This window comes from Ostrea edulis, chromosome 3 (genome assembly GCF_947568905.1).
Source record: "Ostrea edulis chromosome 3, xbOstEdul1.1, whole genome shotgun sequence".
Classification (NCBI taxonomy): Eukaryota; Metazoa; Mollusca; class Bivalvia; order Ostreida; family Ostreidae; genus Ostrea; species Ostrea edulis.
The window spans coordinates 27,604,465-27,748,643 of NC_079166.1; the positions used below are offsets into that span (position 1 = coordinate 27,604,465).

The 144,179-nt window shown below is 35.5% G+C and overlaps 11 protein-coding genes, 1 long non-coding RNA gene and 1 pseudogene across 22 annotated transcripts in view; 5 read left to right on the top strand and 8 right to left on the bottom strand.

The window, feature by feature from the left end:
• Positions 1-6,556: 6,556 nt before the first annotated feature.
• Positions 6,557-22,293, top strand: LOC125673493 (uncharacterized). Of its 3 annotated transcripts, XM_056160362.1 has the most exons (4): positions 6,576-6,683; positions 11,132-11,270; positions 15,659-16,540; positions 19,146-22,293. In XM_056160362.1, exons 3-4 carry the CDS (start codon positions 15,688-15,690, stop codon positions 20,009-20,011), a joined length of 1,719 nt encoding a protein of 572 aa, XP_056016337.1. In that variant the 5' UTR covers positions 6,576-6,683; positions 11,132-11,270; positions 15,659-15,687; the 3' UTR covers positions 20,012-22,293. The 3 variants fall into 3 exon arrangements, with proteins under 3 accessions (XP_056016338.1, XP_056016337.1, XP_056016339.1); XM_056160363.1 differs by lacking the exon at positions 11,132-11,270 and having other exon boundaries at positions 6,557-6,683; XM_056160364.1 differs by lacking the exons at positions 6,576-6,683; positions 11,132-11,270 and adding an exon at positions 13,387-13,471.
• A 168-nt stretch (positions 22,294-22,461) lies between these two features.
• LOC125673505 (D-beta-hydroxybutyrate dehydrogenase, mitochondrial-like) lies at positions 22,462-33,061 on the bottom strand. 2 transcript variants are annotated; one of them, XM_048910107.2, is made up of 7 exons: positions 30,623-33,061; positions 29,374-29,500; positions 27,273-27,479; positions 25,304-25,456; positions 24,145-24,338; positions 23,204-23,440; positions 22,462-22,619 (listed from the first exon to the last, which is right to left on the bottom strand). In XM_048910107.2, the coding sequence occupies exons 2-7, from the start codon at positions 29,498-29,500 to the stop codon at positions 22,521-22,523; spliced, it is 1,017 nt and encodes a 338-aa protein (XP_048766064.1). In that variant the 5' UTR covers positions 30,623-33,061; the 3' UTR covers positions 22,462-22,520. The 2 variants fall into 2 exon arrangements, with proteins under 2 accessions (XP_048766064.1, XP_056016340.1); XM_056160365.1 differs by lacking the exon at positions 25,304-25,456 and having other exon boundaries at positions 30,623-30,958.
• A 425-nt stretch (positions 33,062-33,486) lies between these two features.
• On the bottom strand, positions 33,487-62,983 carry LOC125673515 (sulfotransferase 2A8-like). 4 transcript variants are annotated; one of them, XR_007369560.2, is made up of 6 exons: positions 62,744-62,983; positions 37,562-37,885; positions 37,160-37,263; positions 36,761-36,908; positions 35,937-35,997; positions 33,698-33,860 (listed from the first exon to the last, which is right to left on the bottom strand). XR_007369560.2 is itself a non-coding variant. In XM_048910126.2 (5 exons), the coding sequence occupies exons 1-5, from the start codon at positions 62,889-62,891 to the stop codon at positions 33,748-33,750; spliced, it is 837 nt and encodes a 278-aa protein (XP_048766083.2). In that variant the 5' UTR covers positions 62,892-62,983; the 3' UTR covers positions 33,487-33,747. The 4 variants fall into 4 exon arrangements, 2 of the variants coding, with proteins under 2 accessions (XP_048766083.2, XP_048766084.2); XR_008801861.1 differs by lacking the exon at positions 33,698-33,860 and adding an exon at positions 34,155-34,320; XM_048910126.2 differs by lacking the exon at positions 35,937-35,997 and having other exon boundaries at positions 33,487-33,860.
• On the bottom strand, positions 44,032-46,115 carry LOC130053318 (uncharacterized). The gene is made up of 4 exons (XM_056160366.1): positions 45,360-46,115; positions 44,914-45,192; positions 44,579-44,800; positions 44,032-44,103 (listed from the first exon to the last, which is right to left on the bottom strand). The coding sequence occupies exons 2-4, from the start codon at positions 45,179-45,181 to the stop codon at positions 44,096-44,098; spliced, it is 498 nt and encodes a 165-aa protein (XP_056016341.1). The 5' UTR covers positions 45,182-45,192; positions 45,360-46,115; the 3' UTR covers positions 44,032-44,095.
• On the top strand, positions 49,540-51,940 carry LOC125673522 (ATP-dependent DNA helicase RecQ-like). Its single transcript, XM_048910138.2, has 3 exons — positions 49,540-49,987; positions 50,310-50,469; positions 50,976-51,940. The coding sequence occupies exons 1-3, from the start codon at positions 49,693-49,695 to the stop codon at positions 51,919-51,921; spliced, it is 1,401 nt and encodes a 466-aa protein (XP_048766095.2). The 5' UTR covers positions 49,540-49,692; the 3' UTR covers positions 51,922-51,940.
• Positions 52,485-56,805, bottom strand: LOC125673489 (uncharacterized). Of its 2 annotated transcripts, none has more exons than XM_056160361.1 (6): positions 56,639-56,805; positions 56,280-56,449; positions 55,311-55,793; positions 55,083-55,212; positions 54,438-54,568; positions 52,485-53,721 (listed from the first exon to the last, which is right to left on the bottom strand). In XM_056160361.1, the coding sequence occupies exons 2-6, from the start codon at positions 56,376-56,378 to the stop codon at positions 52,552-52,554; spliced, it is 2,013 nt and encodes a 670-aa protein (XP_056016336.1). In that variant the 5' UTR covers positions 56,379-56,449; positions 56,639-56,805; the 3' UTR covers positions 52,485-52,551. The 2 variants fall into 2 exon arrangements, with proteins under 2 accessions (XP_056016336.1, XP_056016335.1); XM_056160360.1 differs by having other exon boundaries at positions 56,151-56,449; positions 56,639-56,800.
• Positions 62,984-80,083: 17,100 nt separating the features above from the next.
• On the bottom strand, positions 80,084-87,942 carry LOC125675304 (fibrinogen-like protein A). Its single transcript, XM_056160374.1, has 6 exons — positions 87,849-87,942; positions 87,514-87,660; positions 85,261-85,394; positions 83,079-83,175; positions 81,150-81,314; positions 80,084-80,371 (listed from the first exon to the last, which is right to left on the bottom strand). The coding sequence occupies exons 1-6, from the start codon at positions 87,928-87,930 to the stop codon at positions 80,127-80,129; spliced, it is 870 nt and encodes a 289-aa protein (XP_056016349.1). The 5' UTR covers positions 87,931-87,942; the 3' UTR covers positions 80,084-80,126.
• A 2,961-nt stretch (positions 87,943-90,903) lies between these two features.
• On the top strand, positions 90,904-94,602 carry LOC130053319 (uncharacterized). 2 transcript variants are annotated; one of them, XR_008801865.1, is made up of 3 exons: positions 90,904-91,108; positions 92,986-93,624; positions 93,917-94,000. It is a non-coding gene; the product is annotated as an uncharacterized LOC130053319 (long non-coding RNA). The 2 variants fall into 2 exon arrangements; XR_008801866.1 differs by having other exon boundaries at positions 92,986-94,602.
• Positions 94,603-109,172: 14,570 nt separating this feature from the next.
• LOC130053516 (sulfotransferase 2A8-like) lies at positions 109,173-113,558 on the bottom strand. The gene is made up of 5 exons (XM_056160842.1): positions 113,411-113,558; positions 111,994-112,317; positions 110,891-110,994; positions 110,646-110,793; positions 109,173-109,297 (listed from the first exon to the last, which is right to left on the bottom strand). The coding sequence occupies exons 1-5, from the start codon at positions 113,556-113,558 to the stop codon at positions 109,173-109,175; spliced, it is 849 nt and encodes a 282-aa protein (XP_056016817.1).
• Positions 113,559-126,086: 12,528 nt separating this feature from the next.
• LOC130053517 (uncharacterized) lies at positions 126,087-132,586 on the bottom strand (annotated as a pseudogene).
• A 3,212-nt stretch (positions 132,587-135,798) lies between these two features.
• On the top strand, positions 135,799-136,983 carry LOC130053518 (uncharacterized). Its single transcript, XM_056160843.1, has one exon. It carries the CDS (start codon positions 135,799-135,801, stop codon positions 136,981-136,983), a length of 1,185 nt encoding a protein of 394 aa, XP_056016818.1.
• Positions 136,984-137,713: 730 nt separating this feature from the next.
• On the top strand, positions 137,714-140,125 carry LOC125667294 (P2X purinoceptor 7-like). Of its 2 annotated transcripts, XM_048900722.2 has the most exons (4): positions 137,714-138,154; positions 138,537-138,758; positions 138,901-139,059; positions 139,891-140,125. In XM_048900722.2, the coding sequence occupies exons 1-3, from the start codon at positions 137,931-137,933 to the stop codon at positions 139,052-139,054; spliced, it is 600 nt and encodes a 199-aa protein (XP_048756679.1). In that variant the 5' UTR covers positions 137,714-137,930; the 3' UTR covers positions 139,055-139,059; positions 139,891-140,125. The 2 variants fall into 2 exon arrangements, with proteins under 2 accessions (XP_048756679.1, XP_056016351.1); XM_056160376.1 differs by having other exon boundaries at positions 138,901-140,125.
• The window catches only part of LOC125667288 (uncharacterized), a 5,771-nt gene continuing 969 nt past the window's right edge, over positions 139,378-144,179 (bottom strand). Inside the window, exons 2-10 of one of the 2 annotated variants that reach the window (XM_056160367.1) lie at positions 144,089-144,179; positions 143,648-143,744; positions 143,182-143,395; positions 142,356-142,893; positions 142,010-142,196; positions 141,203-141,460; positions 140,873-141,044; positions 140,577-140,725; positions 139,378-140,007 (exon numbers count right to left, since the gene is read on the bottom strand). The exon at positions 144,089-144,179 is cut by the window's right edge and continues 35 nt beyond it. In XM_056160367.1, the coding sequence (XP_056016342.1) occupies positions 139,826-140,007; positions 140,577-140,725; positions 140,873-141,044; positions 141,203-141,460; positions 142,010-142,196; positions 142,356-142,893; positions 143,182-143,395; positions 143,648-143,744; positions 144,089-144,179 (1,888 nt within the window). In that variant the 3' untranslated portion in view covers positions 139,378-139,825. Of the gene's footprint in view, positions 140,008-140,576; positions 140,726-140,872; positions 141,045-141,202; positions 141,461-142,009; positions 142,197-142,355; positions 142,894-143,181; positions 143,396-143,647; positions 143,745-143,853; positions 143,932-144,088 lie in introns of those variants that run through there. The other variant, XM_056160368.1, reaches the window with a different exon arrangement.

Consider the following 144,179-nt stretch of genomic DNA (forward strand, 5'->3'; position numbering starts at 1 on the left):
TGGAGCCCCATGGGGCTCATTTGCCCCCTTGGGACCCAAGTGTTTCAGGGTGACACCCTTTACTCGAGGACTTGTAGCTCTGGGGTCGATGGGGTTAGAGGACCCCATTTGGGACTGGGGGATAAGAGGGGTCCGTTCCCTAATCCTGTGGGGCAAATTTGCCCCCTTGGGGTCAGGGGTCACCAAAGGGTGGTTAAGAATTTTTAGACTGCTGACTGAGCCCCACTTGATGGGTCAGCCCCATATTTTTTAAGGGGCTAATATTATTGGGCCCAACTGTATGGCCCCATGGGGTCGAGTTTGGGCAAAGAGCTAAAAACCTTATCCCGGCATGACCCTTTGAAGAGGGTGGCCCCAAACTATTGCCGGCCCCTTTAGGGATCTATTCTTCCGGGGATCAACCAAGAACCCTTCGAGGGATCCAGGGCCAAAAAATGGGGTTCCTAGGTACTTTCGGTCCTGAGATATGACCAATCGAAAGTTGGGGATTTTAAACGTTTTTTAATAGCCGTTTTGGCTACCGGAAGATCCGCAATCTGAAAAAATGGCTCACTCTCAAACTTCTGGGATTGTTTACGTTTTTGTTTAAGTGCCATTTTGACTACCTTTTATGGCCATTTTCGCTACCTGAATAGCAGCCTTTTTAAAAAAGGGGTCACTGCCAAACTTGTGGGGCCAGAAGACTCAAAGTTCAGGAGATACCTTGAGAGGGGTCACCTTCGAGGGTTCTGGGGCCAGTTTGCCCCTTGTGGCCGGAGTTGAAAAATGGGTCACCCTTCACTGGTAGACGTGTAGCGCTGGGATTGATGGGCAAGCGGGCCCCAATTTAGGATGGGGCTTAAGAGAGGTCCGTTCTCGGTCCCTGTGGGGCAAATGGGTCCCCTTGGGGTCATCAGTCCCCATGGGTGGGGCTAGAATTTTTTAACCACTGGTCAAGCCCCTCATGATGGGGTCAGACCTATCCCTATTTGTTTTGAAGATTAGTGGGGCCCAACTCTGTGCCCACGTGGGATCCATTTGGGGCTAAGGGCCATAAAAGTTACCTGACATGACCCTTTTAAGAGGGTGGCCCCAAACTATTGTGGGTTCCTTTAGGGACCTGCCTTTCCAGGGATCGTAAGAGAACCCCTCGAGGGGTCGGGGGGGGGCAAAACATAGGGTCCCCAAGTACTTCGGGTACCGAGATATGAACCCTCCGAAATAGCCCCTTTTTCTCTTTTGGACCCTTTTTGCAAATTTTGTAGCTCCGGAGTGGAAGGGGCTAGGGAACTGAAATTGGGACAAGGGCCTTGGATGGGGCCCCCTTGATGCCCCATGGGTCCAGTTTGCCCCCTGGGACAGGATTTTCCTGAGTGATCACCCTCTAGTGCAAGACCTGTAGGTCCGGGGTCGATGAGGCTAGGATACCCCAATTTAGAAAAGGGTCCTTGGAAGGGGGCGATCTCGATCCCTGTGGGGTCCCAGAGCCCCAGTGGGGTCAGGGGCCATCAAGGATGGGGCCAACATTTTTATAGTCAGGACTGAGACCTACTGGATGGGGCCAAACCAGACCCCTTTCTGTGCGAGAAATGTTGGGGTCACACTCTGTGGCCCCATGGGGCCGTATTGGGGCTAGAGGGCTAAATACCCACCCTGACCACACCCTTCTAAAGGGGTGACCCCAATCCACTTTCGACCCTTGTTGGGAGTTGCCCTTCTAGGGGTCAACAGAGCCCCTTTCTGGGAGTTCCTGTGCGGAAAATGGGGTCCCTAGGTCCCGAGATATGGTCACCGTGCTTGCTGGAAAGAGGGGTGATTTTTATAGGGTTACTTGGCTACTTGGAGGGCAGAAATGGCTACTGGGTCCTGGAAAATTGTCTAAGTGTTTTAGTGCCAAAATGGCTACCTGACAGAAGTGAGGCAAAGGGTCCCCAATTCGACAGAGGGACCCTCGGAAGGGGGCGATCCGAAATCCTCATGGGGTGACATGGCCCCTCCGGTCATCGGGAATCCCATGGGGAGTACTCCTTTTCTTTTAAGGTTTGGTGCTCTGGAACGGATGGGGCAATGGGCCCCCAATCGGTTCGAGGCCCCTTCCATGGGGTGCCTCTCGGACCCCATGGGGCCAATTTGCCCCATGCAAGCATTGTTCGCACGAGTGATATTCCTTTTTGAATAACTTTTTGGGGGTGTTTGGGCTTCCGGGTCTAGTATGAGCTGAAGGGCCCTTCGGGGACGCGACCCCAACAGGTCCGGGGCCAGTGAGCCCCCTGTTTTTTGAAAAGTCGGAATTTTGTCCCTTCCCGGTCATCACCTCAAAATCATTTTTTCGCGGGTCCGGAACTGATGGGACTAGAGAGCTCAAATTACCGGAGGACCCTTAATAGGGATGGTAGTCGCCCCTCATGGGGTCTGTTGCCCCTTGGGGTCGAAGGGCCCATATGGTAACCTTCGAATTTTGGGTCATTTTTGAGTGCGTTTGAGCCCCATCTCTGTTTTACCCAATCCTAGAGAGGCATTGTCTATCCTCAAAAGGTTTGTTGACGACAACTCCCCAATGGACCCCATGTTTCCATTTTCGACCTTTTTTCTAAGAGTCGTTGCCCTAAGGTCGAGGGGGTTGGAGGGTTCCAATTTTCGCGAGGAACCTCTTAAGGGACAGCCCTCGACTCCCACGGGGGATATTTAGCCCCTTGAAATCAGGGGTCAAGTGGGGCCCAAGTCGATTTTTTCACTTTTTTCTACTTTTTTGAAGGGCCGGAAGTCCTAGAAGCCTTAGTGCTAGGGAATCGACATTCACGTGAGATGGGACCCCAAACCTCCCCTATGAGATCCCAAAACAACAGCGTCATACAGGGTAGCGGAGATATGGGGTCAGGACTGAAGTCCCCCAATGGCCAAACTGGTGAAAATGGGCAATTTTTGAAAGACGCTATCTCCAAGATCCGTTGAGGGATCTTGTTGCCCTTTACAGGGCCAACATAGAAAGGATTGTGCAATTCGGGACCCAAAAATCAGGTGCCTGGGTCAAGGGCAAAGGATCTGTCTGACCCCCACCCTAGCCTCACCCTTTTGGGGCGAGTCGGCGACTTTGATTCTTCACTGAGCCCAAGTCTTTGGGGCTACCGAAGACCCCTTAGCACCCAAACATGACCTGGCCCCACTCTATTGCCCCATGATTAAAAATAGGGGCTAGGGGCCAAGACCACTCCCCAAGGCCTCCGGGAAGTAACTGGAGTGTCACCCGTCGCCTTTGACTTCTTCTGTAATATCCTTTTAGGAGCCGATCTGAAATGTTGGGGGTCCTTTGGGGTCGAAAGAAGGGGTCTAACCCCCTTTTCTAAAGGGGCACAACCCTGAAAAAACCCTTTTAGAGCGAGCCCTGCACTTTAAGGGCAAGTGGCTACCTTAGTAAAACATCATCCTATCCCCTTTCCAGGCTGATTTCAGGCGCGAAACTTGCCAGATCCGTAGGGCAGGGTCCACTCTTTATTACCCCACCCAGAAAAAATCTCTGAGGGGGCGCTTAGCACCCGGGGTGGGGGTTGAAAAAAGGCTCGAACTGGCCACCGATATGAGATGTTAGGGCCAGTCTTGGCTTCAAAAAAAAAAAAAATCAAAGTCCATCCCCAGCCCCCAAGTTGGGGATCGGGCTGCAATTTTGGGAGGGTAGGTTTTCAACCATTGTCCCTCGGACCAGGGTAAAAATCCAAGTAAAAATCCAAGGAAAAAGAAAAACATACTATTAACCCCCAAAAATGAAGTACTTTTGTACTTAGACATTATTATAGGGTAAGTTGGTTATACCCCTTAGACCATCCTCGTTCCTGGGTCCCTTGGAGCCATATTTCTAGGGGTGCTGGGCTATCCCTTCCCACAGGGTTAGCCCTTAATTTTGACCCCCTATTCAACCCCTAGTTAGTTTTATCTAATCCTTTATGGGAAATCAGAGTTTAAGGGCATTTTTCGCCTTTTTAGGGATTTTGCCATAACTTTGTCCAAAAAAAACCCTAGCGTCCCGGGGGTTGGGGCACGTTAAAACTTGGCGATTTCCGCAGGATCTAACACCCACGCCGTGCCCACACCTTAATTACTCTACCCACGGGACTTGATATTTTAATTAGGCGGGCAACTAGGGTTAGGTTTAAGAACACCATAATTAGGGTAAAGCTTATCTGGTATCCCTCAAAAGTAGGTGTATAGATCGACCGGTTACCCGGGCTAGTTGAGCCTTGATAATTAACTCGGTATCCCTGAAAGGCAGGTCTAGCATAGGGCTCGCTGGGTGGTAAAGCTTATCTGGTATCCCTCAAAAGTAGGTGTTTAGATCTCCCGGGAACCCGGGGTAGTTGAGCCTTGATAATTAACTCGGTATCCCTGAAAGGCAGGTCTAGCATAGGTCTCGCTGGGTGGCAAAGCTTATCTGGTATCCCTCAAAAGTAGGTGATTTTAGGGCCCAGGAACCCGGGCTAGTTGAGCCTTGATAACTAACTTGGTATCCTTGAAAGGCAGGTCTAGCATAGGGCTCGCAGGGTGGTAAAGCTTATCTGGTATCCCTCAAAAGTAGGTGTTTAGATCGCCCGGGAACCCGGGCTAGTTGAGCCCTATTAATGAACTTAGTATCCCTTAAAGGCAGGTCTGGGATAGGGCTCGCTGGGTGGTAAAGCTTATCTGGTATCCCTCAAAAGTAGGTGTTTAGATCGCCCGGGAACCCGGGCTAGTTGAGCCCTATTAATGAACTTAGTATCCCTGAAAGGCAGGTCTGGGATAGGGCTCGCTGAGTGGTAAAGCTTATCTGGTATCCCTCAAAAGTAGGTGACTTTAGGGCCCGGGAACCCGGGCTAGTTGAGCCTTGATAATTAACTCGGTATCCCTGAAAGGCAGGTCTAGCATAGGGCTCGCTGGGTGGTAAAGCTTATCTGGTATCCCTCAAAAGTAGGTGATTTTAGGGTTCAGGAACCCGGGCTAGTTGAGTCTTGATAATTAACTCGGTATCCCTGAAAGGCAGGTCTAGCATAGGGCTCGCTGGGTGGTAAAGCTTATCTGGTATCCCTCAAAAGTAGGTGTTTAGATCGCCCGGTTACCCGGGCTAGTTGAGCCTTGATAATTAACTTGGTATCCCTGAAAGGCAGGTCTAGCACAGGACTCGCTGGGTGGTAAAGCTTATCTGGTATCCCTCAAAAGTAAGTGTTTAGATCGTCCGGTTACCCGGGCTAGTTGAGCCTTGATAATTAACTCGGTATCCCTGAAAGGCAGGTCTAGCATAGGGCTCGCTGGGTGGTAAAGCTTATCTGGTATCTCTCAAAAGTAGGTGACTTTAGGGCCCGGGAACCCGGGCTAGTTGAGCCTTGATAATTAACTTGGTATCCCTGAAAGGCAGGTCTAGCATAGGTCTCGCTGGGTGGCAAAGCTTATCTGGTATCCCTCAAAAGTAGGTGTTTAGATCTCTCGGGAACCCGGGCTAGTTGAGCCTTATTAAGTAACTTGGTATCCCTTAAAGGCAGGGCTAGCATAGGCCTCGCTGGGTGGCAAAGCTTATCTGGTATCCCTCAAAAGTAGGTGTTTATATCGCCCTGGATCTTGAGTTAGTTTGGTCTTAATAATTAACTCGATATCCAAAAGCAGGTTTTGAGGAATGGTCTTTTTAGTGAGTTATAATGTTGAATGAAAGTTTTGAGTTGATTTTGTGTACTGAATGAGGGGGGGGGGGGGTAATTAAAATAATTTCTATGATTAACTTTTGATCAAAAATACCCTTCTGTACTTTCAAAAATAATTTCTAAAGATATGTTACTTTGACCACCGCTAGATATCATCAGTTTTGTTTTTAATAAGACTTCTTATTAAATATTATTGTTTTCCATGTTGCATTCGCTGTTTTATCTACTTCCTAGGGGCGAGATCGAAAGTTCAATGTCTGACAAAAAACTAAATTCACATAGTTTTTACGTCCCCCCCCCTATCCGCCTCAACAACGACCCCCTAAACTAGATATGATGAGTGTTTAAACTATAATCGATTAACAAGTAAGAACAAACGAGTATAAATAACTCTGTATACCCTATCTTCTGTTTATTCACAAATGAAAGTGTAGATTAAAACTATCAAATGTTCATTAAAATGTAATATCGTCATGTAGTTTTAACAGTCACTTGTCTTTCTCCTTTTTCGACTAATGTGTAATCGATGTCGGATGAGAGAAACTTACAGAAGTTTTAACACCCCCCCTCCTCCCCCTAACTATTTGAATTTAGATTTTTATCCGAAATCAATCTGTTGATCTCGCCCCTTACAGTTTTTTATATCAAATTTCTTACTGTTTTTAACATCTGAGAGAATTAGGGTTTGATTAATTATGTTAATTAAATAATACTCTGTATACTTTCTATCAAATCGTATTTCTCTCCATATTGCGTTCATTGCTTTATTTATTTCTTACATTTTTAATAGTTCAGCTAATTAGAGTTTAATTAGTAATCTTAATTAGTAAAAAAAATTCCAACAATTTTCTTTGCCTTCTTTATCGTAAACACATTTCTTTACGAAATTATTCGACGTACGACTTATCTTTCTATCTATGATCAGGGGCAAGTAACTCGTGGGTCACCTGCTTTTGAGGGATACCATCTAGTCATAACCGAAAATGATATCGAAAGTACAAACTTGTAGAAATTTGGAGTAAATCTAGATCTATCAATGTTTTGGTAAGTATTTTTGATTTCTGCATTGAAGGATAATTAGGAAATTAAAAAGAAAAACTGGGATCGCAACGTTTGAGCTAGTACAGTGTTCTGAACATGACCTTCTTGCACTTAAAATTAAGTGTCTACCGTCAAAATGATGACTATTATTCCACTGGGGAACATAGATTTACCCAAAAACACCCATGAATACCCAAAAACACCCCAAAACACCCAAAAATATCATAGAACAGCACAGTAAACAACCAATATCGTTCATATATTAAAGAAAAATTGATTTTTTTAGTAAAAATTTTAACCAATAAATAATTTAACCAATAGCATTTGGTGTAAAACAAACAATTTCAATATGAATATTTCGTTAAATGATCAAAACAGTAAATTATTTGATGCCGCCGATTGCACAATCATGAGTCTTCTTTACTTTCGAATTATGTTTATTTTACAATCTACTCATATCTGCTTTGCAATGGTCTCCAGTAATTAAAGTTTAATTGCTTTCCTTTGATGTAATAATTTAGCCTATAATATCGATCATTGATTAAATATGAATTTTCATTTATTTTTTTTAAATATCAGTTAATATCTAATTTTTTTCTTCTTCTTTTAGATTTCATTCAAATATAAAATATACATTTATATGTCATGTGACTGCGATGAGCAGGGAAAATTAACCGAGTTATCGATCTTGAAATAACTCTTAAATTATGTATATTGATACCATTTCAAATAATATACGGCGAAATTGTTCAGTTTTCTGCGTAAATAACATAGTTTAACCAATATTTTAAATTATATTGTGTTTTTGGGTCTTTTCATTGTGTTTTTGGGTCTTTTCATTGTGTTTTTGGGTGTTCTTGGGTATTTTTGGGTGTTTTGGGGTGTTTTTGGGTAAATCTACGAGCCGTTCCACTGTTGGATGTGCGCATGTTAAATAAAAAGAAACCTATTAGTGAAGATCTATTTACAGGTGAGTTTAAAAACAAACGAAACCCGTGGCTTATTGACGGAGACGAGCCTTAAGGTAGCTCCATCCTCATGTGACTTATCAATATTAATGGTTAAAAGTGGAAAAACTTTATCAATTTCCACTCAGTATAGTTTAATTTAATTAATAACCAAAGAAAATGTAAATGTTGCCACCTTTTTAAAGATGTCAGACATACAAAAACAGAAGCATACATCAACATCAGAAAATCACCCATTTTCGTTAAACAGAATAATAAAAATAGATAAAAACTTGTTGAAATGACAAAATTTAAATATCAACAGTTTTCAAAATTTGCTAATTCATAAATATGTATAGATTAACTGTGGATATTAGGGAAATCAATGTATATTAGACATCCAGTAGAGGAAATTCCAGCATTGGAGTTATTGCCCTTGACGAAATTTTTTTAATCATAAACATTAAACAATTGATTATCTATGAAAAATATAAACTTTTTCAGTAATGATAGTTTACCAGATTTTTTATTATACCCAGTGAATAAAATTCCTCAGAAAGATATATTTCTATCATGCGCAAAGCTTAATTTATCAAAATTTTTGCAAAAACCTATGACATCACATGAGGATCGACCAACCTTAAACACAGGCACTTATTTCATACATGGGTCTGTCTAGCAATTATTTATCTTGGCTGTCAAAACTTGGCACTTACATGTTGTACATGTGATAATGTATTATATTGAAGTGTTTTTAAACTTAAAATAGTCTAAAATTAATTATTGATATACCAATTAAATACTTGTAAATAAATAATACAAACTAAATACTCATATAAAATACATGTACATATTACTAACCAGCACTGCACGTTTCTATTACTGAAGTATAACCAGAGTTATCTTTTTTTTAGAATAAGAGTTGTCTTTAGTGTTTTATTCATTCAAGACAAGTATAGGCAGAGGACTAGTTTAGAGGTCAGTAGTCTTTGATTGGTCACTGTAAGTATTCCTGGAATTTTATTGGAAGGTCTTGAAGGTCAAAGTTCTGGAGAGTTTTATTCTGTAAATTTAAATCACTTTGAAGTTAGCAGTCAGAGAGGTTGCCAGTGCTACATATTTTGCCATTATTTAAGAATTGAAGGAAATTGGACAATCTATTGAAGACCTTGAAAGTCTGATGTGTTGTAAATACACCATGGACATGGTTCCAATTCTTTCTTTTGCCTGAATCCACAATTCGGGTGTATATATATATATTATATTCATCTTCAAGATCACAAATATAGAACCTAACGAAAAAATCACCTGTGTTGTGTCTGCATTAATACCACACGGTTACATACACGAGAGAAGCGAGGTCAACAGGGTACCAGTTTATTCAAGGCTCGAAGTAGAGGTGGGTATGGCATTCCACTCCTTGATAGTACGTGGGTAGAACGTTTCCTTCCTCAATGATGTTCGACATGATGGAATTTGCACTGCTGTAATGTTGTTCTGAAGTTTGTTGTTGATCAACTTGTACATAACACAGAGGCTAGATGTCCTTTGCTGCTCTTCTGATGATGGCCGTTCAAGCTGATTAAGCATCTCAGTTACACAGATGAGGTGTTATGGTATCTGTTTTGGACATACCAGGCTGCTCTTTTATTCTAATTTGTTGGTGTCAACACAACATAAACAGCAATAATCAATCATTACATAAAATAGATACATAATTATGTCTTCTAACACTAAAGATACAAAAAAGTTTAATCCTAGTAATGTAAGTAAATAATGACATTTTTGCACTTGATATGCAAAAAAAAAAAATTCACGATATCTTTGAGAATTTAAAATGACATATTAGGAGTATAATGTCAATTTCTAAAATTCACATCATTTTCAAGGTCTTGTCTTAAAATTTAAAATGGAAGCAAAAAAGTAGGGGTTAGAGACAACATTTTTAATGTATTGGCGAAAATACTGAATTTTCATACAAATTTCGTGTACATTAATTTAAACTTTTTTTTTTAAAGAATCAGTGTTCTGTTTGAAAAAAAATATATCGGCCAAGTTGATAAATTACAACAAATTAGTTCCAAGTCTCACCTGCTTGTATCATAAATTATAAAACTGAAATACACGTACATGAGTATAAATGTAACAGGATGTTGATTGCGATAGTAATGATAACCAACTCCTGTTGAGGTTTGAACAAGGCGTTTATTCAGCAAAGTATATGTAAAGGGACTGGTTCACAATTTTTGAAAAAACTATTTTTCATTTTTAGCTTTTCTGATCACCCGTATTCCGGCGTCCGTCCGTCTGTAAACTTTTAACATTTTTGACTTCTTCTCAAAAACCACTGGGCCAATTTCAACCAAAGTTGGCACAAAGCATCCTTAGGTAAAGGAAATTCTAAATTGTTAAAATAAAGGACCAGGCCACCTTCCAATGGGAGATAATCAAGAAAAGGTAAAAATAGAGTAGGGTCATTAAAAAATCTTCTTCTCAAGAACCACTGGGCCAGAAAAGATGAAATTTATAGATAAGCTTTATTAGGTAGTGCAGATTCTAAATTGTTAAAATCATGCCCCCACAGGGGTTGGATGGGGCCACAGTAGGGGATCAAAGTTTTACATACGAATATATAGGGAAAAATCTTTAAAAATCTTCTCAAAAACCACTCAGCCAGAAAAGCTGAGATTTATATGAAAGCTTCCTGATATAGTGCAGATTCAAGTTTGTTAAAATCATGGCCCCGGGGGTCTGATGGGGCCACAATAGGGGATCAAAGTTTTACATACAAATATATATGAAAATTCTTCTTCTCAAGAACCTCTGAGCCAGAAAAGCTGAGATTTATATGAAAGCTTCCTGATAAAATGCAGATTCAGGTTTGTTAAAAGCATGGCCCCCGGGGGTCGGATGGGGCCACAATAGGGGATCAAAGTTTTACATACAAAAATATAGGGAAAAATCTTTAAAAATCTTCTTCTCAAGAACCACTGAGCCAGAAAAGCTGAGATTTATATGAAAGCTTCCTGATATAGTGCAGATTCAAGTTTGTTAAAATCATGGCCTCGTGGGGAGGTATGGGGGTAGGGGGCACAATAGGGGATCAAAGTTTTACATAGAAATATATAGGGAAAATCTTTAAAAATCTTCTCAAGAACCATTGGGTCAAAGAAGTTGACATTTACATGAAAGCTTTCTGACATAGTGCAGATTCAAGTTTGTAAAAATCATGGCCTCTAGTGGTAGGTTGGGGCCACAATAGGGACTAAGGTTTTACATGCAGATATATATGGAAAGTCTTCAGATATGGGCCAAGGTGACTCAGGTGAAGATTAGGGCCTCTTGTTTATTGATCAATCTTTCCACTACAAAATATAGTCCTGCAAAACCCTTTCAAAATTTAAATTGACACAATTTTTTTTCAACTGGATAGAGTTCAGTAAAAGATGTGTAGTATGTTTGCATAATGGGATTAGTATTGAACCAGTAAATACTTCATTGTAGCATCCTGCGCAGTTATGCTCAAAAGCTCAGGAGCTAACTTCCTTAACTTCAAACAAATATCAAATGATAATGAAAGTAGGACCAGCCAAAACGAATGCCATTGATTTTTGTATCTACCTGTATTAGTATCTAATCTAAGGTATGTATTTGGTCCTCATTTATCATAAACACGAATAATTGATGTATAATAGAAAAATGTTAAATTTCTTTAGAAAAAAAAAGCTGTTGGAGTATTTCAGAAACGTAATCCTGGTATGATATGAATTAAGCATATTCGGGGTCTGTCCCACCATTAGTCTAATAGCGAAGCGTTAAAATAGAATCGCGACAGAGAAAGCCGTAAATTTAATTCAAACCTAATAAAAAACCATTATTTTTAAATGAGCTGGGATGATATTATTCAAAATATCTGGTAATCCGCCTGTCGATCAAACGTTTAACAATACATCTCAGGTGGAGTGACATCTGCAGAGACTAGGGCTGAAACGATACTCCCCCTTCATGATACGATTACGATACATATTGCAATGCTTATGCAGCGATTCAATACTTTCAGTACGATACAATATACAGAAGAAACCAATAATAACATTGAAGAAGAAATTACAAACATTCACAATCATAGTTTTAAAAGCAAAATGTTTCCAATCTGCCAAATGGTAAGATGCCTATTGGCTCTGTATTCTGTACAGGCTGTCCAGCACCCTTGGACAAAAAATAAGGGCAAATTTTAGGGGTAAAATTTTTAAAAATTAGGGCTAAATTAGGGCTAAAATTAGGAATTTTTAACCAAATTGCGGAAGTTTTAATTATTTAAAAGGACTTACCTTGTCAAATTTGACAATAAAGAAACTCACATGACACACAAATAAGATGTTACATAAATCTCAACTCTTTATCACAAAGTCACAACCAATAAACAAGCTTGACACATGGATCCACAGGTCAACTGCCTTTCACTGCATCAGCATTATCTGAATAAGAACTGCAATCTACGTTAATAACACACATTTTGTATGAATGCATTTTGATTTTTCAAGACTGATAACAAAGTAGGAATTGACATGAAAAATAAGGGCTTTTTTTTAGGATTTCCCCTTGAATTTTACATTTTTTAAAGGAATTTTAGCAAAACTGAAAAAAATTAGGAATTTTTAGGAATTTTAGGGCCGCTGGACAGCCTGTCTGTAGTTTAAACTGATAAAGTTAATTATCATTTTCATCAGACTCGGGGGTAAACAACAATCTGAACGTTATTGGACTCTATTTTGTCCCTCATTCAGACCTATGTGTTAGATAATGTTAAAGTACAGGTCGAGCCCCGGGCACTGGAAGTTAATGTAAATATATAGCATGTGCATGTATAAAAAGGGAAGGGTAGGACACTCTTTTTGAGGCAAATTCGGGTTTGGGTTATTGTGGGCGTTTCTCAAACGGCCTGACGCGATGAATCGTTCACATATACCTTACTTTCAATATGTGTGCGGTTTCTTTCCGTTCCAATGCCGTTCATTTGAAGAAAAACTTACCTTTCGATTCAATGCGATTAAACCGGAAGTAAGACAGTCTAGCGAAATTCTTAGGCACTTGGAGGTGTAAAAACATCTTTTTCGTCAAATGAACGGCGTTGGAGCGGAACGAAACCGTACATACATTGAAAGTAAGGTATATGTGAACGATTCATCGCGTCAGGCTGTTTGAGAAACGCCCACAATAACCCAAACCCGAATTTGCCTCAAAAAGAGTGTCCTACCCTTCCTTTTTTATACATGCACATACTTTATATTTACATTAACTTCCAGTGCCCGTGGGTCGAGCCTGATGCATTGTACTGAACTCGTTTGTAATACTTTCTTAATCCACTTCGTCCCATGGGGGACATAGGGCAACCACAGTAGCTTTCCACTTTTTTCTGTCTTGGGCTATTCTTTTGGTTTCTCCCCATGTTTTATTGATGGCCTGTAGCTCTGCATTGATCCCTCTACGCCATGTGTTTTTCGGTCTGCCTCTCTTACGTTTGCCTTGTGGATTCCATTCTAGAGCTTGTTTAGTTATGTTGGTGTTAGGTTTTCTTAAGGTATGTCCAATCGAATAAAAAATTGAGGCAATGAATCGAACATTGAATCGAGCGTTTATATTGAACAGTATCGATATTTTGGTGAATCGCCTCAGCCCTAACAGAGACTATGGTCTGGAGAGACCCCAGAGAGGTGTTTTGATAACAATAACAGCCCATACTTACTGGCATTCTTTAGATCTTGAGGAAGCCCGGTATACCAGAGTTTTGATAGCATTGACCTGTCCACAACTGCTATTTTCTCGTAATTCAATTGTTTGAAGGTATGTTTGGATACAATTATAGTGGGGAAATATATTTGGAATTTTTTGATATTGAATTTTTTAGACGATGATGCAAGAATACAACAATATAATACCTCAACCGTTCGCAATTTTATTGCCGAAGGCTCAAGTGAGCTTTTCTAATCAAAACTTTCGATTGTCTGTCGTTGTCTTAAACTTTTCACATTTTAATCTTTTTCTTCAGAACCACTTGGCCAATTTTAACCAAACTTGGAAAAATCATCCTTGGGAGAAGGGGATTCAAGTTCGTAAAAATGAAGGGTCATGTCCCCTTTAAATGGGAGATAATCACAAAAATGCAAAAATAGAGTGGGTTCATTAAAAAATCTTCTCAAGAACCACTGGGCCAGAAAAAGATGAAATTTACATGAAAGCTTCCTGACATAGTGCATCTTCACAAGTCAATGGCTATTTATTCGTTACCTCGCACTAACTCTTGACATCAGTGACTATCAAAAAGTTGGGCTCGTTCTGATTGGTTCCCACAAAAGAGTGGGAACCCGAACCAATGAGAATGCGGTTCTATTTCTAACAATACGAAGCAGAGAGATGCAAATAGAAACACATGTATTGATACCGACAGTTATGGCTATTTCAATCGTTTAAGCAATATTGTCTACTCTCAATAAACGTAATTAGTGATGTAAATATTACAATTGCGCTTGTTTATTAATACAGCAGTATGAGACCGTGTCATTTATATCCATGTACACCAGAACAAGATGCAGTGATTTCATTGGATGTTTTATTTATAGTGGATTGCGTAATGGTTTAATGAGCCCAACTTTTATATAGCGACTGATGTCAATGGTTAGTACGAGGTAATGAATCAATAACCCTTGAGTTGTGAAGATGGACATAGTGGAGATTCAAGTTTTGTTAAAATCATGACCCCCGGGGGTATGTTGGGGCCACAGTAGGGGATCAAAGTTATACATGTATATAAAGAAAATCTTAATATATCTTATCAAGAACCAATGGACCAGAAGAGTGGATATTTACCTGAAAGCTTTCTGATATAGAGTAGATTCAAATCTGTTCAGATCATGATCCCCGGGGGTAGGATGAGGCCACAATAGGGGATCAAAGTTTTACATGCAGATATATACAATGTATAGGAAAATCTTCTTCTCCAGAACCACTGGGCCACTTCGAATCGAACTTGATACGAATCATCCTGAAGTAAACGATTCACGTTTATTGAAATGAAGGGCCATTCCTCCTTCAAAGGGGGAGATAATCTTAAAAATGCAAAATAGGGTGGGGTCATTTAAAAATCTTCTAAAGAACCACTTGGCCAGAAAAGCTGAAGTTTACGTGAAAGTTTTCTGATATGGTGGATATTCAAGTTTGTTAGAATCATGACCCCGGCGGTATGTTGGGTCCACAATAGGGATAAAAGTTTTACATGTAAATATTATATAAAGAAAATTTTTGAAAATCTTCTCAAAAGCCACCTGGCTGTAAAAGTGAATATTTAAGTGGAAGCTTCATGGTATAGAGTAGATTCAAATTTGTTCGGATCAAAGCCTCCCCCCCCCCCACACACAAGGATAGCATGGGGCCACATTAGGGGATCAAAAGTTTTACATGCTGATATATAGAATAGCTTCTTCTCCAGAACTACAAGATCAATTTCAATCAAACTTCATAGAAATCATCCTTTGGTGAAGGGGATTCAAGTTTGTTCAAATGAAGGGGGAGATAATCACAAAAATGCTAAATAGGGTGGGTCATTTAAGAATCTTCTTCTCAAGAACCACTGGGCCAGAAAAGCTGAAAAATTTAAGGCTCTAATCTAAGGCTTTTGGATCTGTAGTTCTGTGGTCTGTCCCATTTATTTTCTAAGAGAGCTACTGATCTGCATCTACTAGACGTAACTTACTGTAGCCGTTAGTTCTGTATAGAGAAAATGGGTGTGGTGTCACGTTTTTTTTAATTTTTTTTATTATTAAAATCCTAGGCACCTGATCCCACATCTGGTATATCCAGGGATCAGTGTCTGCCCAAGACTCTATTTTGTATTCCCTGTAGGAGTTATTAGACTGATTACTGTTCATTTTCTTGAATATCTTCACCTTTCTCATTAATCATGTGTTAATATAAATAGAAGATAGAAATAAACTTTCAAGATGAATTATACTTTAAAAAAATATATATTTACAGAATTCACGTATGGTACAATAGGACTTAATATGGCGACAGCAGATGAACCTCGTCAATTGCAAGCACAGCACTTCGTAATGTGTGAAAACTGTAAAGGGCCTGTAGAGTTTACCTGCATTCGATGTATCATGAATTTCTGCGGAGAGTGCTCCTTGAAACACATGCGGACAAAATCAAAACGAGGCCATGAAGTCAGGGCATATTCTTGCAACGCGACACAACAGTGTGGATTACACCCCCCTTCTATCTGCGAATTTTATTGCAAGTCCTGTTCAGCTCCGCTTTGCACTGAGTGTGTTAGTACAAACGCTCACAAACTTCACGACCTTTCATCAATATCTTCCATTGCTGCTTTCTTTGAGAAATTGATATCAGAAGAATGTTGGGAATTACGAACGAAAGTGAAAGGCAAATTTGAAAAACGTATTAAAGACCTCGAGAGGAGTATAACAGAGGTTGCTCAACATTGCGCAATAGCCAGGCGTAGTGTTACACATTGGGGAGAAAAAATGCACAGTGAAATTGATAATCTCATTAAATCGCTTCATCAGGAAATTAAAGCTGCTGGAGATGGCGCCGCAACGATTCTAATCGAACAAAAGGATCTGATGGAGAGCAAAATAAGTGACATAGAAGATGCATTGAAGAAGAATGAGGATATTCTAAAGTCGGAAAACTCCAAAGATATCGTCAAATTTCAGTCCAAGATCGATCAGCTTAGTGAGCTGCCTAGTCTGAAAATAATTCACCTTCCTGGATTTGTCCCCCCATCTGCCAAAATCAAATCAAATGTAAGAAGATTGTTTGGAGAGGCGAAATTGTTTGTCTACCATGCGGATAAGAACTTCGCAAATCCTACACAGAGCAGAACATCAAACGAAAGTAAGACTCCAGATCAACTTAATAGTCTCTATGTTTTTAAAGACAGCAATGCTAGCATTGAAATCATTGAAATGGCTTTGAATTTACTAACAATAATCAGGGCTAGACATGGAGATCCGGGTTAGAATAGTTCCTCAGCACTCCTTGCTAGTCGTAAGAGGCGACTAAATGGGGCGGTCCTTCGGATGAGACCGCAAAAACCGAGGCCCCGTGTCACAGTAGGTGTGGCACGATCAAGATCCCTCCCTGCTTAAAGGCCGTAAGTGCCGAGCATAGGCCTAAATTTTGCAGCTCTTCACCGGCTATGGTGACGTCTCCATATGAGTGAAATATTCTGACATTAAACAATACACAACCAACCAACCTGCCGTCTATGACAACCGATTTTGTTGGGTGGGCAAGCTATTTAACAAACGGGAGTTTGCCCGCGGACAAGTGCTTTTTCAATTAAAAAGAAAAATGAATAGACGAAATCGAAAGTAACTTACGCTTGTAGTAAAGCATAAAATACATACATGTAGATAATCCAAAATAGTAAGGCCATATCAAATGGTTTAAACGCTTAACTTATATGTTTGTTACGCAAGAGCTTGTTCTGCTTATGGTCAGTTTTTAAATCGAGGCAAGCTACTGACAAACAAGTAGATGGTACAGGGGTTTCAACAGTCTCGATTAAAGTCAGCATTTCGCAAATTCTATGGTCGTTATAACGATTCAGTTTGCCAATACAACCTATCATTGGGTCAACTGCTGTCTGACGTGTTTCATACCGATCGTTAGACTGTTCTTGGCACAATGATTTTGACTACGGATAACTCCGTTTACCTGATCAGGATATAGGGATCACGGCGGGTGGGACCGGTCGACAGGGGATGCTTACTCCTCCTTGGGACCTGATACCTCCTAAGCACCTGATCCCACCTCTGGTGTGTCCAGGGGTCCGTGTTTGCCCAGCTTAATTTCTACATGTATTTTGTATTGCTTATAGGAGTTATGAGATTGATCGCTGTTCGTTATCTTCACCTTTCATTTTACATGTGAAGCGTTTCAAAGCATCAATTTAACATAAATTAACGTGTGACGCATGCTTTATCGCTAGGCTGAGGAAGCTATGCCTAAATACATCTCAAGACATTTTGTTGAAGAGATGCTCGAAGACCCTTAACATCTTGCAACACGACTTTGACATTAATCTGCATTTAACGTGGAAAATATAACACAGTTGATGTAAACAGTGAATTGTGACGTCATATTTAGCTTTGATGTTTTTTCTTTCAAATCAAGTAGTTATAAACAGCCCCCTGGTCATAAATATATGCTACTCTGTACTTTGGACTTCTATACCCACACAGCTAAACATACACCCAATGAGAGTTCACTGTGGTTAACAGCGGGCGATATATCAAGCCTCTGTCAGTCACGGAAAGAGACGAATGATAATAAAGAATAAAATTCGGTGGATACTAGGTTCTTTAAATACACCCATAAAATTACATGCCATAGCAAAACGTCTCAAGGGTTTTACAAGATTTTTGTAAAATGGCATGTATGCTCAAATAAAGTATGGTTTTGACTCCAGTTACAAAAATATACGTAAATAAATAAATATTGAGCAGATGTCAAGTATTTTTGTGACACAAGAAGCATTGATTTGAGTTGAAACGTGGATGTTGGGTAGGTCTATTGCACAAGGCCATATGCATGGGTACATGAAGAATATATAGTAATGGAAAAACATCTACAAATAGTTGCTTGTCCTACCTCTTCCCGATATTTTATAAAATAGTTCTTAATTTTAATAGCCGTAAAAAAAAAGTGGATTTACATGTGGAATAACATTGCTTATTTTGAGACGTTAACAGAGGTGTAAGTGAGAGCAAGGAAGGACAACTCTGGGTAGAGACTGGAAAAATTGGTTATCGTGACGTCATATATTTTGAAGCGCTATATAAAATTGGTAACGGACCTAAGTAACATTTGTAATATACCATCGAAACTTATTTAAATATATAATTCACAGAATGTCCTTAAAACGATTTTTAGGCGAGGAAGTTACACACTTTTTCAGCTGATGAATAGCAAATCACGTGACTCACTTGTGTAATCATTGGAACGATCTCATCGCATCGTTTCTGGACGCGAACTTGGCTTTCTATTAACATTTTATCTATAATCTATAATGATAATAATATTAATACATGTAATAATAAAAATAATAAGGGTAAGGGGTTATAGTGAAGTGTGGAAAGAAAAAAAGGTTCTGAATGACATTTAAATCTGATGTTTTGGTCATATTATAAAACACTTCCTAACTTTGCCAACTAAACCTGATCTCTAAAAAAGAACGATCACTTGAGAGATGATTGAGTGATGATTACTCCGTATTTTAATTATTCGTCAGTATTTGGTAGGTCAAGGAAATTTGTTTTCTGTAAACGTAATTTTATGATTGTTACCTGTCCGAGCTCAAATGCCTTGAATTTTATATATGTAGCCCTGAATGAAAATCAAGCAATCATTTGACATATATCTTAAGAAACAATTAATATCTGCCTAACTTTAAATAATTAGCACTACATTATATATGATATTTTTTAAAATTTAGTTTATTCAGATGTAATCCAACAACAAGGAGACTTATTCAATGTCCAGGAAGATTGTGATATGTCAAGGACTTTCAGCACCCAGGAAGATCGCAATATGTCAAGGACTTTCAGCACCCAGGAAGATCGCAATATGTCAAGGACTTTCAGCGACCAGGAAGATCGCAATATGTCAAGGACTTTTAGCGCCCTGGAAGATCGCAATATGTCGAGGACTTTCAGCGCCCAGGAGGATCGCAATATGTCAAGGACTTTAAGCGCCCAGGAAAATCGCAATATATCGAGTACTTTCAGCGCCCAGGAAGATCGCAATGTGTTGAGGACTCTCAGCGCCCAGAAAGATCGCGACATGTCGAGGAATTTCAACGCCCAGGAAGATCGCGAGAAGCCAAGGAAACAGCTTTCTACTTTACGTGTTCAGGAGTGTAAAGTTAATATACATCCCAAACTTCTTCTATGTCTCCTAAAGGCGATGCCTTTTCGGGAGAAGGTAGAGAAATTTCTTAAAGATCTGAAGGTCAGACCGGTGTGGTCAAAAAGCAAGCGGGATGACGAGAAAGCGTTTCTGATACTGGAAGGTATAAATGTCACTGCAGATTTAGATGAAATTTGGAAAAAATCTGTCCGCCACGCACTAGGAAAATTTCTGAACGAATGGGAAGTTAACAGTTTTAACGTATCTGAACATCTTTGGGACAAAATGATGGAGATGTTGAAAACTGTCTGGATTCCAAATCCCGAGAGTGTAGTATGTCAGGTAGACAGAAAACAACGACAGATCTTTGTCGTTGGCAAAGCTGAAGACGCAATGGAATTTACTATGACAATACAAAAAGCGTTATGTGACATGGATGACACACACAGATAAGTATCGCACGATTCTCGGTAACTATTCACCGAGGTTGTAGCACCTACAAGATGAATAAGGTATCTATATATAGTCTATATAAATACAAATTGACTGCTTAATAGGGAACACTGAAACTCCTACTTAGAAAAAGTTGACTCGAGGTTTATCAACATTGTAGTATTATACATCAACTATTTATTAAACTGCGTTTGGCTTTTTAAAAAGAAAGACACAGGACATACTTGCAAATAATCGAGTCTAGCACAGTTTGATTTCAAACTACATGCTTCGTATAAATAAGTACAACAAAACTAATACAATACTGCAGTAATTTTTTTCTCGACCCCCCCCCCCCCCCCACCATAATATGACAAGATATCACAACGATATACTTGTACTAACTTTGTTGTGCTGACAATACATACAAAGTCGCACATAGTCATCTGAGCTATTCCAGGATTACCAGTCCGCTCCTCTCAACTTCACCGTTTGCGGAATTGTCAGGGATTGGTGTCGACAGTAAACTGAATTTTAACTAAGTCTTTGCACCAATCAAGATGCAGCTAACATACGACCACGCGTAATGTCATGAAATTAGTTCTGATAAACGTATTATCATTGGTTAATATTTACATTCCCAATGAAATGGTTTTGATAAACGTATTATCATTGGTTAATATGAAATTAGTTCTTTCCCAATGTTTTTAACCTTCGATATCTTTACCAATTAAAATGATGATCATTTCTTCATGCCTGTGAACAATGTACGTTTGAATCCTCTTGAATAAGGTACGACAAATCTTCGTAAACAAGGTACGACTATACCGCCATTCTCTACCCAGAGTTCCGTGTATGCGAAGCTTGCGCAACGCACCCTCTGGTGAGAGAATGCTATACCGCTATTTACGCTACTCGCACTACACGTCTGTCAACAGCTTTTTACAGAAATCTTGTAAAAGTTTCTAATATCCAACATTTATGTTTTGGACTAAATATTTAGTCATACTATGAAGTGATTTTGGTACAATCAAATTGATGCTTACTGAAGTCTTTAAAATCACTTGTTTTCTGATCCTAAATTTGGAACTATTTCGTATAATATGCGTATGAATGCAGGGTATTTATATGGTGGAGATGGAATCAAAAGTAAGAAAGGCTGTAAAAAAAAAATACGATAAAACTTGTAAAATAAGAGACAACTGGATGGTTAAAATTGTACTTAACAAAGTGCCACTGGGCTATAAAAAGATCCTGATGTATCACCTGTTGCCAGAACTTTTAAAGGAATGACTGTTTATATCATGTGATTATATTGTCACGTCATTCCAAGCGTTGACAAAGGTGTAAGTGAAGTTTGGGTAACACGCCCTCTGGTGAGAGAATGCTATACGACTGGGAACATTCAGACAGAAATGAAAGTAAAACGTGAAAACAGAAAACAAATTTCACTTTTGAAAATAAATGAGGGTATGAACAGCAAAGCTTCACACCAGCGCATACTTTTCATTAAGTATGCTGGCGTACAGCGTCGCAGTTCATGCCCTCGTGTATTTTCAGAATCTTTTGAAAATATCTTAGAGCTGTTATGCAAATGAGCATGATTCAATTCTCCGATAGAGACGCTCTGCGTTATCAGAACCAATGAATAGAAAATGAGGTACTCTTTATCGTCATAATGGCTAACTTCCTTTAAAAACATTGTTGAAAATATAAAATATATCAGCAATATTTGTTTATTCATTTAAAATATCATTGCCTAGCAGAGTAGGTCAGCACGTCGACTACTGAATGGTAGATCGCGAGTTCGAGCCCAGTAGGGTTTTAAAATATCATTGCACATATCCTCCACTTTTCATCCATATCAAATTTCTCTGGTGTAGCATTCCTCCTTAAGAATTTACAGGGGGGGGGGGGGGGGGGGTCGTCACATACGCGCCGCTGAAGGAGTTGCTTATTTCTGTTGTATAAATATGTTTGCTGGGGGTAGTTTCCAGGAGTGATTCATTCTTTTCTCTAACCTGATAGACTTGGGCCCTACCTGCTGCCAACTAGATTATAGATGTACATGCTTTACATATAGTGTTTTGTTATGTATCGTGGATGTTCCTATTCAACTTACATGTGTATTGCATTTTGTTTATTGACAGAAATTTACGTTGGTATTTTACAGCGTGATTTCAGCAATTTGAACTGTTCTTCCTGACAATCTTACATGTGATAAACTGTGACATATTTGTTAGAACAATTGATTTTAATATTTAACTTTTACTGCCTTCGATCAATAAACAATTTTCTACATAGTCTGTGGTGGGTGTTATGTGTACAAGGGAGGGATGAGGAGGTATTTAAATATGTACCTGTGCATGTCTCTGCTCTGACTAAATCTGCCAAGAGTGAAGGGAAAGCCTTCGCTAGCTGGAGTATGTTGTAGTTACATTGGCCTGTTGGTGTAATAAAGAAATCTGAGATAACAGCTAAGGAAGTTTACTGATTTCATTGTGTATAATTTGTGATACAGCATTAAATGTCACGTGCCAATGTTCGTTGTCCCCAGGGAATTGAACCATCGGTCAATCAGAAAGTCCATCCACGGCGTCGGCAAATAGCGGTTCAACCGAGCATAGAACTGTAAAGATGACAAATAGCGGTTCAACCGAGCATAGAACTGTAAAGATGACAAATAGCGGTTCACCCGAGCATAAAACTGTAAAGATGACAAATAGCGGTTCACCCGAGCATAAAACTGTAAACATGACAAATAACGGTTCACCCGAGCATAAAACTGTAAACATGACAAATAGCGGTTCACCCGAGCATAAAACTGTAAACATGACAAATAGCGGTTCACCCGAGCATAAAACTGTAAACATGACAAATAGCGGTCCAACCGAGCATAGAACTGTAAAGTCGACAACTCTAAATGATTATCAATATCAATCACTTTAAACACATTTTCTACAAACAATACAATTTTATTTATTGCAAGTTTAAAATGAAAGACATTGTTCTGATGCACCAAGCTTAGAGTATATCTTTGAATACTGATATATGTTTTACATCCTATTCATTCGTTATAAGTTCATTATCTTCACCTTTCACTCACAATTATCCGTAAAATAATCATGGAATTCCGCGACCATGTTAAACAAGGAGGAGCTTTAAAACTTGAATTAAATTGAATATGTAAGATACAGGAATAAGAAAACATACACAATATTTGTCGATAAGCCCGGTTCCGCCATCCACTAAGTACCGAGGTTTTGGGTTTTCCAACGTTACAGCATCAATGAATGCGTCAATGACGGGCTCCACCGAGCAAGGCGAAGTATCACCAGCTTTGTCCAATGAAGAAAACTGAGATTCAAGGTACTTCCGGCCATAGACCTGTTTCACTTCCGGGTCTGCTTGATTCCACATCCGATCCATTTCATTTTTCAAACGCTTTAACTATAAAAATGTATTTAGAAACCCAATGAATTTTAATGTAAAAAGGTGTAACACTAAGTAGGACCACGAAGAATGGAGTCGTTAATTGTTTAAAAATTTGCGTCCCTTCGCGACATCTAAGAACGTCACAAGGTTTTAAAGGAAACATCGCAATTTTCTAGCCTTATAGCAGTGGTGGTGCATTATCATCCGCGTGCTTGTCGTGACAAGGCGGCTCCGAGTGTAAGGTAATATCCAGGAGTTCTGCGATTTCGCTTATGCTGAGCGCTTGACGAAGCAATACTCGTATCTAATCTTAACAATTTGTGAATTTCGCGTGTCGGGTTACAAGTCACAACTTTTCACATACGGCGTGAGTGTTCAACCGAATGAACTATCATATATGTTCTTGGTTCCACGGAAGAAACAGTTTCACCAGAGTCAACGCCTATCCTCCACAAAACTTCTAGATCAATTCCATGATTGATTTATAATTGACATGCGCAAAAGATAAAAGCCAAAAGACCAATCAGATTAAGTGTTACAACTCCTCTAAATACAGAAACACAAGGTCAGCAACATAGAGTAAATGTTGACTTTGGTAAGCAAGATTTTTAGAAGAAGTAGAAAACGTTAACATAATAATAGCAAACAGATTTCATAGACTAAACTCAATTGACCTTTCAGCTCAGATGATGAAAACTAATGATACGTAAGTAACCTACATTGTTGCCTTTAAGAAGCCCTGTCACGCCTCCAAACTCTCCTGGCTCTACAATGACGACCTTCACCCCGAATTTCCTCATTTCAAGTCTGAGACAGTCGGAGAAATTTTCACCGCCATACTTAGTAATTCCGTAGACAGATATTCTAGGAAGGGAGAGACGTCCTTTGACACTGGTACAGTTGATAACTCGACCTAATATTGGAAAAGATTATCATGTTCACTCAGGAAGGACCTAAACACATGCAGGAAGTAGGACCCTTGCTCCGTCGTGTTTGACAATCGCAAAAACATCGATCACTATCGTTTTCTTTTAATTTTACAAGCAATGCAAATTTACAAGCAGTTTTTGCACTTGATAACCACACCCCACCCCGAAATGGCTATTTGATTACCCCTTGTAACATTTTCAATTATGTACTACGTGACCATCATCTTCCTCAGACATTCTGAGCTTATTGACCCCTCATATGGGTCGAGGCCTCTGCTGGTGGACTGTTAGTCCCCGAGGGTCTCTACAGCCCAGTAGCTAAGTACTTCGTTACTAGCTTGAAAATACGGATGTATATTTAATTGCTGTTAAAAATTTAGAAATTCATTTCAAAATTAAGGATTATCTCCCTCATGCATAGCTCTTATCCTTGGATGAATTTGGCTCCACTTGTTTGGCACGCTGTTTTTGGCTATATTTAGATTTAGAACTTCATAGTTATTTCGGATTTCAAACATTTCGGTTGAGCATCACTGAAGAGACATTATTTGTCGAAATGCGCATCTGGCGCATCAAAATTGGTACCGTATAAGTTTTACATACAGAAAAACACAATTATAGGGAGGCACTGCGAACGAACAATTTCGATTCGTTATAAATGTAATTCGTTACATCCAATGAGTTCATAATATGTTTTAATACTACAGGGAATGAAAATGACTTCGCTGTATCTGGGAATTCATTAAAAGCGTGTTCACTGTAACTGTGTTTTACTGTTGAGTCCTTCGTGATATATATAAGGATGAAACTAGTTAATCCATATGCTGAATGTTATAGAGAAAATAAAAAGGATTTTGATACATTTAAGACATTCAGAGTGAAAGACCTGTTGCTATAAACTGTGGTTCTAGGGATAATTGACTCCAGGTCTTGTTGATAAAATGAATACCTTTGGATTTTCTTATCATTGGTAGAAAGGTTTTCGTCACGTTTACCATTCCAAAGAGATTAACATTTGCCACTTGTCGATACATATCCATCGTACAAAATTCAATATCACCGAAACAGTCAATTCCTCCATTGTTAACAACAGCCCAAAGACCTGGAAATAAAAAAAGCTTTTCACCGAAGCAGTCAATTCCTCCATTGTTAATAACAGCCCAAAGACCTGGAAACAAAAAAGCTTTTCACCGAAACAGTCTATTCCTCCATTGTTAAGAACAGCCCAAAGACCTGGAAATAAAAAAGCTTTTCACCGAAACAGTCTATTCCTCCATTGTTAACAACAGCCCAAAGACCTGGAAATAAAAAAGCTTTTCACCGAAGCAGTCAATTCCTCCATTGTTAATAAAGTGCACCGCCACGGCACATGATACGCCCGTCACATATTGTTAACAGTATAGATTGTACCCATTAAAACATTTTTTTATATCACCTTAATTAAATGTCACAGTGACCTTAAAGTAGGATGCGACACACCTTCTACCCAAGATGCATTAGTTGACCAATTGTGGTGATTCTAGGTCTAATAATTTTCAAGTTATGAGCCGGACAAGTTTTTGCCATATATGGCCATATCTTCTTAATGAAAAGTCACAATGACCTGGTTTTAATGTGCGACACACCTTCTACCCAAGATGTATCTACAGACAAAGTTTGATGATTCTAGGCCTTGTAGTATTTAAGTTACGGGTCGGACACGAAAAAGCTAACAGACGGATGGACAGACGGATATCTTCTTAATGAAAAGTCACAGTGACCTGGTTTTAATGTGCGACACATCTTCTACCCAAGATGTACCTACAGACAAAGTTTGATGATTCTAGGCCTTGTAGTATTTAAGTTACGGGTCGGACACGAAAAAGCTAACAGACGGACGGACAGACGGACGGACATGAACGTCATACCATAATACGTCCCATCTTAAGACGGGCGTATAACAACAGCACAGAGACCTGGAAATAAAAAAGCTTTTCACCGAAGCAGTCAATTCCTCCATTGTTAACAACAGCCCAGAGACCTGGAAATAAAAATGCTTTTCACCGAAGCAGTCAATTCTTCCATTGTTAACAACAGCCCAAATACCTGGAAATAAAAAAGCTTTTCACCTAAACAGTCAATTCCTCCATTGTTGATAACAGCACAGAGACCCGGAAATAAAAAAAAGCTTTTCACCGAAGCAGTCAATTCCTCCATTGTTAATAACAGCCCAAAGACCTGGAAATAAAAAAAGGTTTTCACCGAAACAGTCAATTCCTCCATTGTTGATAACAGCCCAAAGACCTGGAAATAAAAAAAGCTTTTCACCGAAGCAGTCAATTCCTCCATTGTTAACAACAGCCCAAAGACCTGGAAATAAAAAAAGCTTTTCACCGAAGCAGTCAATTCCTCCATTGATAACAACAGCCCAAAGACCTGGAAATAAAAAAGCTTTTCACCTAAACAGTCAATTCCTCCATTGTTGATAACAGCCCAGAGACCTGGAAATAAAAAAAAGCTTTTCACCGAAACAATCAATTCCTCCATTGTTGATAACAGCCCAAAGACCTGGAAATAAAAAAAGGTTTTCACCGAAACAGTCAATTCCTCCATTGTTAACAACAGCCCAGAGACCTGGAAATAAAAAAGGCTTTCACCGAAACAGTAAATTTCCAAAGACATGGAGATGTCTATACTTGAAAAAAAGATACATTGTAGAAATACAATTCTCAGGAATATATAGATTGAACAATTAAGTTGCAGAAGCCATTAACATGCATGTTACGTACTATCTCTAATGATGTTACTTGTTAATGTCGCCTACTACCATTAGTTTTAAAAGTATAAAGGGGATCCAAAACTCAGTAAATCATTTCATTTTAAATATGTATATCTCATGTTCTCCCCCATGGATAACTTTCTCTTTCAACTTTATTTACCACATCCCGTGTCTCTGTGAACTTTCTCTATACAATTCCTGGCGTCTTTAATTTGGTCATCTTTTGTGACATCTAACTGGACAACGCTAAGACGATCAGAACACGACTTCATTAACTCAGCTGCCCCGACTCCATTTTTCTCCAGGCATCCAGCAAAGACGCGAAACTCCATCTCATCTAAGCGTTTAGCAAGGTAGTGTCCGAACCCTGAGAAAGGAAGATAAGTTACAAGAGGTAATGGACGAACTTACAGCCCCTGTTCGTGTTTGAAGCATTTTCTTTGTTTCTGTGACAGAACGCAGAATTTGGAAGAACATAGTTATCAAATGTCCAAAGCACATGTACAACCATTTCACGACTACCGTGGGGATTTTGAACCAGCATTATCGCACACAGAACTGCGTTTAACGGCTGGTAAAATACATGCAAGTCATAACGACCAACAAGACCTTACGGCAGATCAATCCTGGTGTGATGACGTCAGTTTTTGCTAAAATCCTTATCAAATTAAACTTTGCGTACGATAGAAATATGTTTTACAGTGGAATTTTATTCACTGGATAAAATGAAAAAATTCGTAAACTATTGATAGTGAAAAAGTGTATATTTTCCATAGATAATCAATTATCTATAATTTGAAAAAAATATTGTCAAGAGCAATAACTCATATGCTGGTATTTCCTCTACTGTATGTATGTCTACTATACAATGTTTTCCCTAATATCCGCAATCAATCTATACATATTCATAAATAATTTTTTAAACTGTTGACATTCAAAATTTGTCATTCTAATAAGTTTTTATCTATTTTTATAATTCTGTTTTACCAAAATGTGTGGTTTTCTGATGTTGACCTATACTTCTGTTTTTGTGTGTCTGACATCTTAAAAAAGGTGGCAAAATACACATTTCCCGGGGTTATTAACTAAATCAAACTATATTGAGTTGAAATTGATACAGTTTATCCACTTTCAACCATTAATATTGATAAGTCACATAGGGTGAAACTACGTTAAATTCAAATTGATATTGGTAGAGAGTGGGGTTTTGACAGTTTTTACATTCAGCGAATCACGTGACCAGAGCTATCACAGCAACCCCGGAATTATTCTATTTGTTTGATTTATAGGGTTCCTGTGAACAGTGATCAATCTCATAACTTCTATAAGTTCAATCCACACACACACACACACACACACACACACACACACAGAGAGAGAGAGAGAGAAATATCGTCTCTACACCAAAACAAAAAACTGTCAAGACTTTTAACCGTCTACAAGTGTTCCTTTTAATACGAAAAGGACGCAAGGAATAAATCTCACGTTTACCATTATAAAAAATTGAAAGCCCCCACCCCCATATGAAAAACAAGGGACGAAAAGCAAGAAGCAACTTTCCTAAAAAATGCGTATTCTATCAAAAAATTGTACTAGTGACAAATCCATGAAATATTGATAAAACAAATCCGGTCATGTTTTATCGAAAATGGGAATAAAGGAAAGACGATTGAGAAAACCCTTGGACTGTAGCAAATAACGGTAGAGGGTTTGTCTTATCATAAATTTCACGTTATGCTTTATTACAACTCACGAGTCTATGTATAGATGCATAATTGCACAACGTCGTGCACGAGAATAAACAAAACATTACTTTTTTGTGTGGAAATTTTATTAGCGTTCGCGAACCTAAGAAATGTGTTAAAAACATCGAGTTCTAAAATATGGAGATCATGCGTTTTGAACAATGCTCATACAAATGTTAGTCCTATTCCAGTCCTAGAAAATGCCCTGTTGCTGGAGAACGTTAACTGAAATAGTGAACACCACATAGGTCTATTTACAGTTACAGCCATCGGAAATGTTCTGCTGAGCAGAAACTCTCATCGTAAAAAGACGAGAAACGCTTGCGTACAACGTACAGCGTGGTCCCCTAGGAGAATACTAATAGTACACATTCCAACTTAGAAAAAGCTTATCTTATCTTATACCTGTGATCTTGAGACTCTCCATTTTAAAATGCATAAATGGTGTAAAAATGTACTTAATCCGTGTCGTATCCTGTGATTAAAACTCCCTGAATCACGTCACAATGTACTCACCCGTGTCGCATCCTGTGATTAAAACTCCCTGACCATGAACAGGTATCTTCCGTGTTTTTGAAGCATGGAAATCATATAGATACCAAAGCACAAAGACCAACACCCCAAACACAATTACTGGCCACATCTAAAACAACATTGCCATTTAAAGTTCAGAAGTCCATAGACAAATAAAAGGGTATATCAGATTACAAAATGCTAATCTGACAGATCTTTAACTTAGGATGCTAGATTTGTACTTTGAATACATATCAGGCACATATTCCTTGACCTCACATAGTGTAATGTTAAGCTGAGGTCAGCCCAGTGGATGAAGGAGTAATGCTGCAGATTTTTCGATCCTGAGATCGATTCTCACTACGGTTTGAATTTTACGTTATTCCGAATAGTTTTATATTACAACTTGTTTTTCTGTACCAAATCTTCACAGGGCAATAACATCACTCTGATATCATGATCTTTCATGTTGCTGCAAAAGAGGTATATATATATATATATATATATGATTATGATACTGCATACTGTAAATTTGCGGATATATATCTTAAAAGGTCTGGAAAGAGAACTTGTAGTCCTGCAGTAGTTCCGCAAATTTACAGTATTCAGTATCATATTGTAAAACTTATACGGTACCAATTTTGATGCACCAGATGCGCATTTCGACAAATAATGTCTCTTCAGTGATGCTCAACCGAAATGTTTGAAATCCGAAATAACTATGAAGTTTTAGAACTAAATATAGCCAAAAACAGCGTGCCAAAAAAGTGGAGCCAAATTCGTCCAAGGATAAGAGCTATGCATGAGGGAGATAATCCTTAATTTTGAAATGAATTTCTAAATTTTATAACAGCAATTAAATATACATCCGTATTCAAGCTAGTAACGAAGTACTTAGCTACTGGGCTGTAGAGACCCTCGGGGACTAACAGTCCACCAGCAGAGGCCTCGACCCAGGGGTCATAATGTAAAACTTATATATATATATATATATATATATATATATATATATATATATATTCGAATTCGATGCATGAAAGATATCACCTATTAGTGCGAACTTTTCTATCTATCGCTTTACGCTCTTTGACATCGAACATTGATAACAATCTTCCAGTGGTCTGACCTTGCCAACATTACCACCAAGTTTATTAATCCAGATAAAGTAACTTAATACAATAATTGCATGACATATTGTTGAGCTCATCAAGAGACTTAGAATATATCACAAATACATCTCTGATCTACTGACCTTCTGGAAAGTCTAGTATGATATCAAGCGCCGGTCAGCTCAGTATATTCCGTCACCCTACAACTCCAATATCATCGCTGCCACAGACTTTCTGATATGATCCCTGTTGAACCGTGCTGACGGCATGACGTGACAATTGCAAAACCGCGGTAAATTATAAAATTGATATTTACAACTCGATGAAAGCGTGAAAATAATGAACAGTGGTCAATCTCACAGTAGCTATGAAGAATACAAACTTAAAAGATGGGCAAATACAGACCCCTGGACATACCAGAGGTGGGATAAAGTGTCTAGGAGTACACACCGCCCGTTGACCGGTCACACCATCGTGGGCCCTATTTCTTGATTGGGTAAAATAGTAAAAATCAGTATGCAAAGAACAACATCACAATTGGCATGAAACACGGCGAACATAATTTTACCCAGTTGTATTTGGAAATTAGTCAGTTGGAAATCATATGGGCACAAATGTGCCTCCTTTATTATCTGACCTGTTTTTACAGTCTTACGAGGCAGAATTTAATTTAAAAAATTACACGAGAAAAAATCTCTAACTGTGGCTTTCAACTCAACATTTAAATATATCGACGACGTTTTATCTATCAATAATCATTTTCATTCATATGTCGATTTGATGTATCCTAGTGAACTTGAAATAAAATACATCACAGAGTCTTCCACAGCTGATTCATGCTTAGACATTTTATTGAACAGTTGTTAACAGCGAACTCACAACTCAACTTTGTGACAAACGGAATGATTTCAGCTTCTCCATTGTCAACTTCCCATACTTATGTAGCAATCTTCCATTATCACATACATATGGGGTTTATGTCTCTCAACTGATGCAATGGACAAGAGCTTGACCTTCGTGTGGGGAAATTTAAGATAAAGGCAGGCTATTAACAAATAAGGGCTTTCAACAGTCTCGTTTAATTAAAGTCTGCATTTCGCAAAATTTATGGTTGGTATAACGATCTAATTTACCAATACAACCTGCCAATAGGGCAGATAATGTCATGATATGTTCAATGCATACGTTCTTGGTACACTGATTATGAATACGAAATACTTCGTTTACCTGATCAGGATAGAGGACTCACGGTGGGTGTGAGTGGTCGATAGGTGATGCTTACTCCTCCTAGGCACCTGATCCCACCTCCAGTATATCCAGAGGTCCGCATTTGCCTAACTCTTGTATTCCTTATAGGAGTGAGTTTGATCACTGTTTGTTATCTTCACGTTTTCATACCATCAGTATAAAGTTCAGAAGATTTCATTGAAAAACAAGAAACGTTTAACTCATTTCAAATTCAGTAGACCAAATATGCATACCCATGCATGCATGTTCAATCAAAATGATATTCGTTCTGGATCTCTACAAATGACATACAACCATTCTACAAAGGTTTTATCTTTATCCATTGTGTAGTTCTGGGAACACTCTGAGAACGAAACGGTGATAAGAAATACCGAAATAACAATATGTTCCCAAACTTTGGGGAATATGGAATATATCTATATCATAACTCAGTATAAAAGCCATAAACCTAATTGCGTACGTTGATGTTCTTGGTTAAACAACAACGTACCAAGGGAGACAGCTGTAGAATATTGATTTAATATGAGGTTAAAATGTTGGGAGAACAACATGATTCTTAATAGATTTTCCATGCATTGTAAGATTGGTACAGCACTTCCTCCACAATCCAAAAGAAGTTCGTTGCTCAATTGTTTTCTTTTTCTGATGTGTAGAGGAATGTGACCGGAAACAGAGGTATGGCGTTATCTGGCATAAATAGCAAAGATATCGAGCCACGTCCTTTGAATGGAAAAGTAGTAGGGTTTGTCTACCTGAGAGTTCTTGCATAGGTAGTTCCCAGGAAGAGAATGAAGAGTTAAGACTTGTTTGCCTTCATCTCCGGGTGTATGTAAACATTCAGGTATTTATGGAAATGATATTGTAAGGTATAGAACATATCAATACATGTCAAATATGTTCATATTGAGTGTGTGTGTCATTTCAAATGTTTCCTATTTTCTTGGGCCTTAATGAAATAGGTAACAAGCAGGACAGCATGTACCTTAACAAGGAAACACAAAATTTTAGAAGCGCATATTTTATTTTCATATCTGCGTTCTATTATTGTTCAAACTTTATTGGGATACATAATTTATTTTCATATATTTGGCCCTTATTGTTCATATCTAAGATTTTTTTGCGAAATCCCTGCATTATCCTGGAAACAGCACGCCTATGGGACACAGGTTTCCAGACGTTTTTCTGATAGACAGATTTTTACTTCTGGGTTTTCCTGGCCAGTCACGTCGTTAATAAAAGGATACTGGATTCATTTTTGTTAACAGTCACAACTATTGTTATTAAAGTGTTCATACAGTGCATCATATATTGTTTTTGTTATATTCTCATACATTTCATGTCGGTATAATACACTCCTGGTTTTCCCATATGCTACCCTGGCTGTAGGTAACAAGCCGGGCACCTGCTGCCCTGTTCCTGTTATAACAGGCCTGTCTAATGTGAAGGGGAACTGGATGAACACAGTAAAGAACAGCACACGTCATACAACTAAACACATGTATTACAGCCATGATGGACACCGAGGACATTGTACAGATACAAATTATGTTTTTTGAATGTTTAAAGAAAGAATTCAGCATTTCCGTATTAAAAATGTATCACTTGAATCATGTTGAAAATTTTCCGAAAAAAAGTTTGAGAATTTTGTGTAAATGTATTTGTTTATCAAAATGACTCACCAATGGACGACACTGTGAAATTTGCCTTGGTTCTGAGAGCCGTTTTGTTGAACACATAATTGTTTCGAAATCATGAAACGTTTTATGACCGTACGTAAGTACTGGTAGACATTTCATTTATTGCGGTAAAAGGTTAGAATTGTATTTGTTATAAAAAATTGATTTTGTTTTGCAAGCGTGTTAGTCATTGTACATTTGACATTCAACATGAAATGTATTAATATCCGCAAGAAACAACTTCCATTATTTTAACTCATGAATAACAAAGATAAACACACCGTAACTCAAGCCACATGTAACAATATGTACTAGAATACAGGCTGAACAACCAATGTTTTGCATTACATATTCATTTTTATGCGCAGCTTGGAATCTTTCATCCGATCATTAAACACACGATTAAAGTTCTCATTTTGTGCGACAGTAAAGTGGGACTTCCAATCATCCACCACTCCTAATAAGAAAACACCAAATAACATTATAATGATGGAAACAATATACATCTGTAGCGTTCAGAACGTATTCTATTTCTTAAATGAAGCAATATCAATACATGAAAGTAGAATGTTTCTTTAGTGTACCACATCTATGTCACCGACATAGGTAAATACAAAGCTTGTAACATTCGACTCTCCTTGACACTGATCCAAAATTAGTGTTGATATTTTGCACGCTACTTAAAATGAACCAATCAAAAATGTCTTTACTGATTTTGACTACGGATAACTCCGTTTACCTGATCAAGATATAGGGCTCACGGCGGGTGTGACCGGTCGAAAGGGGATGCTTACTCCTCCTAGCCACCTGTTCCAACGTCGGTTGTGTCCGGGGGGGGGGGGGGGCGTGTTTGCCCAACTATCAATTTTGTATTGCTTATAGGAGTTATGAGATTGATCATTGTTCGTTATCTTCACCTGTATAGGAGTTATGAGATTGATCATTGTTCGTTATCTTCACCTGTATAGGAGTTATAAGATTGATCATTGTTTGTTATCTTCACCTGTATAGGAGTTATGATATTGATCATTGTTTGTTATCTTCACCTTTATAGGAGTTATGAAATTGATCAATGTTCGTTATCTTCATCTTTCATGGAACAAACACTTTTCAGGGCATATTTTCAAACAGGTTCTTTTCAAAATTTTAGACTATACTTAGATAGTTTTCGATCCCTCGTTTAAATCATAAACCAGGTGTAAGCAGCATCCCTGCCAGGTGTGAGCTTCTAATATTTCAATGGTAAAGACATGACGCATTTTGAGGACGTTGTCCTCGATCAAATTACATTTTTCAAAATTAAGGATTATCTCCCTTGTGCATAGCTCTTATCCTTGGACGAATTTGGCTCCACTTTTTTGGCACGCTGTTTTTGGCTATATTTAGCTCCAAAACTTCATAGTTATTTTGAATTTCAAACATTTCGGTTGAGCATCACTGAAGAGACATTATTTGTCGAAATGCGCATCTGATGCATCAAAATTGGTACCGTATACGTTTTACATTATGACCCCTGGGTCGAGGCCTCTGCTGGTGGACTGTTAGTCCCCGAGGGTCTCTACAGCCCAGTGGCTTAGTACTTCGTTACTAGCTTGAAAATACGGATGTATATTTAATTGCTGTTATAAAATTTAGAAATTCATTTCAAAATTAAGGATTATCTCCCTCGTGCATAGCTCTTATCCTTGGATGAATTTGGCTCCACTTTTTTGGCACGCTGTTTCTGGTTATATTTAGCTCAAAAACTTCATAGTTATTTCGGATATCAAACATTTGGGTTGAGCATCACTGAAGAGACATTATTTGTCGAAATACGCATCTGGTGCATCAAAATTGGTACCGTATACGTTTTAAATTATGACCCCTGGGTCGAGGCCTCTGCTGGTGGACTGTTAGTCCCCGAGGGTCTCTACAGCCCAGTGGTTTAGTACTTCGTTACTAGCTTGAAAATACGGATGTATATTTAATTGTTGTTATAAAATTTTGAAATTCATTTCAAAATTAAGGATTCTCTCCTTCGTGCATAGCTCTTATCCTTGGATGAATTTGGCTCCACTTTTTTGGCACGCTGTTTCTGGTTATATTTAGCTCAAAAACTTCATAGTTATTTCGGATATCAAACATTTGGGTTGAGCATCACTGAAGAGACATTATTTGTCGAAATGCGCATCTGGTGCATCAAAATTGGTACCGTATACGTTTTAAATTATTAAGTTCGGTACATTGTTTGATGAAACAACATTGGTGTAAAGTATCAATTTGTAACATTTCTCTATTACAAAGGGATGGTGCGCACACGAATTGAGATGACAGGGCAGAGACAGACGAGTGGATAAATATATATGGGAATTCCTATTTTGCTAAATAAAATCTTAAAATCCAATTTACCGTAAGTTCAATTGCACATCTGGATTGAGTTGGCTGAGTAAATGTTTATTCTGTTATTTCATTGGTTCTTTGATTTCATTTGTCATTTCATATTTCTTTATCCAATAATAGTCCTTCAGTATATGTATAAATCTACCGTGCTTACCTATATAGTTCGAGCAGTAATACGTTTTGAAGAGTTACAACCAGCTGATATCATCTGCATCCTATGGTATGATATTTCTATATTTAGGTATATGTTTCATTTCCATATAAAGAACTGATATACGTAATTATTTTGATTGCAAGATCTGTACTTTATTGTAATTTTGCTTTCAAAGTCGTAATGATTATATGAATCTGTAAGATCTTAATCTAAATTACATTCAGAACACATGTGCACATATTTGTAAATTATAGTATGCTTCTAAAACGTTTTCTGTGGGTACAATACTCAATTGTCATATTTCAATTATGTTTTTCTTTCTTGATTTGTGACATCATTTATCTGTTATTGTAGGTCAATGCCTTTATTTTCTACTGATTAAATTAATAAAACCAACATCTGCCTTCCTGCTCGGTTACACAAAGATGTGACAAATATAGGGATATTAATTTAAGTCATTGTTCTTTATTATTCCAGAGAGATTTCATTCATATCGATACATTTCCTAATGCAAGATATGGCGGATAATTACAATGACTCTGATTTAGGGATTCATATCCGAAAATAAACATAGCCTTTTGATGCCAAGCGCTGGTTAAGTGATTGAGGTCATACCAACTCTTCATCTCACGGTACATGTCAACTTAAAGATTGAAGTAAGTGTGATCATTACGAGATCGATTTTGCAGCAGTGTATTTGGAAAGCTGAGAATAAACGTGCATTTTCAGGGAGTCGCCGGTATATTTCGCAGTGTGATTTATAATTCAATTTTAAAGCTGTTAAAGACCATATTTTTGGAAAATCCAAGGAAGTTAAAAGTTACCTTTTCTATACAAGAATTCATATTCAGTGCCCATTTTTCTTTTCTTCACCTCATCAATGGAGCATTTATCATAGACAGCTTGCAGAAATTCAACATCGGGTGGAACTCCAAGAAAGTTAGAGATGCACTTCATCGTTTCTAATCCATTCTGCATGTAAGAATAAAGCAAAAGAAAAATAAGATTAGGAAGATTTGAATGATGTAAATGGTAAAAATAACGAACAGTAATCACAGTCATAAATGATATAAAGGATGCAAAATTGAGAAGAGGGGGAGCATGGATTTCAGTAAACACCAGAGGTGGGGATCAGGTTCCTAGGAGGATGAAGCATCACCTGCTTACTGGTCACACTCTTCACGATGAAAATTGAGAAATATGTAATGAATCAGTAAACATACTGTTTTCAGTTCCTCGTAATAAAGAATTAATATGTTCCCGGGGTTTTCCAGTGCTGCTTGTTCCCACTCGAGCTCTCGGTCAAACCAACTTCCATAGAAAATGTCTGCATAAAAATTAATGTAAGTATAAAATAATCAGGATACTTGTAATATTACGACAGCATTAAAATACATCTTATACTTTCTCCTGTGTCGAATTCAAACGGGGAAATGAGAAAATGATAAACAGAAGGTAGTTTTTGAACATTACTATAAAAGTATTAAAGGCGCTGCTACGTTTCGTCTTGGTGTACAATTGTAACTATTATAATAATTTCCCGTTGGGTTGATGTACATAGAAGGTTGGATAATTTTAAAATTAGGAAATGAAAAGCACCACGAAACAAAACAGAATTGGTGTACCTCCAGATAAAAATTCATCTATGAATCCAGACCATTCAGGACATACGTAATCCTTAACCGTTGAATCTCTAGAGAAATGATAAAAGGCAGACACAGCAACGTCTTTTGGATTCCGGATAATATGAATACTCTTCCCACGGTTTTCTTTGTGTTCTTTTGGGAGACATCGATATGGAAGATGGGACGTCATAACTCGGGGGGAGGACATGGCTTGTAGGTAATCCAGATCTGGCATCAACTCCAGAAACGTGTCGCTCATTGTATGAGTGATGTCCAGCACAGAATGCAGAAGACGGGGTACAATTTCATTCAACCAGTGATTGCCTAAACGAAATTTTTAGCAATAAATAACATACATATTTTGTTATCAACTATGTCTACTTTGTTGCTGACCTGATCAGGATATCATTTACTAAATACAAATGAATATATTCGCAAAATATATAAAAAAATGTACATTTATTGCGCTATATATTTTATTCATGTTGCGCGGCTAGTAATTGAAATTATTCTTATGCGATTGCATGATCGCAGTAACAATGAATAAACAAGTATAATAGTATAATTCTATTTTTGAATCCCATTAAGGTTAATTAACGTAGGTCGTTGGTTTGCTTAGTTTTTAGGTATGAAAATTCTACGATTCAATGTCTTTTTTACGCGTACTTTCAATTATGACGTAACAGTTGTCTTAATATAGTAATACATGGGTCATTGTGTGCAGGGGCGGATCCAGAAATAGCGGTTATGGGGGGGGGCACTTTAAGAGGCAGGTGGTTTGGGGGCCGCCTTGAGGCCCCCAGTGGTCCCAGGGCGAAGGCTTGGTGGGGTCCCAGGGGGCGAAGCCCCCCGAAGCTCTTGGATTTTACAGATTATATTGGGCTTGAAATTTGTCTCCTATTTAAATGATTTGTACTAATTTCTATCATTTTTAATAAGGTGCAATTAATAAAGTGACGCAAATTTTAAGGGGTTTTGGAAAAAAATTAAGTTCTCCCAATAAGGTAATTCAAGAAATCAAAAGATTTTGTCATGCATTTCTCTGGGAGTGGAACAAATGATTGCTTCTTTTATCGTTTAGAACATTTTTCTAAACAGGATACAACGATTTACCTTAAATTAAAAAAAAAAATTAGGGGGGAGGGAGGGCGCCGTGAATATAAAAAACGTAATGCTTTACCGATATCACATCGATAGTAACAACATATATTATTGAAGTAGAACAACTTTGGTTTAAGTTTGCTAAATCTTCCTTTCGTTTCCGGTGCAAAGTTTTGGCTAATAATATACTAAACAATATTTCTAACTCCCCACCTAAGTTTTGTCATCCACTGGTTTTATTTTCTATTATTTTGACATAGGTTTTGATTGGTATAAAGTATAACATCTTCGAAAGAAGTCAATTTTTTTTCAATGTTCATTTATTGAAATATTCAATTAAAAACATGAAAACTTAACAGTACCCTAAATTTTGAAATTATCAACAATCAATACCGTGTGTGTCCCCCATTCGCTCGAATAACTGCCTGGCACCTGTTTCGCATTGAGGTCACGTAATTGTGTAAAAACCTTTGTGGAATGTTATTCCAAGTGTTAATGAGGTTTCTCTCAAGCTCTGCCAGATTCTGCGGCGGGGAAGCTGTCTTACTCGCCTGTCTACCTCGTCCCATACATGTTCAATAGGATTGAGGTCTGGACTGCAAGGGGGCCAGTCAATTACGCGGATATTGTGACCCTGCAGCATCTGTTGGGTGGTTCTTGCCGTGTGTGGGGTGGCATTATCCTGCATAAGGACCATTCCGCGATTTGCTTGGATGTGCGGAATTGCCACTGGCTGTAGGACAAGGTTTTGGTACCTTGCTGCATTCAGGTTCTGGTGGATCGGGATCATTGGTGTTTTTGTGTGAAACGATATTCCCGCCCACACCATGACAGAACCACCTCCAAACTGCCCTCGCTCCCTTACACATGCGTCAATATATCGTTCGCCAATTCTGCGGTAGACGTAGGACCGTCCATCTGATCGCCTTAAATTGAATCTGGACTCATCTGTGAAAAGAACTTGTCCCCAGTCCGCGCGCGTATACCTCATATGGCGTCTTGCCCACGCTAATCGAAGTTGCCTATGTCTTGCAGACAATACCAACCCTACATAAGGTCTTCTTGTCCGCAATCCCCTTTCCCTAAGTCTGTTTCTCACAGTTTGATCACTGAGGGGTCTTCCATGTGTTCCCAATGTGCTCCTTGCTGTTGCTCGAGCTGTCAAATGTCTGTCGCGTAAATGGGTCACTCTTATGAAGCGATCCTGTTGAGGGGTTGTTACACGCCGTTTGGGCCGTCGGCGTAGATCCGCTACACTTCCGGTTCCATTGAATTTTCGGATTAGGTTTGCGATGGTCTTGTGGTCTCTATTGAAATTTCTAGCAACCTGTGAAAATGATCAATTCAATTGAATTTTTAAATTGTTTCCTACACTGTGTATCTGAAAGTTTTTCGCAAAAGATCGAATGTAATGGAAGAAAGCAAACCTCTCGTAAACTGCAACCAGCATGGACCATGCCAACTGTTCTTGCGCGTTCCTCTGTCGACATGCGCCGCATTTGACTTCAGTAATTTTGTGTTTTTCAAATACAAATGAGTGTATTGAGAACAAGAAAACAAAGAATTTTGAAAAGCAAACCATTAAAACCAATCGAGCACGAGATTTTCAATTTCAACAAAACCCGCTACGGTCCAGTAGCTACGAACGCGTTCTTGAAATCTTTGTGCTTAAAAGGTCAGCATTTTAGTTAGCAGACGATATTATAAATTACAAATTGCATAAATGCGAAGGTTTGTAAAATCTAGAAATTATTAACTTGGGGAGTTAGAAATTTGGTCCAGTATATGTTTTATCCTGTGACTTTATAAAGTCGAGCAGCGGACAACTCGGGGAGGCGAGGCAGCTGACGATGCTGGGAAATGCTTCCATGAAAGGCGAAGATAACGAACAGTGATCAATCTCATAACTCAAACAAGGAATACAAAATAAAGAGTAGGGCAAACACGGATCCCTGGATATACCAGAGGTGGGAGTAGGTGCTTAGGAGGAGTAAGCATCCACTCTCGACCGGTCACACCCGCCGTTAGCCCTATCTCTTGATCAGGTAAACGAAGGAATCCGTAGTCAAAATCAGTGTGCCGGGATCGGCCTAACAATCGGTATCAAACACGTCAGACAGCATTTGACCCAGTGATAGGTTTTAAGGAATGAGTTTATATGATAAAACATTATTTGATTTGAGTTGAATTAACGAGTTATTCTTGGACTACATTCTATGTCATGTCGAGATGGGCGTGGTCATTTGTGAATAGACAACTTTAAAACAAACAAAAAACTAAATCCGTTAGGCCAAAATGGCGACTTCCACGATTTGTTGATTACTGTTGAGCAAATGGGTTTCTTGTGGACTAAAGAACGCAGTTTTAAAAGGATGAGTTAGAGATAAGTCCTGTTGAGAGAAAATTGGAGGAATTTTGTTGAGTGGAACTGGACTTAAATGCAAAGTTCGATGTTGGCACTAACGGAAAACGTGGGACACGTGCATAATCAAGATGTGGGGTGCCAGGTATTGTTCTTTTGAGGGTTATCACGGCTACCAGGTGGACAAGTGAGTGTTACAGAGGGTTTTCCGAGATTTATTAGTGGATTCCTAAGGCGTCACAGCTGTTGTAACGTCATACGGAAGTCTCGTTTCGGTGTCCACTCATAAACATATTTAGTCCGAAATATCTTACGTTTTCCTGACTTTTTTTAATGATTTTAATATTTACTGTGCCAGGATTATGGAAGAACATATTATGCCGAAGTTCGAAACCATAGTCGTTTTAAAGGTCTATGATATTGCAGTATATCTGATACAGTGTGCGGTGTATCTGGTATTTGGGTTCGTGACATGAACTGATGAAGGAAGTTGTCGCAAGGTGCACACTGGAGTATTGTTATCCCCGGTTGAATACATTTAACTCTTAGCCCGGAATAGCAGACGCCACAGGCCTCTGAATTTATATCAATAAGCCGTTATATAATTAATCAGAGTGATATATATACCCCCTGTGGCAGAAGCAGACGTGTGTTGCTATATTGGGGGGGGGGGGGGGGGGGTGTCGTCAAATAGCCATGTTTATTTCATTTTGCACAATTAATCATTATTTATATTTGATATTTGTTTGTTTTTGTTTAATAAATTTATATAGATTGATAGAATTGTTAAGTTTTTCTTTTCAGGATTCCCTAATCTATATATAAAAACGAAGCATCCAGAGGAATCCCCAACATTACAATAGAAAGTAGTTCCGGCATTTATTTTTTTTCGTTGGATACAATATTCCAATAATTTTTCAACCAGTGAAAAAGTGTGTAACATGTAAAATTAAATGATTGGTTAAGAAATTTGGTCATACATATTTTTTTCCCTTCAATACCAGGAGACAATAACGTTGTTATGAGCTCTTGTTGAAGTGATCCATGAAAAGTAAATGAATAATGTTGTTGAGTGATGTCGTGAATTTCAGTTTTATAATTTATGATACCGGTAGTTGAGACTTGAAACTATTTCAAATGTTGTAATTCTTTAACTTGGTTGATATATTTTTCCAAACAGTACACCGATTCTTAAAAACGCTTTCATTAATTTATTCGAAATTTTGTATAAAAATTCAGTATTTTCGCCAATAATTCAAAAATTTGATCTCCAACACCCACTTTTTAAAGTTGCATTTGAAATTGGAAGACCAGACCTTGAAAATTATGTTAAATTTTAGAAATTGACATTACTCCTAATATGTCCTTTTAAACTCTCAATTTTGATATCATGAAGTTGTTCGTGTCTCAAGTGCAAACAGGTCATTATTTATTTCCTTTACTAGTATTAATTTCTTTTTTCATCTGTAGTGTTAGAGGACATGATTATGTATCTGTTTTATGTAATGATTGATTTGTGTTGCTTATGTTGTGTTGACACTAAAAGAAAAATCAAGCTAAATTGAATAAATCTTAAGTGCAAAAAGGTCATGTTTAGAAGACTTTAGCTCAATAACAAGCATTGTGACCACAGTTTTTCTTTTTAATTTCCTAATTCTCCTTCAATGTAGAAATAAAAAATACTCTTCCCCCCAAAAAAATTACATTACTCCAAATATCAGGTGCGAACCTCTTTAATAAATGAAACTGATAATTCTTTATTTGATGCAGGTACCAAACGAAAAATTGGACGGAAAACTGCTACGCGCAATGATGAAAAAGTTTTCCGTAGAATTTTTCGTTTGATACATGCATCAAATAAAGAATGATATGTTTTATTTTTTATCATTTAATTATGTTTTTAAAATAGAAAAGCAAATACTTTCTCTCATCAAAAAGCTTGAATGAACGTTTTTGAAATGGCACGTAGGAATACCTATACGTAACGTTGAAAACAACAACAAAACTGGCTGTGCGTTTAGGTCCGGTAGAGTTACTATGCAGAATTAAATGGATTATACGCCAAATTAAAGGTGTAATGGATATAGAATTAGAATTAGATATAAATTAAGGAAGAGAACACGTGGTGATTGGATGTATGCTGCATTGCGTTCGAGGAGACGTTGAACACCGGTTGTGTCGTAGGAACAGTGGAATGCGACTCGGCTCCATTTCAATATGAAGTAAAAAGCTCAACACCTCTTCATTTAAATTGTCCTGTTCTGGCTGAAATAGAATTGAGCAAAATTTAGAAGCTTCTTATAGTGTACACATCTAAATCAAATGTAAAATAACTCTCTACATAGTCCTGTGGGGATATCTGGGTAGAATAGATCCTTGCTACTCCCTGCTTGTCATAAGAGGTTACTAATTGGGGCAGTTCTTTGGATACGAGGGTAAACACTACGGCCCTGTGTCATAATGTATCTAGTACAAAAAAGACCCTCCCTGCTATAAGACTGTAATCCCTTGGCGAACATAGTCCTAAATTTTACAGCCATTTACAGACAATAGTGATGTATCCACATAAGTGGACCATTTTCGAGAGATAAGTTAAACAATCTACAATCTCTTTAAGAGACAAGCAGAATTGTCTTTACCATAAAAATACACTACCAGTCTGAAAATTATTCCTAAGAAATACTTCATTACAAATCTAATCCAGTGGTTTCTAGGTCAAACAATACATAACAGTTGCTGTCACTTGGCAGTTCCGCTGGTTGGGGTAAAGATATGTCCTCCAAATCAATGTTCTCCTTCATTCCAATTCTACTGCAGTACATGTCAGCTACAATATAAATATTGAAATATAATCAACTGCTCACAATTAAGATATGAAAAGTAATCTACAATTCAGTGAAGTACCTTCAAGAACAGACTGTGTTGCATCTTTTGTACACCGTTCTGACTTGAGTTCTAAACGTCTCCTTTTTGTGCTCCGCTTTGCTTGTTGTAACCGTTTCCGCTTGAGTTTATTTTGTAGAATCCTGGAACGTTTGATGGTATATCTCCCAGGAGACATCGACAATCTGTTATTCACCTGAAAAAATATATACAGATGCTTATTAAGATGGAAATCAGGGATATTTTTAAATAAAGTGGTTTTGAATACTGCTAGAGGATTTGTGTCAAATTTTTATACATGTATTTACATATTGCCAAATGTTTCATTAATTCAATATTCCCGATTTCAAATTGCATTAGAAATGTTTTTTTTAAAAAACAATGTGTTAGATAAACCTCAAAAACATGTAGAACAGATAAAAATAAACACTAAACGTCAACACAACTCAACATGAATCATGAACATATACCTCTGCTATATAACCTATATAATTATATCCTTCATTTTTCTGACAAACAGTTGCAGACACTCTATTTTGCAGACTGTCTGAACATCCATAAAACATATGAATTGTTTAGGTGACAGAGTTTAGATTTAATCAATGAGAATTATTATGCATGTGCATTTTTCTCTTTTATCTAAATTCAAAAATTAAATATTTTTCTCTTACAATCTTTTAGGTGCCTTGCTGGAAACTCGTGGTTAATTTTTTTATTGACTTGAGTCGATCCCATGAACACCAATTCGCTTGCCTTCCCAGCATACTTTTGAAACAGTTTCTCTAGGTCTAATCTTAAAGGCTCACTTGTTAAAGGTTTACCATATGGTAAATTATTTGGCTTGTAATCAATACTCTCACTTTTGCACCATGTGCCACACGTGGAATGGTCACCTGGGGGAAATGAATACTAGTATAGAGAGAATTAGAAAATATAAGATTTAATTTTTTTTCTTTCAAAACAGCTTATTAATAAAATCATTCATTACAATTTAAAGTATTATTACCATATAAATGTTGAACAATTTTCTTCAAGTCACTGGCCAATTTTTCAGAGTTTTCAGCTGCCTGTCGAACACAATACATAAAACATCTTTCTACGTGAGCTCTCACTTTGACATTTTTTAATACTTTATTAATACTGCTCATTTCAAGAAGGCTTCCGGTAAATCCTTTTTTCGTGTGGTTGCTATCCGCTTTTTTCTTGATGTCTGATCCAGACATCAAGATTACTGTTGTCCTCAATCTGGCTATGGTCGTCGAATCATTATCCATAACTAGCGTCTCTACCGAAGACATCATTTAATAATTCATACTTAGATATTTCTCTTCATGAAAAGTGAAAATAACGAACAGTGATCAATCTTCATGTATCTTGATCCAATTTAAATTTGTTTGTTAATGTAATATTGCAAAGATAATAGAAAACAAATTCAATGTCTATATAATGCACCTTTTGACCCTGATCCATTATGTTTTGCACCATCTCACATGCCATTGCTGGCTCCATGGCCTTTGCAGATCCTGACCAATTTTGTGAGCAATTGTGCTTCCGAACAGGAACATTTTTCTGCTTTGCAGAGTCGCATATTCTACATTTCTTAGACTTCACAGAGTATCCCAAACATTTCTTCGTCTTCTCGCCAATCAATCAATAAAAAAATATGTCCTACACCAATGAAAAAAAAATCATTATCAATAGTAGATAATAAGATGTGTTTGTGAAACACTGATGCCCCCCGTATTCCAACAAAGAGGAAATGTAAGAAAATGCAGTAAAACACCAATGTCCAAACATTTAATACCAATTGAAAGGTTTTGAAACAAGGAACACTCTTGTGAAATGTCAAAGCCCTAGTACTAAGCATTCATAAGTTATGGTTGAGGTTAAAGAGGATAAAATATATGTAAGACCGTTATAGGAACGCCCGGTTTCCCTTTTCTGCCATGCACCATCGAAGCTTAGTGTTAAATTACCATCACTCCTAATGAAAGATACAAGAATCAAGTTATACACCTGTTTTAAAAATTATACAAATCTTCAAATCGGGGTTGGACGTTTAAACAGCCCCTGGTTTTAACAGGTTATAACCATCCCAGTCAATACTCACACATACCCCATTAGTGGTAGCCATTTAGTAACCTGGTGATCAAGTACCCTTGGCTGGGACAAAACAGCTATTTTTTGTTATTTTTACAGTATTACTGAAAGCATTTTCCCTAATTTATAGAATCAATTACATTATTTGATTTCATTTGCATGTAAATGTTGTTAGTGCATATCAAGAATTTATAATGACCTCTTTAAACATAAAATAACCAACAAACACTATAATGACCAATAAAGACTCTTTTCAATTGACCATTATTGACCACTATTGACCAGTTTTAACCAGTATTGACCACTGTACCAGTCCACACTAGTATTGACCATTATTTTGCCAACCCTGCTTTAAATTGATTTAAACATTTAACATTGAATACAATATATACTAAAAAATTACTTTTCAACCTCCTCCAAGAGACTGGCTTGAAAACTTTCTTCTGCCATCTTCTTCAATGTGTTGCCAACTTCTCTTTCCCTTTCCTTCAGTCCTTGTTTGGAAATTCCGGGAACGTTCAATACAGCTAAGAATGTATTTAGATGCGTCTCCCCTAACCCACTATTGACCATTCCTAAAATATGATAAACATAGTAGGTACTATATATAGATATTATTGCTTACAAGTGCATTTCTGTCATCAATGTAACAATTTAAAATAATTCCTGCATAGTTGGGCAAACACGGACACCTGAACACACCAGGGTGGGGTCAGGTGCCCAGGAGGAGTAAGCATCCCCTGTCGACCGGTCACACCCGCCGCCAGTCCTATATCCTGATTAGGTAAATGGAGTTATCCGTAGTCAAAATCAGTGTGCCAAGAACGGCCTAACAATCGGTATGAAACACGTCAGACATCATTTGACCCAATTATAAGTTGTATTGATGAAATAGATCATTATAACGACCATGTATCTCTCTCTCTCTCTCTCTCTCTCTCTCTCTCTCTCTCTCTCTCTCTCTATAAATATTCAATAAATTCTTTTTTCTTGGTATCGGGGTAGAATAAAGTCAAAAAATAAAATCCAATACTCAAACTTTTATTTTACACACAACTCGAGAAATCACAACATATTCAAAACAGCCAAGCAGTTATTCCCTATTCTTCAACAATCAGAAACATTAAATGACCTCATTCAGCCCACGGATATACTCCACAGCAGACGTCAACCACCAAATTTGAAAAAAATTCTCACTAAAGCCAAATTTACATCAAACCCCGAAAAACCAGCAGTCTTCAAATGCGAGGATCCACGATGCGGTACTTGCCAATTTATACAAACCGGCCACTCCATAACTTTCAAAAACGGAATGAACTTCAATGTAAATTCAAATATGACGTGCAAATCTAAAAATCTACTTTATTGTATGACGTGCCCTACATGTGGAGAAAACTATATAGGTCAAACAGGAACCAAATTGGCTGACCGTGTTCGTGTACATAAACAACAGATCAGAGATCCTACAATAAGAAACACACCGTGTAGCCGACATTTTGATTCGTGCGGGGGAGGCAGTTTTTATATTTTTCCATTTTACAAAGTAAAAGAGGAAAATGAACAATTACGCAGAGCCAAGGAAAACTATTTCATAAAACTGTTTAAGCCGAAACTAAACTGTTAATATTTTTACTTCATGTTATTTAACATGTACATTTTACATAGAATGTCTCCTTTAATATACAGGAATATTCAGAGGCGCTTAAAACTTATAGACTGAACTATTTTAAATATGTCTGTATTTTTAAAAGTGCCTAACATTAACATTGTATAATGTTCTGACGTCACAATCATGACTGTATTATATTTGACGTTGCCCACATAACGGCACGAGGATGACGTCATAATGGAACTTGTTTACATTGTTTAAAAATCTACTGACGAGCCCGCAGGGCGAAAGCGCTATAGATAAAAGTTTGAGTATTGGATTTTATTTTTTGACTTTATATATATATATATATATATATATATATATATATATATATCTGGCGTGCATTCGAACTTGGTTCCTCTGACTCTCAATGCCAGCACACTAACCAAATTACACAACCATACCACATAACAAATAAGGGATAAGTTATCAAATATAGACAAATGATGGACAGTCAGCACATCTACAAATTTTACAAAGTTGTACATAGTTTGGCATAGTATGAGAAATATTTAACATATAATCACTGTCATGTGTTGACAATTTTCATTTTAAACACCTCATACATTTGTATGGTCGAACATCAATAACATCTATGCTTACCTGCTGCTAACTTTGTATTTATATCCCACGCCTTTCCACCTTTTTTTCCGTTTGATGTATCTTGCCGGTAGGGACATAGTTTATTAGGCGACACTCACTGTATCGGCTCTGCACTTGTAGAATTTGTGCCATTCCAAATCGTGTTTCTCCGACGCAGTCGGATAAATGTAAAGGCTGTCCACATCTCCTACATTCTTCCAGGTTTTTCGCTACTCCATCGAGTTCAACAATTCTCCTACCGTCTCTCCAATCACTTCTGCTTGTTACGTTTGCCGAAACTATTTTTCCTGAACAACATCACGGACCAAATTATCGACCTAAATATGATCAAGGGGGGTTATACGGGTTATCACAGGCCTTTCAATCGTTTCTTTCAACTTTTCTTCATCTGATGTTTTCCAATAATTAACGCATCCCTTACGCATAACATGAATTTGTTTTGATCGTGATGCTTTAATAAATTTCCCCTTCTTGACGTTTGATAATAAAAGTACGTGAACCAATACCGGAGTTCGATCCGGACATGACGTCACGCTACTAGACCCCTACTTTGATTTATATTTTATCCATACCTTTAGTTGTGTTTATTTTTGATAGCATCAAACGAATACATTTCGTTTACACTGCTTGTGTGGAAATTCCTGTTCTATAAATAGTGCTAAAATTAGAACGGGGAAGACGCATTTCAGAGAAAAGTATTCTCGCGTGCTTAGTGCAGATGAAGTCCAGACGAAATTGTTCTTACTAAGAAATCAAACGAATTTTTCATCCAATCAGCAGTGTTGTTACGTTATCACTTTAAAAGTTATTAAATGATATATTTTTCTTTAAAAAACGAATTCGATTACCTCATAATTTTTTTAATGAATGTTTTTCAAATTGTTTTGTTTTGCTTTGATATCAATACTTTCAAGTTCAACAGCGCCAACATTCTATCTATTTTCAGTTGAATTATGCAATGAATGAAATCAATCATTCTTGTTTTCTGTATAATTCAACGGAAAACAGTGTCGTTACTGTTAAAACGATGATATATTGAGGACGTAATTGCTGGACAAAACTGCTGTCCTCAGCACTTCTTGCTTGTCGTAAGAAGCGACTAAATGGGGTGGTCTTTCGGATGAGACCGCAAAAATCGAGGTCCCGTGTCGCATCAGTTGTGGCACTATAAAGATCCCTCCCTGCTCAATGACCGTATACGCCGAGCATAGGCCTAAATTTTGCAGCCCTTCACCAGCAGTGGTGACGTCATGTGAGTGAAACATTCTCGAGTCAATCTGACTAAAGTACAGACCTATATTATTATATATATAGGATCTGATAACTCCCCATAAGAGGTCATGTTCTGGTGAACTTTGTATTTGCATATTGCATCATAATTTGATCCAATCAGATAACGCGTTTCAAATGAAGCGCGGTGTATAAACAAAAATGGCGGATATTGAACGAGTAGTGGAAGAAGTTTTGAAAAAATTTGGCGTTAAGTGTTTAAAGGATGAACAGCGGATGATTTTGGACTGCGTGCTTGATAAAAAAGACTGTGTCGCCGTGTTACCAACAGGTTTTGGAAAATCGCTCCCATTTCAAGCGTATTTGCCAGTGAAGAGAGCTTTACTCCGTGATGATAGCTTCGGGAAAGTAATTGTTTGCTGTCCTCTGGTGTCTCTTATGCAAGACCAAGTCAGAAAATTAACTTCCATAGGATTAGTAACTGCTGCTTTTAAAGGTATGTATATATTTATTCGTTTATATTTATATAATTTAATTGAAATTGGGTCTCATGGCCGGTCTTAAATCGAAGTTCACTAAGGATCATCTAAATAATAATGGATAGTCATCATACTTATATATGCTTCTGACAAGCAGTAGACCGTTAACAATACATAAGAAATTCTTGCGTGAAATGTGTTATCCACTATATGTTGCACTGCAAATTTGATTCCAAGTTCACTGTTGAACTGGTTCATTTATAGTTATCATTTCATTCTTTAAATATTGTGTTGGAAATGTTAAGAATTTATAAACACAGTCACTCTTGAATGCTCCAGGCACAGACAAGGAGACCGATGAATTGATACAGGCAGGAAAAGTAGACATCATCTATGCATCCCCCGAGTCATTAGTTGGAGACAGCCAATGGAGATCAACAATACAAAGACTTAATGTAACTGTCATCGTAGTTGATGAATTCCACACAGTTGTCACATGGTAATGTCTTCCTATTCATGTATTTTACATTGATGAGAGTTCTTTAAAACAACCTGAGTTAATAAATCAAATGAGATATTGTATACTGTCAGTGCTATTTTTTCCATCAATATATTGATATTATTTATTTATTTTTTTTTTTTTTTTACATTTATTGACGAAGAAATTGCTCACACATCATTGACACAATATTTTGCTCCAAAGGTGTCTTAGGTCTTTATGCAAAATATGTAATCATATTCCCCAACCAACTATCAGCATTGTAAATTCCCTAAACTATAATTATCTTAACTCTCATATTTTGTTTGATTTTTATAGACATACTTGGATGTCTTGAATTTAGAATATGTAAAAATAATTTTAAACATCATTAAAAACTGTTGCTTAGTGTACTGCAACCCATTTTTTTGAAAAAGTGGAAGGAATGTTGGTAGTTAAAATTTTTAAAACATGTTTAAATGGTTTTAATTTAGATTCTTATTCATAACCTTTATTATCAAATTTAGGGGTGGTCTAGAAGCAGATAAGGAGGATAAAGTGTTCCGAAAGTGGTTTCGGCGTGTTGGAGAGATCCGATCGTACTTTCCTGAGGCATCATTATTAGCACTAAGCGCGACTTGCACAAAGACAATTAAAAAGAGGGTGATAGAAGTTTTGGGACTGAAGGACTACACGAACATTACAGTTTCCCCAAATAAAGAAAACATCAAGTACATTGTGAAGAAAGTAGACCCTAACATTGAAAGTTCTTTGTTGTGGATTTTGGACTCATTTCGAGATTTAAAAAAGGAGTTCCCACGGACAATATTTTATTGCAACTCAATAAGAGATGTTGGGCGTGTGTACAACTTCATAGTGTCTGAACTATCAGATGTTACTAACATTGAAAACATGGTTGAAATGTTTCATTCTGAAACAACAGAAGATAAAAAAAAGAAAACCCTTGAAAAATTGACTGAGGACAGTGTTTTGCGCATTATTGTTGCTACCAGTGCACTGGGAATGGGTGTAAATGTTTATGCATGTCACAATGTTATAATTTATGGACCTCCTAGGTGTTTGATAGACTTTGTCCAGGAAACAGGGCGAGTGGGAAGGGATGGGGAACAATCATGTGCCTTTTTGATGTATTATGGTCAACAACTACGGAATGTTGACCAGGACGTCAAAGACTTCCTCACTTCAACTGATTGCCGAAGATTGCAACTGCTCAAGACATTTCTTTCGGAGAGCGAGTTAAAGCTGGTACAAGGTACCAGAATACATACTTGTTGTGACATTTGTGATACAGGATGTTCCTGTAATTCATGTTCTTCGACAATTTTAGAAAAATATATGACAAATCTGTCTTTAGATGATGTACATGTAATGGAAACCTCAAGCAGTGACAGTGATACTGTATCATATGAGTATGAATCTGATGAGGATCTTGATGAGATTAAATCAACTTAAGGTTCAAATTTACACAAAACTTGTTAGTGTTTATTTTTTAAGTAAAAATTGTATTGTTTACAGTTTCATAACAATGCAACAGTTATCTAATGATCAAATACAAAACTGTTTTATCAGTCTCTAAAAGACAATGTCCTGTTTTCTTCTGCATGATACTAATTATAATTATGTGTACCAGAATGAATTGAAGCATATATAAATTACAGAGTAATGTTGGGATTTGTGAAGAAACAGTAAACAACACATTTTTTCTGGGACCCGTTTTCTTTGGGTTGATCAAGTCTGGGGCAAAAATGGTAACAATTGGCATTGTAGTTTTTAAGAAGTAGTTACAAATGTAAAATTGTTAATGGATGACGCACGACGACAAACAAAGACCAACAGCAATGAGTAATCAAAATTTGATTTTTTTTTTGTTTTTAAAAATATGGCCAACATCAAGTTGGATCTTCAAATATTGTAAGTTATCAAAGATGTTATTGATTAAATCCATGTTTATTCCATTTGAAAATTTAATTACTGTACATTGTATATGTGTGCATGTACATTGGACAAGTCTTGGCGATAATCCTCCATAATATTTAATTTGATTTTATGTCTCATGTACCAGGTAGATAAACAATCACATCATTATAGTTGTTTATTCCTTAATCGACGGAATGGAAGTAAAGGTTTATGTCTGTATATCATGTTCACCAACTGTTTATAACTGTCTGCAAATGGATTGCTTTTCTGGACTAGTTCTCTGCACTTGAGCTTGCGTCCTTTATGTTGGGAAAAACCATCGATGTCAAAAAGGTCTTGTACAATCTTCCGAACATCAGATTTATATGAAGGTATGTTGTGGAATCCTTTTCTTCTATATACATCATTAATCATGTCCAAATTTTTCACAGCTTTGATTAAAAGAGGAAATTGTTTCGAGTGCGCAATTATACTCTCCTTTGTTTGGAATCCAGAACAAGTGTTTTTTGTATCTCTGTTGACTAGTTCTACATACTCATCTAGTGCCATGTTCGAGTTCTTCCCACCTGACAAATTTATACAGCGATTTGCAATAAGTCTCTCTGTTTGAGGAGGCGGCAAGGTTCCTGATACGAGGCCTGTTAAATGGATGCTGCCGATAAGATATTTTGTTTTGTGGGTCTTGTTGTACAGCGGGGTCTCGTACTTAGCTGAGCGAATAGATCTATAGCCATCAGCCATATCCACTGCCGTATCAAGATTTCGATGTAATGCTGACAGACGGAAAAGGGCTATCAAATAATCAAAAAGTTCATCTTGCAATAGGTTTGCTTGTTTACTTTTTCGTAATGCTGGTTTGGAATGGCCATGGACTTCTTTTTCATGAAATTCTGCACTTTTGATATGACAGTAAGTTTTTTCACAGTAGTGGCAGGAAAAGCGACCATCTTTAAAGTTCCCGAACCAATAATTTTCTTCATGATCTGGATCAGACAATACTTGTCGCAACTCTTCAAACAAGTCACTGTCTCCAAAAAACCACTTGTTCACAATTCGTTCACATATGTTATTCATCCACTGTATTTTTTCCTCTCCTGTCCATTTGGAGAATTCATCAGGCAGTGGTATGCTCTCTGTTAAGTTAAAAAGTCCAAACTCTTTCAAGAAAAATGCACAACACATAGCATCAAATATAGTACGGTATAGCATTTTATATCCTCTGTAAGAGTTCTTTACTTTCCCCTTCACATTGCGTGCATTTAATATGTTCTTATAATAATACACTGTTCCTCTGTCATTTGCTGACTGGGTGCTGAATGTTTGCAACACAATTGCCTGAAAAAAAAATAATTGGTATATTTTTACCTATATTCATATGAAGTTCAACATTATTAACAAGATCATACCACATCGCTCACCTGATATCATGTGAACAAAGGAGGCCCATGGATCATATCGCTCACTTTAGTAACCTTGCATATTCGCATGTAAAATTGTGATCTATATTGTGGTCCCATCTTACCCCTGGGGATTATGATGTTAAGAAACTCGAATCTCCATTATGTCGGGAAGCTTACATGTAATGTTAACTTTTCTGGTCCATTGGTTCTTGTGAAGAATTTTGAATGACCCCACCCTATTTTTGTGATTATCTCCCCTTTGAAGGGGGCATGACCCTTCATTTGAATGAACTTGAATCCCCTTCACCCAAGGATGTTTTGTGCCAAGTTTGGTTGAAATTGGCTCAGTGGTTCTAGAGAAGATTTTTAAAACTTGTTAATGTAATTTTGCTATTATCTCCCCTTGGACAAGGATGTTGCAACTCAGTTGCAATTCAGTTGAATAAATTTGATGCTTTATGCCAAGTTTTAGTTGAAATTGGCCCAGTGGTTCTGGAGAAGTCACAAATGTGAAAGTTTACAGACAGACGATGGACAGCAAGTGAGCTAAAAAGTGAACCTCACTTTATGAAAAAGGAAATCTTAGTTGATAAATATCTGTTATATCTTTTATTTTTAAGTGCACATAAGAAACTGTTTGACTTAATTTACCTCGAGGAAGTTCATGAGCCGATGAAAATCTTCAATTTTGGAAATGAATCCTTCAAACTTATCCAATGGATTTTCATTATTGGTCATAGCTTCTTGGGCACTCTGTATTCTCTCATCAGTCAATCTGTCTCCTTTAAAGTGAAAAAAAAACACTACATGAGTTACTCTTCACTATCTTTTTCAATATTTCATTTCAAATAAAAATCACAATAATTCTAACAAATCTATATAACTGCAATCAGGGCTTGAAACTAACTTTTCATATCACCAGTTTAGCCAGACTGATACGATTTATTTTAAACAAGTCTGCAGAAAATTTTACCAGTCCACCAGGGTTTTCCAGATATAATTAAAGATATTTCGTTAATGTTATTCAAATAAAATAATGGGATTTAACTCTGTGCCTTGGACAATTTTGCAACACTAATCAGGTTTGTCTGATGTCTATAGAGGAATGCCAAAAGCAGAGTTTAAACAAGTTTTTCAAAATGACGTTTTAGAAAATTAACCAGTCCCATCGGACTTACTAAAACAAATGTCAATCAGTCTGCCAGACTTTTATCCAGTCAGTGATAAGCATATGTTAATTTTGAGCCCTGCTGTTGATGTTCCTCTTGAAATGTTCCCCTATTAATTTTTACTTGCCTCCAAAAAACACTTCCTCAACTATTTCCCCAGCATCATCAATGGGCACATACTTCTTTGATAGGTCCTTTAGTAGCCTGATCACATCTTGGGTAACCATTTCATTACAATCAAAAAGTCCCAAAGAATACTGTAAAAACAAATGAATATGCATGTATTTGAACTGGATTTGTTGGAGATAAAAACATGCCTAGAATTGTCTAGAAATTTAGTATACATGTGTCTTACTTGTTCCGTTTTCATTCCTGAGAATTCACTATACTTGTGTTTCAAGTGTTTTGGATATATATATCCAAATGCTCCATTCAGCTGCTCAATATTTGCAATCACTGCATTGGCCACTAAAAAGGTCAACTCATGCAGAAGAATGTCCTGATCAGCTACTGAGGGAATAAAATCCACAGGAGTTAATTCTAAAATATCTAGGAGTTGTGGATCAAAAGCACAATTCAGAGAATCCACCCTATCAACGACTCCAATAACCTGAAACAGGTGCAAAGACAATGTCTTGTCTTGAGAGGTACGATAAGATGGAATAATATTTCTATCCCAATTGTCTCCAATTAGCTGATATTTCTTGTTTCCTCCTCGACTCCATTCTGTTTTGTACTTAAGTAGTTCTTCGTCCAAGTATTCGTCCCATGAATTCAGCTTTCTTCGCAATGTTTCTGGGTGAACTGAAGCACCAAATTTGGCAATCCTCTCGATATCCTAAAGAAACATGTAAAATCAATTTAATTAAAGCAAATATCACATGTCAAGTAATAGAATTTATCAATCATACTAAAAATCATACAAATGTATATATATGTAAGAATGCTGAATATAAAATTTAAAATATCCAATATGCTTTAAACCTTGACAACTGTATTAGAGTATATTGGAATATTTGTCCAATCTCAACAATGCTCAAGACTTAAAAACAATATATAATTATTAAACAGATATATTTGCAATTTAATAAATATATTCAATAGCAATGTGTTAATGAATAGTTGTTTGTTTATCTGGATATCTGTCTAAATATGGTTTGTAATTATCACTTTTGAATATGGTAGACTAAAGTACCTTAAGGGTGCATCCTCCATGCATTAACACTAGTCCTGACAAGTACTGTACTAAAGACATTTCTTGAGATCTGGCATGCAGAATCTGGGACAAAGTGTACATTACAAGTTGAAATGGTTTGTTATTCACTTGGATTGGAATGTCATTGACCATTGCTGATACTATCTTCAGGATATTAGGGGCACGTATTTGTAGTTCTGTGTACAGTTTGTCCCAAGTGAATTCCATAACATTTTGAATTGATTTGTCTTGAAGCACACTTCCAGAATTTCTCTTGCACAAGGTTTTGCATTCATCACCTGCAAAACATGACAAAAATTGCAAGGCATGCTATTTGAAAAATACAAAATTTAATCAATAAAATCTATTAACATACATTTATACACAGAAGCTTACAAATCTGCTAATGACTGCTACCATATTTTTCATACATGTCTTTCTTAAATAAGATTTAAAAACAGTTGATCACTAGACTTTCAAGTCCATACCTAAAATTGCTACAGAACCCTCAATTAGTTCTTCTGGATGACTTGTCTTTAAAAAGTCCCTCAATCCACTGCCTATGTCTTTTCCCCTAAAAACAATTTTGCAGACCTTCTTCTCCTTTTCATCGGTGATGAACCTACTTTTGCGACCACTTGGATAGTAAATACTAATCTGCAAGTAATTTAAGTACATGTACATTAAATAACACCTTTTCATTCTAAGCCTAAGACCATGACAATAATAACTAAGGTATGCAAACACACTACAGAGAATCTGTTAGTTGGATATAATTTTCATCAAACCTTTGTTTTTCATCTCAGAACATTGGATAGGAGATAAAAACTTCTATATCTTTATTTTGATATAAATTTTGTTAAATATAATGATTTTCTAATTTGTGTACCTTTTATCATAGTTGAGATTTATAGAAAATCCAAAATCTGAATTGAAGCATAATCTGAAAGAACAACATGCACATGCATAATTAGCAAATACAAAAGGTCAACTTATTTTCAAATTCATTCACAGCTACATCAACTACAAACAAGAGGCCCACAGGCCTTATAGGTCATGTGAGTACTAGTAAAAAAGTATCACTACTCCCAAGGGCCATGAAATCTAGAGGAAACAAATTCCTGTTTTGACTAAATTCTAATGTTCAGCAACAGTATAAAACAAGATGTGTTCTTACAACTTAAGCGCCCTTAAAAGTGCATACACTGATGAAATAATAGGTGTATTAACATTAAAGCATTAAAAGATATGACTGATTTGGACCCATCCTAGAGTCAAAACCCAGGCTTGTGAAATTCACCGTACATCCTTTTCTGCTATTCCTAAGTATGCATTTAGATTTTATACAGTACCAGCAAAATTACACATAAACAATATATACAAAGTTTAGTCCCACCCTGGAGTCAGAACCCCTAGCCTGGGTATCATGAAATTTACAATTTTGGTAAAGGCCTTCTCGCTCTACATAATTATGCATTTAGTTTTTCTTAAACATTTGCGGATCTAAAGAAGAGTTTTGAAAATTTGTCAATTTTGGGCAGTTTTTGCCCCACCCCTAAGGCCCCAGGGGTGCAGGAATCCTGAAATTTACAATTTATGTCCCCTTTGTTCCAAAGATGCTTCACACCAAATTTGAAAAGAATTAGTATAGTAGTTATCAAGAAGTTAAATATGTTCAATTGTTATCAAACAACAATGGACAACAACCAATTGCAATATGAGTTTACTCAGGTGTCCTAAAATATATAGATCTGTACTTTAGTCAGATTGGGTTGTTCACTACAACATGAAAAAGCTTAACAAATCTGCTCAAACTGATTTAATTATGAAAGATGTGATGATACGTAATGAGTACATATGTCAAAAAGCCAAAAATATGCAATTGGGATTTTAAAAAAACATGATTTTCAAAAATTTATATCAGTAAATATGAACTGAAGACTGGTGGATTTGAACTTGTGATCTGTGGGTCACTCACCGGTAACTTTATCCACTGAGCTACGATGATAGACAAACAAACTGATTGATACAAATAATTTTTTAAAAAACATAAATCACCATCTTGTGATGTAGTTTCATAAAAGTATAAGTCTTGATGTAATGAGCAACCCTTACAAGAGGCCTATGGGTCTTTGATCTCCTAAAAGTCTTCTTGTAGCCCAACCCTTCTAACAAACTTGCATCTACACTATGCCAGGAAGCTTTCCTGTAAGATTTGACTTTTCTCACCCAGTGGTTCTTGAGAACATTTTTAGATCAATCCATTCTTTCTTTCTTTTTTTGCATTTCCTTCATTACCTCCCCTTTGAAGAGAACATTCCTGTGAACAAACTTGAATCCCCTTTACCCAAGAATTGATTTGTGCCAATTTTGAATGAAATTGGCTTCATGGTTCTGGAGAAGAAGTCAAACATGTGAAAAGTTTTTGGACAGACAGATGTGATCAGAATAGCCCACTTAAGCTTTCAGCTAAGGTGAGCTAAACTGAATCATGATTAATGAAATACTATGTTAGTGACTAAGTATAACATGAACATCTAGTAATGAACTGATCAGTAAAAACTTTTGCTACACTTTCAATTTACAAGTTAACCACAATCGACCCATCTAAAGGTGTGGGTTGAATGTCGCTTTGGTCTCTATTAGTCTCAAAATCTAAAGATCGCTTAGATCCTTTTTTATTTGTTGATGCAACCTCTAGAAAGATAAAATCCAGTATTTGTATACAGGAATTTTTGCATTTTCTTTTCATTCTGATAAGGATGTTTTATTGAAATCTATATATGTTAGATTCAAATCATCCAATGAAAATAATGTGTTATTACAGGTAATGTTATAGACTACTTACAATCCATTTTCATGAAATTAATCATCTTTTGTCCATTTATTATACAACTGTTGACATTATACATCTACAGTATAGTGCTATAAATGAGTCAAGTTCTATATTTCATTGAAAACAATCACTTTTCTACATATTTCTCATAAAATCATCTAAGGTCAATTTTTACACCATTAAAAATACAAATATCTGCAGTTTCTGGTCTCAATGTCTTGATTTTGTTTTCCTGAACAGTCAAACACATTATATGACTGTAGGAACACCACACTCAATGATTTCATTCCATTCTGACAAAGGATACTATTTAAGGAAATGGAGTGCTCTAAGCTGATATTAAAGTTTCAGTTGTCATATTTCTGCAATTGTTGGTAAAACTTTAAAAAACATGAAAAGAATTTATATCTAAATGTTATGTATTATATGCTTTAGATTTCATAATAATTAGACCAAAAATGGATTCAGAAATATTTTTCAAATGAAATAATCATTGTATGGCATTATGCTGTATTGTGACATAACCTTTTGTTTCCATAACTGTGTTTAAAATCAAGTACAATGCTGTTTAGTAGGACAACATTTCAAACTATGACTCTGTAATTCCTTTTCTGGTCACATTCTGATTGAGGTTCTCAAGATGCTTTGTAGGATAACGCAGGTGCTGTGTATAAAAATGTGCGAGTTGTTGAACTGCATTGAGATTCAGATAGCTTTCAAAGACACATGTAACACACTGCCATGTTGTCACATATTTCCTATATGTCCCATATGTTTCCTGCAATTACTTAAATTTCTTACTGGCCTAATATAGTACCTTTAAAATGCTTCGTATATAGTTAATGTTGATAAATAAGCATTGATACACAATGTAAAACAAACCCATAGGTATATCCCTAAAAAAGTCAAGTACAACAGTTAGTATATATAATGAAAGCATGCACTTTCAGTCTTGAAACTTTTCATGTCACAGAAGTTAATTGTTTTCAAACAGAACGACTGCCAGGTGGACACACTGTAAGGTGTTTTTTTTTTTGCATTTCATGACACACCTTGATTATTGAAAGCTCTATTTAAATCAATCATTCATTCTATCAATTATGATTCACATATTTTTATACATACCAACTTGTTTCTCCTGTGGTGCAATAGGGATACATGCAGTATATACTGGCATAGACAGCTGTCAATTAAAAATGATTTAAGATAATTTTTGAATATCTAATTATATATTTAATGATCTAATTATATATTTAATGGTATGTTGACACATACAGACATTTGACAGTCACCCTAAGACTGGGGTGTATTGAATTCCTAAATTTTCCTTTGATCCACTAATTAATACACCTGATAGTAATTAGCATATCTAAGGATATAATTTTAATTGTATTGTCTTGGATTGTGCCCGAGAGTGTGATGACAGTAACACTTCTTTCAAGTGGTATCTGTGTTTAAGACCAAGCCTAGAGATTTTTGTTTTCAATTTGTAAATGTTTACCATGTTTACATATAAATGTTAATATTACACCAATATGCTTAGATAACTTACCCCTGCTTTCGATGAATCCGTTCTTGTATTCGTCAGATCTTTAAAGGGCGTCAGTTGTACAAGCTTCACAACAGATACGTCGAAAGATTTCTTCTTCGTAGAGGGCACATGTGTATCCGGGCTCCGAAGCATTCTTTTCGTTATTGATGTTCTTCGGGGAGACGGCAGTTGTAACATTTTTGTTTTCAAAGTTCGCACTGCCATTTCACGAAAACGTTCTTTAACAACTGCATTTTTGGCTTCAATTTTTAAAACAGATTCAACCTGTCGATAACATTTTTTGCAAACCCCTCCAAGGCCTTTTTCATCCAAATCTGTCAACACACCCGTCAGTTTCCTGATATTCCCCCACCTTTCTTCATTTAAACGCAGTTTAATTTCGCTAAACTTTTGGATTTTTTCACTACCGTCACTTGCTTTCTCAATTTGTTTAAAACAAAACCCACAGAGGATACACGCATCCGACAAAAGACATGTTTTCCTCGGCGTGGCACTTATCGACGCCATTTTTAATTGTGTTATTTGCTTATCGGAACTCATCGGGTATCATCTCATACGTATGAAAATGGAATGACTTCCGAAATACCAGACAAGCAAAAGGAAGTTATGATTTCATTGGCCAATGCAAAATTCACCAGAACATGATCTCTTATGGGGAGTTATCAGATCCTATATATATAATAATATAGGTCTGTACTTTAGTCAGATTGTTCTCGAGTGGGACGTCAAACAATATAAAATCAATCTGTTCATTGAAAAGCAATTTTCACACAGTAGTAAATACATTGTCAATGTACATCCGTCAAATTTTCAGATGGGGTTTTCGAGTGAGAAAAAAGGTCTGTAAACCCGCGACCTACTTTAACAAAGTAATAGCTAGATGACTGATCACAAGATTTATGAAGGGGTCCTGTGAAAGTATACAGTTTGGTAGAATTTGTTAGTCTGCATCTCATTCATTTTGTTTACACACTTTCTGATATGGTCAGAATATGAAATACTCTGGTCAGGTCGATAGTGATTTAAGTTTAGATCATCCAAAATCATGCAAGAATGTGTCAAAATATTATCTGAATATCATTATGAATTTCCCTATATTTTTTCATAAACTTATCTTCCTCAACGGTTGTTTGAAATATCAAAAATTGAAACACTCAAGAAATTATTTTTCATTTTACATTATCTTCTCGGAGTATTTTCTTCTGAAATCAAAAAGAACGGTCCTATAATGATGGTGGGGATAGGGAGACAACCAATGATAGCACAGTCTCTCCTGGCCTTCTACACAAGGGAAACACATCTTTAGTTTTTTGTTCTTGAATTTTTCGATCATGTCAGTAAGAATGTTCTTTAATTCATCGTAAGGAATAGTGGTACAAAGTGTTGGAAGCTCCTATATTTTGATGGTGTTAATTTTGGAAAGGTGTTCGGAATTTAAAATTTACTGAAAGGTCGTTTGAAGCTTCCAGAGACCACCTTTTATTTATACGACTTCTAAATTATATTGTGGCGCAATATATCTGAGGATTCTCTTTCAGATATTTTGGTACTTTCGTTAGGAGTAAAGATATGGTTAAACATTTACCAGATCCTGAGATTTACACTCATGTCTGTAAAATGACAATGATCTGAAGGATAGCGATACCCCTACTAAATGAAACAACTGTAATTAATCCCATCTGCTATTCTATGCCATTGCACACACACCTTTGTGTACGGTCGTGTGTTCTATAATTCACACACGGAATCATGTAAATAGGTCTTTGTCAGTGTTGTTTGTCTAAATTTAAAAGACTCCGTCAAGGGGTGTGCGGTATCTTATAATACTGTTCAGATTTAAGCACGCTTATTTGTTGTGTCTGCAGTCCTTTTCTGACGGATACCAAAAGTTAGACATGTGAGATTGTCCCAAGAATTTCGCTATAATAATCTTTGTACTCTTTCCTGCCCAAAAGACGAGATACATTTTCCATATAAAAGTTTTAAGATTTAGGGAAATGCTTAACATGAAAATGACTTTTTTTTTCAGACTAAAACCTTGTTCCAGATTTAACGTCGTAGTGTTATTTCCTACTGATGACCTAGAAAATGGCGTCGGTATCATTGCACATGTGTTACAATTTACAGTAACATTAAACAATAACACAACATATCCGCTTACCATGAATATGTTTTATCCCGATTGGTATAAAACTTAAGGTTTACCTGATTTTGGAACGGAGCTAATGATGACATCGTCTTTTCTCATGGATAAATTTTCAATATCTGTCAATCGCCCCCGGGCATCAGTCAAGAGGGGCAAAAAGCCGGGGAGAACCAGTCCGTCCAAACGTAACTTTTCCTTTGTCGCCATTGTGTGCAAGCTTGTGGTTAGGACAATACTTCACAGATATAGAATATCATGTCATCTGATAAATAGAGTGTTTCGCGCATTGGTGCGTGTACATAATTATGTAACAGAAATCCCCTTTTCTAATCATGTGTCATATGCCTTATTCGCACACGTGGCGACGGTAAATAGTACATTCATTTAATTTTCGTTTAAAACAGGGGTATTTAATATTTACACATTTATTTGTCTCAAGTAAACTAGTTGTAGTAAAAATAATGTTAGAACATTGAGTTGTAATTTAAGGTAAAATGAAGATTGCATGATTTATATAAAAAAAAAACATCCTAGTAATAACACGGCATTCATGTTCATTACTGCAAACGTGTAAATGTTTTATCTCGTGTTGGTAAACACATACATAAATTGTTGCTAATGTTTCCCTTGTGTAGAAGGCCAGGAGAGACTGTGCTATCATTGGTTGTCTCCCTACCCCCACCATCACTATAAGACCGTTCTTTTTGATTTCAGAAGAAAATACTTCGAGAAGATAATGTAAAATGAGAAATAATTTCTTGACTGTTTCAATTTTTGATATTTCAAACAACCGTTGAGGAAGATAAGTCTATGAAAAATTATAGAGAAATTCATAATGATATTCAGATAATATTTTGACACATTCTTGCATGATTTTGGATTATCTAAACTTAAATTACTATCGACATGACCAGCGTATTTCATATTCTGACCATATCAGAAAGTGTGTAAACAAAATGACTAACAAATTCTAGCAAACTGTATACTTTCACAGGACCCCTTCATAAATATCAACTGTCCACTAATGGACATATTTTGTTCACAATGCATTATATTAGATTTACACCCATTACAAAATTGATTTATCTATAGAAAACTAGCTCCTGGGTATATTTTGTTCCGTAAGTCACTTCAATTCTTATCTAATTGTTAAAAAATTTGTTTCCTTGCTTTCTAACGCTCCCGATACAGCTTTAGAAAAATACATTTGACGTAATACGTACAATTTTTTTTGGTTGCCAAAGAGGTTAACAGAATTTCAACTGATATGCCATGTTTCATTGTTTACGAATACCCATTATACCAGGGGTTCGTGTTTGCCCAACTCTCTATTCTGTATTGCTTATAGGAGTTATGCGATTGATGACTGTTCGTTATCTTCACCTTTCACTGTAATCTTCGTGCTGTGTGGAAATAGTAACACATTCAAATCTACCAAGAACTACTCAGCCACAAAATAAAGGTCACACGAAGATGCTAATTTCTCCAAGTACCACAGTAAATCGAGAATGAAAACAAGTGATTTCATATTTTTTTCGAGAAACGCAGATAGGGAGAGATAGTGAAAGAGAGTAGTCGCTCTATCCGTTAAATTGAAGTTACGAGACTCGAGCTTGGAAAATTTACACTTTAATGAGTGAAGTATTTGAAAATCACATAATTACTTTTTTCTCAAGTGATCGTGATCAGAATAGGAAATTGAGAACTTCGGATGTTCAAACCCAAAGGTGTATACCCAACGTAGAGTAAAAAAACCGAATGTCTCAATGAAATAATGAAGATAAGGACAGTGATTAATCTCGCAAATCGTATACAAAATTAAGACTAGGACATACACGAACACCTGGATACACCACAGGTTTCATCAGGTGACAAGGTGGAGTAAGTATCCACTGTTAAGCAGTCGCAACTGCATCAAGATTTTTATCAGTAGCCTGCCTCGATTACAAAGATTATTATACGCAGAACACGCCCTAACGTATCCAATCCTTTGAGAGACATAAAGGTCATTTGCAGGTGATAATTGAATATTGCTGCATAAATATAGCAAGATGACGATGGCTAAACTGAAGTCACCACGTTTGCCATAGAACGGATTTGTTAGTTTACCGTCAACAACGATGTTAAAAATATGGAACATAAAATATCGGAATTTCTGTGGTGTTTTATTTCTAGTTCACTGTGATATATCTAATCGAGATTTGAATGAATATGAATGGTGTGAATAAATAAAACATCGTCAATGTCTTGAAACGTCGAGCTGAATGCCCATTGTTAGGCAAAACGAAACATAATTAATAATGAAAAATATGTATTTCTAACACCATACTCTCAGAAAAGTACTGCTGCAAGAATAAGTTTGCGTTATTTCAATTCATTAATTATATTATGAAAAACAAATCACCAGATTCCGACTAGATTTTAAGATATATATTTGTGATAACACGAGTCCCGTAATATACAACTTTTAGTGAATTATTGTACAGTTTAAAAAGCAAAACCCAGAAAAATAGCAATAATTTTTTTTTTACATATTGAATTGTATGCACAGCTTGGAATCTTTCATCCTTTCATTAAACACACGATTAAAGTTCTCATTTTGAGCGACGGTAAAGTGTGACTTCCAATCATCCACCATTCCTAATAAGAAAATAAAAAAATTAAATTATAATGATGAAATAAATAGATATCAGTGCCTCCTAGGTACCTGATCTCACTTCTGGTATATTCAGGAGTACGTGATTAGCCAATGCTCTATTTTGCATTGCTTATAGGAGTTATGAGATTGATCACTGTTAGTTACCTTCATGTTTCATTCAAAAAGCGTTTCTTAGATGATGATTTTAGAATAAAAACAATAATAATGTGCGAAATCAAAATATTTTCTTTAGCGCGTTACACATCGTTGTAACTGACATATTCAACATAGTTTGAAACATTCATTTTCTTCATACAGGAAAATATAGGACCCGTTTCATTTATGCCCCCTTCGCCCTCGTTGTCACTGGGCGAATATAAGAGGGGGCGAAACTGTTTTCTCTCATATCTCTCTTTTAACACAACTCTGTCTGGGCGAATTTAAAACGGGGCGAAACCGTCTGCAAGTGTAGAAAGGCGAAAATAACACGGGGCGAAAATAACCCTGTATACGGTATCACAATGTGGTTTTTCCCTTGATACTGGTCCAAATCATTATAAGTTACATTTTAATCACAATTAATCGATAAGAAATATCATAATGAAACACTTTTTATACGATACCTGTATACAGGTTTGTATCAAAGATTTGATTTTGGTAAAATGTCTTGTTTCATGAATATGACCAACCGGCTCTAAGCAATATTCATACCAAGTATGAGCTTTCAATTTCTCAATTGCAAAGACCTGACACAATATGAAATGATGAGTTTATTCTTAAAGTGATCTTCACGTTAACAAAATTACATTTTACAAAATATGACATATTGTCTGGTCAAGTAAGAGCTGTAAATTATTAGTATCTAGTGGTTTTACGTTGTATGTTTACTCCTCCTGGGCACCTGATCCCACCTCTGGTATTAGCAGGGGTCCGTGTTCGCTCAACTCTTAATATTGCATTCCTTACAGGAGTTTGATCACTGTTCTTTATCATTACCTTTTCATTGAAATGTTCTAACAAAGACAAACATTGAGGATAACAAAGAAAAGAGAGATTACATAGCGAGCTAATGGACATTGTGATTACTAACTACTTACCTACCTACCGACCGATCGAACTATCTGGCTAACATCTGGTCATAACAAAAATATTCATTCCTTATTGTTTATTCCCCAGAGTAAAGATTTGAGTCAGATGTCATCTTTTTTATGTGAAGGGTCACACGTTTGTAACTATGGTGTGTTGTGCTCCTATACCAATGCACTATGGGTTTTCGTATTTAGGAACTTTATATTGTAACACAGAACTCTGATTCTGAAGGTCACATCCGGAAGTCGACGTTTACTTCTGATATCGAGCAATCTATTAGCGCTTCAGGTCTTTTGTGACGTAGACACATAATATTGCGTTCACTATGGATAAACGATTACCACGTAAAATTAAACGAGTGTTATCACGAAGAAATTATTTAACAATATGCAATAGAAAAACTAAGAATATGTTGGTAATTGTGAGCAATCTAATTAAAATCCGATCCTAAAATACGCTCACAATCGCTACGTAGATTATACGGCGCGGATCTAAGAAATCTGATTTGAATTAGATTGTAATTGTGAGACCCCTGGTATATTTACCTAAAGGATTTTCAGTTTGGTAAGTTGCGATTTGTTAATCAAGAGGTTAATATTTTCTTAATTTAAAGTGAAATTCACCTTTCCTATATGGAAAGCTTATACGGTACCAATTTTGATGCACCAGATGCGCAGTTCGAAAAATAATGTCTCTTCACTGATGCTCAAGCTGAAATTATGGAAATTCGAAATAACAATAAACTTGTAAGAACTAAAAGGAAATGATAGCATCTTCAGCATCCATCTTTCTCTTTTTTACTTCATCAAATGAACATTTTACATAGACAGCTTGCAGAAATTGAATTTCAGGTGAGACCCCAAGGAAGCTTGAGATACGCTTCATCGTTTGTATTCCGTTCTAAAGCAACCATATAACAATTTCAAAACAAATTCAATAAGATTCAATACGATACGACATAGGATTTCAAATGCACGCACAATTAGAAGTAAACATACCGTTTTCAGTACTTCATAATAAACGATTAGAGTGTTTCCCGCATTTTCCAGTGCCACCTGTTCCCACTCTTTTTGTCGATCGAACCAATTTCCAAAAATAATGTCTACATAGAAATAATACACGTGTCAATTTGAAATGAGAAAGTGATTAACAACAGGAAATTTTGTTTTTGATATGACGATGAGATTGTTGAAGACATTTAAACCTAGAATGCGAAAAACTTTAACAGAACGGTGGTATATGATTACATTGTATATGATGTCATGCAGATGTGACAATGTAAATATCAATGCCACATTCTTTTCTTCTACTCTCTAGAGTATTCTTCGTCGTAAAATATAAGCTAAATACAAAATATACACTGAAATTTAAGGTTCGTTATCTTCGCCTTTCATGATACGCAGCACAGTTAAGGCTCCAGCAAGGAGGCGTGTCCTAATCGGTAAGGATACAGTGAGGAGGCGTGTCCTAATCGGTAAGGCTCCATTGAGGAGGCGTGTCTTAATCGGTAAGACTACAGTGAGGAGGCGTGTCCTTATCAAAACAGGAATGCGTATTCTGACATCACACATAAACAACAAAATATCACAACCCTTCAAAATGTCATGAAATAAGATCACTAATGTTTCTAAAATGCATGGAAATGTAGTACTACACAAAAACGTAACACTAAACGGTTTTTGGTCGTGAAAGTAATCTGACACCTTGATATAGAAGTAAAAAATTGATTCCGATGCACTTGTCATCATGAAGTCATCATGACAGTTTGACGCATTTAATTTGCAGTAAGTAGCGGATCAACTGTCTTCGCGCTTAATAAGCAAATTGCAATTTAATGGAAACATTTTAAAACAATGCCAGTGTGATAAATTCACTGAAATATTTACTATTTATCCCGTGGGAAAACATCAATGCTTAATATTTTGATAAATGGGCAGATTAATGAGTCTTACAAATCAATTTATTGCAAGGGCATAACCTCAATGCATCACAATGGTTTTTCTTAAAAAGTGAACCAAATTTGAAAAGTGCTTCGATTCTGATGAAATCTTAGAAAGAAATCATTTATTTCAAATTAAAATGCAGTTTAGTAACTGACTGACAAAGAAATTAACACGCAATGCGATATTATTTCAACAATTATGTATCAAAATCTACATAACTCCGCAATGTTTTAATAAATTACAAAGGTTGTTTAATACATTCATGAATTAAAGTTTAAATTTCAACCTTATTATGTACCGCCGTGGTGGTCTAGAGGTTAGAACATTCGCCCCACATGTGGAAGGCCGGGGTTCAAATCCCGGCCGCGACAAACCTAAGTCGTTCAAACAGGTAGTGACAGTTCCAACGCTTGGCATCAAGTGTGAATGTCACGGGTCCTCGGATATGACCTTAAAAATGGATCGCTCATGTCACAGTACGTGTGGCATGCTAAAGAACACTCATTGCTTAATGGCTGTAAGCGCCGAGTAAAGGCCTAAATTTGAAGCCCTTTATCGGTCTTGGTGCCGTCTGCATATGAGTGAAAAATTCTTGTGAAAAACGCTAAACAAGATACAATCAATCAATCAACCTTATTATGCCGTTGCAATACTAAATTTTATGATGACTTCAATATCGCAGATATCTTACATATTTGCTAAAATCACGTGACGCCGAATCACGTGATCTGTCTATATAAAAATATAATCGTCCTGAATATGTGTTTTAGTCCATCACATTTTGATCCATTATCAGTAATGTTCCAAAATGTTCTATCCTTCCTAATAAATGATGTTTTTCAATTGCATATTTTCGGCGAAAATTCTATTGCGTAATCAATTTCGGATGTCTTGATACCAGAGCCACATTCACCTAGCCCTTATCGCATTATCTTCATAATTTGAAAGTTTTCATTTTAGAAATCGAAGAATCCATTTTTTCTTAAATAAACACTGATAGTTGGATAACTAAACAAGAGGCGAATGGACCACATCGCTCACCTGAGTCACCTTGGCTCATATTTAAATTTTTCCCTATATATTTGCATGTAAAACTTTGATCCCTATTGTGACCCCAACCTACTCCCGGGAGCATGATTTTTTTCAAAATTGAATCTGGACTAGGTCAGGAAGCTTTCATGTCAATGTAAACGTTTCTTGCCCAGTGATTTTTCAGAATAAGATTTTTTATGATTTTTCCTATATATTTGTATATAAAAAATGATCCCCAATTGTCGCCTTATCTTACCCCCGGGGGTTATGATTTTAACCAACCTGAATCTGTACTATGTCAGGAAGCTTTCATGTAAATTTCAACTTTCCCTGGCCCAGTAGTTTTTGAGAAGAATATTTTAAAAGATGTTTCCTATATATTCGTATGTAAAACTTTGATCCCCCTTGTGGCCCCATTATACCCCTAGGGGCCATGAATTTTACAAACTTGAATTTGCACTATGCCAGGAAGCTTTCCTGTAAATTTCCATTTTCCTGGCCCAGTAGTTTTTGAGAAGAATATTTTAAAAGATTTTCCCTATATGTAAATGTCAGCTTTTCTGGCTCAGTGGTTCTTGAGAAGAAGATTTTAAAAGATTTTTCCTATATATTCGTATATAAAACGTTGATCCCCTATTGTGGTCCCATCATACTCCCGGGGACCATTATTTGAACAAACTTGGATCTTCACTATGTCGGGAAGCTTCATGTAAATTTCAGCTTTTCTGGCCCATTGGTTCTTGAGAAGATATTTCCAATATATTTGCATGTAAAACTTCGATCCCCTATTGTGGCCCCATCCAACCCCCGGGGACTATGATTTGAACAAACTTGAATCTGCACTATGTCAGGAAGCTGTCATGTAAATCTCAGCTTTTGTGGGTGTGTGGTTCTTGAGAAGAAGATGTTTAAATGACCCCACTCTATTTTTACATTTTGTGATTATCTCCCCTTAAAAAGGGGACGTGGTTCTGCAGAAGAAGTCGAAAATGTGAAAAGTTTACGACGCTACCGCCACCGCAGCCGACGACGACGACGACGACAGACAACAAACCAAACTTTGATCAGAAAAAATCACTCGAGCTAAAAAGCACAAAAAATTGACCAGAAAGTAAATTAAACGTACCAAAGAGAGAATTCGTATATCTTCACATAAAAATTCTTTCAGAAATCCAGACCAGTGAGGACATACGTAATCCTTGACCCATGGACTTTTGTTGAAATGATGGAAGGCGGACACTACAACGTTGGGTTCCGTATGATATGGATGATTTTCCCACGGTTTTCTATGTGTTCTTTTGGCAGACATCGATATGGAAGATGGGTTGTCATAACTTTGGGAGAAGGCATGACCTGTAGTTTCATTAAATCTGGCACGAACTCCAGAAATGAGTGCTACATACTATGAGTTGAGTCCAGCGTAGAGTGCAGTAGACGTGGAAGAATTTCATTCAACCAATGGTTGCCTTTGTAAAATTTACAAAACATTGTTATGATCTCTGTCGAATTTCAATAGTTTGTAGAAATCATATTTATAGAATGATTAATCGATTTAGAGAAGTGTATATTCCAAATACTGGCTTTTCGGTTTAGAAAATCTTTTAGACTTTGTTACTTTAAAGACTATAACAAGTATACTAGCATTTAAATTGATTGGAAGGAAATTGTTCTTATATTCAATAATTTGTAAGGTTAGGAGTATCTCTCTATGGGGGTTCTGTTGTATTTTGGGAATCGATTTCAACAAATTCTACAACTATCAAAGGATTTCTATTTTGCAACACCTCTATTTGTGTACCAATTGATACATTCGTCATATCAAAAAGACGAAATATCACTATAACGAATATAGAAGTGAAACAGAACACTCAAATCCCCTTTAGCATCAAATCATTTTTCAGTAGCTGTCTCAGTTTCAAACTTGATTATACTGTGCTCTTGCGAATCGAATCAGTTGGTGGATATAAACTCCATATATAGGTGATATATAAATATGTGAACTTGGCTGCAGAGAATCCATTTTATAAAGGTGATTTGGTTGGTTGGTTGGTTGGTTGATTGTTTCACGTCCTGTCGATATTTTTTGTACTTATATTGAGACGTCACCAGTTGTAGGTGAAGTAACACAAATTTAAACCTATGCTTAGCGCTTACTGCCGTAGCAATGATGGTCTTCAACTTCTTTAACATATCAACGCCTGCCGCGAGATGGACTCTCCGTTTTTAAGGTCATATCAGAAAGACCCATGATTCTCATTTTTAAATGCCGAGCGTTTGGCGAAAAGCAATCAATAACTATGTATACGAAGGTATGGCACGGTCATGGCACAAGCGGGGCTCGAACTCACGACCTCCTAGTTACGAAGGGAATGTCCTGCCATTGAGCTTCCGCTACCGAATAAGGTGAGTTGAGTTGGTAGTGTGCCATTAAAGGACTCATCTCGTGTTTTCAAAGTATGCAAAATTATTTGCATTTTGTCTTCCTTATGCTTGTAGTAATTAATTTTAATAGTTCGTTCGTCGAAATATTGCGATAATTAACCACAATACGGACTTAAATCTAAACTCCGATTTCAAAAAGTATAGTTAATTAGTTGGGTAATCACGTGGTACAGTGACGCCATATGCGACCTTCGTTGATCAACTCATTGGGAAAGTAGTGTTAGATATTTTTAAAAACTTATTTATTCTCCATGGATAACATTTATTTCGATGTTGACAAATTTCCCAAGTGTTATATTATGTTTTAGCCACCAGTGCATACAAATAATGATCCAAATGCAGCGAGGAAAGCGAGTAATTGCAGAGTAAATTATGTTTACATAGGGTCATTGTCTAAATACTACTTGGTAATATTGTAAAGTGCCGGGTATTTACAGAGTGTCTAGGCTTGTACCCGGTTCACCCGAGTTTTAATGAACAATGATCAATATAGTAAATTTCACCTATCTGGTGTTTATCTAAACACAAGAGGTACAAGTTGCAATATATAAAAATATATTCTTTACACCTGCCTGGTGTTTAATGTTTAACCCCTATGCACAACTGGCACTTGCCACTTGTCAGATCTATGCCTGTTTGTAGCCAATGGCCTTCACCATTTGTATCTGCCAGTTGCATATGCCACCTGCCTGCAACAATCTGTGCTTGCCACTTGCTTATGCCACCTGTTTATAGTCACTTTCCTTTGCCACTTGCATATGCCACTTGCCTGCAACAACTTGTGCTTGCCACTTGCATACACAATTTATCAGTAAGCCACTTGCCTCTGTTAATTGCTCAGAATTTATTAAACCACAATGCCAAACATGTCCTGACACTGGAACAATTTGTTATAGTATTTACCTTACATGGGAATACCATCAATTTCCATTAACAACATTTACAAGTGGCTGCTCCCTATATATATGTCTCTGCATATCCGTATCAACAGGCTATAAGATCTTCCATATCATAATGTAATTAGGGGTAAAAAAGTCTTCCTGACTATTCACAACCTGTATATCTATTTTTGTTTGTCTTTTTGTTTTATAATATCAATTCTTGTTAACTCTATTTAATCAATACACATGTTAATTACAATATTTACACTGATTTAATTACATAGTCAAAGGGAGATACATCATTTAACAAACCTCTCAACCGTTTCAATATTATTCTTTTGAATATCTGTAATTAGATATGTTTTTTTAAGATAAACAGTGGAATTATGATTAGATTTATTTTTGGATAAGATAAATTATGATACGATATATCATTGCAATATGAGAATAAATTGAATCGACAACTAGGCCTACTGTCACGACTGTATTTCGAAAAAAAAAAAAATCAAATTTATTGTGGAAATCACAATACTTTATTTCAATCAAGCAATAATATAATACTTATTTTATTACACGTTGTTAGGAAGTGAGAGCATGGTGTTTATAACTTAGGCTAAATACATATACACTTCACGTATTTTTGTTACGCATTCATTACAAAAAAAGAAACATTATATTTCAATTCAAAGTTAGGAAATGCAATACCGTATTTCATAATTAAAAGTTCAATTTTATTTTACCTTTAAATCTTTTGTAAATCTACCAGTTGGTAGAAACTGGGGGGCATAAGTTATGCCTATATGATATTACAAGATGAAGGTCAGTTGGTGCGAGTGTGTATTGAATTTGAAGACCAGAACGGAATGTATATATGCTGTAGGCCTACATGTAACAGTGCTTAGCTACGATGAAACCATTTTCTCACAGTTTATCTAGGTCTCTGTCCAAATTCTTTAAAGAAAATACATTTATGGGTTTTTTATGGCAAAATCCTTAAGCCGACAAAAAATATCCATTATCCCATACCTTCCTTTTTTTAAAAAACCCACCTCAGTCTAAATCCTTTCTACTGACAGCTGGTGCACCCTTAAACGGCACAAAACACCCCAATGCAGTGTTATTTACAAGCCGTTGATGTGATAATTGGCTCTTTTGTCCATTAAATCTAATTTGTTTATGAAATGGCTAACAACTGTTTTGAAACCCTCTCGCTCGAGGTCGCATATGACGTCACACATAATGGCGCGTAATATATCGAAGTAAATATGCATATCGCATTTCATCGCTTTCAAACTCGAAAACTACCCAAACTGTTTCATTTAAAACACGTGTAAAGTAGTTTAAGGCATGAAATGAATTAATTTTGCTGAAAAAAATTAAAAAGTTTAGAAACATGCGATGTGTCCTTTAATGTGTATGTTCATATAAAACATCCAAACATGAGACAGGTGTGAGATACTCTGTGGCGTCTTGTACCTGGAGTTCACTGGAATATATCAAATCGACATATGAATGATATAGAATATTGAATGGAATATTGTTAACAGATACAGCATTGTTTATGCATCTAAATGTCGAAATGAATACCAAAGGAAGTGATTTCCTCTCTTGATTTAAAAGCTTTTGAAGGAATTCTGCCTAATAAGAATGCAAGCACAGGTAACCAAATAAAGTAGCACAATTCGTGCCTATGGGAATTCGATCGGACTGTTGAAAGACTGCATAGATATTGTCAATGTGAATCTGTAGCATTTTTCAAAAATCAGCTTTAGAGTACTTGCGTTGAGATGGAGAATGGTGTTAAGTGAGTATTTTTTGGATGCTAATCTTCGGATATCATTATTTCAAAGTTCATATTTATAGAAAAAGCAGCCGAATGTACATTTTTCATTGGTAATCATACTTGTACTCCAACTGCCCTTTAAAAAGAAGTTTTTCTAAACCATGCTTCAGTTTTAAACACATTTAATATCCCAGTCAATGGGTCGAATAAATATGAGCTCCCGTACCTATACTGGATTCCTAAACTACATAAAAACCCTTACAAACAAAGATACATTGCTGGATCCAGTAAGTGCGCAACCGAGCCCCTATATTTGCTCCTCACGAAAGTATTAATAGTTGTTAAGGAGAAACTTCAAACGTACTGTGCAACTACATATGCCAGAAGTGCTGTTTTATGGTCACTTTCCTCAAATTTGGATTCTAAAAAAAACAGAATTCTAAAGAACTTTTAGCAAACTTGAAATCGCAAGACTTTTCCCAAGTCAATAACATCAAAACCTATGACTATTCAACACCTTACACGACCACTCATCACGAAAAACTAAAGACTAGACTTTTTGACATCATAGACAGTTGGTTCTTAAACAAAAATGGAAAAAGGAAATATTCATATCTAGTGATTAGTCATCCAAACATTACTTTGTTAAACACCACTCTGATTCCACGCACACGTAGTTTGATTGATTGATTGATGTTTTCCGCCACACTCAACAATTTTTCAGTTATTTAGTGGCGCCCAGTTTTTATTGGTGGAAGAGAGAAACCAGATACAATGTACCTGGGAAGAGACCATCGACCTTCCGAAAGTAAACTGGGAAACTTTCTCACTTACCGGCGCGAGCGGGATTCGAACCCGCGCCGACAGAGGTGAGAGGCCGTGTGATTTTAAGAGCGATGCTCTAACCACTCGGCCAAGGAGGCCCCCACAAGTAGAGTTCCTCATTGACAATGTCTTCGTGGTCTTTGGTGATCAGGTCTTCCAACAGTCTGTTGGAATTCCCACGAGCACGAATTGTACTCCTTTGTTAGTTGACCTGTTTGTATATCTACATGAAGCCGAATTTATTCTAAAACGTCTACGTGAGAAGAAAAAATCTCCTGCTGTGACCTTCAATTCAACATTTAGATACATCGACGGCGTTTTATCTATTGATAATAAGAACTTTCATTGATATATCGATTCGATATATCCCTGTGAGCTCGAAATAACTGTGAGCTCGAAATAAAAGACACCACAGGGTCGTCCACTTCTGCTTCATACTGGGATATTCTATTGAACGTAGACATTCACGGCAAACTAACAACTCAACTGTATGATAAACGGAATGATTTCAGCTTCTTCATCGTCAACTTCCCATATATATGTAGCAATATTCCATTATCACCTGTATATGGTGTTTGTATCTCTCAACTGATTCAATACGCAAAAGCTTGTTCTACTTATTGTCAGTTTTTAAATCGAGGCAAGCTACTGACAAACAAGTTAACGATACAGGGGTTTCAACAATCTCCATTGAAGTCAGCATTTCGCAAAGTCTATGGTCGTTATAACGATCTAGTTCGTCAATACAACTTATCACTGGGTCGAATGCTGTCTGACATGTTTCATACCGTATTGTTACGTCGTTCTTGGTACACTGATTTTGACTACGGATAATTCCGTTTGCCTTATCGGGATTTAGGGCACACGGCGAGTGTGACCGTTCGACAGGTGATGCTCACTATTTCTAGGCACCCTATCCCACCTCTGGTGTGTCCAGAAGTTCGTGTTTGCTCAATTATCTATTTTGTATTGCTTATATGAGTTATGAGATTGATCACTGTTCATTATCTTCACCTGCATATGAGTGAAAAATTCTCAAGGAGAACGTTATACAATTCACAACTAACCAACCAACCATTACACTCCTATTACAAAGCTGATTTTTTCAGGATGCCATGTCTCTTCCTCAGGATGATAGAAGGGATAGGTAGTCCCGAAAATTGACAATTAGATGTTGATCGAAAAAAGATGCATGCTGACGATTCTAAAATTGACATATTAACTGGATTTTCTTGACTGATTCATTTGCGAGAGCATGTTTTATGCATGATCAATTTTGAGATCAAGGCAAGCTTCTGTGAAATACATTGATTTTACAGGGATTACAACATTCTTTTTTACAGTCAGATGACAAAACCTCTATGGTCGTTATAATGATGAAGATAAAGAACAGTGATCAATTTCATAACTCCTATACACAATCTAAATGATCTAATTTGCAAATACAAGTTGTTTCTTGGTGGAGTGCAATATTTCATATGAATTATTGGAGCGTTCTTTAAATACTGAGTTTGATACGGATTACTCAGGTTTAAGAATTAAACCTGTCATTGGATCAAATGGTGTCTGGAGTGTTTCATGTCATTTGTTAAACACTTCGTTATACACACTGATTTTGACTGTGGATCACTCCATTACCTGATCAAGATATAGGGATCACGGCGGTGATGACCGGTTAACAGGGGAAGGGTACACTTCATAGACACCTGATCCACTTCTGGTATGTCCAAGGGTCCATATTTGTCCTTCTCATGTTTTATATTTTATAGGAGTTATGCGATCGATCACTGTTCGTTATCTTCACCTTTCATGTGATCCATGAGATTGATCACTAATAGTTATTTTCACTTGTTTATTTGGCCCCCTTAATCATCTCCCGTACAAATACCAGCTTTCGAAAATTGGACAATTTTGTTTATGAATCATTAGATTCAAACATTATAAAACTGTATAAAACTGCTTTTTAAATAGAAAAACAGTGAAAGGATTTCCACCAATGACTCGGGCAAACTGTGGTAGGGAACATTATATAGATACATTATCCCCGTGTTTAGAAAAAGTGTTTGCTTGCTTTTTCACGTTTTGAGAAGAGCTTTAGAAAAAGACAATTTACGTGAAACGTAAAATTCATCTTTGGTTACCTAACATATTTGGCTGAATTTCATCACTGTTCGTTGTCTTCGCTTTTCATCATATATGCTCTATTTGAAGATTAAAGATTTTCCGACATTTTCGTGCTGTGTCAATATTGCAACAAACTCGATTAATTCAAAAACAAGAAATCAAGGTTCCATGAACACACTATACCTCTCGTGTGTCCAGGCTTGGGCGCTTGTTTACCATACTTTTGATTTTGTATTCTTAATATCATTTGTGAGAATTATCACCTTGGATTTAAAAAAAAATGTAAAGAAAAACAAAACAAAACCAAAACCAAAACAAACAACTTTTAGTAAATTGAAAATCACAAAACATTTTGCAAATCTACGGAAGCCGATAGGTTCCAGGGTATAGAATTAATATTTATTTAACTGGCGGCCGCCACTTAATTTATATGGCGGCCACCACTTAATTTAAATCATTTATATGACTGTCGTCAGTTATTCAACTCCTCTCTCTTTCCCAATCTCTCTCTCAAAATGAAAGGGGTGCAATCTCTCCCTAATCCTTAGTAATATGTATGTGATACATACAATTAAGACAATGAAGAGCATTAAATTATTGTTTATCGATTGTACTGTTAAATAGGTAGAACCACGGGACTGACCCTCCATATTTTTTGACAACGTTCAATTTCTGTTATTTTCACATGCAAACTAAGTTATTTTCACATGTGAAATAAGATTAATTGGCGGATTGGCCCCCACTATTTTGGTTGCAGTAATGAATGGTAAAATGTAATAATGAATGAACTGATAAATTGAAGGATGTACGGAGCCCCCTCCCTCCAATTTAGGAGTATGAAGTTTGGGGGAAAGAGACATTTTAGGTTCCTTTTCTGCTTGTCAACAATTGTAGAAGACAATTTTTCCTCCGACTGTTCCTACACTTTGAAAAACGATACTGCGTGTTTGCATACTATTCCAAATCTTTCCAAAATAATCACTCAGCGATACGAATTACATTGTTTTTTGCATTTGTCAGCCGTCATATATAAATTAGGTGGCGACCGCGAGTTAATAAGTGGCGGCCGCCAGTAAAATTAAGTGTTAATTCTATACCCTGGCACCTATCGACTTCTGTACAAATCAACATGAAACTGTATGAATTTTCAACACTTTACCTCCCTAACGATAAATTAAAGACTAGACTATTTAGTATCATAGACAGTTGCTTCGTAAACAGAATTGGAAAAAGCAAATATTTATATTTAGTAATCAATCATCCAAAAATTACTTTCCTATACATAGGGGATGCTTACTCCTCCCAGGCACCTGATCCCACCTCTGGTGTATTCAGGGTCCGTGTTTGTTCAACTGTATTCCTTATAGGAGTTCTGAGATTGATCAATGTTCGTTATTTTCACCTTTCATATTCATGTTCAGTGATCAGTCATCCAAACATTACTTTACTATACACCACTTTGATTCCATGCAGAAGTACTGAGTTATGTCCAAGACACGATGTAGATACGGTATCAACGATATCGACAAAACAAACATGATCTCATACCGATACGATAAGTATCACAGTGATAATCTTGTATCGTTACTGACGATATCGATTCGATATTGAATCATGATCATTTTGGTAATGGTTGCATGAGAACTAGAATAGGTTTGTTTTCTGTTCAAGTCGATATCATTAATATCGATGATATCGTGTCGATATCAAATTACGATGGTTTTGCTTAACATACTACGTGTTAGGTATGGAATGGTACATGTACATCAGCATCTTCCAGGGAAGATATCATTGGCGTTACATGGACGACTGAAGTCTGATTGGTCAAATGATAATTACATTCAATGCATAATGAGCTCAACAATATAAAACAAGACGTGTGTTTGTGAAACACTGATGTCTTTGTTCGGCAGAAGAGTAATTCTAGTACATAAGGAAAGGTGTTGTCATAAGGAATACACATGTGAAAAATGAAAGCTCTGTCAAAATCCATTTAAAGGTTATAACAAAGGTCAAAAGTTTCTAAGAGTAGGTCAAACCCTAAGGTCAAGGTTATAAAATTAACATTTCTGCTACATAAAGAAAGATATTGTCAAAAGAATATATGAAAGCTCAATGACCAACCATTCCAAATATACCACAAAATCAAAGTTTCACGAACAGAATTGCAGATTAACAGACAAAACGACAGACTTTATGAGAAACATACGCATTAAAAATTATATGCCCCCGAATATCGGATAACGGTGAAATAAAAATAATCACTTGGATTTGATTTTATAATTTAATATTTTCAGGTCAGCCCTATCAATGTATGTACATGTGATGATGGTTTTGAGTAATGCAGTCAATTTCAAAACTGTTTTTTGTGGTAGGACGCAACCGTTTCTCTATTCATCATGTTATGTTTGTGTTATCTATTTAGTACTTAATTAATCTATATCCCAAAAAATTAAAGTGAGGGAGAATTTGATTTTGTGTGTCAATGTATCATGAACATGCTTTCGCGTAGGTCACACGAGCTAATATAATAGAATGTGAGCCAACTATCATCATTTACCTCAAGCTGCGTTTATGAATATACAAGTATATACTCGGACACATGAAGAGAGGAGAAATATAAAAAAAGAAGAAGAAGAAACTTCATTTCCATAGTTTATTAATTGTGTTGACACTCTGTATCAATTACCATGGTCGGATCATCATGGAGGCTCTTCTCAATGCTTCGTGTTTATTCCCCCAAGCATACCAGTTAAGTTTGAAGTCACTGACCACGGCGGAGTTAGCATACTGTCCATTCATGTTCAAATAGGAACACTTGTTATACCACCACGCTGCTTTATAATACGTCGCGCAATTTGTTTTATAGTTGTCGTTATCTTGATCTTTTGTTGTATATTTCATTCCATTGTGGTAGCTGAAGCTGTCCCCTAGAATAAAGCATAGTAACAAATGTAATGTTGTCTTCAGTAAATATAAATCATAGTAATAAATCCAACGTTGTGTTATGGAAATATCCAGAATGAATAGGCATCTCTGTAGTAATAATTGTCAAAAAGAAAAAGGAATAAGATTTTTAAATAAAAAGAAGAAAAAAAGCCCATGACCCCCAAAATAATTAAACAAAAAATAAACAAAAGAAGACAGTAAAAAAAAAACTTTATCCTTTCGCCATTGCTCTCTAGACCTTATTTATCAGACATTTTGAGGTCGTCTTTATACGTGAATTTAGAGGCATTCTGGCTGATAACTGGGAGGTGACACTGTATAGTTTTTTGAAAGATTTTAAAGAATTAAATCTAACTTTATGATGAAGTAATGGTAAATCATTAAGAACCCTAACATTACAGATAGTCTTAAACGCTTTGCATAGATAAACATTCATGGCATTCAAACTTTGCTGATTAGTGACGGGATTCTCGACGGTACATAAAATATAAAAAGATCAATGAAATAATCAGTCATCCAATCAACCATTCGATCAAATCCTTTGTATAGATACACATTCATACGACCAATGAATCTGCAGTCAACCCATCCATCAAGTAGAATTATTTGTACTATCAATAGTTTGGTAAATTTAGGTATATACATGTAAAATGACATTATAGATAGGTGACTCAAAAGATGAATAATATGAATACAAATAATGAGTATAATCGTATTTTTCTTCTTAGCATTAAAATCAGAAAAAAATCATATCCTAACCTGCCGTGCCGCTGTATCCAGACACAGTCAGTTTGTATTTGCTGCTTTCGTCACCAACAGAGAACTTGGAGTATTTAGCGTACGCCTTCTGACCGTTGAATTTCTGAAGGTCCACACGTAGGACGTGGTTCCCTGACTTGGTCAGCAAATATAGAACGTCGTTTCCTTTTAAGGATAATATGTTAGAATTATAATTGATCAGTTCATATGACTGATTTTTTTTACAATCCTCAATGTAAATTTTTCAAGCACTCCCAGCGTATTCCTCTCAGAAAACACCCCGAAAGAACACTTTATGATCATATTGCTTCCATTTCCTTTCGCCAACATTTTGTTTATAAGCACTTCGTTACTAGCTTGAAAATACGGATGTATATTTAATTGCTGTTATAAAATTCATTTCAAAATTAAGGATTGTCTCCTTCACCCATAGCTCTTATCCTTAGACGAATTTGACTCCACTTTTTTGGCACACTGTTTTTCCCTATAATTGCTCTAAAACTTCATTGTTATTTCGGATTTCAAACATTTCGGTTGAGCATCACTGAAGAGTCATTATTTGTCGAAATACGCATCTGGTGCATCACAATTGGTACCGTGTAAGTTTTACATCCGAAACAGAACTTTATAAAATATGACCAACGACCCCCTATCCTTAGCAAAAAGTAAATTGAGTCCTGTACCTTAGCGGGATGAACCAAAGGGTCAAAGGAAAATATAACAAAATATACCCTGTTTTTGCTGCGAAATGTCTGGGCATGATGCCATGAATATACAACTGTTTCAGAAAATTCTTTAAGAGGATGAATAGGTTGGATTTCATAAATGACAAAGTTTTATAAGCTTAAAAGTTACAAAAGCCATTTCCAATCTAATTAAAATTAGACCCCTTAGATCCGCGCCGTATACGCTGCGTAAGATCTGACATAACCCGATTAGGGATCATGTTCAGATAAACTTTATATCAGCCAATCAGCGCGTCGGCTTTGAAACCGTAGAAGTTTATAATTCAAGGAAAACGGCTGCGATTTTTTGGTTTGAAAGAAAACATATCACAGTTGGATGTGACGTCACAATCCACCGTTTACGTCGACTGGCGTTATATTCCTTGCGTTAATTAAGTAAACTATTTTGAAAACTCTTCAAATCGTACCCATCCCTATTCATACATAAATTGCAATTCACAATTAATTTGATTTGGGTGTATTTTATCTCGTACATTTTGTTGTTTGTATGGACAGAATAGATTAGACATTATTGCGAAAATTTAAAATTCCTTATGTGAGAATATACAATTTTATAATGTGCATTAAACTCCGTGGGAAAGCGATTACTGCAACCTGTTTACGAATTGTTGGGAACCACCTGAATAGCCATCATTGTCTGTATGGCGCAATATGACTGGCTGATAGTTCTCATGAATATTCCAAGCAAAAGGTCATGTAGACATGACCCCCAATGTGGTTATGTCAGATCCTATTATAGCGATTGTGAGCGTATCCTAGGATCTGATTTTAATTAGATTGAAGCCATTTCGAGACTCCATTCAGGTTTACCCTAAACATAGACCCCTGGACAAACCAGAGGTTGGATCAGGTATCTAGGAGGAATAAGCATCTCATGTCGACCGGTCACACCAGCCAAAATCAGTGCGCCAAAATATTCCATATTCCATATTTCTTTGTAGGCAGCAATAATAAGAATGATAGAATGGGGAAATTGATCAGAATATATTTTTTTTCTTATTTAGAAGTGAAAAACTGGGAAACCCAGACATGTTTGCTGCTGTAGTAGGTAGGTGTCTGACTAAGTGTAACCGCACAATGCATATCCATGTAAATCAGTGCATAGCATTGACATTTCATTACCAGTACCTTTGTCTTCAACATTCCGACGTAAAGAACACTGCATCTTCCGACAAATACTCACCTATCCAATAGTTGTGATTGGCATTACCAAATCCAGTTTTGTAGGCTCTCCAGTCCCTGTAAAAGTCTGTCGACCCGTCTAGTCTTTTGTGAATAACCTAAACAGAGAGCGTTAAGTCAAAAATACATTATATTCTAAAACCTTGTTATGATATCCCCATATTCACACCATTTCCCAGATCTCAAACACCTAAGAAATGTAATTTCTATCTTTCATGAAATGGTGAATATAACGAACAGTGATCAAGCTCATAAATCCTATAAGGAATACCAAATTAAAAGTTGGCGGAACACGGACACCTGGATACATCAAAGGTAGGATCTGGTACTAAACAGGAGTAGCCACCCCCGTCAACCGGTCACGCCTGTCTTTAGTCCTATATCTTGATCAGGTACTGGTAAACGGAGTGACCAGTAGCGAAAATCAGTGTGTTGAGAACGGCCTCACAATTGGTTGTAATGACAAACTAAGTCGTTATAACGACCATGGAATTTGGCAAATGTTGACGTTGAACGGGACTGTTGAAACCCCATTAAACACAAACCTGTTTGTCAGTAGCCTGCCTCGATTTAAAAACGGAATGTACACAGAATAAGCTCTTGTGTATCAAATCGTTTGAAATACAGATATATCATATGTAGATGAGGATGGGACATTCTACATAGATATGGGAAGTTGACGATGGAGAAGCCGAAGTCATGACGTTTATCATGAACTTGAGTTGTTAGTTTGCCGTACGAAGCAGATGTGGAAGACTCTAAGGGGTCTTTTATTTCGAGTTCATTGGGATATATTGAATCAAATTATGAATAAAAATGATTATTGTTAACAGACAAAACGTCGCAGATAAATCTAAATATCAAGTTGAAGACAACAACAAAAGATCATGGCTCATGTAGAAGCTTTTTGATAAATTCTGAATATAAAAATGTACGCAGTACAGTTAAGGTGGCCAATGGAAATATGCAATCGAAAAACATCAATTATTACGAGTAGGACGGATGAAACATTTTGGAGCTTTACTGATGTTGCATCAAAATATGATGGACACATATTCAGGATGATGCTATTTTATATTTAGACTGACCGTGTGATTTGGTGTCGTATGGTTTTAGTAAATATACCTGCAATATTGAGGTGATCAATAAATGTCGATATTGCAAGAGCATGATAAGGTTGAAATTCCAACCTTAAGTCAGGAATATTTTGAAACTCTGTAGTATATTAAAAAACGCTGCGGAGTTCTGAAGATTTTGGTTTATAATTGTTAAAATCACATTGAGTGCGTGTTGAATCTCTTACCGGTCTTCTGTATTTTTAATTCAAATTAGATCATATATTTATAAGATTTCTCCAGGTCATCAGCACTTTTGAAATAGCTTAATATTTCTTTGGCTCACGTTAGAAAACCCATTATGATGCATTGAGGGTATCATCTTGCAATAAATCGATTTGTAAGAGCAACCCATCTGCCCCCTTCTCTATAAATAAAGCATGACTGCCTTCATACGGGGTAAATAGAAATTATTTTTGTGAATTTATAAGAATGGCATTGTTCTCAAATTAATAGTCGTTTAGATATCTGCAAACATTTTCCCATTTAATTGTAAAATATATTTTTCATAAAAAAAAGTTGATCTACCACTTACTGCAAATGAAATGCTTCATACTATCATGATGACGTCATGATAACAAGTGTATCACGATCAATTTTATCAAGGTGACATATTACATCAGCGACAAAAAAGTTTATTGTTAAGTTTTTTGTGTAGTACTATACTTCATTGCTTTTTAGAAACATTAATTATGTTATTTCATGGTATTTTGCAGGATTGCGATTTTTTTGTTGTTTTTGTGTGATGTCATAATACATATTCCTGTATAGATCATGACAAGGCTCTTTACTTGAACATTAACTGTGCTGCGTAATAAACGAACATCATTCGTGCCCATGGGCAACAGCCTGTTGGAAGAATGGCATTGTAAAGCATTCACTTTGTTACATCATTAAAACTACTATAATTTTCTAATACATTTTAAAGCTGTTTGTCAGAAATTATTCGTTATACAATAACGTAAATGTAAACATCAACACAGATGATATCAATAGCGTATTATCTACCAAATCAAGGAAATTAATAAAAAAAATAATGGATACGCTTGACTTTCTTGAAATACTCACCGTCCAGCCGCCGCCTTCTGTTGTCATGTCACAGTACACGTGCTTCTTTGTTTTAAGATCAGGATATATTACATACACTCCATCTTGCCTCTTTCTCTTTGGGTTCTTCTTCAATATGGTTGCACAGTCTCTCACTTAAACCGAACAACTCAAATAATACACTAACAGCATTAATAAATTACTTAGAGTACAAAAATATGAACATTTCAATATACTGGAATAATTCTATAAGCACAGCCTTCTAGTTTATCTTCATCAATGGGTAATTTCTATGGTTCTATAACTAAAAATCAAACAAGTGAGCGATTCATGATATATATTTAGTGTTAAAGAATTTTACTACATAGATGTACAAATAGATGTATTTGAACCTAAAATTTTCACGTGTGTTAACAATAATAGACACTTTAAACAAATCTCTGATAGGGTCGATATTGATTCTGAATATATATATCATTTTATTCACAATGATTAAATGATATAATTAACTGTGTGATCATACACCATATTTTGAGTGAACGTATATGATTCGAAAGCGCTCCATAACGACAATCTAATTGACCCGTTTTATTGTGATTTGAATGATATAATAATTATTAGTGTCCTATCTGTGGTGCCATCACAGCAAGAACCATAAATGTACTTATACAATTCAAATCTATCTGAGTTTGAGTTATTGTTTCATTTAGATTTATTGAATATTGTTTTACGTCCCTCTCGAGAATATTTCACTCATATGGAGACGTCACCACTGCCGGTGAAGGGCTGCAAAATTTAGGCCTAGGCTCGGCGCTTATGACCATTGAGCAGTGAGGCATCTTTATTGTGCCACACTTGCTGTGACACGGGGCTTCGGTTTTTGCGGTCTCATCCGAAGGACCGCCCCATTAAGTCGCATTCTTACGACAATCAAGGGGATATTGAGGACCTATACTAAATCGGATCCCCACGGGAATGTTACATTTAGAAAGTTCAATGTTCTGATACTTTTCGTCTTTAAGTAGATAAAACATAACCTGAAAACTGTGAACAAACTGTATATGTCCTTCAGTCTTTTCTAGAACAGTGAACATTAACGATGCGAGGCTTTATTTTTTTTTTTTTTTTTTTACAAAGAAACAAGTCAGTTATTGATATCAATAAATCTATCAGGTCTAGATATTGAAAGAAATGTTTATAATATTAAAGGTGTATTAGTTGTGAAAATGATAACCTTTTTCCCCCAAATATCTTAATTGCATGGAAATACATATTAATGACTAACAATTCCTGTGTTATTTATTGCAGTTGGTTTCTTTTAACAAAAATAAAGCTAGATGAGAATTTACACCTCAATAATCCAAATAATCCAAATACGCTATGTATACATATGTGTCTGAACCCCCACCCTAAAAAAAAAACATTCAACAGTCATGTTTGAAGCCAGTATTTCAATATTCTACGGTCGTTATAAAAATCTAGTTTACAAATATAACCTATTATTGGGTAAAATGCTGTCTGGCGTGTTTCATACCGATTGTTAGACCGTTCTTGGCACACTGGTTTTGACTAGGGGTTACTACGTTTACGTGATCAAGATATAGGGCTCATGGCGGGTGTCCCCGGTCGACAGGGGATGCTTACTTCTCCTAGGATTCTGATCCCACCTATATCCAGGGGTCCGTGTTTGCTCAACTCCCTTTTTTCTTTTGCTTATAGGAGTTTTCAGATTCATCACTGTTCGTTATCTTCACCTTTCATAGTGCGGGGAAAATATACCATGTTTTGAAATTTCTGATACAGGGAACGAATTGGAATTATAGGAATCAAGCATTCTTTTTAAAGAATCTATCGATGTGTAAACTCCGGGCATTTTATTAAAAACTTAGCATAGAGGTGCTTTCCACCTTTATTCAGTTTGTGAGTAAAACGGCAAGCTTTTACACACAGTTTTCAAAAAGAATGTTTAATCTTATAATAAACATTTATTATGTACAAAATGAAGAGAAACATAATGAAACTAAGTTAGATATCCACTTTTAGTATAAGAAATGTATAAGGAATAATTATAGTGTGGCAAGAAAATAACAACTCAATCACCAAATTCACATAATCATGTGCTTGTTTTGAGGTAAAAGGTGTGTAAAATCATTAAATACTGGTACTTTTACTGAAATATATACAATTGGACAATTTTCATTGAATAAAACTTTTGATGACAAAATGACAACTAATGGCCCTAAAAGACAATCACTAAGCTATAATTTCACTTACACATTGGGTATTTGTCCTTGATGATTCCAGTCACTTTGTAGGTGGAAACAAAATTTACATTGAAGGAAACAGGGTGATCCTTTTGAATACGGGATTCCGCGAGTTTCCATTTCCAGGGTGTGTTTTCCAGCTGTTGTCGCAGTTTGTCTGTAATATTTCAAAAATAGAAGTATACTTTATATCATTATTTCATTTTACGAATTTATGTATGAAAATTACTATTTGTTTGGATTTTAATTAACCTTTAGATAGATGATTGTCTACAAAATGTTACTTATACTATCATTTGATGAAGACATTGTAATTTACAAAAAGTATAAAGATAAACAACATACTCTGAATTGTCGGATGGCTCTTGTCCATCGTTGATTTATCCGGCAGGATAACAAATACACACAGCAGGATGATATTCTTCATAGTGCTAATGGTCATTTGCTACGAGAAAACAATGCAACATATTTATAATACCTCACAAATGCAACCTTCTAATTAGTTTGAAAGCCGACACTTTTCGTAGGAAAACTGAGACTTTGTCGTGTGTGTCCCTGTCAAAACAACATATATATTAGACGCAATCCTGAGTGGAAGCTCTTTCTTGTTGTGAGTTTTGAAAAATGTAGGCAAATAGGATACAAATTGATCTAAAACCTGTGCTAAGGTACATAATTGTTTCAAGCTTTCTACTTTGTCTCCTTTGCTTCTTGTGCTTGCTTTGATATTCAGTTAAGGCGTATCACAGAACTTGACTTTAAAATGAGTTGATATGTATTGATAACTGTTCGTTATCTTCACCTTTCATGTAGCGATTAATTTTTAAAGGTCGGTGTCCTTCTTAGTGTAAAACAAAATCTTACGATTCAGATATATGTATATTTGAATTTGTAATAGCTTAGTGTTTGTATTACTCCTAATCATATAAAAATAAATACATGTATTTTTATTTATTTATGTTTTTATACATTCATTTACTTGCTCCTTAATCCATATGCGCGGAAAAATTTGATAAACTATTCAAAATTAATTCTAAAGTTTTGAAATTTAATGTACTGTATAAACGAATGTAATTGTTGTTCGCAAATCAATACAAGTGAAACATACGCAGCAGGGAAGAATCTTGTTTAAACCATGTTTTCATTTCAATGTAACTCACAAACTTACTTCGAAAGGAAGAATTCTAAAGAATCTAGTTCAACAAGTCTTTTGAATTCAATAGAATTCAGTTATTTTTGACAAAAAGTTGCGCTATGACAAACTTTGAGTATATCAGTATATGTGACCTTGGTATTCCAAACGAATTTTATTCACTGTTGACAATGAATGATAACCAACATTAATTAATTTTGAATAATACACGTTACTGTGTCATTGATGTAAAATACACCGATAAAATATTAACGTCTCTCCCTCTTTCTATTTTGCTGACTCACAGGTCAATATAACTCCTAACAGTGAAACACACAATATGAAATACATTTATAGATGACTTTCTAGTAAAACTGCATTTTCGACTAAATAGATTGAATTTCAAAGTTTTCAATTTCCAAATATCGTTGTATATATTCTTCATTTTTCATCCACATAAGATTTCTCTAGTATAATATTCCTCCCTAATTGCAACATAGATCGAACTAATATAAAATATGTTTACTTTCTCCACCTTCGTCTACTTCATTGTTATTCATTTACTATATCTTTATTCATCTTTTTGTGAAGAATCAATTCGGAAATTATTTAATGATCAATGATGTTGACGTAGACTACGTGCAAAAACCAGGAAGTTACATTTAAATCAACACCCAGTGAAATGTATTCAGCACGAAAGATTATTGTGAAGAAATAATTAATTTTGAAGTATTTAATTCAACAAACATGTTGAAATTCCTATTTATTCAGCCATATCGTATATAGGAAATTTGCACGTCTTTAAATAAAAAAATTCACCTCTAACGGTTCCAGTTGTTTAAAAATCGATAATTCAAAGCGCATCTCGTTCACTGATGAAAGTTAATATTAACCATGAAATCATCTTAATGACTACGTAAATATCTTGATTGTAAGATATACGCTGATAACGGCGCAGCACGTCTCCCTTGTTCTGTTTTGTCAATGAGAAATATCCCATTACCACGAGGGTATACCCATTCATGCAATGCTGACAGCCCGTACTGTGAAGGCGGGATTACTGTGATATCTACAGATAATATTCACTTTAATGAAGTGTATTTCAACACTCTTTGCTCTTTTCGAAATCAATAATCTAAAACGCATTTTATTTACAGATGAGAGTGAATGGATGGTATAGTTTGGTTGTGAATTCTTTATCTCTCGTTCACATGGCTGAAATACATAGCGGCATTCTGGGTTTAACCCTTTCTCTACCGTATCGGTCAATATGACCGATAGCGCGTAAAAACAGGGCTACGCAAAAGGAGTGTCTATAAATCTTTGAAACTACGGACGTAATATATCTGTTTTATATATCATATTTTTGGAAATTTTCTATATTTTTTAACTATGCAAAAATGAATTGAATAAATAAAGCCATTACATTAAAAAAAAGCATTTAAAATGAAGGATGACTTCGTCTAAATATGACGCAACGCTTTGTCGCAAGGCCATTTCCCCCCTCGCTATGATTTTTTTTATTTTCCCTATGAATGCAATATTTTTTATATTTTTGAGAATCATATATTCCCTGCTTTCAGTACATATAAAAATTATTTTTAATGGCTGGCAAAGTTATAAGAAAATAGTAATTTTTTGCACATATACGTTGTTTTACGATTTTATTTCGCAATGTTTAAACAGATCGGCGTTTATCTATATTTATATATGGAAATAGGGAAAAGTAAATACATCCTGTAAAAGTAGAGGAAATGTTCTTTTTGATGGACTCTTATTCATATTATAATTCTCGGTAGTTTTTATATTACGATAAAATGAAATTGGGACATGCTGCGCGGTTTTCTTAAAAATTAGCGACAAATCGACGTCGTTAAAAGCAATCGACGCGCGTCGCACAATAAAGTGGTGAAAATTATTTGTATTGTCCTCTTTTAGTAAATTCAGTACCTGTTGATACACTAAAACAACATACATACATGTATGAAATAATCAGCCAGGTATCTCTGCTTTTTTTTTTTAAAGCATAAAACCAATATTGGTTTATAACAGTTACACAACCTACATGTAACTTCATAAAACACCTATTGAGAATATTACATCGGCAGATTGAATTTAAAAAAAGATAAATAAAGTACTTCAAATTCAGATATAAACGTTATATTTGTTCGGAATAGTAATAATTGTTTTCTCTGCCAAAGAAAGAAAACAAAAAAGAAGTTCGCCTATATATAGCCTGTATACTTTTATTTTTCCTCGATCCGGATCGCGGGCCTCGCGGGGTTTTCTGAAAGTGTGCACGGAGAACACACGTGTTTCCGTTTCAACGAAAACAACACAGCTTCACCGTGACTGTCACAGCGAACGCTTGTATTTTACATCTTTAAAACGACCTGATGTCAGAAGAAGATGCCCTGGATCGCCTGTTGCAGGATGACCCAAACGATCATGCATTCAGTATAAATACGTACATGTAAGTTGATGTAGCCACATAGGCCGACTAAAAAGAAAACAAAAATGTGGTTTTGTCATGTTATGAAAAATTCACGATTAATTAACCGCAATTTGATGCCATGGTTTGTCGTTTCATGAAAGCAAATATTTATATTTTATGATATCTAAAACAAGTGAATAACACCCTGTCCGGGTCCGGCAGTTTGAATAACACCCCCCCCCTTTTTCCCCAGAATTATCTCCTTACGTGACGCGCGAGTGTAAGAAGGGGGTGTATTTAGTGTATAATGGGATGGGGTGGTTTTAATCAGACTGGTCATTCACGACCGCTGGTGAGAAGGCTATTTTCCAAGTTTTTTCCATGTTTATAAAAGAAATTATCTTTCTATGAAAAGAAAACACAATCTGTTAGGAAAACACACTTATGATAGAATTTATTATCATAATTTGAATTATTTTCTTTATTCTGTAACATAAATAAAAACAAAATGTGTGTTTGGGCCAAAATGGGGGTGGGTTAACATCAATCAAAGTCTGATTATGACAGGCTAATGAAAAATCATATTGATTTCTCTTTTATCCAAATGCATGTATTTTATATACACTTAGTAGCTTATGACCATAAATTAAATGTGATCCATACATGCTGGTACTTGTATGCTATGAGCTGATGAGCATGTGTTCCCTTCTTGCCCACAGGGGCTCGGTTGTCAGATATTGAAGTTTTGTATTATTTGTTCCCGAATAATAAATTGAAGTTTTGCATGATTTGTGTCCGAATAATAAATTATATAAATGCAAGGTGAAGATAACGAACAGTGATCAATCTCATAACTCCTACAAGCAATACAAAATAGATAGTTGGGCAAACACGGACCCCTGGACACACCAGAGGTGGATCATGTGCCTAGGAGGAGTAAGCATCCCCTGTTGACCGGTCACACCCGCCGTGAGCCCCATATCATGATCAGGTAAACGGAGTTATCCGCAGTCAAATCAGTGTGCCAAGTACTTTAATGTACACATGATACACCTTTTTGAAAACCTCTAAAAAAGCGGATTTTGGTGGTGGATTTTATTTATATAATTTATTATTCGGACACAAATCATGCAAAACTTCAATTTATTATTCGGGAACAAATAATACAAACCTTCAATATCTGACAACAGAGCCCCTGTATTCTTGCCGGTCTCCTCCGTGGCCAAGTGGTTAGAGCATTGCGCTCAAAATCACACGGCCTCTCATCTCTGTCGGCGCGAGTTCGAATCCCATTCGCGCCGGTAAGTGAGAAAGTTTTCCCAGTTTACTTTCGAAAGATCGGTGGTCTCTCCCCAAGTATCTGGGTTCTCTCTTCCACCAATAAAAAAGACTGGGTGCCACCAGATAACTGAAAAATTGTTGAGTTTGGCAGAAAACATCAATCAATCAATCCCCTTCTTGCCTAGATTTTCTCTAATTTCGACTAAATCCACAGCCCATCAGAGTACCATACAAGGGGATTTAGACACTGGGTACCATTAAGAAGCAATTCAATTCAACTTTTATATCTGGGGTCATTCACTTTCCCTCAGAGTTTCAGTATTTTCGCTGGACCCTGTAGGTTTTAACCTGAATTTCTTCAGTATTTGCCCTCGTGTATAATATATGCTAGGCATAATGCAGATACCTACATGATACATTTTTTTTTCATTACCCACTCTGCTACTCTCGCAATGTACAATAAAATATTCGATTCATTTCTAACACATGTATGCAATCCCTTACCATATCTTTAAATAAATTTGAGTAAATAAATTTAAGTGCGAAACTGTTCCATGCTACCAGGAAACTTAGATTTTGCTTTTTAAACATAAACCAACAATTCTTAATTGTGATTTCTTTTCTTCTTTAAAAAGGGTATTGACATCCCAATATTTAGTGGGAAGTTCCCAGGTATCATCCGCTAGCGACAGTCTACTGACAAATCCAGACATGCATTGGAAGGATGCTGATATGGAGGACACAGGAACACCTGATCCCAGAACTGTGGCATTTCATTCGGGTGACAACCTGGCTTTCAGTTGGTATGACTCTTTGAGGTTGAATATAGGGTTAAATCAGTGTAAATTTGATTAACATTCAAATAAATCCAGATAATACATTCACAATTGGAATCATGGCATTATGGTACACTGATATGTGTGTACCATTTTACTGTTCTTTTTTTTTGTGTTTTTTTTTTTTTGCTGCATAACTAGGGATCGTATACATACAAAATGAGACAAAACAATTTCTAATTAGTTTCTAATTATAAGGTATGACACGTTTTAAGGTATGGTGGCCAATACTGATTTTATTTGCAATTTTCTTTCAGATATGGGACCCTATTATTCGGAGAACTGCAGATTTTATGAAGCTGTCTTTGACAGAAGATTTGGTTTTCTCCATCTGTGTTGCCACCAACCATTATGCTGAGATGGTCATATCTAGGGGGAAGGGTTGCCATATACTTCCCAAGGAAGTTTGCAGCCTCTCACTGAAGAGGAACTGTACAGGTATTACTAGTTTTAAAAACCGATATTGTGGCAGTGATTTCCAGTTTCAAAAGAATAATAAAATGCATAGTAAAAAGATTACCTTTACCAAAATTAATCTGGCTGTGAATGTAACTCATTTATTAAATGTGTACTACAATTACCTCTGATAAAATTTCATAAGTAATTAAATGCATACTTTTCAGAGGGCCTTGATTATCGAAAACATTTACAGAGCCAATTTGAGTATTCAAAAGCTTTGACAATACATTAGTATTTAGGACTAAGTATTAAGAAATACTTTTTTTTCCAGATTTTTGTGCATTATCTTATACACGCCTGCTGTGAAGTTCCAGTCGATAGACAGATATTGGTCAACGCATGCCCCTGTCGGAACAACTCGTTGTCAATAATTATGTCTAGAAATAGGTTTCAAGAGGTTGAATATAAAAACATTTTTGTTAAATATGATGCAAGTACATTTAAATCTAGTGATTGAAAGTAAGTACTTGAACATTCGCTTATGTTGAACTTGGAGAGGAAAAATGGTTAGTACTTTTTGATAACATTTGATAAGGTGTTGTTGCTTAGCAACCAAATATAACTGAATAAAAAATAGATTATTTTAGATTAACAATAATTGAAAGATCTTTGTTTTAATGTTGCAATACTTATTCTATTTAATGGAACATAATGGCAAAACGTCATATTATTAGAAAATGATGGACAAGTATATAAAGTACGAAGTTTCCATTTGATGACCTTTGACCTTAATTCTCTTCATTACATTTTTTGTTAAAAACCTTTTAAAATGATTAAGATATATTTAAAGATTATATTTTTAAGATAATGTGACATTTACTAATCATCATGGATTGTAATTACGTTTAAATTGTGTCGAATGGATGCAGAAAGGCAAATTATGGTCAAAATTGTACTATGAGTGTTGTTACTTAGCAACCAAAAATATTTGTTTGTCAATAAAATTGATTAGTTTGATTTTGTTCTTTTTGTAGTATATTAAAAGGCACATTAGCTCATACATTTAGAATTTCCTATTTTTGACTCTAATCTAGTGAGAGGGGTCGTAATATATATATTTCAGAGAAAAAAGATTGCAAAAATGTGCACTTATATGACCTTTGACCCCGTAGACCTATATGAGGTCATGGGATACATTGACAAATTTTATAAGAAATTGTTCCCTGTCCAATTCCTAACAAAATTACATGTCATATGCCTACCCCAAATCGTGATCCATGCAGATTTAAATCGATTTTAAAATACTGTCATTTAGTCTCTAAAAACCTCTAAAATGTGCCGGTAGAGAAAATGTTAAGATAAACACTGATTATATTGTTTTGTTCCTCTACTGGTCTGCATTGTCATTTGTGCAGTGTTGACAGTCTGTATTGTGAAGGCGAGTTTACTGTGATACGTACATGCATTATGTATCCAGTATGTACCATTGATGCTCATAAAAGACCTGACGTAAATGAAGACTAGCATTTTACTTACAAAAGTACACGTTCGGCTTAGTGACAGCCATTAAAATTATGCGATTGATCACTGTTCGCTAGGTTCCATTCCTAATGTATTCTTAACATCACACAGTATACCAAATCTACTTCAATACGTTATTATATTTTCATTATCATGTTTGTCACTTAATCTTATCCGGTTAATATTCATTCATATATCAATTTGATGAGTGGGTTTTGAATGATCTACATTGTGCTTGCAGATATTTTTATAATCAGCATGTTTCTACTATTTCTGAATAGCCTAATATATTGTCAAAATTTTCACCACTTGAAAAGTATTTCACATCTATAGTTTTTAAGAAAATGTGAAGAAAACTAATAGTGATTAATCTGTTAGTTCGTATCAAGAGAGCAAAACTCATAGTGGACTAAACGGACCCCTGGACACTCCTGAGGCTGGAACAGGTTCCTACGAATAACCACCATCCCATCTTAACTGGTCATATCGGCCGTGATTTCATATCTCATAAGGTTAACGGAGTAATTTGAAGTAAAAAATAGTACATAGAAACTGGCCTCATACACGACACATTATTCTGCGTAATGATTAATGAATATTTTGGAGTTTTACGCTCTTTGGGATATATTGCAGCTATTTCACAGCCGTTTCAATCTGAGGAAAAGACATGCATTAACGAGAAATTGCAGATGAAAACTGATTTAATCCCTGTAATATCAACTCGTTTGGGGCCTTTCTCAATCGAAAAACAGATTATAAGCTCTTGCGTATTGAATCATTTAAAGGACATAAATCAACATGTAATCAATAATCGAATATTGCTACATGAGGATGAAGATTTGACAATGTAGAAGAGGAAATCCTCTTTTTTCACGACGTTAGGTTGTCGCTTTGTCCTTCAATCTATACTCAATTAAATGCCCAAATATAAAACAGATGGGGAATACTGTAAGGGTCGTTTTGTACGGATTCACATGAATACAATAGTAGAGATTTAGAACTAATTCAATATTCTAGGTTTACTGATTTGATTGCCATTGTTTTCATACCGAACTCCCATTAGTAAATAAGCGCCCGTTACGATAACAAAAACTTTGGCATGAAAATTATAATTCTTGGTTAATAACTCATGTGTTCTATCTACAAACCCCGCTTATAATGTTTTATCTGATATTTTGAGACAATGCATTGTAATTTCTGTGGAATTTTAGAAAATGGTAATAAAATGGCATTTCTTCAACTCTGAATTTCTACTCATTGATTTATTGAGTATTTGTAGTGCAAAACGTCATATCTTATTGTCAGGCATTAACGTTTTTCAATTTTTTTTTGTTTGAGACATGGTGGTATATCTATTACATGTAATGATTAACTTTGAGTTTCCCAGAGTTGAAAAACATTCTGCAACGCTTAAGAAATGACCAGAAAGGACAGGGTTTATATATTGTGGCCTCTTCAATTGCTATTTGAACTGCAGTTTGTTATTATACGTATGTCCTTTATATGTATTTAATTATCCCTAAGGGTTGTTTTAAATTGTTTTATATGTTATTAGGGTAATTATATCATTACATTAGGCGCTATATAATAATAATAATATTTATGAATTTTTGATTCTGACACTGTGAATATTTTATTCACATGTATGTGCACATCGGTTTTATATTATCTTTTCTCTCACATTTGTAAAGCGCTTTAGAGAACTAATGTTGACAGGGTGCTATATGAATCTTTTAATTGAAATCACAATTGTACATGCTTCAAACAAGACGTTACCCAACGTTATCATACACTTGTAGCACATCTGATGTGCGATGGCGGTAACACAAGGTCAAGAGTACATGTTAAAGATAGATCATTGGAAAGCAAATCGATAACAGTCGAACAGGGGTTGTATCACTTGTGTAATATGCGGCAGTTATAAAATTATGAAAAGTGGTCAAATCACATTATTATTAGACAATCCTTCCAGAATATAGCACAAAATCTGAAGAGAGGGCGTTAAGTAATAATACTTCAATTGCAGGAAACATTATTAATATTTTAAAGATTATTTTGACAGTTTCTGATCACCCATCGCGACATGTGGTATTTTACCTTTCAGTAAATGATCATGAATAAAATGTGGTAGAAAATTAAAAACAAAAACACACTGTGAAATTTAAATGTATTACTAAAACGAACATTTTGCTTTATTTCAATTCACTATATTTGAAGGTTTAAAAAAAATCAACTCATACATACTAGCACTTGAAATAATTCAGTGGTGAATTATAAACTTGTCCTGAATATGCATATTATGTCAATATTAGCCGGATATATTCATGTGTATTCTGAGTTTCGGGTCACCCATCCCATTGTTAAACACGTGATTAATCTCCTCATTTTGCGCGACGGTAAAGCGTAACTTCCAATCGTCAAGCACTCCTAATAAAATAAACCTGAGAGATATTCAAATGAAGAGGTTAGAAATATGTAGCATTTAGAGACTGTTATGTTTTTCAGTTGATGGTATAATAAAGGGAGTAAAATGTTTGAAATATTATGAAATTAATCACTCTTCGTTATCTTCATTTGTTCATGAAATCACAATCTTTTATACAGTTACATATCATATATCAAAGCTACACAGAACAATAGAGACTCACGGATATGATGAAGTATAGGGATATTGTGCGATTTTGCACATTAAGTCATATTTATGTTCACTATTTGAACGTTGGGATTATTACGGAGGAAAGGAATAAGGTAGAGACACAGAATTGCATCTAAATAGTGTATCCCCGTGTGTTCCTATTTTCGACAAACAGATATGCCATTAAGTAAGCAGGTGTCCCTCCCCAGTAGATAATGCTAGTGTAAGGTTTTGTGGGTTGATGGTATACACAGAGACGACCATTAAAGCTACCAGCACGAAACAAGAATTATTCCAAGGAAAGAGGAATACTAATCGTCTCTATAAACTGAAGGTGTGTCATGTACTATGAATTAAACCCACTCTATGACATTGGAACACAACAGGGAGTTTACTGACGAGTCCTGCAGTCAAAGCTAAGGATTTGAAGCAAAAGACTAAGCGTAATTCGGGCCCATCCGGACCGCGGATTTGTTTACTGCCAATCACTCTATAAAGCATATATAAAATTGCTGTACATTCCAAAGCGTCTAGCAATTCAATTTTCTTTTTGATATATCTGCGCATATTTCTCTGGGAATTCCTTAAATCATAGTGTGTTTTCATCAAAACAAAATATTTCAGTTTTTCTAGAGAAATGACGTGTATAAGCAGAAGCCATGAAGTTCCACAGATCAGACTGTAGCATCAGATCAAATAGAAACATGGAAGATCGTGAAATGAATGTTCAAGAATAGTTTAGGGTATTTTATCTGTCGTAACAGGAGATCGAACTTATGACTTTCCGTTTCGAAAGTCCAAAATTTCTGCTTGAGCATCACTGAAGAGACATTATTTGTCGAACTGCTCATCTGGTGCATCAAAATTGATACCATATAAGTTTTACATTATGACCCCTGGGTCGAGGCCTCTGTTGATGAACTGTTAGTCCCCGAGGGTCTCTACAGCCCAGTAGCTAAGTACTTCGTTACTAGCTTGAAAATACAGATATATTTAATTACTGCGATACAATTTAGAAATTCATTTCAAAATTAGGATTAATCTCCCTCATGCATAGCTCTTATCCTTTGACGAATTTGGCTCCCGTTTTGGCACTCTAATTTTCCTTTTAGGTCCTACAAGGTTATTGTTATTTCGATTTTCCAAAATGTCGGCTTGAGCATCACTGAAGAGACATTATTTGTCGAAATGTGCATCTGGTGCATCAAAATTGGTACCGTATAAGTTTTACATGAACACCAAGAACGCATAATAATGTGTTGTTTATGAATTCGTATATGAGTTCGCAGAGTAGTCCCCGTTTCACCGATATAATGCTTTCCACAGCCAGCACATGTTATTACATGAATTAAATTTTGGTGGAACACGTTATATCTGAATTCACCGTAAATCCCTTGTTAAACTGGAACGAACTTCCTTCCCTTAAATATGGACACGTTCCGCATCACCAATCGTCACATTTGGTAATGGTGAAAAATGTTCTGTTCGCCTTTTCCTAAACATTAGATTTACATAACAGTATCCTAAGATTTTTCGGTTGTCTCTTGCTGTTAATAAAAGTATATTTCTTCCTAATTTCCCCATTTTTCATCTGTTTTCACTGGGTCGTTGAGTTGCCGTACGATAGGTGTAACATTGGAGTTCCTTAGGTTATATGTTGTAACAAACAGTAAAATGTGCGAATTTGTTGTGGAATTGATTTTGGATTTATTAATAAGATTTTCTCTAATGAGTTCTCTGACTTTCTTGATTCCGTCGTTTATAAGTTTGATTGGATAATTCTGTTTTTGTAAATAACTATTTAATTCCCCTAAACGTTGTTCTCTGATTGGTTCTTCGCTAACAATGGTACATATTCTTCTGGCGAGGTTGTAAGATATGGTGCGTTTTTCGTGTATTGGATGCAAAGACGAAAAGTGTAAATACTGGTAAGTGTCCGTGTGTTTGTAAAAATATCTGTAATTATTTTATCCTCCTTTTTGATAACAGAAACGACCAGGAATGGTATACAAGATGTACTGTAATCCATTGTGAATTTTAAATTGATATCCAATTCGTTTAGAATGTTCTTAAGTTTTTTTTCAAATCCGTAATGTCTCTGTTCCAAATAATGAAGCAATCATCCGGGTATCTTTTTCCAGTTTTGTCTTATATATAAACCGAATTGTTCATCAAATGATTCTTTAACTTTTTGGTATAATAATTCCTCTAAACAGCCGAGTGTAAGTGTGGCATATGTTGTAACCATTTTGGTTCCCATTGCGGTACCTTTATTTTGAAGATAGTGTTTGTTGTTAAATGTAAAAACATTGTTTTGTAGTACAAGTGCTGTTGCCTCTAAAATAAAGTATTTAGAAAAACGTTCATCTATTTGTTCTGGGTGTTTATCTATCCAATTTTATTGATTCCTTCAAGTAAAATTTTCATATTGTACCCTTAAAAATGTGTTTGTAGATAATTAAATCTACCATGTACAATCCAGATATTTTCATTCTTAGTATTCTTGTTTATTTGACTTATTACAATCCTCACCGGTGGTAAACTGTCATTGAAAAAGTATCGAAACCTATTTACATTCATGCACAATTAAGTTTGATAATAAAACAACTCAAATTTCTTGATTTTCTGCCTGCATAATTAATTTTTTATCCATATCAAATACCTCTGGAATAGAACTCCTCATTTATTGCATACATACTTACGTTATCCACATTCGCCTACGTCATTCTTATTCATTTACTATATTTTCATTGATTGATTTACAAATGATCAATTCAGAAATTATCTAATGACCAATGACATTACAATGTATTACAACAGGGAAAGCTGATCTATTTAAACATTGAGAAATAAAGTCCTAAGAAAACGTACATGTGCAAACAATTGCTATGTTCTTATAACTTTGCCAGGCATTAGAAATAATTTTATATGTTCTGAGAGCAGCGAGTATCTGCCTTTCAAAAATATAAAAATATTGCATTCATAAGGAAAATAAAAAATCACCATCATATCGAGGGGGATGACCTTGCGAAAAAACGTTGTGTCATATTTAGACAAAGACGTCTTTCACTTTAAATGCATTTTAAGTTTAATCACTTTGGTTACTTAACTGATTCTTACATAGTTAAACAATATAGAAAATTTCCAAAAATAAGATATAATCATATATTTTATGGCCGTAGTTTCACAGATTCAGAGGCACTCCTTTTGCGTAGTCCTCTTTTCACGACCGCGGTCAAATTGACCGCTACAGTAGAGAAAGGGTCAAGAATCAATGACATTAACATGTTTTCCGTGCATCATCCTGAAAGCTACGTTTTAATTAACATCCAAGTAGACCATGCTGAAATATATTCAGCAAGAAAAATTATTCCATAGAAATAATGAAATTTGAAGTATTTAAAGTAATTCCGCCCTCGTGTGACGTCATAAAATTTTGGGGAAATCAATAATTTATTGAAATTTGTGCATGATAGAAACATCAATCTTGTTGGAATCTTTTTCTAATACTTATTGTAAAACATATTGTTAAAAATAAAATATTTCAAAAATCTCGATATCCGAAAGTATCGCAAGACCTTAGACAACAGAAAAATGTCACAGATAATTAATTGGTTAACTTAAAGTATCGCTAGAACTTAGAAAACAGAAAGTGTCGTGGATACCTTAAAGCAATTCAAGCTGTAACTGACGGCAAATAAATTGAAATATTTAACATATTTGTGATTTAATGTAATCAGAGTGAATCTGAAGCAAGAAACTTAGTCAAGTTCACTGTGCGAATTTCGGTATTTTCGTAAAGAAACATTTTCTTGAAATCGTTATGAATACTATGAATACTATTATATATAACCATTTTTGTGAATTTTTACATTGCTGTTTAACCCTTTCTCTACCGTACCGGTTAATTTGACAGGTGGTGCGTAAAAACACGACTACGCAAAAGGAGTGCCTTTAAATCTTTGAAACTACGGCCATAAGATATATGATCTATATATCATATTTTTGGAAATTTTTTAACTATGTAAAAATCAATAAAGTAAGTAAAGCCATTAGATTTTAAAAAAGCATTTAAAGTGAAGGAGGGCTTCGTCTAAATCTGACGCAACGCTTTGTTGCAAGGTCATTTCCCCCCTCGATATGATATTTTTTTTAAATTTTCCTATGAATTCAATATTTTTTATATTCTTGAAAAGCATATATTTCCTGCTTTAAGAAGATATAAAAATTATTTTAATGCCTGGCAAAATTATAAGAAAATGGCAATTTTTTTGCATGTACGTTTTCTTACGATTTTATTTCTCAATGTTTAAACAGATCGACGTTTTACCTATATCTATATATGGAAATAGGTAAAAGTAAATACAGCCTGTAAAAGTAGAGGGAATTTCCTTTTTAATGGGCCCTTATTCGTGTTATAATTCGCGGTTTTCTTTAAATTAGCGACAAAACGTCGTCTCTAAAAGCGATCGACGCTCGTCGCACAATAAAGTGGTTAAAACTATTTGTATTGTCCTCTATTAGTAAATTCAATACCTTTTTATACACTAAAACAATATACACATATGTATGAAGTAATCAGCGAGGTATTTTCTGCTTTTTAAAAAAGAAGAAGCATAAAACCATTATTGGTATACAACAGTTACACAACCTACATGTAACTTATTGAGAATGTTACTTCGGCAGAGTAAATTAAAAAAAGAGAGATAAATAAAATACTACAAATTCAGATATAAACGTTTTATTTGTTCTGAATAATAATATTTTTTCCTGCCAAACAAAGAAAACAAAACAGAAGTTCGCATATAGCCTATATACTTTTATTTTTCCGTGATCCGTGGGGTTTTCTGAAAGTGTGCACGGGGAACACACGTGTTTCCGTTTCAACGAAAACAACACAGCTTCACTGTGACTGTCACAGCGAACGCTTGTATTTTATTTTACATCTTTAAAACGACCTGATGTCAGAAGAAGAAGATGTCATGGATCTCCTGTTGCAGGATGACCCAAACGGGCATGCATTCAGTATAAACATGTACATGTAAGTTGAGGTAGCCACATACGCCGAGTAGAAAGAAAAAAATGCGGTTTTCTCATATTATGAAACATTTACGATTAATTAATGCGAGTTTATGCCATAATTTGTCGTTTCATGAAAGAAAATATTTATATTTTATTATATTTAAACCAAGTGAATAACACCCAATTGTTTTATTAAGGGCTGACATTGTTTAATCGGCCCTGATTCGGCATTAATCATTCTGATCAACACCCATGCCCCCATTTTCCATAATTATCTCCTTTCCTGACGTGCGAGTGTAAGAAGGGTTGGATTTAGTGTACAATGAGAAGGGGGATGGGGTGGTTTTAATCAGACTGGGCATTCGTGGCCGCTTGTGAGAATACTACTTTCTAAGATTTGTCCATGTTTATGAAAAATTATCTTTCTATGAAAATAAAACACAATCTGTTAGGAAAACACATATTACATTATTGTAATGATAGAATTTACTATCATAATTTGAATTATTTTCTTCTTATTGTAACAGAAATAAAAACGAAATGTGTATTTGGGCCAAAATGGGGGGGGGGGAGTAACATCAATCAAAGTCTGATTATGACAGGCTAATGAAAACTCATATAGATTTCTCTTTTATCCAAATGTATGTATTTTATATTCACTTAGTAGCTTATAACCATAACTTACATGTGGTCCATACATGCTGATACTGGTATGCTATGAGCTGATGGGCATGTATCCCCTTGCCTAGATTTCCTCTAATTTCGACTAAATCCACACCCCATCAGAGTACCATGCAAGGGGATTTAGACACTGTACCATGAAGAACTAATTCAATTCTACTTTGATATCTGGGTCATATACTTTCCCTCAGAGTTGCAGTGTTTTCGCTGGACCCTGTAGGTTTTAACCTGAATTTGTTCAGCAGTTGCCCCCATGTACAGTGTATATGCTAGGCATAATGCTGACACCTACATGAGGCATATCTTTTTTTCATTAAGCACTCTGCTACACTCTCAATGTATAATAAATAGTCCATTCATTTCTAACACGTTGTATAGAATCCCTTACTAAATGTTACTTCAAATACAGGACATATCTATCTTTAAATAGATTTGAGCTGTACTTAAGTGCGAAACTGTCCCTTGCTACCATGAAACTTATATTTTGCTTTAAAACATGAGCCAGCAATCTTAATTGTAATTTCTTTTCATCTTTAAAATGTGTATTGACATCCCAATATTTAGTGGGAAGTTCCCATGTATCGTCCGCTAATGACAGTCTACTGGCAAATCCAGACATGCATTGAAAGGATGCTGATGTGGAGGACACAGGGACACCTGATCCAAGAACTGTGGCATTTGGTTCGGAGTGACAACCTGGCATTTAGTTGGTATGACTATTTGGGGTTGAATATAGGGTTACATCGGTATACATTTGGTTAACATTCAAATAAATCCAGATAATAAATTCACAAATGGAATCATAGCGTTATGGTACACTGATATGCATGTACCATTTTAATGTTTTTACTACGTTACTAAGTATCACATACATACAAAAAGAGACAAAACACGGAAAATCATTATTCTGTTTCTAATTATAAGGTATGACAAGTTTTCTAAATGCTGACCAAATAAGGTATGGTGTCAATACTGATTTGATTTACAATTTCCTTTCAGATATGGGAACCGATATTCAGAGAACTGCAGATTTTTTAAAGCTATTTTTGACAAAAGATTTGGTTTTCTCCATCTGTATTGCCACCAACCAAGGGGGAAGGATTGTCATATGCTTGCCAAGGAAGTTTGCAGCCTCTCAATGAAGAGGAATTGTACAAGTATTACTAGTTTTAAAGTACCGACATTGTGACAGTGATTTCCAGTTTAAAACCAATAATGAAATGCATAATCAAAAAAATTCCTTTACCAAAATTAATCTGGCTGTACATCTAACACATTTATTAAATGTGTACTAAAATTATCTCTGATAAAATTTCATAAGTAATTAAAAGCATAATTTTCAGAGGGCCTTGATTATAGAAAGTATTTACAGAGCCAATTGAGTATTCAAAAGCTCGGACGATAGATTAGTATTTTGGGCTAAGTATTGTACATTATCTTATAGATGTCTGCTGTGAAGTTCCAGTCGATAGACAGATATTGGTCAATTCAAGCCCCTATCGGAACAACCCAGTATCAAGAATTATGTCTAGAAATAGGTTTTAAGAGGTTGGATATAAGAACATTTTGTTAAATATGATGCAAGTACATTTAAATCTAGTGATTGAAAGTAAGTACTTGAACATTAGTATACGTTTAACCTGGGGAGGAAAAACGGGTTGTACTTTTTGATAACATTTAATAAGTGTTGTTGCTTAGCAACCAAATATATTTGAATACAAAAAATTAATTTATTTTAGATTAACAATAAAGATCTTTGTTTTAATGTTGCAACATTTATTTTAGTTAGTGGAACATAATGGGAAAACGTTATATTATAAAATGATGGATAGGTATATACAGTACGAAGTTTCCATTTTATGACCTTTGACCTTAATTCTCTTCATCATATATTTTCTTAACAACCTTTTAAAATGATTAAGATCTATTAAAAAATTATGTGACATTTACTAATCATCATGCAATGTAATTATGTTTAGATTGTGTCGAATTGAAGCAGAAAGGCATATTCTGGTCAAAATTATACTATGAGTATTGTTACTTAGCAACCAAAGATATTTGTTTGTCAATAAAATTTATTATTATTATTATTATTTTTTATTGTTTTCATCATTTTCAACAAATACATATACACCTTTTACTCACACTCTCATACAGATTAAAGAAAGCGATATAGACAATTACATGTGTATTGTAGTACTTATTGTTAAAAAAAATGAAGAAGAAGAAATGCTGTTATCATTAATTGAAAAGACATTTCCATTTAGACCATTTCTTTTTGTAAAATATTTGTTCTGTAAGTTGTATTAATTTGATTGTCATGTTTTTGTAGTATTTTAAAAGGCACATCAGCTCATGCATTTAGAATTTCCTATTTTTGACTCTAATCTAGTGAGAGGGGTCGTAATATATATATTTCAGAGAAAAAAGGTTGCAAAAATGTGCACTTATATGACCTTCGACCCCGTAGACCTCTTTAAAGTGATGGGATACTTTGACAAACTTTAGAAGAAATTGTTCCCTGCCCAATTCCTAACAAAATGGTATGTCATATGCCTACCCCAAATCGTGATACATGCAGATTTAAATCGATGTAAAAAATATTGTCATTTAGTCTTTCAAAACCTGTAAAATGTGCCGGTAGAGAAAGGGTTAAGGGAAATTGTATTTCTTGAATTTGACATATGATCTTGTTTATGTGTGTATCATGTCTTAAGTGATAAGTTGTAACTCTAATAAATAAAAATAGACTTTTAATACTTTTATCAGATGATAATGCGAATATTAAGTTACCTTTATTCATCAACCATGTTAAAAATCCTGTCTGTCCAGTCATTTCGTACGAAACGAATTTGCACTTCTTGAAACATAGAATGCACCACAAACTGTTCCCATGGTTCAAATATCAATGATTCAGAACACATCACGTCTACTGGTGAAAGTTAATAGTAACCATGAACACTACTTAATGACCGAATAAATACATGTACCTCGGTTATATAAAATAAACACTGATAACGTTGCATCACTTCTTCCTTGTTCTGTTTTGTCAATAAGAAATATCACATTACCACCTGGGTGTAGCCAGTGATGTAGTGTTGACAGCCTGTACTGTGAAGGCGGGATTAGTGTGATATCTACATATTATATTCACTTTAATAAGCGTTTCACGTGTGCTATTGTCTTCGAAATCAATACTTTATAACACGCTTTATGTACTGATGGTAGTCAATGGAAACTGTATGATTTGCTCGAGAATTCACACTTTCTCATGGTTGAGTATAAGATAAACTGATTAGAATACGGTGCTCTTCTCCTGTTTTTGTTTTGTCAATAAAATTACGTGTATCACATTATAACATCCGTGCACTGCTGCTGAGAAGTCGGATTTACTGTGATACCAATATATGTTAAGGCATCAATATGTACTGAGACAAATTCAAGCTGTGAAAACACAGGTGATACGGGTTTACTGGGGACCTGCTACAGACCTAACTAACGTGAAAATTTCCGCATGCTTTTATGCCAGGACCCTCTTAGGGTTTGCGGTACACGTCATCCCGACATTGATGTTGAAGACGACTCCTTAGTCTAAACTATTGCAGTGGAAAATAATGTGCAAAATCGAATTAATATTTTAAACACATTTGTTTCACGCTGCACAAGGTTTGAAATGTAGCTGTATATTCGTCGCATATTGATATCATAACTGGACGATGGAGTTCTTCCCCGTTGCAAAACATATTCCCTGAGAAAAGAAAAAAAACAACCTACGTGATATTTCATTAAAATATTTCTTTAAAAAGCATCCTTTTTCATAAGGATTCACATTATTTGTTTATATGCTTAGGTAATAATAATTTGTCTCGAGATCATGAATATCCTCATAGAATATGCAACTGACAGATGTTACACTACAAATCTACTATCCACGAAAATCAATAATATTGTACACTCGTTTGACACCTATAGTTTCGTGAATGTACGTGTGCTATCAGCGTTAAAGATTACAATGTTTATACGTATCTCCTATTTCTTCGACCCCTCAGTCGAGTCGCCTAATGAAAGTTAATTTAATACATCTCCAACAATTATTACTCAGATGTGTTTCTTATCCCCATATTCGTTTAAAGAGTGTTTAATTTATTATTCAACAAAGATATTCTACTTCCACCACCTGCATCATTTTAGTTTTCCGTTGACTACACTAGTTTTATTTATTTCATTGAGAAACATCAATTCAGAAACTTTTATAAATCATTGAAATAAACATGCATTGTGTGGCTTCGTCCAGTGTTATAGCTACACAATCAATATATAGTAAACTGTATTCAACATCGAACAATATTGTGTAAAATAAACACATCGGAAATGAGGAATTTTGAGTTCAATAAATGTGTTTGAGGTCACTGCAAACAACAGAGTTGGGAGAAGGTGTCTAGCATGAATACAAATCCCCTGTTAACTGTTCAGAGCTTATGGCGGGTGTCATCGGTCGACAATGAATGCTCCTGATCCCACCTCTGGTGTGTCCAGGGGTTCTTGTTTGTCCCTAATCTTACTTTTGTATTCTTTATAGGAGTCATAGGACCGTTCGATATTTTCACAACTAGAATCAGGTACCAGGGATGAGTATGAAACGCAAAGATAACGAACATTGGTCAATCCCCATAACTCCTATAAGCAATACAAAATAGATAGTTAGGCAAACACCTGGACACACCGGGGGTGGGATCAGGTGCCTAGGAGGAGTAAGCGTCCCCTGTAGACCTGGAAAACTCTATGGTGTTTGAGTTCACACAGATACAAGTCATAGAAATTTATAACTCATTCAAATTGTTGTAGGTTTATTAATTTGTTTTTGTAACAGAACACCTATTCTTAAGGAACGCGCCCATGATAATCAAAATTTGAATGAAAATTATGAAAATCTTGGCTAAGAACGCAAATATCTTATCTAAAAACACCATAATTATGCCCTGAAGAGACAATATTTGTCGAAATGCGCATCTGGTGCATCAAAATTGGTACCGTGTAAGTTTTGCATTCAAAAGACATTCATGGTTTAGATATGGGACGTTGTATCACAGACTCACAAGATCCCAGTTGAAAAATATTTCCAAAACGCGAAAGCACTTATCTGAAGAAGAAAAAAACAAGGTTTAAATATTGTACAAGACTTCCTCCACGGTTTTAAGAAGTTACCAACGTTATCTTACAGGTGTTCCGCATTTGTTGTACTACATGTATTACAGTGACACAGGATGTAAATAGCTGGAGAGGGTCAACCGGAGTAAATATTAAAGAAGTATCATTGGAAAAGAAATGGATAAAGGCCCAACCGGGGTTATTGTGACTGGGGTAAAGTATAAAAATTCAGAAAAAGGTGGTCATACTACATTATTATTAGAAACTCCTTAACGGGATGGAATTTTTATTAGAAGAAACATGATTGATATTTTAACTATCATTTTAACAGTTTGTGATCACCCCAGCGCAACATGCGGCATTCTTGTTGTCGGTGAGTGATCATGGATAAATTGTGGTCAAAATTATAGATAAAGATTATTCTGTAAAATATAAAAGTATTACTGCAAGAAACATGTTGCTTTATTTCAATTCGTTGTATTTGAAAGTTTAAAATCAATTCATGTATACTAGAATTCAAAATGAATCATCGATAAGATGAATCTGAAATAAACAACCAGTTCTGACGCTGCAAACTATGTCACTGTTTTCCGGATGTATTCATACGTATTCGTAGTTTCGAGTCACCCATCCTTTCGTTAAACACATGATCGATCTTCTCATTTTGAGCGACAGTGATGTGTGATTTCCAATCGTCCACCATCCCTGATAACAAAACAAACCTTACAAATACACCACTGAGCACAAGAAACAGCTGTAGTACTTACAAAGTATTATGTTCCTCAATTGGTAGTGATATATGATAAAACCAGAAATAACAATGTATTCTATTAAGTTACACATCATACGTCAAACGTACTGGCGACAATATTGACTCACGGACTAGATAGAGTAAAGGGACCATTGAGGGATTTTGCACATTAAGTCATGCACGATAAGTCATATATGACAGGGCATGATCACTCCCCCTAGGCACCTGATCCCACCTCTGGTATGTCCAGTTGACCGTGTTTGCCCAACTCTGTATTTTGTATTGCTTGTGAGAGTTATTAGATTGACAACTGTTCGTTATCTTCACCTTTCATGTATGTTTACTATTTGAAAAGTGTTCAGCTGGGGTTATTGCGAAAGAAAGAAATAATATAGGGGGACAAAATGTCATCTAAATAGTGTATCTGTGCGTGTTTTCCATTTGCAACTAACAAATAAACCATTAGATGAGCATATAACCCCAATAACGATATCGCATTATCTTCACAGTAGACAATGCCAATGTAAGGTTCTATGAGTTGATCGTATATACAGAGACAACCATCAGAGCTACCAGCACGAACCAAGAATTTTTCCATAAAAAGGGGAATACTAATCATCTCTGTAAAATGTGTCATGTGCTCTGAATCAAACCTACTCTGTAGCACTGGAACAAAACACGAAGTTTGTTGATGGGTCCTACAGTCAGAGCTGAGGACTGCTAACAATAGACGTAACTTAATGCGGGAACAGCATGACCGTGGATGTTTTCCCCAGAATTTATTTCAGGAAATAACTCTATAAAAATACATTAGTAACGTGCATCCCAAAACGTCTAGCAATAAGATTTTGTGATAGGTATCCACATGCTTATCTGGAAATTCATTCAATCAAACCGAGTATTCATAAAATGCAAAATATTCTACCAGAAACGATAAAATGACACGGATCGCATTAAAGTGTAACAATCTAAATATCTGCACCTCTTGAAAGCATAAAAAATTTAATAAATGTTTTAGAATATTTGAGTGTATTTCATCTGTCGTGACTAAAGATTGACCGTATAACTTCCTGTTCATTGAGTTTAAATAAACCACTCCTTTAAAAAACAAGAAAAAACAGCAACAACAAAAACGTGTGATCATCAAGAAGATCATGTTTGAAGCAGTTTTATATTTGCGGAATATACGTGCAATTTTACACCAACTGGAACATATGGCACTATCATTTGCACTTCCATAGGTTGCCAGATGTATGGAAAAGTATCGATTGTTTTTTTAACATTAAAAAAGAAAACATTTACCTTTCTTATAAATGTACTCATCATCAGTTCCCATTCTTCTTTTCTGCACTTCATCAAAAGAACCCTTTTCATAGACAGCTTGCAGAAATTTACTGTTGTTTGGAATTCCAAGGAAGTCAGCGAGGCACCTTATCGTTTGTAATCCATTCTAATAAAAAAAACATCACATCAACTTGAAATAACAACATAGTTTGACATGGCACACGATAACAATTCAGAAGCATGTGTATAATCAGTATACATACAGTTTTCAGTTCCTTGTAATAAAGAGTCAGTATGTTTTCGGGGTTTACCAGTGCTGCTTGCTCCCACTCAAGCTCTATGTCGAACCAACGTCCATAACAAATTTCTACGTAAAATATAAAGCAGGGGATTATCAATTCTTTTGATATTTCTTTTCGTGATAATTCTATAAAAAGCACTTAGGTTTTACTAGGTTATAAAACTTTGTACTGTAAATGCATGGGAACTACTATAAACTTATCTTCTGACGTAAATCGAAGATTGTAACGTCACATCTGTTTACAACTAATAAGTGACGTAATCACTTCGTCTGCTATAGAAAATGAAAACGAGTGTCGGCCTCTAGATTAGAAGTGCATATAATTTGAAAAATCTGTGTTCAATAGGTTATCAACAGAACATCGGGATATATGTCAGCCTTCGCCGTTGTGCAGAATCCGATCTTGCAAGCTCGATCTGCTTTACATGCCAATAATCTCTGAGGAGCATAGACCCCGATTTTCATTCAGTAAACTGTTACTATAATGCAATCAAAGTATCGTATAAATGGTATTTTAGCGAGATACAAATTTTCCCATAATGGTCTCCAATTTTAGCGACCTCAACACTCTCGCAAATAATGCCAAAAATAAATCCTGACTAGAAATGCTGCTTATGTGGTATTACTTCGACAGCATCATCATACTTTGTATAGAAAATGTGATAAAGTTTCATACACTGTCAGAGAACTTTTGTTACAATTGACTTTGAAAAGGAAAAATGATGAATAGCAGATAGTGTTTGAACATAGCCATAACATTATCAATTATGTATATTCGTAGATTGCAATGGAATCTAAGAGAAAGGTGATGAATCATCACATTACGACTCCGATAAAAGGTGAAAACTTGATTTTTTTAATATTAGAATTACATTATACTTAAAACATATGTATACATATAATGTTGAATGTCTAAAAGAAAGGATAAGATAACGAACAGCGATCAATCTCATAACTCCTACAAGCAATAAAAAATAGAGAGCTGGGCAAACACGGACCTCTGGATGTACCAGAGGCAGGTTCAGGTGTCCATGCGAAGTGGACAATAAAGGAAAAGGAACGTACGTCTATGTAGGAAATCATCCAGAAATTCAGACCATTCAGGACACACATAATCCTTGACGGTTGGGTCTATATTGAAATGATGAAAGGCGGATACTTCAACGTCTTTTGAGTTCCGTATGATACGAATAATCTTTCCGCGGTTTGTAATGTGTTCTTTTGGCAGACATCGATATGGAAGATGAGATGTCATAACTCTGGGGGAAGGCATAACCTGCAGGTCCATCAGATCTGGCATGAACTCCAGAAACGTGTAAATCAATCTATGGTCAAAATGCAGCATGGAGTTCAGAAGACGAGGTACAATTTCATTCAGCCAGTGGTTGCCTTGATGAAATTATATAAGAAGTGCACATATTCTTATTACCATTCTCAATATTCATATGAAAGGCGAAGATAACGAACAGTGATCAATCTCGTAACTTCTATAGATAGTTGGTAAAACGAGGACCCCTGAATATACCAAAGTGGGATCAAATTCGTAGGATGAGTAAGCATTCCCTGTCGACCGGTCACACCCACCGTGATCCCTATATCTTGATCATATATATCATATATCTTGATCATATTAATCCCATATCTTGATATAGCAATATTCCATTATCATATGTATGTGTGTTTTCTGTCTCTCAATTATTTCGATAGGCAAAAGCATGTTCTACATATTATCACTTTTTAAAATTAAGGCGACCTACTGACAAATATTTTGATGTTACGAGTGTTGTAAGAATCTCGTTTGAAGTCAGCAGGTCACAAAATATATGGTCATTTTAATGATCTACATTACAAATACAACTTCTTATTAGGTCGAATGTTATCTGTTCCATTTGTGAGGTTGTTCTTTAGATACTGACTTTAGCAATTTGTACCTGATCATTATACAGTACTCAAGGAGGATATCACCGTTCAACAGGATATACGTAAGCTTCTGACACTTTATCACACCTTTGGTGTCTCCAGGGATATGTGTTTGCCCTGTTGTGAATTTTGGAGGCCTTATAGGAAATCATATTCATTAAATAACTATCTCATTTGAATACATATACGTACGGAAGAAATACTTTTCAATTTCAAACTTTTTAAGGTTTTGATGACCGAAAAACTTAATACCAGTGTTTATATTACATTTTGTATTTTTGATAACACCATCTCTCCATTCAATATGCATCAATATACAAATCTGAGAAAATGATTTCCCTTTCAATGAGACACTAAGTTGAAGAATACAGACCGATATTCTGTTTTGTAAGAAAACAAACTTAAATCTTATTTGTAAATGTTCTACATTCTTGTCGTAAAAATTGTACTATCCATAAAATATCATGAGAAAGAGATTATTATTGTTATTCAAATTATTAAGAACAAAATCCATTATAATGACTGGTTCAATTTATTCAAGTTTGATAAAATCATGGATTACTTAATTTTGGATAGGAACTAAGGAGAACATCGTCTTTTCTCATGGGTAAATTCTCAATATCCAAAAATCGCTTTCGGGCATCAGCTAAAAGGGGCGAAAATCCCGGTAAAACCAGTCCATCTACACGTAATTTTTCCTTCGTCGCCATGGTATACAAGCTGCAAGTTAAAGTTCCTTATGCTACCTGATGATAATTGTGCCGTATGGTATTGCACACGTAAGTGCTCCATTAACCAGGGGAGGGTTTAATGGATGTTTTAATATACAATCAATATCTAAACGTATATCCCTGATTCGTTAAGTTTTTATTTTCTAATCTATTCTTTTTCAAGTACGCATTTTCAAACAAAAATACACACATGCATATACGCACGCAAACAAACCAAAATAAATTACGCACACGTACAAAATATACGCACATATATCCACACGTACAAACACATATACGCACATACATGTATACAAACAAAAACAAATACGCATACAATGTATATATGCACACGTACTAACAAAAATATGCACATATATACGCACAGGTACAAACAATCCTAGCATACTGTGGAATATGTATTTTTCTTTTTTAGACAATAATAAAGCTATATCAGAACTGCGAGAGTGGATGCTATCATTTTTTTTCTAAATCTGAAACAATTAATATAGCCTAAGCAGTTTAAAGAATTACATGCAATAACAGCTACTGTCCATACACTTACTAGAGAACAGTCCGTACTCCACATGAATAATATAGATTATTATACCTCAGAATGTTTTTGCTATATAAATGTTACGTGAATAAATTTGCTATTTCTTCTGGATAACGCTAGCCGTGAAATAGTTTCTGAACTATCTCACCCTAGGGAAATAGTCCCGAAGCTTTTACCGGATGCTATATTTTCCCGCGTTTTCTTTTCTGTGACGTCAAAGTCTGATAAGTCTATTTAGTTTACCACTCGGGTCACCTCGGTCGATTCCATCTAGGCTAATGCCGAATGTCAGTTTACTTCACTTTGGTATGTCTGACCCAAGTAAACTTATACTTTGGTATAATAAAACATCTATTTACTGAATATTCGGACAATAGCAAGTTTATTGTCCCCCTCGACTGCGCCTCGGGAAATAGTTGCTGTATTGGGGGATAATAAACATGCTATTGTCCTCATACCCAGTAGATGGGTGTATACTATTTATCTTGGGTGATGGGAGGAATTATTTGCTCTGAAACCTGGTTTCCCCGACTATTATCCGTTAACAATTCTGAGTTTGCATCTAAAAGATCAAACTCACAATTTATCCTCCTTCTACTTATATCAATTGATTTCTACTTTTATAAAAAAAAAAATATGAGTATAATGATCAGAACTAGCATATGAAGCAATTTGTTATACTACGTAAGCTATATAACACATTACAAGTTGATGGTACAGGGATTTAAACAGTCTGGAATGAAGTCAGCATTTCGCAAATTATGTGGTCGTTATAACGATCTAGTTCGTCAATACAACTTATCATTTGGTCAAATGCTGTCTGACGTGTTTCATACCGATTGTTAGGCCGTTCTTGGCACACTGATTTTGACTACGGATGACTTTGTTTACCTTATCAGGATATAATGCTCACAGTGGGTGTGACCGGTCGACAGGGAATGCTTACTGCTCCTAGATACCTGATCCACCTCTGGTGTGTCCTGGGTCCGTGTTTGCTCAACTATCTATTTTGTATTGCTTATGAAAGGTGAAGATAACGAACAGTGATCAATCTCATAACTTTAACTGATAATGATGTAATTTGTAAACGAGTGGAGGATCAAAGAAATCGATTTAGTATAAATTCCTTTGAGAACACTTGGAACATAATTATTTCATGATAATTTAATTCTTATTGTATCCTTGTCTCTGATTGGTCAATTTCCAATTGAGGAATGCAGGTTATTTTTGTATAACACGGTTTAGTATGGGGACACACCTCCTTGACAACCAGATGCCGGAACTATGTTTTTCTCTCTCTAAATTTACATCGCAGCACTGTTTTCAGCATTCTACGGAATAGAAATTCAACGTGTACAATAAGATACGTCGGTTTGATACACATGTTGTTTTCTCGTTGTTAAAATTAGCAACTACTTGTACGCAAATCACTGTTGTAAAACATATTTCTCTGTATGTATGGTCGAATAATAGATTAAAACAAAGATATTATATTCGAATTAATTATTTTCCAAGTAAGCATTACTCGATTCATTTTGAAATACATTTCTCACTGGGGGAAAAGGGGGGGAGGGTTCATTGCTTGATCCGTCTTTCAACAAAGCAAACAAAAATTCATACGTCACGTTTTATCACATGACGTCAGACACATTGACATGTGGATCGCGATTTCTCACTTGCTTACATATTTTCTTGTGTCGGGTTTACTATTAGCGACAACGTTGCATACAAGGGTAAGTTTTCATGAACAAAATAGAAGTTTTCACAGAGTTAAAGCCGCAAATTATTACATTTTTTGATATTTGAAGATTTCTTTTTGGGTAGGCCTTAACAATGCAATTTCCCTTATTTTCTCAATCTGTCGGAGATGAGCGACTTCAAAGTCGATCTCTATCTCTAAAGGGCTGCGAAATACGCATTGCATGCATAGTCTACACATATTTTCTATCATGACAAACTTAACTTTCGATACAATATTTCGATATGGATAGGCTCATTAGAACTAAGATTAAAGATGGCGACCTTCACAGCTAGACGCTGTGTGTCGTTGTTGCTAAGTGAATCATTGCGCGGCTCAGTTGACTTCTATTTTTCCGAGTTTATATACATTTTGATAAACGAAGGTTAGCATCTTTGTCTCTTGTATTAAATCATAAGGGATGACTTTAATTCTGGGGCAAGTTATACGAGTATAACTCGACGCGGATTATAATAAAACGTAAACCGATCCAAACCACGTTATACTCGTATAACTTGCCCAAGAATTAAAGTCATTCCTTAAATAATTTGGGATTTGTCCTGTCTTCATTACTTAATTACTTGTAATATCTTATTTCTTTCTGGGATCATGATCGTTTGTATCTTGCAAATTCCAGCGGTGGGGGATCCAGAACAAAATCCCCGCCTCCTCTTGATCTGTACACGTCAATACGAATGAAGCAATCTCGAATTGGAAGTAAAATATCCTCCAAGCAAAATAAGCACTCTGTTTAAAAATATACAATGAAAACATTACCGGTATTGTTTTAATTATTTATCAAACCAATGATATTTGTGTAATAGTTATGAAGACCATTTTCCACTTTTCAAATTGATTGGATTCATTTATGATGATACATTAAACACAAAAATTAAGAAACTTGGGGTATATCTTCAGGAACATCCGATTCTATATCTGCAGGAACATTTTAGATATGGAAATCGATGTTAGCTGACATTGTACATAGTAATAAGTGAAATTTAAAAGTCATCTTGAGATAGTGATGGAATGTTAGTGTTATCAATAGAATACTGACAACATACAACATGACGGAGGAATGACACACATGACTTATTTTATTTTATCATTATAGCATTACTGGCGTATCATATTTGTAAAAGGCTCTTCAAATGGAACTAAGAACATATTATTTGCTTTTTAAAGCTAAACACGACGATCTCACGATTCTGAAAACATCTGTTGTAATGACGAACACTGTACATAAAACTAAATCATTGGCTTATTACAAATATCATGTGGATATAAAAATTCATGTTTACTGACGACAGATACTAACACTATGATTCCTTTTAAGATCTTTAGCGATAACGTTTAAAGGGGTGCAACAGATTGAGTTAAGGTTAAGAATGATAGAAAATAGAATAAAATGATGGACAATCAAGTCAAACAAAAAATGATCAGATAATCAAGTCTTATACAAAACGATGAATTCAGTCACTACAAAATGATTCAGAGTAATGATGCGAAATCGAGTCCAATGATGAATGCGGAATCGAATCCAGTATAGAATAATGAATGATGTCAAATATAAATGATGAATTTAAGTCCAATATAAATGATGAATTAAGTACAGCATAAATGATGAAATTTCAATGCTGAATTAATTCCAAAATGAATTTAGAATACATCCAATAGAGATAATGAATTAAGTCTAATATGAATGATTAACTAAGTCCAATATAAATCTTAAATTAGTTTCATCATCTGATGGATTAAATCCCATGTGAGATTGTGAAGATAAAGAACAGTGATCAATCTCACAACTCCCATAAGGAGTACAAAATACAGAGTTCGGCTAGCATGGGACCCCTGGACACATTAGAAGTTAGATCAGGGGCCCAGAGAGAGTATCTTCTTTTCATCGGTCACACCAATCGTGAGCCCTATATCTTAAAGAATGGTTTACCAATTGGAATAAAAATGTCTAGTGTCAGATTGTATTGACAAACTAAATCATTATAATGATCATAGAATTTGCGAAATGCTTATGTTAAACGAGACTGTTGAAACCCCTATGACATGAAAGGTGAAGATAACAAACAGTCACCATTCTCATAACTCCCACAAGCAATACAAAATAGAGAGTCGCGTAAACACTGACCCCTGCTTATTAGTAGCCTGTCACAACATCATACGCAGAACAAAATCTTGCATATCGAATCGATGAGAGACATGAAGACGAATGTCGATTAAATATATCTCAGTGAACTCAAATAAAAGACACCTCATATTCTCCCACATCTGCTTTATACCTAGATATTCTATTGGAAATATATATCAACAGCAAACTAACGACTCAAATTTATGACAAACTGGATGTTCTCATCTTCTCTATCGTGAACTTCCCATATTTATCTAGCATTATTCCATTAGCACCTGCGTATGGTGGTTATGTATCTCAAGTGATTTAGTACGCAAGAGTTTGTTGTAGTGTATCGAGTGAAACGGATTAAAAACAAAGTCTGAAGGAATACTACCACCATCTGGAATAAGTGACTTACAATGCTAGACGTTTGATGAGTATTATCTGAGAGGCTCGCTAAGAAACCAATCGCTAAATATGCCATTATTCCGGCTGAACTGAGGATTAAAATGTACTCTTTCATAACCAAAGGTTTCGCGGTGTACTTCAAGTCATTTTTCATTCTGTGACTGCTCACAAACACTATCACACAAGTACTTAGTATTTAGTGATCAATCATCCAAAAATTACTTTGCTATATTCATGTTCAGTACTCTGTTATCCGAAAAATTACGTTGCTACACACCACTTTGATTCTATGCAGAAGTACTGAGTTATGCCAAGGCATGATGTAGATACGGCATCAACGATATCAACAAAGCAAGCATGATATCATATCGATACGATAATAACAATAATGTAACACATTGATAATCATATACACTATATCGTTAATGAAGATATCGACAAAGCAAATATGAAATCATACCGATACGATAAGTAACACAGTGATAATCATATATCGTTACTGACGATATCGATTTCATATCGAATCATGATCATTTTGGTAATGGTTGCATGAGAACTAAGATAGGATTGATTTCTGTTCCACTCGATATCATCGATATCTACAATATCGTATCGATATCAAATTGCGATCATTTTACTAAGCAAATAGTTTCTTTTATATAGCAGATCACGTATAAAGTTTACTTCTTTCTTTGATTGATGTTACTTAGAGCCCATTGCGTATATTTTACGTAGAGGCGGTGTTCGATAAGGAACGCCAGGTCAGCATTTTCCAGGGAAGTGATCCATATATCATTGGAGTTACATGGGCGACTGAAGTCTGATTGGTCAAATGATAATTACATTCAATGAAGTCAACAATACAAAACAAATTCAACTTTCGGCAGCTCCCTGCTACAGAGTTGCGCATGCGCATTGTAACTTTTTCTTTCGCTTTGAATCCTGAACGGTAAACAAATTCAGTCATGATTGTGCTAGCTATTTTCTGTGTGGTATGTTCCTTTTTAATCATTTTTTAAATTAATATGTTGACGGTGCTACCGTTTGAGCGAGCGCAGCTTCATGTATGTACAGATTAAATTTTGTAATGTTCATGCTTTGATCAGGTATCTACCCCGGGCACTGGAAGTTAATGTAAATATATAGTATGTGTATGTATAAAAATATATCCACATTTGGTATGGACCCCCCCCCCTCCTTTTTTATACATGCACATACTATATATTTACATTAACTTCCAGTGCCCGTGATTTAAACAATATATCTATTGTAATGTTCATGCTTTGATCAGGTTCAATTTAAACAATATCTATTTGCCGAATAATCACATATATGGCAAGGAATAAGGACTCTGTTTTTAAGTGCTTCTTTTGTACCCAAGGTTACATGCTCTATATTCCTTTATACAAAAGTTACAGAAAGGGTACAGCACAAATCATGGAAATTGAAAGTAAGAATTACATGAGGTGGCTCTACATAACCTAGGGTACAATGGGTACAGAAGTTAAAATGGTCTGTTGGATGCAGCTGATTGGTCAAGAATGTAACATGTCCACGCCTTCGATTACCTATATAGCTATTGCTACCTGTGATTATGACCTCGTCCTATCTGAACAATCAATTACAATTGATTCTATCTATTATTTCTGCTGTGTGTACAGCATCTTTCATATCTATAACTGGATTTAATTCCATGATGGGTCAGTTCAATCATTATATCATCTAAGATTTTGTTGATGAAGAAATAATGTTAAATCAGGTTTATTTTATTTACGATTCAAAAGTAAAATAAAAGAAATATGGATTTATAAACATGATAAATGTTTTATTTTAGTGTAATCATAGTCAAATAATTGAAAGATAAAATGACCAATTTGAAAATTAAAACAAATTAAATATATAGAAAGAAATATTATAAAACATTCATAAATGTTAATTGGGTTCAGGACTTAATTGTGCTCATGCAGAAGTATATGAGTGAATAATATTTAAAATATATGCATTGTATTGTAAAAAAAAAAATTGTGAATGGGGTTGCTTCAAAATGAATATTCATATTATAGTATTTTCTCTATATAAGCTATCTTTAGCACTGTACTTTGACAAACTTAGATTTATCTTTCCAAACATGTCGTCATGCATATATAATATATCAATTGTCTTAGTTTAGCTTATATCACTTTGGCTAGCAATGGTTTGGATGCTCACATTTGAATAATGAAAAAGAGTTCAGCTTATAAGTACCTTTATTTCAAATGCAATACTTATTTAAGGTGCAATCATATAATCATGCAGTCATCAGACACTTTGAACTGCAAATTATCTTATAAAAAGTCATTTACATTTTTCTTTGATAATATAAATTGGCACGTGATGTATAATTGCTTTTATTGATAAAGTACTACTTTGCAGTGACACAGATTAAAAATTTAATTATAACCATTATTCATATCAATAGTTATAATTATCATTCAGTGCTCTGTAAATAGCTGTACAAGATAGGGGTGTGTCTAGTGCAAGCTTATTTAGGGTTCTTCTTTCACATCTTTTCTACTTCAGAGGGCACACCTGTGGTAGAAGGAATGTAGGAAAAAAAGTCACCGATAAGAGAGAACATTTTGTAAATGTCGATGTTTTTAATTTAAATCGCTTCCACAAGGAACCTCCTATCAGAAATATGCCTTGACCCAGTATGAAGGTCATTTTTGACAAGGTCACAGGGTACTACATGTAAGTAACGTATTAAAATATGGTTTTAGCCATATACTTTGAAATGAAAAAAAAAATCAAAGCTTATACTTTAGATAAAGGGTACTTTAGACTTAAAGGTATGTCCTGACCCTAACCCAGAGTAATTCAGATAAGGTCAAGGTCACCAGTTTTATAAGAATAAAATTCTTGCCATATCCATAACTTTGTTGTGGAAAAAAACCCAGAAGATTATACAAGACATGAATGATACTTGTGACTTTGAGAGGTGTAACAACCCTGCACTATGATTGTTTTAACAAGGTTAGAAAGAAATGTCATTAATACAAAAGTAAAGGTCTCAGAGTTCAAGATATATCTTAGAAATTTAAAATTTGAAAGGACAAAACCTTGGATTGGAAGAGGAACATAAAGTCACGGTCGCAGAACTGAGAATTTAAATATTTTTGGTCCATGACAATTTGATGCTTGGACTGTTGATAGATTTTGATACTCAACATGCATTCATTCCTTATAACATTTCCATTAGAATTTGGACAAAATAGCAGAGTTCTTTAAGTTATTTTAAAGTGAACCTTTTCTGTTTACCTTGCAGGGTCATCAGTCCTTAATCCTTGAGACAGCTCTAGTTAGTCTTATTTTGACATTTTATGATTGCAGCAATTGCAAGATATTGAACTATTGTTACATTTTTGTGACAGATGATTGAACAATCTAATTAAAATCAGACTCTAAGATACGCTCACAATCGCTTACGCAGAGTATACGGCATGAATTTAAGAAGTCTGATTTTAATTATATTGATGATTGAAATACCGATTTTAGGTGAAGATGTTAAATTTAATTTATTTCAGGTTTATGAAGAAGAGGACATGGGTTTGATTCTCAGAATAGCAGTTTATATATACATTAACATGCCTTAGATAAATATATATTTAGTTTGCTTTGCACATATTTTTATTTTTTATGCACATTTTCCTATATATTTCTCCATGATATATTTAAAATATTATGTATGGATAGTGATGGCTGGGGTTGAGTTATATATAATTTAGTATGAAAACAACCTAATTTTTCCCAATTTTGTGTATATAAAGATCTATAAAGATCTTTATAACACAATTGAAGCTCTTTCTCTCTGCTTGCTGAAATCTTTACTACTTTTCTAACACTTCTACTGCACCAATCTAACACCATTATAGGTAGTGTACGGACAGTCTAAGACATGGGTTCAATTCCCATCACTACCAGAGTTGAATACATTTTTGTATGACTTATAGCTTAATTACAGTAATAAATTATAATACACTGCATGGCTTAATTTAACCTCACTGTTACATTGTTGTTTTTCTCTATTAAAAGAATTTATTCTATAGTTTTAGTAATGAAGTAATGATGACTTATTTTAAAAAATCTTAAGAACAGCAGGGCTCAAGTACTCAGGTGAGCTTTGTGGCACATACACCTCTTGTTTCAAGAATAAACATTATAACTCATACTTAACACTTAGGTTGCTCCTGACCTGAGGGTGTGTCAATACCCTATCATAAGGTAATTGACTGAGGTTAAGGTCACAACATTTTGTGCATAGTTTTGATCCAATAAAAACCCCCATGGTGGGTATTAGTCCTTCTATGACATCTCTGGATAGGATGATGATCTTAAAAGATCAATCTGCTTCATTTTTCTGTCATTAGCTTTAGAAGTTTTGTGTTAGTGTTTGTGTTACTGTTATTCAGTGGTAAGGTTGAGTTTACCTAAAAAAAACCCACACATTCTAATGCAACTGTTTTGTAAAATGCATTTTGATTGCCTAATCCACTGTAGTTTGCCGCAATAAAACGAGCATTTACGAGACGGAAAGTATTTGATTAATGCGTCAATTTACTGCCTAGATTTTCCATGAAGACCCTATTGGAAAATTCACATTTCTGGTATATACCCATGTTAAATCAGGCCATGTGTTAAACAAACCATTTGGAAAACAATATGGTATGGATTTTTATAATGCAATACTTAGCAAGAAACTGCTCGAATGGTACCTGTTATGAGTTGATGTATCAGTATGATACACAGTTAGATACATGTACATATACTTGAACATGTCCAATATTGATCAATAAATTTATATTGATGTCATAAGTTGGTAACACAGGATCCACATAATAATAATAAAAGATTAAAGTTACATTTTTATTGCAATTAATTTATAGGCATCGGGTTTATTAACACATAACATAGTTTGGTCAAATTGATATGCAAATACTTCTTAATTTGGTTATTTATTGCATGCTTACTTACCTGAAACCTTTGATAGGCCCTTTTTTGACATTTTTTTTTTAAAATGTTGACACTTATGTATTAATGTTGCATATCTATATTTTGTTTTGATTAAAATGTAAACTACTGTATACAGTACCTGTGGATGTTTAAATGTGTGTTTTAAATTAGGTAAATTAGTAGGAAAACCACATATAGTATAAAATTATAACTATTCCTTCAACACTGTTCAAGACAATGTTGTTTTAAAAGCTAAATCACTTCATGTTGGAATGTTTACATGTATTGAATGTATTGTATATTAAACTTAATGTTGTGTATATTTTACTTGATAATCTTCCAAACCATAGACTTCTGATGATAAAATTATGAAAACACTGTTCACGCTTTTATTTATGAGGGCCGAAACCTTCTTGGTGCTTTGCCTTTAAACTTCATTTTATAAGACTTGCTTTATTTTTTTTTTAAAAATATGCTTTTTTTCTAAGAAAAGTTATAACCATGTATTATAAATTATTTTGCACCAGGAAGGTCTCAGGAATAAATCTGTTCTCTTACCTGACTGATGAGGCCCAAAGAGAACATTTAAATATCAGCATTTTCAAAAGTATATTTCTTATTTCAAAACAAGCATTAAGAAGCCAAAGAGGCACATCAGATTTGATGTATAGATGCACCTTTTAAAAAAACTTCTCTCTACTATAATACTCAGTATCAGTGAGTGAATGGAAGCATTAACTGAGAAGAAGATTCATTAAAATATTCAATATGATGTGGGTATTGCAGTTGGGGTGGGAAAAGTTATAATGTAGCTGGAGGGGGGAAGCCCAACTCAATCATTTGAATTAAATATTGGTTATTAATCATCACAATGTTTGTTAAAATTGTGATTTTTTTTTATTTGAATCATTCAAATAACAAAGAGAAAAGAAAAAGTGTTAATAAACCTTGTACATCTACTTCCAATTTCTTTTCCACCTATATTTTAGAGCTTTTCATTCTCACACGGGTCCAACACAAAACTAATTTTATTCACTTCATTAAAATACATATGTGGTCACTATTGTGTTTATACATGTATGTCTTAATTTATCAAAATATCACAGGCACTTAACATATTTTTCTTATCTAAATTTCGGTGTACTCTGCAACGTAAAGCTGACGGGGGGGGGGGGGGGGGGGGGGTGGGGGGGTTAAATACCACTGTGCTTAATTTGTCAAGGTATCTTAAACCACTTATACATTGGGTTAAAATTCCAAGCAAGTTAATACCTTTGTTACCTTGAGTAACACATTAAATATCATAACATTAAACTAACACGCAAAAGAGACGACTGATACGGGATTTGACCGTTTTCTTACTTGATTCTAGGCCTACTTTCACTTTGTGTGTGACGTCACAATTATGGTCACATGGTGTGCAGGGAGCTGCCTTTAGACTCGTTCATACAAAACAAGATGTTTTTGTGAAACATTGATGTCTTTATACGGCAGAAAATTACACTGCTTGAAAAAACGGCTTTACAAAAGAAGTAAATATATTGTAAATTGAATATTTTCATTGCCTTTGTATGACTTTACTGATTTAAGGCAAAGTTGGTAAACATGATATTTAATTTGACGTAAAGGTAGTGTAATGTCCCACATTAGCTTAACTTTACTTCTATGTAAATATGAAATTTCTGGGACTGTGAGGTTCATTAAAGTATTAAAGTTAGTATTTATTCAAGTAAAGCAGATAGATGATGTCCTGAATTTTCACCTTTACTTGTCATAAAGTTGACTGCAACTGACTTTACTTATCAGTAAATGTCACCATTATATACCTTTAATTGACTTTACTTGAAAGTAAATGTCACAATTACGCACCTTTAATTGGCTTTACTTGAAAGTAAATGTCACAATTACGCACCTTTAATTGACTTTACTTGAAAGTAAATGTCACAATTACGCACCTTTAATTGGCTTTACTTGAAAGTAAATGTCACAATTACGCACCTTTAATTGGCTTTACTTGAAAGTAAATGTCACAATTACGCACCTTTAATTGACTTTACTTGAAAGTAAATTTCACAATTACGCACCTTTAATTGGCTTTACTTGAAAGTAAATGTCACAATTACGTATCTTTTATTATTTTTAATTGACTTTATTTGAAAGTAAATATCATCATTATACACCTTTAATTATTGTGAATTGACTTTACTTCAAAGTAATTGTCATCATTTTATACCTTTAATTATTGTTAATTGACTTTACTTGAAATTACATTTTATAGTTTCATCTAATTACATTTAAAACAATATCAATCATGTTCATCAGAAGTTGAAGCAATATTGAAATTAAGCTAACAAACACACCTTCAAATTAAGATTGAAAATATAAAGACAAGAAATAAAAAAGAAATGAAATTTTCCTAACTTTATTTTTTGTTAATATAAATATATTAACAAAGGCATTTCATATTACATGTAAAAATATATACATTGTTAAACAAAAAATATTCAGCTATCTTTAAGTACATTGTATAAGGACACAATGAAATACATCTCCGTCCTCATCATATTACCCCCCCCCCCCCCAAAAAAAAAATTGTCAAATCACAAGAATATTTTCCTGTAATAAAAATTATCATTTTCTGCTATTTGCATTGAAAGATAAAAAAAAATTCACAAATGAAGATAAAAAGTGTATAAGTTAGCATACAATAATTTCACACCAATTACTCAAGATGGTCAGACAATGTATGAAATACAAGCACAACAATCACTATATCAAATTTTGAAACGTCGAATTATGTTAATACTAAATTAATTTTAACATAGTTAATATGAATAAATTTGTATCTATAAAAAAAAGCAACTTTCGAACCTTATAAAATAGAATTGATATCATAATCATGATAATATGCATCTGTTACAAATATTGTGATATGTACTATAAAAGAAAAAGTGGTTTTGTCCCAACCCTAACATTACTGAAAAATCCAACTAAACTCCTCTGAAACCTTGGGGTTTTCTTGCTGTTTTACTGAACCCCGTGTTCGTTTTTGGAGGAGTCTCTTGCTTCTTGCTGGACAAATATCTAGATAAGTTTTGTCAAGACTGTCTTTTATGTTCTTAAACGCGTCACTTTCCCATGCATATATGGATGCGTTAAAAAGCCCTCATCAGCCTCTTCATCACTCGACATCAATTTATACGCAGATTGAGATTGAAACAAATTGTTGACCATCTTCTTCTTCTCTTCTCCCCACTTTTTGTGGTCAATGGCCTGCAAACGACGCATTAGTTTCTACAATAATAAGATCAAAATTTAAATTCATGCAAGAAATAAATGCTGTGCTAGTACTATATTTGAAAACATTTCGTGCTGTTGTTCTCGATGGAAATATGTGATTGACAGAGACATTCCCAGCACTTTAGATCTGTAAATGATGCTTGAGAAGAATAGCATGTAGAATGGTAGGTTGGAGATCTGATGCTACTACTACAGGAACTTTATATTTTTTCAAAAATTATAAACTGATTGAATCGCTGCGAATTTGTACAGTGATTTTTATGACATTTTCTCCAAGATACGATTTGACTGTGACTGATTTACGTTTTGATGTGTTCATGTAATTATCGACTCGTACGTAGAAAAAAAAATAATGGCAACATATTTTTTTGCAGTAGATGAAAAGGGTGGATACGCCAGGAGTTAATTGTTATAAATATATCCGAGCTATATAACTACGGAAATATGTACTTATTTTGTAATAGAGCATTATGTTTTGATTAGCCTCTAGTCAGGTGCTCTACCAACTGAGCCACTGGCGATCGAACCCGTCTGACCGCAACACTAAGAAGTACACGGATATGGCTCTTACCTCTTTCTTTCGTTCATATGTTGCTTGTCTGTGTTTATGCATAGAATCTCGGTTTTTTGATTTTCTGTTGGCTGCTTTTTTTTTCTTCTTCTTTTTTTTTTTTTTTAGGTAAAATAACGTTTGATGGCACCTGGAAGTGAGGAAACATATGTGATCATTGCTTACATCAAAAATTCGATTTCAACAAACTTTATTTTTAAGAATTTAAGATCAACAAAACTATGGCTGACATAATAAACCTCCATCACGATATGCTGCACATTGCAATACTTATGCCACAATTCAATATTTTCAATACCATACATTTTACAGAAGCAACCAATAATAACTTTCAAGAAAAAATTGATTACTAAGATTCAGTCACAATTTTGCACATGTTACAAGCAAACATGTTTCAAACCGGTGAACAATAAATTGCTTTCTGTAGATTAAACTGATTAAGTACAACATTGTTATGTCAGACTCAATGCTAACAACAGTCTGACCATTATTGGATGCCATTTTGTCCTTTGTGCATGTAAAGAATGTCAACCAATCTATATTGAACAATATCAATATTTCGGTGAATCGTTTCAACCCTTGACAACTTCACAAAACAGAAATGAACTCCCTCTGTAGGAAACAACTTCATTTTGAGGATACGTGTAAAGGATCAGATTTACAAAAGTACTTACGACAAAGTCGTAAATTTTATATAGTATTAAAATGCTGAAACCTCAAAGTTTTACTAACACATTTCCAATACTAAAATAAATTCACATGTATATTCAATTCAAACTTACAATCTAAAACTTCATTGGTTACATCTGAGGCAACACCTTTAACACTTTTCCTGATGTATTCGGTTACAAAAAATCGATAATTTAAAAAAATGATACCACAGATTTTAGAAATAACTTACAATCAATTCAAAGGATAAATCGAAATGACTCGATGTGATATTTGATAAGGTATCTGTATAAGTGTATTCAGATATTTGTGTGTTTGTGTGTGGAAGGGGGGGTGTGTAGACAAATGCATGGTTGATCCCCATCACCCTTTGTACCAAGAATGATTTCCTGGTAATAAGAATAATAAAATAAGATACTTTGTAACAATCTAACACTTTAATTTGTATTCCCGCACATAATAAAACACTTTGAGAGAATAAAAAGTAGTAAAAAGTTTGTAAGGTTTAGTTTGATTGTAGTAGACAACTTTTAGGTTTGCCCCCCCCCCCCCCCCCCCCCCCCCTTCATGTTTAGATTTGTGACTCTGTAGTCAACCTGGGATGAAGATTATCCATTTTACATGGGCATTTTAAGATAAAGATTTCTTTATATGTTAGAAACAGAAAAAAAACATGAACTTCTATACCTGCCAATATTCAAACAGTTGCCTCTTTATACATAATTCATAAATTTGCACACGTAATAAAATCACTAACCTTTTACTGTAATCCCATGCCATCTCCCTCTCAACTCCATTTGCAAAATATTCTTTAACAGCATTCTATTAAGAAAAAACCCATTAAATAATCAGGAATCAAAATATATTTATACCGATATGTCATACAGCACATCATTTCTCTTCAGTAGAACGATTGATTGATTGTATCTTGTTTAACGCCCTTCTCTAGAATTTTTCACTCATATGGAAACGTCACCAATACCGGTGAAGGGCTTCAATTTCAAGCCTATGCTCAGCACTTACGGCCATTAAGCAGTGAGGGATATTTAGCGTGCCACACCTACTGTGACACTGGACATTCGTTTTAAGGTCATCTCCGAGGACTCGTGACACATGGAACTGTCACTACCTGTATTAACAACTTAAATCTGGATTTAAACCCTGACCTTCCGCATTCAGGGCGAACGCTCTACCTCTGGACCACCGCGATGATTCAACGGAACGAAACCTCATGCTGACTGTGTTGGTTTTCTAGCGACAGGGGGCAAGTGTTGTCCCTCACATGATTGACATAAATCAGTCAATTAAATAATGATCACATTGACAACAATAGATGTACAGCATACCGTACTGTATGTGCACATGTTATTAAAAATTTAGCACACTTGGAGCTGATTCTAAATTTGGTGCTTGTTTTGCGTTTGATACTGGATAAATAAGTCCTAGCAAAACCATAAACTTAAGCTCCTACTTCACAGCCAAAGCCACTAAAATATGAATCCCGCTAAAATACCTATACATACAGAATATCCGTATAATTACTTAGTATCACTTGTAATTATACATATTGAAAATAGTTATGGATAAGTGGATAACATTTACTCTTATTCTATTTGGGATCGAGACAGGTTCATGTTGTTCCTCCTTTTTCTTCTCAAAGTCTGCACAAAGTCCTTTGAGATCCCTGTTTATGACCCTTGAATTGATCAGGATCTCATTTTGGTTTTGAATAATTTTCTTAACGTGGTCTTGTAGTTGTTTTGGGCCTGGAAAATTTACGAGAATTAAGTTGAGAATACATACATGTCAACAGTAAAAATAAAAGTAAATAAACAACAAATGTATGTTATATATTTTAAGCCTATAAACTTCACCAATGTGCAATAATTTTGCAAGGTGTGTAAGAAAATTACGGTATACAAAATATTTCTCCCTGTCAGAGAATGAGTCTGATTGCAAAAATAGTCACTGTGAAACAGTTAATTTATTTCAATTCAGTAAATAAAATAACTCAAAATTGTTTGTTTTTTATCAGCCCACGGTGGGCACCCCTCCCCCTAAATATGTACACCATGACAGACATACCGCTGCTTTTTGGATGACTTGAAGTTGGAGACAGACTTGCAAACAGTTTTGATTTATCAGCTTTCTGTCCAAGTAAAAAAATTCAATAATCATCACTTTACAATTCATGTGAATGAACTAATGAATTACAGGAAGATTTAACTTGTTTTGAAGCAATACAAATAGCTGAAAGCAGTTTTCATGTTTTAACTGTAAGATTATTCTAAATAAGCATACACATAACAAAAGGCCTAAAGGGTTCCATCAAAACTTTAAATCAATAGAAAAATAATTACAGAAAAAAACCCAAAGATGTTGCATTTGAGAAACGATATACTAAATAACCAACTTCTGACATATGCATACCTGTTTTGATAGAAAAGAACTATGAGCAACATCAATATCTGAATCTTCCTCCTCAGCCAATCCCGAGTTTTGTAATGATGGAGTGCATTTCTGCATATTCTTTCTGGGTGATCGCCTTAAAGGGGTGCTTGTTGTTACATTCTGTGAAAACTTTTATGTGTATCAAATTCATTACTCCTGAAAACATGCCCAACTGATACTCTATAATATAGTTAACGTGATGCTTTTGTGAAGCGCTATGCCCATATTGGCAACAAGGGGCATAAACAAAATTTACCTTATGAAATGAAATTTGACAATGATCATCAGTTTGCACATCAGTGTCTTCATCTGATTTCTCCATAAGAATTGTCAGTTTTCTGCATTCTGCCTTTTTTCCCTGGGTGACCGTCGTACTGATGATTCAGAGGTGGTTTTGTTAGGTTCCTACATAAAAAAACCCACGCACATAGTCATACATGTATGTCAAATATATATATCAGGTACACACACACACATCAGTCATTCTTATACACCCAATTTAGGTCCAAATACAGGTCCCTTCCTCTCTTAAAAGTTACTGAATTTTCCGAATTGAACCCCCCCCTCCCGCCTGAGGGGGGGGGGGGGTATTTGCGTTGTTTTTGTTAGATTTGATTTTTCATGTACGACATACTTTAATGTACTTAAACAAACAACATGAAAATTCAGCAAAAATAACTGACAATTTTAATTACCAATGTAAATTTAGTTACCAATGGGTGACTGTTTATTTTCATAGCAAAATAATTGAGTAAATGGTGTTAAAATTACTTTGTACTTTACACATCAATTGAAGGTTAATTACAAAGTTAATGATTTTTCCCAATTTGAGAAAAATGTCGATTGTTCCCAATTATATAAGCTCAGGCCCCTTATGGAAAAAAGTAGAATAATCCATGAAACATATATACAACAGGAAGTGGAAAAAATGCAAAGGACCAGACAGGATTTGAACCCGGAACCCTTGAATTTCAAGTCAGGTGTTCTACCAATTGAGCTATCTGGCCGCTTACTATTGCTACTGGCTGAACGCTGCACAACATACACACACAAACACAAAATGTTTCTATTGAGATAATGATCAAATTAAATCAGCCTACGATTGTTCCAATTTAACAGGAAGATACTCTATACCATGTGTTTCTAAAGATTTCAAAATACTAGCATATTTATTAAATGGAAATTCACTATATTTAGTTTCTAAAACACAAATATAGATGAACTTAGGCTCAACATCTTTTGTTGTTTTATCAGGTTCAGTCTAAATACTATTTCTACCTTCGTAGGTACTTATAGCTACGTAGGTATTTAAACCTACTCCAGGTAGCTATTTTTACCTACCTTTTCTTTTACTTGCATTTCGTGGCCAAACGAAGGAACGGCGCAATATGGCGTGTACTAAATTTCTTGATTCACTTACACTGATTACTTTCGAAAACATGTATATGCCATGCCATTCCTAATGTATGAACACGATGAAAGGTGCTGTCAATAATCTAATTGAATATACACACTATATATATATAGCCTACTGAAAGTCATAAATTACGGAATTATAGATACATGTGCATATTTACATCGGTAAAGCGTGGAAGTCTAAATAAACAAACAACGTATCACCCCGGCGGTTGGCTACATTTCGTGTTGGTTGGGGAATCTTCGACTTAAGCTTCCTCAAAAGAGCAAACCTCTGGTGATGGGGTCATGGGGCCTACCCCCTCTCCATTGTGACTACAGCCACCCCTACTATATTACTGCATTAGACCACAGGGGTATCTTATCCGCTCTGTTCTCTATCACACATATATAAATACACGTGTATTTATATATATCTGATAGAGAACAGAGTGGATAAGATGCCCCTGTGATTAGACTGGCCCTTTCCTTCAATATTGTTTGGTAATATTCCCCCTATATTTTGATATGAAAATTTCTACCTGTTATACCCCCTCCAAAACAAGAATCTTAATTTTAGAATATCTACCTTTGTGAGGATCGACTGTCAATCTGACTCGTAGTCGTAGGTTCTCTCGATCTCATCCTCGACATGGGGTGACATCGGACGAATGATGCGTCTTCTCTTTGAAGTCTTTCTCCGTGGGCTTTGATGGCCGCTTTGATTTGGCTCAGTAGCCAGCATGCTACTTGTTTCGGTAAAAGTTTCGTCAATTTGCAAGACAAGACTTTGATCGTCGGAACCGCTCAACTCGAAATCGGACATTGTAACGTTCTAATGTGAAGGAAGATTTTCAAATTTATCAGTGTTGACCATTGCGCTCTTTGATTTGATTGGTTTGCAGCATCCATTACATCACGTTTCCAAATTTGGACGTACCACGGATAGCGTTCATGGAATGTTTCGAATACATTTTTACTAGATATTTACCTATATTACGCTCTATTTTCCAAAACTTGTGAAGAATGTAAAACAGCAAGAGAAAGTTTGAAGTTATGTGAAATGTGATGCTGCAAATTAGAGAATCTGTTCAGAGTGCACAATGATGGAATCGTTCCGATGTATCAATTAATGATTATCACTACAGAATCCTGGCCTTGGGCACGTTTTCAGAACAAAGAAAGTACCAATATTAGATTAAGAGTCGTGCACTCTAAATATCAAAGAAGGAAAGAAGGTAAATATGTGTTTTACTATGATTTTGTGATAATGTTTTCCAGTATGTGTTCAAATTTTAGTTGTAATTGGTTATTTCCAAAAAACAGTAGTACTGCTTTACACTGTTACATAGGTAACAAAGAACATATGCATTTTTATGAGAAATACATAAGTTATAATAAAAATTTGTAGACATGAAATATAGCATGAGTTTCAAATAATATAAGGAGCATGGTTATTGAAATTTTATCATTTAATATATACTTTCATTGCCTTTTTTTTTTTACCACATAACCTTAAAAATACAGCATCACAGCCCCCCCCCCCCTCCCTATTTTTAATTTCAAAAAATGAAGAAATTTCTTTTTCATAGAATTTATATGGCTTCTAGCCTTCTTTTTCTTGGTCGATAATGATGATAAGATAAATTACTTTGATTTCTTATTTAAAGTATTTTGCTCAATAACATAGTCATAATCATTTTCTCATTTGGGTTGAACTGGTTTTGCTCTTAAAGACTCAAAAATAATACCATACGGTTTCTTCATGGATGTCTGAATGACAGGCGGCTTACCATTTGGGGGTGTTAACTTAAGATTGGGTCTTTAAACATGATTAATATAAGTTATTTATAATTTATTTCATATTCTGTAATACTGGATGTATGTAAGCAGCTTTTGAAGTTTATTTAACATATCTGGATGAAATAGAAAAGCCCACACATGCATGCTGGGAAAGTATCTGGCAAAGTATGTTTGTGTAATTAGAAAATGAACACAAGATCATTAGATATATTATCCCATCTTATTGGTTTAAAGACATTCATTCATGACCACTGGTCAAGTGAAGTGCATGAAAAAAAATGTCTTCCTAAGGGGTCTTTTTTATCTTGATGAGTAACACAGTTTGAGGTCCATTGTCTTTGTTTTCATTTTCATTTGGATCCTTAGGGACCAGTTCAAAACATGTTCCATGCTGAGTTGTCATTGCAGGAGCTCATGAATTTATCTTCTTAAATCATGGGACCACATATGTTTTATTGCGGTGGATTTCATTATTATTTCTAATACAGACTAATGGATAGGGAAAAGCACAGAAGAACACCAGAGGCAGTGAAGGCAAGGAGCAAAAGAAGACAAGTCCACAAAAAAGGCATTTATAACTTAAACAAGAAGAGTCAAGGGGTTGAATGCAAGGAGTCTGCATCTACAAGTAATGCAGGACAGGAAGCTGTGGATATTGAAGCCAGTGGTGGTAAGAGGTGTAAAGTTGAATGTAGGGAACATTTGTACCTGTTATGTATTTATAAAGTATCTTTTTTCGAAGTAAAATATATATAAAAAAAACTCTAACACTTTGTAGAAATATTTCGACCGTGTTACTGGTCTTCTTCAGTCGTGTTTATCTCTCATAACAAAGTAACGCAAGATTACATACAGAAAACCGGTTCGCCCAGAATATCGGTCGATTTTCAAATTCCTGGCAGAAATCTTAACATTTCCTTACAAAGAAAGTCTTACAAAACGGCCACCCCTAAAAAACCGGACATCGGCCACTTTTTTAAAGTATATTTGTTAACAAACATGTATAATTTACCCTTATAATACCGGCCACGTTTTGAAGGCAAGAAAAGTTTGGCCATAGGGTAATCAAAATTGGCCAGGTGTGCAAATTGACTTACCCAGGTGGGAAATTATATATCGGAGGTGTGAAAAACACAAGTGGCCTCCATAATTTATATTGTTTACTTATGCTATGATGGGTATTAAGTGACACTTGGCTAACCCAAGCAACCTGTCCAAATTCTGTACAAAATGTAAAAAAGACAGTTAGGAACATATGGAATGAATACAGTATGAAACACCATATCATTGCATCATACTATCACATGGATACAAGCGGTAGTTAATAAAGAACAAATCAATGATTGTTAATGATGATTATTAAATAATAATTCATTTTCTTGGTTTTCATAGACTTAAAATTCCTAAGAAATATTCAAATTACAATTTCATATTTAGGACTGTATTTTTTAAAAACGACAAAACAAATTTGTTAATGATATAAGCGATGAATGTAAACAGAGGGTTTATGCGTAAGAGGAATTCCAATAATAGGCTTCTGTGTTTCCTTTAAGTGTCTTGTTATAGATTTTCAGTTTAAAATTAGATGATTTCAGCGAGAATTTATAATTACCTGTAGGTACAAACGGACTACTTTGATCTCAACCCATAATTGATCATAGATCACCAGAACAAAGTGGAAAGAACCTACTTTGACAATATTGAGACAAAATGTCTCTAATTGCTAAATTCTTGGTAAACCGGCCATTCCTATAAACCTGCCGTTTTTATCGGTCCGAGAGTCAGCCGGTTTAGAGAAGTTTCACTATATACTATACAAAATTAGAAATTAACATTGAACAGAAAGTTTGTGTATTTCAGATAATGAGGATATGAGGAATGATGGACTTTACAAAGACTTCTGCAGATATGTAAAAGCAAAAGCAAAAGTGAAAAAATACATCAGTGATTATGTTGTCAATACTGTTGATAGTATTGGTAAGATCAGATTTATTTCTCTTAATATCTATTAAATTAAAGTTAATCATGGTATTTTAGTAGCTTTTTTGAAGGTACAAATAACCTCTTCATTTTAGATATATTATTGAAACAAATAATCAGATACATTGATAATGTTTTGGATATATAAACTAAGTGTTGTTGTTAGAATACTACATGTTATTTTTTTTCTTTTTATTATTATAGTGAAACGTCATGTATTTTTGACTGGTACTGAACCATTCAAGTACTAGAAGAATGGATCATACATGGAGAAACAGGAAAAGAAAAAATTGTCTTAAGTGTGGGGAGGAATATTCGAGAAGACATTTAAAGAGACACTGCTGTACAGCATTAAAACAACAGACGTCCAGTGATAAACAGGAAGAGGGGAGTTATTCAGCATGCATCGCGGGTGGTAAGGTTGAACCAAAAGAATCACTACTAAACACAGCGCTTTCCGAAGAAAGCATCCAAGATTCAGAAACCGAGGAGACCAATGATCTTGGATGTGAAGGTCCTTCTTTGTCTACATCTGATGACAGTGAAGAGGAGTTATGGGATTTTGATTTAAGTGCCCATTTCAAAGAAGATGTTGATGATCATGTTGAGCGAGATAGAACAGATATGTTGATTGCTTCACTTTTGAAAGTATTGTTACGTTGGCAGTTGTTGTTTTATGTCTCAGATCTTGCCTTTTCATATTTGCTCTTGCTTTTCAAATCAGTATTATATTTAGTTTCATCTACTTCTGAAAATATTCAAAAATTGTACAAAAAGTTTCCTTCAAATTTATACCAATTGCATAAGATTATCTCTTTTGAAAAAGATATCTTTTTAAAGAAAGTAGTGTGTCCAAAATGCTATGCATTATATGATATTCCCGACTGTTCAGATGAGGTTGAAGGCATGCAAATTTCCAAAAAGTACAGTAATGTTGTATCCCCTAATCATGCACTTGCACATTTTCGTAGACCTTGTGGGGAAATACTTTTAAAAACTGTTTTAACTAATAGTAAAACAAACCTTGTCCCAAAGAAAACTTTCTGCTATCAAAGCATTAAGGATAGTTTACAAACTTTAGTGAATAGAGACGGGTTTGAGGATCTTTGCGAATTATGGCGCACTAGAAATGTTCCAGATTACATACTTATGGATGTTTTTGATGGTGATTTGTGGAACGATTTTAATGGGGGGGGGGGGGGGGGGGGAGGGAATACAACTTTTTTTACTGCTGAACGTAATTATGGTATTATGTTGAATGTTGACTGGTTCCAACCATTTAAAAACACAAACTATTCCGTTGGCGCAATCTATCTAACAATATTGAACTTGCCAAGATCGCAAAGATTTAAAAAAGAAAATATTATCTTGGTTGGCCTTATTCCAGATATGAAAGTTGAACCTCCAACAAACACTTTTATTGAGCCTTTTGTAGAGTAACTTAAGCTAGCTTGGAAGGGTTTTTGTATGAAAAGTTTTAAGTCCCCAATACAACATGTAATTTTTAAACTTGCATTAATTTGTGTTGGTTGTGATATCCCTGCTAGTAGAAAGTTATGTGGTTTTTTGGGACATGCAGCAACTAAAGGCTGCAACAAATGTATGACATCTTTTGAAGGTGGGATAGGAGAAAAAAAATTATGGTGGTTTTGAAATATCGTCTATTCAGTTGAGAAATGTAGAGTCGCATAAAGACATTGTTAGCAAAATTGTAAGATGTCAAACAAAAAGTAACAGACAAAAGTTATAAAAAGAGCATGGAGTTAGATATTCTGTTTTGTTAGAACTTGATTACTTTGATCCAATAAGAATGACTATAATTGACCCCATGCATAATCTGTTTTTAGGAACTGCAAAGCGAATGCTTATGATGTGGAAAGACCATAAAATTTTACATTCTGAACATTTTGAAATTATACAAAACCGAGTTGAAAATGTATTTTGTCAGTCGGATATAGAAAAATTACCACAAAAACCAGCTAGTAGTTTTGGGTCTTTCAATGCTGATCAGTTAAAAAACTGAACAATACTTTTCTCAATATATGCATTAAAGGGAGTACTTCCAAATGATAATTTAGATTATTGGAGAAAATTTGTTTTGGCATGCAAAATACTTTGCACGCGTACTCTATCAAGAGGTAATGTTAAAGTTGCCAACTTGTTGTTAAAGTGTCCATGAAGTCAAAATATAAGTTAGTCTGAACTGATGTATCTTTATTAATAAAATACAGATTCGAAAGTCTCACGCTTCTAAGTGCCTTTATAAGCGAGATATCCACGGTTAAAATTGCCGATTTTCGCACCTGCTCAAAACCAATCAGCGGCACTTCCGGTTTTACTATATATAGCGATTGGGGTCTGTGACGTCACAACACATCAGTTTCAAAATGCCCAACGTAAGACATAGAGATAGCAGATCGTCAACTTCTTCCGACATCGGACTTCACATATCGTTTGAAGTCTCATCTTGTGACGATAGCGACGGAGAAGACCTGCAGGACATTGTTCCTTACCAGTTTGAACCTGAGGCTTCTGAATCGAATGAAAGCGAGCAAGATTCCTCACTTGGGGGAAGCGACGAAGATCAGCCGAGACTGGACAACACCGATTGGTATATTGAAATTAACTTTGATATAGCCTGCTTACAATTTTTTCTACTCCAAAACTTTAATATTAGTTTTCAAAAAGTGGTACATTCTAAATAAACGAATATAAAAATTCGTTTCTTTATCTGTTTTTAACTGCTTAAATCATTTTAACGATAGAACATTCTATCTAGGGTATACAGTATATATCTAATGGACAAGCGGATAGTCGTGTATCCAAGCCGTATATTTTCTAATATATATTGTTTATTGGCTTCAGATTTGTGAGTTACGTCCATAACAAGTAACAAAAATACTAAATACCGTTAATAATAGAATCTTGTAAATAAAGATAAATATTTAGACTTGCATAGACACGGAATTTGTGTATAACTATATGATTTGTAGGTGTACTTGTGGATACTGTGTACTAATGCCTACACAGAGGGAGAGCATCTGCTGTTGTGAAATTGACAGAGTCAACAGCAAAAAGGATTCATCCGACCGAAAGCTTTCCTGCATCACTCAGCATCCTGGATTCTCATCGGTGTGCCTAGATGTGTATGTGCTTGAGACAGCCTACTATCAGTACCGCTCCCAGTATGGAGAATTACAGACCAGCATTGAAGAGTAAGAACTTTTACTGTATTTCATTTTATAATCATCCTATCTTTACTTCATTTTAAATAGTCAGGAAACAAAGGTGTACATGAACACATTCATAAGTGTTTATACAAATAAGTGGTTTTCTAATGTATACAAACTTTCACAGAAGGAACAGATATACATCATATCGACAACTTGTGCGCTGGTGCTGGGGCTACCTTGGGAAAAATGTCAGAGTCCCCTTACCATCTTGTGCTGTTCAAAAGATAAGAGCTGCATTTCCATCTGAAGACTATGAGGGTTTCAGGGACCCACAATAATGCAGGTATGTGCAAGAAATGCATTTTCATTTTAAATTCAGCCCTAGTTCTCTACTTACAATTTGATACAGCTGAAAAATCAAAATCTAAGTCCTTGAAATTACTCAATTTTGGGGGTCTCCGTGGCCGAGTGGTTAAAGCATCACATTCAAAATCACACAGCCTCTGGTCGGCGCGAGTTCGAATCCTGCTCGCGCCGGTAAGTGAGAAAGTTTCCCAGTTTACTTGCGGAAGGTCGGTGGTCTCTTCAATAAAACCTGGGCGTCACCAGATAACCGAAATATTGTTGAGTGTGGCGGAAAATAGCAAAAAACAAAACAAACTAAATTTTGTAGTAATCATTATTCGAGAAAAAACAAAATTCACAGTACATGTGATTGGGATATGAAAAGCTAATTACACCTCTGTTATTAATCATCATTATGCTACTAAAATATTGACAAACTGAAAAAAGAAACCTTTTCACTGTAAAGTTATGAAAAGGAAAGTATCAGTTACAAAAATAAATTTGAACCATGGAACGGGATGTGGACCCTGCTTTCATGTTCCCATTAAAGAGTCAAGGGATAGGGTAAGAGGGGACAGGAGTTTATATACAAGCAAAGTCTCTACAAAATGTCACTAGAGTAAAATACACAATATGCTAACTTATCAATTTACAATAACTAAACACTGTATATATACTAGGAAAGTTTACAACTAATCTATCTATAGCAATATATACAATGTCATTTCCTATCAAGTCCAACTAGTTACTACAGGTCGAAACTGTCACACACTTGTCTCCTTCCTACAAAACCGTGACTTGAAATTACACACTGCCTCTTCTTTTTCAGGGTGCATGAATGCGCTGCACAGAGGAGGTGGCTTCACTGATGGCAGGCAGGCAATGGGTTCCAGCATTGTCGCAGTAGCTGATTTTAGGGTTTCCTTCATCAGTGTTGATGTGTATTCTGAAATGTTAAAGAAGATCAGAAACATACATATTTAAAGTTCGTTTGCTTTTAATGTTATTTTTTTTATTGTACTGTACAATACTGTTATATATCAATAAACAATTGTTAGTCATGATTTCATTTCTACTTGTCTTGATAAGGCTAAAAAATGTATGTTGGTTTCCACTTTATTGTCCAACCCTAAAAATGGATTCATCGGATTATCCATGACAGTATATTGGGACGCACTACCTACCTGAACTTTCAAAAACCCTAATTTACCTTACCAACATAAATTTTGTATTAAGTTTACATTCATGCTGCATCTCGCTGTGCGTAAGAGTTGCACAAAGGGAAAGAACTATTGGGCAACTCGGAAATTGCATATTACTAGCACCGGCTGAAGTTGACTGAATTTCAATGCACGAAGGTTCTTCGATCTTCAATCTCTGGGGCATAAGAATAATTCAACATATAATAAAAACCAACAACCTACCTACCGTTAAAAATGTTGAGGTGAAAGTGGAAACCAACATATATATATTTTGGCCTAAGTGACCATAAGAAACTGATTATGTGATAGGTACCGTATGTAGGCTCCACTGTAACCTTCCGAACACTATAGTCGCCCTGCTTAAATTTTGGGAAACTTATCTTGTACTGCAGGTCACCATCTCTAGTAGTAGCTTGTGACCTGGATGCATTCTCATTGTAGTGAATGGCAGCCATCATTAGCCTATAATATAATGTATATTTTTGGTAGTAAAAATCTAATCATAATTTTTATGATTTACCAGGTACAAAATAATATAGCGGGGAAGGGGGGGGGGGTCATTTCTTGTTTGAAATAATATTATGGATATTTGTTATTATGCATGCTCACCTACAATACATGCCATGGTATGAAAATGAAACCATCTTTGGGGCAAAATGGTTGATGGTGCTGTGGAACGCCTCAATCTGGGAAGTCTGGAAGAGGGGGGAAAGCTTCGGGATGTCCTTCTTCATCTGTTTGGAGAGTATCAGATCTGACATCTTCTCACTGGCTTTTGATCCTATCCAGAAAGAAGAAAACAAATTATTTTAAAAGCTAAAAACTTGTTTACTCAGTTGTAATATTACAAAGTGAATAGGTAGCTTTGCATCAATCCATAGAATATCTTTGTATTCTTTATCAATTGGAAGTATAAATCAAATGAGTAGAATATTTTACCTGCTTTCAACCACTTCTTCTTCTGCTCATTGCCTTCAAGGGTGCTGTGGGCACATGTTGGAAATAAAGTGTTGTGGCCGGTGTGGACATTGTGGATGTGGTTTTCGACTGACTCCCATTTGGCCCACATCACCTCTCCATTCCCATCTGGTGTGGAGGCCGCAACCCAGTACATGTGGTTGGTCAGACTCTTGCACCACTTGACCAGCTCTGCACAGTCCTTAAGCTTGGATGCTGCAACAATTTTCTTCTTAAGGCCTGAAATATTTTAATTAAAATGTGAAAAGATGTCTTGAATTTTTTATATAAATGAACAAACAATAAAGCAGAGAATTTTAATTCCAGCTAAACCCCATTAAAAAACCCAAAAAAACAACAACTTCAGTTGCTATTTCAAATGTAGTTTGTTATCATACTTATGTCCTTTCTGTGTAATTTATTATTCCTAAGGGTTGTTTTATACATTATTAGGGCAATTATATCATTAATTATATCATTACAGTAGGCGCTATATATTAATAATAATAAATAAGCATTTTAATTCTGACACTATGCATATTTTATTCACATGTATGTGCACATCGTAAAGCACTTTAGAGAACTAAATAAATGATGATAGGGCGCTATACAAATCTTTTGATTACAATTACAATCTTTATCTCCAACACAGGACAATTGAACAATACAAGTAAAACTGAATAAGTGAAAAACAATGCCAAAATCAAATCAAATTCAATATGTTCCCAAACTTTGTTTGGGGAACATAATTAAATCAAATTCATTATCATAATGATAACTGTGGTATACCTTTAGCTACATGCCAGACATCATAATAATGCACAGTGTCGGGCAAGTTCTCTCTGATCCATTTCTGGATTTGGAGATGTCTGTCTGTGACGATGGTCCCAACTTGTAACTCGTGGACTTGTAGCCATTGAATAGCCCGTTCCAGTCCCTTTTTTTCCATGCCATTGCTGTTCTTCACTTCATTGCTCTGTAAATCAAGATCAACTTTATGAATCAAATAACAATAAAAGAAGTGTGTTAAATTTGTAATAAGTACATTTTAACAAACTATTAAGAACTGAACTGCACAAAATATATGATACATAAACTTGAATTATAGGAATGTGATGCACTATTTCACTCTTACTTGAACTAGCTGTATGTCGATGACAATGCCTTCCTCTAAGTCAATGGTGCTGTATGAGCCATACTTGGCAGAGTGACCAGGAGAATCAGCTCGACCATCCCCACCAATGACAAGGGGCTGTCCCTTCTGCTGACATCGTCTAACATACTCCATCTGTTGGCTGTTCCATACACGGGCAATGGAAGGGAACAAAATGGAGGACTGATGGGTGGCGAAGGTTCTCCGTGAAATGGTGGCAATCCCCATACACTGCAGGACACGTAAAACCTTTGCTGCCAGGGCTCCAGAAAACAGGATGCTGGCAGACAGGGCAAGGTTCCCAGCTGGTATGGTTCCAATGGATGGCTGACTGCACCACTGCCAGGAGTATCCACAAAACATACACTCCGTAACAATCCGGACCATGGTCCCAACTACCTGCTGCACATCTGCTCTGGCAAACCGATGGCACATCTTGCAGCAGTTGAACAGATCAAGTAGCTGAGCTTCGCTCACAATGAACTTCCTTTCTTCTAAAGGGTTGTGTGGTACTTCACCCCTAAGATAAATAAAACACACGAGATATTCAATAATTTCATAGATATTTCATTCAAACCAATTTCTAGCTTCGTTTTCTAAAATTATATGTATATTAATTAATAAACTTCGAATATTTTAGAATATCAAATACTCTCATTGAAAATTTGAATTTGAAAGAATTAGACTAAACGTGTTCATGAGGAGAGGATATTGACCACAAAATTTAAAGCAAATATTTAACTACCAAAACTTTGCCCTAAATGTAATGGTAATTGCCCTGTCTCTATCAATAAATAACTAAACTCACTCCATATCAAGCCGTGATTCATCTGAACTGGAGCCTGATGGTTCATACATGGAGGCAGCTTCACTGTCACAAGGAGTAGCCATAGATTGGTCACTACTAGAGGAGTCATGTGTCAAAGCAGGTTTTTGTGCTGATTGCGAGTCTGGGATATCATCTCTCCCATTAAACTGCACTCCGATACTCCTCATTCTTGGTTGTAGCTCTGCTTGAACACCTTGATAAAAGACAGAGAGAATGAGTTTACTGTCTGTGACCTACACATTCTCTAACATTTTAATTGGTTTATAATCATAGATTTGCATGCATCTTTTAATTAAATAATCACCTCTTATTAATCATATTCATATTTTTTTTAATGTACTGTATTATATTTGACAATATATTTATGAAAATTGCTGCTAAAAATTTAAACATAAAAATCCAGTTTAATAACTGGAAAACAAACTCTATCAAAACAGAAACATACCTTTCTCTTTCAAATTTGCAGATACTTGCACTCTGACACTTCTTGCACGAGGGCCTGTTGTCTGGCATGATGTGGTTTTTTTTTCTTCATGTTGATTCTGATAAAAGAAAATATATTTCATGAGACGAGTGATAAGGCAGATGAATTACAATGTCTAATTGTCAACACACGCAAATAAACCTTAGTAAATACACCTCAACACAAACATCTTGCTTTGTCTGGGTTGTGTATTCATGGTGTCGAGATTGTAAGATCCCGAACCCGATCATAAATGCACACAATACCTAATCGAGTAATGGTACCAAATGTACATGAACTGATATGGGAAATATCAATTTAGTAAATAGTAGTGTTGTTCATTAAATCATATAGAGATCAACACATACTCATTTTAAAATACTGACTTTAACCCCTCTCCCCATCCCTTTAGTTATTACTTACACATGTAGCTGGATCTGGACCAGATGGACCCAGAGTGTCTGCGGCTACCATCATACATCCTGTATCCATGCCCTCATTTTCTCTTTCCTCA

Excerpts from the sequence above, each read along its gene's own strand:
- LOC125673493 (XM_056160363.1), top strand. The coding sequence starts at position 15,688 with ATGGCGACAGCAGATGAACCTCGTCAATTGCAAGCACAGCACTTCGTA. Across the intron at positions 16,541-19,145 it reads GAGCAGAACATCAAACGAAA|TTTATTCAGATGTAATCCAA; the intron begins GTAAGACTCCAG and ends TTTAAAATTTAG.
- LOC125673505 (XM_048910107.2), bottom strand. The coding sequence starts at position 29,500 with ATGTGGCCAGTAATTGTGTTTGGGGTGTTGGTCTTTGTGCTTTGGTAT. Across the intron at positions 25,457-27,272 it reads TCACAGAGACACGGGATGTG|GTCTTTGGGCTGTTGTTAAC; the intron begins GTAAATAAAGTT and ends TTTTATTTCCAG. Across the intron at positions 23,441-24,144 it reads GGCTTCTTAAAGGCAACAAT|TTAAAGCGTTTGAAAAATGA; the intron begins GTAGGTTACTTA and ends ACATTTTTATAG.
- LOC130053318 (XM_056160366.1), bottom strand. The coding sequence starts at position 45,181 with ATGGATAATGATTCGACGACCATAGCCAGATTGAGGACAACAGTAATC. Across the intron at positions 44,801-44,913 it reads AATTGTTCAACATTTATATG|GTGACCATTCCACGTGTGGC; the intron begins GTAATAATACTT and ends CATTTCCCCCAG.
- LOC125673522 (XM_048910138.2), top strand. The coding sequence starts at position 49,693 with ATGGCGGATATTGAACGAGTAGTGGAAGAAGTTTTGAAAAAATTTGGC. Across the intron at positions 49,988-50,309 it reads AGTAACTGCTGCTTTTAAAG|GCACAGACAAGGAGACCGAT; the intron begins GTATGTATATAT and ends TGAATGCTCCAG. Across the intron at positions 50,470-50,975 it reads TTCCACACAGTTGTCACATG|GGGTGGTCTAGAAGCAGATA; the intron begins GTAATGTCTTCC and ends TATCAAATTTAG.
- LOC125673489 (XM_056160360.1), bottom strand. The coding sequence starts at position 56,378 with ATGGAATTCACTTGGGACAAACTGTACACAGAACTACAAATACGTGCC. Across the intron at positions 55,794-56,150 it reads ATGGAGGATGCACCCTTAAG|GATATCGAGAGGATTGCCAA; the intron begins GTACTTTAGTCT and ends ATGTTTCTTTAG. Across the intron at positions 53,722-54,437 it reads GGCTCATGAACTTCCTCGAG|GCAATTGTGTTGCAAACATT; the intron begins GTAAATTAAGTC and ends TTTTTTTTTCAG.
- LOC125673515 (XM_048910126.2), bottom strand. The coding sequence starts at position 62,891 with ATGGCGACAAAGGAAAAGTTACGTTTGGACGGACTGGTTCTCCCCGGC. Across the intron at positions 36,909-37,159 it reads ATTACGAGGAACTGAAAACA|AATGGATTAGAAACGATGAA; the intron begins GTATGTTTACTG and ends TCTTACATGCAG. Across the intron at positions 33,861-36,760 it reads TGAATTCTTGTATAGAAAAG|GAGTGGTGGATGATTGGAAG; the intron begins GTAACTTTTAAC and ends TTTTCTTATTAG.
- LOC125675304 (XM_056160374.1), bottom strand. The coding sequence starts at position 87,930 with ATGAAGAATATCATCCTGCTGTGTGTATTTGTTATCCTGCCGGATAAA. Across the intron at positions 85,395-87,513 it reads CAAGGACAAATACCCAATGT|TGAGAGACTGTGCAACCATA; the intron begins GTAAGTGAAATT and ends GTTCGGTTTAAG. Across the intron at positions 80,372-81,149 it reads TGGATACAGCGGCACGGCAG|GGGACAGCTTCAGCTACCAC; the intron begins GTTAGGATATGA and ends GCTTTATTCTAG.
- LOC130053516 (XM_056160842.1), bottom strand. The coding sequence starts at position 113,558 with ATGGCGACGAAGGAAAAATTACGTGTAGATGGACTGGTTTTACCGGGA. Across the intron at positions 110,794-110,890 it reads ATTACAAGGAACTGAAAACT|AATGGATTACAAACGATAAG; the intron begins GTATGTATACTG and ends TTTTTTTATTAG. Across the intron at positions 109,298-110,645 it reads TGAGTACATTTATAAGAAAG|GGATGGTGGACGATTGGAAA; the intron begins GTAAATGTTTTC and ends TTTTGTTATCAG.
- LOC130053518 (XM_056160843.1), top strand. The coding sequence starts at position 135,799 with ATGGATCATACATGGAGAAACAGGAAAAGAAAAAATTGTCTTAAGTGT.
- LOC125667294 (XM_056160376.1), top strand. The coding sequence starts at position 137,931 with ATGCCCAACGTAAGACATAGAGATAGCAGATCGTCAACTTCTTCCGAC. Across the intron at positions 138,155-138,536 it reads AGACTGGACAACACCGATTG|GTGTACTTGTGGATACTGTG; the intron begins GTATATTGAAAT and ends TATGATTTGTAG. Across the intron at positions 138,759-138,900 it reads TTACAGACCAGCATTGAAGA|AAGGAACAGATATACATCAT; the intron begins GTAAGAACTTTT and ends AAACTTTCACAG.